Below are 144,179 nucleotides of genomic sequence, written 5' to 3'. Positions count from 1 at the left end.
ACCCTTCACTCAGCTCACTGCTAGCGGCTACCATTTTGATTTCGATTTTCCTACGAATCTTGATGTATCAGAACTTTAATCTTTCGGAAGTAATAGATGAATCGGCTAGGAAGTTTTATTACCTCCGCAATATGTATTCTGGTGTGGGCGTGGCCGGTTTGATGGGGGAGTGGTACGGAGTAGAAGATTTATAAATATAAAGCCCAAAGGGCTAGATGTCGTGCTTTGGCTGAAGGTGTGCCGAGGTTAGGTTGGAAATTCTCACGTGACATTACAATAGAATTTCAGCGCAGCTTCCCGATCCCAGATCCCAGGTTTTTGAAAACAATAATAAATAGCAGCAGCATTTTTTTTTCCGATATTCACTTTTTTTTGGCTTGGAAGAGCTTAAAGCACGACATCTAGCCTTTTGGGCTTTACAGAAATCTGTAACGAATAGAAGTAAGTGAGTAAGTTTGCGACCGCAAGCGTATGTGATCCGAAGGCTCCTCTTTCGATAAACGTTTTGTTTATATAAGAACATGCAAAAAAATTCGAAGCCTTAGGATGTTCTTAACTTTTTAGGTTTTGAGCCTAAGAATGTTGCATTCTTGTCCATTTTCTTAAGAAATTTGGTGTTTTAGAGTCCGCACCGTAACTGGATGCTCTACCACTTCACTACGGAGTAGTAGAGAGTGCAGTACAGCGCTGATTTAGAGAATACTCTTACAAGCTACTCTGAATTGCAGACCTCTACAAAACCGAAGGTAGTATATAAAAGGAGCACGAATCCGTTAGCAGATTTCATACAGGCTGCTATACTTTCTACACTAACGGTTTCATATAAGTCTGTAATTCAGACTTAGAGCTGGCTATAGATACTTCTTATATCGTCACGTAAGCAAACACGAACCCAGTCCCTTTGTTTGCTTTGTTTGTGATCCTGATAGCGCTCATGATAGTACCAACGTCCGTCAGTAAAATCAGAAAAGTGGTGGTGCAAGTGGCTCTGGGATGGTGAATTTCACTTTCATTTTTGGTTTCTTAGCCTAGAATCCTGGCAAAATGAAAAACAGTTTGGCCATCGATGAATTCAGCAAAATATCTCAATATTTTATGGTAAAGTAGTTCTTTGCTCATATATTAGTTCAAAAATCTGGAAAAGATATTATGTAGTGACTTTCATCAACGCATCAAACAAAGGGTTTTTAGATTTCAATAGGGTGAAAACTTTTCATCAAATGAGCCTTCTTTTTTTGATATTGCAACCTTTGAGAAACAGAAAGTTAATAAAGAGTATAAAAAGATTCTCGTACTATCAAACTAGCCTTTTCAGTGGTTAGACTACTGAAAAGGCTAGTTTGATAGTACGAGAATCTTTTTATACTCTTATTAACTTTCTGTTTCTCAAAGGTTGCAATATCAAAAAAGAAGGCTCATTTGATGAAAAGTTTCACCCTATTGAAATCTAAAAACCCTTTGTTTGATGCGTTGATGAAAGTCACTACATAATATCTTTTCCAGATTTTTGAACTAATACATGAGCAAAGAACTACTTTACCATAAAATATTGAGATATTTTGCTGAATTCATCGATGGCCAAACTGTTTTTCATTTTGCCAGGATTCTAGGCTAAGAAAAAGAGAAATTGGCGTACAGGAAAATGAAAGTGAAATTCTTTAAAAATTTGGTCCATAATGAGAATAACCCAAACTCGAACCCAGGCCCTTTAGTTTGTTTTTACTTTATATATGATTCTTCAATCAAAAACCAACATCCAGAGCCACTTGCAAAACTTTTTTGATTTTACTGACGGACGTTGGTACCTTTCGTGAGCGCTATCAGAATCACAAAAAAGTAAACAAAGGGACTAGGTTCGTGTTTGCTTATGTGACGATATAAGAAGTATCTATAGCCAGCTCTAAGTCTGAATTACAGACTTATATGAAACCGTTAGTGTAGAAAGTATAGCAGCCTGTATGAAATCTGCTAACGGATTCGTGCTCCTTTTATATACTACCTTCGGTTTTGTAGAGGTCTGCAATTCAGAGTAGCTTGTAAGAGTATTCTCTAAATCAGCGCTGTACTGCACTCTCTACTACTCCGTAGTGAAGTGGTAGAGCATCCAGTTACGGTGCGGACTCTAAAACACCAAATTTCTTAAGAAAATGGACAAGAATGCAACATTCTTAGGCTCAAAACCTAAAAAGTTAAGAACATCCTAAGGCTTCGAATTTTTTTGCATGTTCTTATAAACAAAACGTTTATCGAAAGAGGAGCCTTCGGATCACATACGCTTGCGGTCGCAAACTTACTCACTTACTTCTATTCGTTACAGATTTCTGTAAAGCCCAAAAGGCTAGATGTCGTGCTTTAAGCTCTTCCAAGCCAAAAAAAAGTGAATATCGGAAAAAAAAAATGCTGCTGCTATTTATTATTGTTTTCAAAAACCTGGGATCTGGGATCGGGAAGCTGCGCTGAAATTCTATTGTAATGTCACGTGAGAATTTCCAACCTAACCTCGGCACACCTTCAGCCAAAGCACGACATCTAGCCCTTTGGGCTTTATATTTATAAATCTTCTACTCCGTACCACTCCCCCATCAAACCGGCCACGCCCACACCAGAATACATATTGCGGAGGTAATAAAACTTCCTAACCGATTCATCGATTACTTCCGAAAGATTAAAGTTCTGATGCATCAAGATTCGTAGAAAAATCGAAATCAAAATGGTAGCCGCTAGCAGTGAAGCTGAGTGAAGGGTGGATTTCAACATTTTTTAAATTTATTTTCAAGTTTTTTTAGGTTATTTCTCACTCTATTTTTATTGTAACTGAAAGTTCTGATTTAGCTTAGGCGTAATTGTCACACTGAATGTGATATTTTATTAAAGCTTGCTAGGTATACACTGTAATTTGTAGGAGGAGCAGGAGGGAACGCAGCCAGGAAATACAACTAGACCTAGAGGTAGGGTTCGAATTAACGTCCACATGATCTCAATCGAACGGAATCGACGATCGAACCAGTCGAACCAAATTGAACGCAATCAACCGATTGAAATTCGATTGTCCGACGCAATCGAATCTCAATCGAATATTACCGCAATTTTGAGATTCTATTGATATGCGATTGCGCTCGATCGATGTTCGATTGCGTTCGATCGTCTATTCATAGACCACTTCTTACTTGTTTTGGTTTGTTTTTGTGATCTTGCTTGGTCTCACTTTTGTTTAAGATTTTCAGCTTGTAAACCAAGGTAAAAGAGACAAAAGTTGGGGGCTAAATTGGGGGCATTTGTCTCAATTATCCTGTATTTCAATGCAGCTTTGCTAGACTAAACAAGACAAACCAAAACATAATGACATCACAGTGAATTGGTCTATTGACCCCCGGATTGTTCATCGCATAATTTCTACGGGAAATCGAAAGTAATTTCATTCTGCTTGTGATGTTTCACGGCTGTTTCAGTAAGCCAAAAATCGAACGTCTGGAATCGAACCAACACAAAAATTGACGAAAATTTACCTTACTCATTGATCTGTAGGTCTAGCTCTGAAGATCATTTTAAAATTCTGTAAAAAGCCTCTTGAAGCCGAAAGATAGTTCTTTCCGAATCATTTTACTTTGTTTTGATTCGATCACGCAATCTCAAGTTATAAGATTTCAAAGGTCTGCGAAATCGTAACATCCGGTCAACTTTCAAACCTTGTCGCAAAACGGCTTTTCAACTTAAGACCCTGAAATTTTCACCAGTCCCTCGCAAAATATAAGGTCGTTACACAGACTATAGTTTACGGGCCCGGGCCTGCCCAGTTTAGCCTGGACTACGAAAACTCGTGTTTAATGCCCTGTGGAAGCTTATGAAGACCTTTGACTATCGGTAAACGTACATGAATCGAAAGCTGAATCCTTTTTCTTTCAGAAAAAATTTACTTCAAAGGATATAAAGGCAGCGCCATTATGCGACAAGCCATAGAAGAGACATAGGTTCACACAAAATTTTCCTCGCCTCGAGAAAAATTTCGTACGGCTTTTTTCATGTTTTGGTCACGTGATCGACGCCTTCCATTTCTCGAAAAACAAGCCAATCAGAGTTGACGATTTTCCCGCGCACACATTTTGATTGGCCGATTTCAGCGTAACGGGTGGCAACATGGTAGCCAAAGAAGCGATAATTTCATTCAACTTGCTATTTGGTGGTGGATGGATGGAGGTTTTGTCAAACTTTTTCAAGTTAAGTGAATCGATCTAATTTTTAAACTTCAAAAAGCTTTTTAGCAATTTGATTGGCTTGTTTTTAATGTTTCTTTTGGATAGAACCAGGGGTTGAGTGACTTCAAATCTCTAAGATAGCCCTTCAAACAATCTTACTTCTTCCCAAATATTTTCTAGAATTTCTGTTGCAAATCACCTCATCAGCCTCTAATATTCTGACTTGTGGTAATAGATACTAGATTAGAATTTCATAGCTGGATTTTGTTTTCCTTCAATATCTTTTCTTTCTTCTGTTTTCTTCAGGTCTTTGATCTGGGGGATGGAGGGTTCAACAACCAACAACTGACGACCGAGAAAGCTAAGTTCGACCAAAAAAGTTACACAAAATGAAAGACTTGACCCTGGATTTTAAGGTAGGACTTATTTGAAATATTCTTAAGAGAATTAAGGTACTATTAGTTCTTTTCAAGGCTGAGGGAAATGGTGATTGGGTATGAACTGATGAAAATAGACATAGTTTTTTTGTTGTTTTTTATTTAAAAATTTTTCTTCATTTTGTAGGACGACTTGTGCGGTCCTGCAGCAACATGTAAATTTATGGCTGGATAGTTGGACTCCTTGACTAATACTGCTCAGCTGCTTGCTGATTTCTCCATATCCAAGTGTAGAAGATGGAAATATACCTGTTGTCATGCTGGAATCGTATCAAGAAGACAGAGGCAGGAGAACCTCAGAGGCAGAAAAAGCGAGAAAGAAATTTTTCTGCTTAGTTCTTGTTAACTTAAAATTATCCATATTTTCTAAATAAATCAAGAAGAAATCATTTATTACATTAATACATACAGTTGTCTGTCAAATTACTTTCATGAGAGACTGATTTGGAACTAGTTGGAACACATTATTTAGTGAAATTCTCCTCTAAAAAATCATTAAATTCCCGGAAATTTATCCCAAGTCCCAAATTTGAATTTCTAAGGTAAAAACTGAGCTTTATTCAAAGTTTCCTGATGTTATATGGGTATTGATCATTCCCAGGCATGTCCTCTATCCTTCCAATGGAGTTATAAAAGCAAATAATGGCCTAAAGTCCTAATTATAAGCCTATATTTCCGTTGTAAACAAGTCCGAAAATTTTGAAAAATTACCTTCGGCGTCTTTGATCCCGATTTCTAAAAAGAGAAAAAGAGAAAGTGTTTATGAAGTTATATTTTTCTTAAAGCTCTATCCTTCCCTGAAAAAGTGTTTTTTACAGAATTAAAAAAGCTTCTTTAGTTGTTGAAATATTTGGGATTTTGTATGGGAAGGTAAAATTTTTTCGCAAATCTGACGTCAATTCAGTTTCTCCGCGTTGGAACAGCCGTGGTTTGAGAGCTTGGATGTTGGGAAGCTGCAAGAATAAAGCCAGACGATCTCAATCGAACGGAATCGACGATCGAACCAGTCGAACAACAATCGAACCAATCGAATATTACCCAGAATTTTGACGTTCGATTGAGATTTGATTGCGTTCGACAATCGAATTTCAATCGGTCGATTGCGTTCGATTTGGTTCGATTGGTTCGATCGTCGATTCCGTTCGATTGAGATCGTCTGGTGGTAACGTATCCTGACGTATCACGTTTCATTCCTACTGGAAATTTACAAAGCAAAAATTTAAAAAATTTACAGCTCACTAAGCAGTGCATCACAAAGTGGGATATACACAGTGTTGCTTGATTCCCTCAGATCCATCTTGGTTAGAAAAAGCTATACCTGTTTACTTTTTTCTTACCAGATTCAACAAGAAAATTTGAGGGCTTTACATGTTTGCCTCCACTGATGCAAGTTATCAGACTTCACGGTATGCTTAAGGGAATACAGCTGTAACTCTCTGCTTTTAGGTGCTTTATTTATTTTTTTATTACGGGGAACTGTCCGCCATATTCATTTAACAACGCATAAGTTTTCAAAAGTTAGGTTTGACGTTATAAGAAATCAAAGGTATACCTTTTTGTGAAAATCACAAATATTTGTTTTACCACCAACCACACTATACTTTTTAAGCTGTTGAAAATATATTTGTGTATGTCAGTCAGGCGCATCCTCCTGGCAAATGAACGGGGTGAGCATTTGCATGGGGTATTCGTCACCCAGTGCAAATGAGATAGGACGTCTCAGGCTAAAAGTGTGAAAATGAATAAAATGAACTTCAAACTGAAAACGGGAAAAAAATAAGAAAACCGGGAACTTAATTTTTTTGTTAAAAGTTTCTTCAATCTTCGAAGAAAAAATTGACCAATGGAAAAAAAATTTCATCTATGCAGTTCTTCAAAATGAAGCAAAATATTTCCAACCCAGTTCAATTGTGTGGGGTATTCAGCGCTATTACATCACTTTTGTTTTAGACCCCTTGCATTTGCCACCAATCGCAAGTGAAAAATACCCCTTTCATTTGCCAGGATGCGCCTGACTGTGTATGTCACACACGGGTACAACCAAGTATATACGGACTTTGCGAGGGAAAACTTTGATGAAAAAATGGCAACAACTTTTGGTATACATCGCTTGACGTTATCTGTGGGGGTGGGGGGGTTATATGTTGTTTATAGAAGAATCAAAGCAGTCAGTTAAAAAAAAGAACTGCAGAGATTATAGTATTACCTATAGTTATCATGTGAAAAGGTGGTAATTTTTTTTTGATTTTTAAATTTAGAATTGGTCAGAGGACACGAACCAAACTATCAATGGGGCCTGGCCCAATTAAATATAATATATTACTTTATAGCTCCTTAATTCAAAAATACAAAAATTCATTTTGCATTCTTGAAAAAAAAAAAAAAATATTACATACTAAATTGCCCCTGTCTTTTACTTTCGTCTAGTTTCCGATCTCGGAACGTGCAAAACGCCCGTCCGCCCAATATCCACCCAATCATATTAAATTCACTTTAATTGTGCTTTGACTTTCAAGAAATAATATTTACAAACTATGAATTTATAATAATTACAAAAAAAAGTACGATACTTCATTTTAGTGAAATTATATATTCAATAAATTCCTAGTAGTTTCAATTTTCAGTGGACGTTTTTCTAGCGCTTCGTTTATCGTGCAATTTTTGCGTCACACAAACTCGTAATAATTATCTATTGCCAAATTTGGTTCTCCATTGTCAAGTCAGGATCGATGGTGATGTCACCTAAGCGTAAAAAAAAGGATTTTGTCAGTTTTATGCATATATTAATTTGCCAGACACTCTATTTGCCGCGCGAGCGCTCTTTTCGTAGACTAGTCGAAATAACTTCTTTTACTTGCAGGATTGATGGTGACGGGACCTGTCCATATTCATTTGACAAATGCATAATGTCAAATTGAAGTTTATATCCTCTGAACCCCCCACCTCCTACAGATAACGTCAAGCGATGTATACCAAAAGTTGTTGCCATTTTTTCATCAAACTTTTCCCGTTGCAAAGTCCGTACTTGGTTGTAACCGTTCGTGTATGTGTTCTTTTAAACTAATGACCTTTATTTTAAAATAAATTAAAATCTCCACTTGGCAAGGCGCTAGGTTTTGCCCACTTGTGCGATGTGGTTCGCTCGATCGCGCAAACAATGAAAATATGATGTAATGATATCATAACGCAAACCAATGGGATTTTGCGAGCAAACTTTCATGTAATTCATATATTTTATACACGAATATATTTTCAACGACTTAAAAATTATAGTGTGGTTGGGTTGGCAAACGATATCATACTACAGGATGCAAGTGAAATTTTTTAATCTGCGGACCTAGACGGGGGTTTGGTTATGATCAGTTAGGGTTAGGGTTGGAGCTTGAGAGTCACAATATAAGGCCGAAGGCATTCTTAGGGGCATTCGTACCCTGAGACTTACTTTGGATCCCGTAAGGATCCTTGTAGGGGCACCGGTAGGGTTGGGAGCTTTCTTAATTTAAATTAAGGTCTGCAAATTATACGCTATAATTATTTGTAAATGACAGCTTTTTGTTGTGTCTCGTTGGCACAAGCGGTTAGGCATTGAGTTTGCAAACCATGATTGCTTGCATTTGGTGGTTCGAGCCAGGTCGGAGACTTGTTTCACCGGTACAGGCAAATTTCAAAAAATACTTAGAAAACAGTTAGAAACATTTGAGAAAATATGAAATCGTTTGAAACTACCTTATTACAGGAATATTACTAGGTAAGTATTCAACGGCCTTGAAATTAGCACGATCTGAAATTAACACTAATTTTTCTAATTTTTCAAGGAAACAATGGCTAGCTTTAAGGGGGTTTTTATTAACACTAAATTTTTCAATTCGTGTAAATAAAATGACAGTAATATTTGTGTAAGTATAATGTTACTTTTTAGAATAAAAAAAAGTCAAATCAATGAGTACAATATTTTTAGAAATTAACAAATTATACTAAATCAATTTAGAAATAGTCAATATACATATTTGTTAACCATGTCAACTGGTGAAAGCTCAGTAAGTATAATATTTTGAACCTCTTTTCTTTAGGGGGATACCATTCTTCTAAAAACTCAAGAAGAAAGGGTGGATTAAATAAAATCTGCTTTACTGTTGCTAAAGTTTTCAGGAGAAGCCCAAGTTTTTTTTGAGAAATTAAATGTAGTAGGAATACCTTGTTACAATACAAAAAAAACGGTTGGCTCATTTTACTGACTGACTATCATTATTAATAATTTTAGGTGACATTGCTTGGATCTATCATCAAACAGCTTTCAGCAAGGTTTGTTGACATTATTTGAGTTATTATAAGATTTTTTTTATAAAATATCAATCAAAATAGATCACAATGCGGAGAACATTTCTAAATAATTTATGGGCAATTTATAACACACTTATTTTCCATTTTGACTAGGCTATTTAAATTCTAAGCTATTAATTTGCCTTTTAAGCTCAAGTCAAATTTCAAATATTTACGCTTATTGGGCAAACTGCATGGGCTCCTAATGTGTATAATTTTTACTTTGTACAAATTTCTCAGCTCTGGAGATGAGAAAAGCAGAGAATCAGAAAAGAAGAAAATTCAACAAGATCTGAAGAATGCAGATGAGCAACTTGGCACTCTTGTTGAAGGTACTATGTCATTTTCAGACATTTACACGTCAAATTTTTTCCTGAATAATAAATAATGTACAGTACATCATTACATTTGCATCATCTTGCTAACTGCATATAATTATTGTTTTGAGTTTGGATATGTCTATTCCATCAGTATATTTTTTTAAATCACTGGATCAATTTTTGGTAATATCAAATTATGTTGTTTTTTTATCAGAGAACCAAGAGCATTTAAAGAAGACCATTCAATCCTTTGGATCTGTTGTCACCAGAGTGACAGGTAAATATTATACCCTAAATTTAATTTATAATGGAATGCTTAATAAAGTACAAAACAATGTTACAAAGGAAACTAAAACCCAATAAAAATAATAATGGAAACTTTGAAACAAATCCATTAACAAAAGATATCGGGTAGGTATTTTCACTAGCCTTTATAGTACGTTTAAATCACTTAAAAATGATTGGTCAACCAGGAAATATAAAGCTAACTGTTATTGAATTATAATTTTAGCATGTAGAAGCCGCATCAAAGTTCTTCATGAGAAATTGGTTCATTGTCGAACTTTGTTGTACTGTAATAGAGATGATCTGAAAACACACTGGCAAGAGGGTTTGGAATGCACTGAAAAGTTGAATCTCCTAGACAAAATGTAAGCTAACTGTATATTTACTCTATTTACAATGTACGTTTGCGTGAAATAAATTTATTCTATGAATCGTTTTTCACACTTCAATAATTTGTCACAGGTTGGCATAATTGAGTTTTCACCATTGGTTTTAATTGGTATGATACCAAAAAAACGCAACTAATCGTAAGATATGCAAACACGATTACATAAAACTGACAATATTTGCAATTTTGAAATAATTATTGGGTGGTTTGGACAATGTCAGTTTGAATTGCTATTTGATTATTGACAACAAACCTTTGGACCTTCTTTTGTATCTTATCTTTCAAAATTTAGTGAAAAAGCTGTAACTGTTCCAGAGCAATTGGACAAATACATTTCACGAAAACATTTTCTTCACGCTTCAAGATTGTTGGTTGAAACAGGTAAGATGATGAATAAATCAAGGAGGCGTATTCAATTTTATATTTTATAATAAAAGTGAATAATATCTTTAAAGTCCTTCTCAATAGATTCTGCAGACAAAAAAGGCTGTAACTTTCGATAGGGTTTGGATAAGATAGCAGTTTTGTACTTGTTAAAATTGTAATCGGAAGTGGAATATCATCCTAAAAAAGGAATTAAAAAAGTGAAAAAATGTAGATCAAAAATGAAGAAGAAACTCAACTTCTTATAGAATAATGTAATGACCTTAATTTTTATATCAGAAATTCTTCAATCCTAAAAAAAAGTCAAAAAATATTTATTAAGTCAAAGAATACAGTTTAAAACTTTTCCCTGGTTGACTTGACAAAGGGTTCTTTTTGTTATTTTGTGATGGTAGTCAATCAGTGATAAACCATGGAGGTATAAAGAAAAACAGGAGTTGTGAATGTGTCGGTAATTGTTCGTTAAAAGTCTTTTGATTTCTTTTATAAAATGTATCAAAAGAAATTCTAAGCTCGCCCGATGAAATAAGACTTTTTAGTAGAACTCAAGTTTGTTCTGAACATTCTGATTATTACTATTGAAGACTCTAGCCTTTTAATATACGAAAATCAAATATAACTTCGTCCACGACACAAATTTATGTTCCATTTCGTTATCCGTTCAATTTTGTTTTGAAAAGATATTTTCTCAAGCCAGAAAATGAAAAGTTCTTTAAATGCACACACAATTTCAAACTCAATTTGTAGACATAAAGTCGCAGGAGAATTTTAAAGGAAAGTATCAAGCAATAGAGTTCACCTAAAAGAAAACATTGATCGAAAAATCTTATTATTTGACGAGGGATTGCCAAGTTTACAGGCCTTTTTTTAGTCCAAATATTTTCTTACACTGATGTCAAACTAATTTTCAAAGCTTCAATGAGCCAATAAGATTTTACCAATGGGTAAAAGAGCTCATTAAAAATGTACGATATATGAGATTATGAGCATACATACATCGTAACTTTTTTAATCGTAGGGCGAGCTTGGTTACAATAGCATACTTCTCCTGTTTCTTTATACCTCCATGGATAAACTTTGGGCTATATCTTTCGCTTGAATGAATTGTTTTGATCTTTTTTCTTTTTGACGTTCTAAGATCAAAGAATCGCTCGTGTGAAAGTGATAATTATAGCACAGTTATTAAAAAAAATTAATATTTTTCTTCTTCATTTCTCATCTTAATTTTTTAATTTTCTTGAACTTTTTCTTTTTGGATAATATTCCACTCAAGATTATCTTTTCAACAAGCACAAAACCGCTATTAAATTTGAATTATCAAAAGTTACAGTCTTTTTTGTCTCCGCTGCAGATTATATTGAGACAGACTTTATATTCTATAATTTTCTATAATTCTATCAACTAGTTTTATGTACAAAGAAAATTCTTTGGGATAAAATGGATTACAAGTTTCGGTTTAATGTTTGATTTCATCGTAGTCCAAAAGGTTTTAAGTTTTACAACGCCTAGAATTATTAAAAGGTAAATATATTGAAATCCATAAGTACGCTTCTCTACATTATTTTCAAACGATTTTTTCATTCCATTTTCAGTAAAAAACCTTGAAGGCCCATTACATGCGGTGGATGCTCTTCGAGATTTGAGGGCTAGTCTCAACTTGAGGAAAGCTGTAAGTTTGAAATTTGCTTATCATGTTTAAATATACCTAATTTCAGTCAGCAAATCAAGTCGCTATAAATAAGATCTTTTTCGAAATCTTTCATAAGAGAAAAGCTAGAGAGCAGCCTGAAACGACATATTTCATAATGTGACCATATCATTTAACATTTCTTGTCTTTTTGAAGTAATCCTATGTGCTTTTAGATTTTCATTTTGTGAAAAAAAGGGTAAGGCTATAATTTCCCTTTCCCGTTCTTTAGATTTTGCACGAAACAATCATCGATGAGCTGAACAAACAGATCTATGCTGAACCACAGAAGAGCAAGAAAAACGTGGCTACAGGTTTGTAAAAATGAGAAGACTTTGAAGAAGTTTTGATGTCTTTAAATTCAAACCTTTATTTTGAAGTTTAATGTTTTTATTGTTATGAAACAGTGGGGGGGGGGGGGGGGTACTAAAATTTGCCAACTTCTTACTACTGCACTGTAAGGGTTCAAGTTTGAGCCTTACAGATCCTTCTGTTTGCACATACAGTAGTTTCCAGATCGAGTGCCCCCTCCCGGGTATTAAGGAACATTAAACTTCTTTACTGCATAATTATGGAGTACAAATAATTTTTCTTAATACTTCCTTTTATGAAGGTTCGTTGTAATAATACTTCTTCCAACAATAATATTCCTTTAGATTCAAATACAGCCGCATTTAAAAGGATTTTCTCAACTGTGAAAGGTATAAGAATTCATTTCCATTTGCATTCCTTAGCCATACATACGCTTTAAGCATAGTAACAAAATCTCTAACATTTTATTTAACACTGGTATTATTGAGTTAATACATCTACCCAACTGTGAGGACGGGCAACGAATGATTAAAACGATTTGGAGCAACCTTCAATATTGTGACACGCATAATCAAAGATGTTGATTTTGGTTCCTCCTCAGTCAGTTAGGATCTAGGGATCTAAAGGGGTTCTGGCTAAAATCACGATTTTTACTTTTTTGCGAACACTTAAATTATGTACAAGTGGCTAAAATTCGCGAGATTAATCCTTTCGAAATTTAATCCACTCGTTTTTTTCCTTGTAGAACCATCAAGAAATGAACTCACTATACCGGTCTTCAAACATACCGAGGTATGACAAATAAAAAATTTTGGAAATTTGAAATGGCATTTTGATTGCCTAGATTTATAAAAAATTGTTGTTTCATTCTGACTTCTTAAAAGTTCTACGCACAAGCCATGAGTCAATTTCATTCATTCATTTGAATTATGAAACCATAGGAAATATCTTATTATATATATCAATTTTCGCAAGTGGTTTTTGTTGTGAGTCTTTCAGATAGGGTTGGTTATTTATGAAATACATCATTCGCTACTATTTATTGTTTCTATATAGCTTTACGAGGACTTACAGCGTGACCCAGGGGAAAACGTACCACTGTTCATGTACTTGATGGTTGAAGCTCTCTTTGAGTTGGAGAAGATTCCTGAAGCAATCGAATCGTTCAAATCAAGAATAAAACGGGACATGATGCTTGTCGTACGGAAAGTCACCGATCAAGTTTCTAAACGGTATTTCTATTCTGTTCATTTTCTCGTGATTAGGAGATCTGCAATCTACTTTATTTGTACAATTCATTTACCTAAGATGTATGGTTGTTTAGTTTATTAGACCTACCCCGGTGGGGTGAAGGTCCTATAAATTAACCTTTGTCCGTTCGTTCGTTCGTTATTAATTAGCTTTCCTTGTGATTGGCTCATTAGTTTTTTCTGATTTTTTGCACAAAGATGTCTGACTATAAACCCTTGAATGTGATGGAGCCCGATTTTCGAAAAAAAAAATTTTGGGGCAAATTTGGGCCAAAAAACAGCTAAAGAACAGGTTTTTTTGGACTTGAAAAATTGGATCATTAACTTTTTCTGATTTTTTGCATGAAAGTAGGGTACTATCATAGGTAAAAGATGGCCTAAGCAGATTTTTCCAAAAAAATTTTGTTGGCTCAAAAAAACGCATGTTTATCTATAAGAATCACTATTAATAAGCATACATCAATGTTCTTAGTTAAATTACTCAATTTTTTTATGAGATAGATGTTTTTTTTGCTCATGAGGGCTTACTTTTGAAGAATATGTGTGTTTAGACATGAAATTTTGGTTGCTTGGCGTGTTTTTATGAAAAAACTGGCCAAATTCGATATTTATTTATAAGCACACTATCAATTACTTAGGTATAAGCTTTTCCCCGAGATTGGCTCTTTGATTCTTTATGATTTTTTGCACAAAGATGCATAACTATAAACCCTCGAATGTGACGAGGCCCGACTTTCATAAAAAAAATTTTGGGCCAATTTGGGCCAAAAACGGCTAAAAAACGGGTTTTTTGGACTTTGTGAAAAATTGGATCATTAACTTTTTCTGATTTTTTGCATAAAAGTAGGGTACCATCATAGGTAAAAGATGGCTCAGGGAGATTTTTGCAAAAAAATTTGTTAGCCCAAAAAACGCATGTTTATCTATAAGAATCACTATTAATAAGCATACATTAATGTTCTTAGTCAAATTACTCAATTTTTTGATGAGATAGAATATATATGTTTTTTTGCTCACGAAGTCTTGAATATGAAAGAATATTTCAAGAGCATGACATTTTCGTTTCTAAACGTTTTTTTATAAGAAACAAACGACTAATTTTAATAGATCGTCACTATTTGTGTTCTGAATGATTGTTTAATGGTCACGCTCACGTAGATATCAATTATAAATGTGTTGAATTCATAACCAGGTAGGTCCATAAAAGTATCACTTGCTTTGCTCTAATACAAGTCTAGAATGCTAGACGACTAATCCAGACTTAACAGAAGTTTAGTAAAGTCTGGCAAAACCAATGGAAGAAGAAATTATACAAACTGATATGGTATTATTCCCTTTTACATGATATTGTATTATTACTGTATGACACGAGCTATAAACGACTTTAGTCTGCTCAAATACAAGTTTGATTTGATAATACAAGTCAGCATCCTTTGAACGATTTTGTGTACTTAGTGTTACGTTCTGTAGAATATTCCTGATCCAAGCACAGATACAATAAGAATTTTCGTTCCATCAAATCTTTAGATTTGGATTATTATATTGTAGTGATTTTTTTATTCCAGGGCAATTGAAATGACGGATGTTGTCGCAGTAGAGGTAAAAAAGACTCAATGATTTTTTCGACCTTAATAATCAGCCAACATTAAGTCAATAAAACTAAAAAATTTAAAATAAGTATATAACTCAGAGTTTCATGTTTCCACATTTATTAAATGTACAACAAGAAATGACTGTAAAATGGAAAATTGACCTTAAAAAGCTAGAAAGAAAGTAGAAAAAAAGTGAGTGATTGGCGTAATAAAATTTATAATAGGTGTGCTAAAAAAAGTCATACACAGTGATCTGTAACCGGATTTAATCGGATTCAAAATTTTATTAAATTTTATTATGCATGAAACTTTTAGTATGAGAGTTACCTAACTCGTTTTCTTAATTCAAACTAGTATCAAGCTTTGCTTACAAAAAGCATACACTTATTGTATTTAAGTTGATCCTTTCTATATTAGAATCACTGAAATTCTCTCTTTACAGGAACTTGTCAAGAAGGAGTATCCAGAAATTTTGGTGGATCTTTTAGATGTGGCATTTGACAAGTTCCGCGTTATCGCACTTAACCACAGTATTTTACTGGTTGCTCTCGATAAAGCTAAGGTAGGTTGTTGTCAATGCAATCAGTTAACGTATCTACGACCATTTTTGCAAATTTTTACAAAATCTTAACCGACTACTACCATGGGCATGAATAAATTTTTTAGGCAAGTGGAGAAGTTTTTTTCCGACAAGGTTTACCAGACTCTTCAAGGTATAGCTAATAAAAAGTATCATGTTGAAAAATAAATTGAATTGATATTACAGTTTTGTTTTCATGATGAAGACCATTATCTAACTAACAATATTTTAATATTTAAAAATGTAAAGTGAAAGCCTGGTCGGTGAGATCAATTTTGAGTCCAGATATCTTCTGTTCATTTTTTTGGTGTACATACAGCTTTTCCGTTTATACAGATGGCTCCCACCTTTTACCACTAAAAAGTTGAATAACTCAGTTCAAAATTAGAAAATATGCAAAATAAGTTTTCTATTACCGGGTAAAATTCGGGAGGGGATTCTGGAGTGGTGTGGGTGGCGCTTAGGCAAAACGGGTACCGTGTATGTGCAAGCGATGGAAGTATCTAATTTAGAATAACTCTCAAAGCTAGAATTTTATTGTGCCCGTAAAAAAAATACGAGACAGTACTGTACTGTAATATATTAGGAGACCTATGTCTCTGGTCACACCTACATAGCTTGTCCGAGGAAGGGGGGGGGGTGCTCAAAATTTAAATTGGCTAAGACGTGCTCAAAAAATATAACCATCTGATAAAAAGAATACAGAAATTTAGCCAAAGTTATTTGCCAGGGGAGCAATTATGTCATTTCGAAGTTTAGAATTCCAAAGGATGAAAAAAGTTGAAGAAGGTTTTCAACATTTTAACGGTCAACAGTTTGAAATTCATCATTTTAACACAATGATTATATGTTCCAGGAAAGGATGAACCCAATCAAGACAAAAGACGTTTCATTATACACAAAAGAAGATATTTGGTCCAAAATACAATTTGCGGTAAGACCTACCCTACTCTTAGCCCTGCTAAATGCGCTGAATAATCACTTTTATTATTATTCCGTTGCCTACAGGAAGAACTACCGGTATGACTCGGGCTCTAACCATCTTCCGCTAGATGCATAAAGTGAATTATATTTAAAAAATTGGCATGCAATACGACTTATTCAGACGTGGTTAAAAATAAGCAAAAAATAATGGAATTGACAAATTGTAGTTTATATAAATTGATATTATCCCGTAACAATTATTGTATGATCGCATATCACACATATTACTATATTACACAAATTATAAACGACTTCAGTCTAGAAAGTGAGAAAAAATCAAAAAAATAATAGCCGGTATGTACATAAAGTGATCAGAAGAGTCAAAACAGAAAGAGAAAAAACGTTGCATCATCTTTTCTAGCCATTACTTCTTGCTTTCGTATTCGATTTTGTTGAATCTTATACATTTCTAACACGCAGATAAAAGATATGTTGGAACCTTACCTTGGTGATCAAAGCATCATGAATGCACAACAGACGCTCGCCTCCTATGGAAATAGTGACGGGTAACAATCTTACGATATTTTACACGGACAGTAATTCTAAGACAAAAGCGTGGATTTGAAACGAGAACCCCTGGTTTGTGGCCGTGACGCCTTATACCCACTGACCTTTATATATCCCTGGACCAAGGTATATCCGCCATCTTTGATCGACCCGTAAAGAAGCCATGTTAGAAAGTACATTGTTAGAAATTAACGTGTAACGGCGCTACATCAAAAGTTTTCGAGGGAAAGTAGATCTAGCGCTCTCAATGTATTTACACCGCTATTGAGTAGTGCCGCCATTAGGGTACCACTTTTCAAAGAACTTCTATCAAAGATTTTGCTTGGCCGGGATTGAAAAACTTGGTCCAGGGTATATAAAGGTCAGTGCTTATACCAGCCAGCCATCGCTTCTCTTTAGTTCACTGGTACTGAGTAGATATTGTTTGCTATCCCCACCTATCTTAATGAGCCCTTTAAAATTGGGTCGAAAATCGGCGGCAAGTGACTAACTTTTGGAGAATGAGTTAAATTTTTATTGGTCAATCTAAGCTGCATGAATTTTCTTTCCGTGAAAAAGTATTGAAACAAGGCATATAAACGTCAAAATTATCTTTTCAACTTTTAGAGCAATCGCGTCATTTTTCACAGCAAGGAAAAGATTACTTGGACCAAATGTCACAAACCAACAGAAAAGGGTATGGTTTGACGATCTTTGTATTTCGGTCTGTTAAAGAGACTCTGCACCAATATTGAATCACCCGGTATATACGTCATTCTAAAATATAATTGTGAAAAAGAATCCATTTCTGTTGCCCTGTAGCATTTCCCAAGGGGAGTTGATCTACCTTGATAACACCTCTTCCCAAAATGATCAAAGTGGCTTTGTTCAATCACTGTTATTGCCATATCCAACCTTAACGGCTCCCTCTCAATAATGTGCAGCTTTTACATTTTTATCAGAGAACATTCTCTACTGGGTGTTTCACAAAAAAGAATGCTTAAAAAGTGAAGGCGATTTTAGAAAGAAGTACTAATGGCTGTGTTAGTCTTGGCCAGCCACTTGTCTTACTTAATTGTCGGAAATTCATGATATGCACCATTGGTTGAAAGTGACGTATTGACTGATTTTACGTCACTTACAATCAATCAGCTACTGGGTCCGTGATGTAATGTCATCGAAGACATTGCAATGGTGCATATCACCAATAGGTAGATTATACGTTTTCATTAATATTTCTCCTTGTTTCTTTCAGACTTTGTTCAAGTTTGAATGCTCGTCATCAGCCGAAGCATTGCATAGTTACATGAGGGAACAAGATATCGCGTCTAGTGTAAGTTACGTGAAGAAACTCCTCAATGGCTATATCCCTTATCATGGAAAGAATGTCGGGTCAAAATGACAAAAATTTTGAGGTGGTGACGAAATTTTTCCCCGACGAAATTTACCACTCGACCAAAACTTTTACCCGATTTTTTCCGCAGCCAAAATTCAAATCCAAATTCTTAACGCCTTCATTAACAGAAATTGAAGGAAACAATTTCATTTGGACAATTTAGTCGGTTGGAAGTGACTAATTTCAAACTTGGTCGGGAAAAAGTGTCGAGAATGCCTCTAGGTGACGAAATTTTTCCCCGACTAATCAAAACCCCGAGATTTTATCCCCGATAAGGCAGATCAATCAACGTTATAAGACTTAACCCGACAACTAATACTATCACAGTGTAACTTCGAATTCTCACTGTTAGATGTCTTAAATAAACATTATAAGATCTGTGTCCTGATAAAAACTTACTACTTTTAGTCCCATCCTTCGTTTCCTTAGGGTTGAAAATTCATGCTATGTACCACTGGAGAGTCTTCTGCGGGGTTTTAGAATTTTCCACCCAATACGTCGTTTGAAAAATAGATAAAGTGACGTATTGGGTGGAAATTTTTGAAAATTCTTGGAAGGCTCTCCTGTGGTGCGCATATCATGAATTTAACAAGGGACCAGATTTCATATTTGGGAGCCATTACAGCAAATTTTTAATTGTTAAGTATTATAGTAATGTTGGTATCAGCACTTTTCAACTTACTGTTTTCATTCTAACAGCTACCGGAAGATACATATGCAGACTTTATTGTTTGGAACACACCGCAACTGTTATGTAAACCACAAGCTGATAATATTACCGGTAATAAATGGTTCATTTTCCTATGTTAAATATGTAGCAAGGTTTCTGGAAGAAACTCTATTACTGCTTTATCCAACAACACTTTAGAATCACAAAGATGACTAAAATGTTTTTTATGTGTTGAAAGGGAGATGGAGATTTTGAAAATTACCTTAAAGACTCCCCTGAAAAGTATGAACCCCATGGCCAATTTTTCGAACTTAAAAGAATATCAAATCAAAAAACATGTTTGGCTAGAAATTTCTTTTTCAGGTCACCCACAGCGCCGAGTGATGATTTTTCTCTTTTTCAGCAATTTTCACACCAGTCATGGACTTTATAAAGGAAATTGATCGCAATACTGAATCGACATTAGGGTAAGTTTGTTACCGATCCCGTCAGATCACGTACCTAATAAACGTTCCCTCTCGTTTGTCAATGGTTTAAAAAAACAACCTCGTATCAGTCATTTTCCCTTTAGAGTATTATAAAGATTAATTTCTTACTGAGATGCATACAGCTTTGTCTTCTGTGCTTATTATACTTTTATGAACTAGACTTTCAGATTCTCTTTTTCGTTTTACTCAATTTTGTAGATCAGAAGGCGTATTACATAATTTCATCACAGAATTCGTCGAAAAGATTTTCTTAACGCTTACCTTTCACGAGGTGACGGAAAAAGCCAGCAGCGTTACTAAAGGTATTTATAGTCTAAGTCATACCTTCTAAAGGTGGTCATTTTCACTTTAATTCTCTGGGTGATAAGCAGAGATCTTTTTTTAAAGATTTATGGAACACGCCTTGTGAGAGAAAAACGTCATCATTCTATCGTAATATAATGGGCTATTCCAGAAAAGAACTTACCCTACCCATGTTCAGGAATACATTTTTGGAAGATTGAACTCCCCTGAACTTCTAGCAGACTTTTGAGATTCTCTCTCTTGGATTCTCGTCTAAATTTTAAAGACCTCCCTCGTATTTTACCTATATCTAACCACTTCGATTTTCCGGGGTTTTCCGGCGTTTCCATTCTTCTTCCTGGAATTAAAACTTTCTTTACACGAGAGTTTAATTTTTTATCTCATTCATCATATAGGGCATGATGCATTACGTAATCTATGCGATTCGAACGCTCAAAAAGATTTATTACTGGACCGCCCCTTACTGAAGGTAATAAATAAAGTTAAAAAAAAAACCATTTCTAATTTGTAGGTGTTCTACATTCTATAATGTAGTATTATATAATGAATTTCTTAATTCCATTAATTTTCGCGCGCCTTAAATTTTCGCGCCTTTCATTTTCGCGCAGCACTGAACGTGAGTAAAAGTCACTTTAAATCGTCAGAAACACTCAGAAAATATCTGCGCCAAGATAAAAGGCGGGCGAAAATTAATGGAATTAATATCATTAAAATTGAAAGATCCCAAAATATGAAACGTGAAAGAGTTCAAAGCTTCCTTAAAGCAATAGGACCACTTCAATGACGTCATCGTCATCGTATGATGACATAAACGAGCTACACTTCAATCATTCGTTCCTTTATCAGATGAAATTCTTTACAAGGTAATATAAAAATATAAAAAAGTTAAAATAATTTTTTTCTTTCGTTTACAGAGTACAATCGTTGTATTTCACATTGTACAAGATTTGTTAACTTTAATGAAGAAACTACCAAAGTACTGCAACAATTTCTTGGAAATGATCAACCGTATATTGAGGGAATACTACGATGCTTGTTATTCGTCATATAAAGGTCTATATTGATTTATGTTATGAATTCATTGAAATTTAGGGTCTGTCTACGCCAACCTCGTTTCCCACATATTATCAGCTTTTTGATGCTTACTGATGGCGCTAGATAATATCCTAGGGTATTCTCTGGCGTCAATCAGTAACGTAAATAAAGCCTGGGATACAGGGGGACGAGGTTGTGTCTATACTTCACTACCGTAATTTTCCTCATTTTAAAAACAAGTGACTGAAATTCAAGTTACTTTAATTATTTTCCTTCTAATTAGCGTCTGTGAACACGAAAACTTAGACTGTGAGCACGAAAACTTAGACTGTGAGCACAACTTTTTAAAAAAGGATGACATGATACTTGTCATAATAAATATGCTTATAGATGTTTCCCATCTTTGTAAATCTTTCTAGGGGTGGTTGTACGTGAAGCAGACAGTAGCAAAGTATCCAAGATAATTAGTGCTAATTGGGTGCGAGATGACGACATCAAGCGATTATTGATGACGCTCCCTAATTGGATGCATCTACACAGTGATAAAGTTTATGAGGTAACAATAGCTCTGGTCAGCAAGCCAAGGAAGAAGTTTTTTAATTTGTTTTTGTAAGGCCCGATGCCAGAAAATGGAGGATAAAGATTAAAATCGGACCTAAACAACACCATAACCCAATATTAGTCCACAGCTTCTCATTCCCAAATTGCAATTCTTCCGATTTTCCTAATCAGCTCATTCAAGTTCAGCTATCTGTGAAATGAACAGATATGGATGGCCCTTGGGAAGGAGGACGGATTCGAACTGGGAATCCCTGAATTGTGGAGCGGACACCTTAAACCATTTTGTCATCGCTTTTTAATCGTTTCGGTCACTCTGGTGTTACCCCCTTTAAAATATTAAAGATTTAACTAACAAAATTAATGTAATAACTTTTTTGTTTGCTTATAGGAAGAAGACGAAGATATGAAATCTGCTCGTGATCAGCAAGATAAAGCAAGTTGATGAATGTCCATCACTTATTCCTAGAGTTTTTTGTCATACTGAATTATAAATGAAAGTCTCTGCCATTAGTTTTGAAATCACTTACTTTTACCACAACTTGGCAGACCAATTATAGTCGTTTTCTTCGGTCGAAAGAGTGTAAATTCCGTTCTTGAATATGTTTCACTTGGCTTTTCCAGAAAAAGTCCTCCCCCCCCCCTTATCCAGGGGTTAACGAATTTTGTTCAAAAGTGTATATCCAGGGGGTTAAATATCTACAAGAGAGTGGATATCTAGGGGGTGAAGTGTCTTTTCAAGTAAAAAATACGATTTCCAGGGGTAAGCATCTTTTTAAGAGTGGATTTCCAGGGGTTGAGCATATCTTTAAGAGTAGATATCCAGAGGTCTTTACTAATAAAGTAGGATATCCACGGGGGTCGATACTTCGAAAAATCAATATCCTCAACAGTGGAGGTAAAATTTATTCTGATTTATTCTGATAACATTTTGGCCTGTTTTCTTACTTTTCTAGGAAGCATCACTGTTGATCAGCAATCTCGAGAAACAAGATATCGAAAAGAATCAAATCATTGTCGATCCGTTTGATATCAAAGCATTGGCCAACTTACAAGAAAGCTTGGTATGAACAAGTCAACTAACACTTGCTAATTTTACGATTTGCAGGGTTTTAACATAGCATTTTTTCAGTTTGGAATGCTAAGAATAATGGAAAGGGCAAATTGTAGCCTATAGATGGTTTAACAACCTGATAATTATCCCGTAACAATTATGGTATTATCATATAACATTCATATTACTATATATTCTTTTTTGAGACCATGCAGTGTTGAGGCTTTCCTCCCTCTTGGTTCTCTTCAAAGCTTGACTCCAGAGGAGTCATTCACAGAATTCCCTAGGGAATTTCCCTTTGTCCACTTCTTCTTTCAGTCTGCGCCACAATTAGTTTTATGGCGTGAGATGCTAGGCAATTCGATCTGTCTAGCCAGGGTGCAGTATGCAGTGCTGACGAGTCCTAATAAGGACGAAATGCATATGCTGCTCTGCCACCCAAACCTCCTGAAAGAAGATAGTTGGACAGAAATTCTTTGAATTTCGTCACATATATATACGCGGGTTATGAACGGCTCCATTTATCTACTACGTTGTCTTTTAGGAATGGCTTGCTCGCCACGTCAAAGTGTTCGCAACGAATGTATCGGCCAAAAATACTTCCGTTCAAATTACTGCGGGAGATGAGACTGACAACATCATTCCGGTAGGTGGCTTTGGCACCAAACAAGTTGAATAAGATATTTTTCTTATATAAAAGTAATAAATGTTTAAGCATGAACAGGCTCAGTTATACTTTAACTTAAGCCAGTAAATACATATTATATAAGTAGTTTGCAAAAGAAATGGAAAATGTTCTACTTGCTTCATCAAGATGTTTGAAAACTACCTACGAAAGCTTCTTTTAAGATGCTTTACTAAAGTCAATTTTGTACTTCGTTTTCAAACTTTAGTATTTCACAATTAAGGCTTGAGTGTCCTTTGTTGAGAACAAAATAAATAAATCACATTGCTGATGTTCTTTGTGTTTATTCTTTTCTAGGCGGAGAATCTATCAAATGAGCACATCAGGTAGGTCCAACCGTTAATTCTCCTTTTGTTTTATTTTCCTTTCTTTTCGAAGCATCAACATACTCGTTGGTAAAAAGTTCAGTATTTTGAATTTTTTTGAATTGAATTGGATTGAAAAAAGTTTATTATTCGCCTGCATTAAGGAAAGGATACAAAAACATAGAATATGGGAATAAAATAAATAAAATAAGCAGGCCAGGAAATTACCATCCAATAGATGCAAGCATTTAACCTATGTGATGGCAACATGCTGTATTTAAAGTGGACTCGCCAGTCCAAACATCCATTATTATAATTACTATTCTCTATAAGAGCTAAATCTCGGATCTCGTCAAACAAAATCTCACTTAAAACACTCTCTTAAATTCGAATCTCTCTGTAATTCCTAAAGTGGACTCGCCAGTCCAAACATCCATTATTATAATTACTATTCTCTATAAGAGCTAAATCTCGGATCTCGTCAAACAAAATCTCACTTAAAACACTCTCTTAAATTCGAATCTCTCTGTAATTCGAACTGATTAGACTTTTCGATTGAGTTCGAATTAGCGAGAGTTACTACTTACTTTACCACGTCCAAACAGAATTTCTTTTAACGTCCTTTTAAGTTAAATTTTGTTGAATTTTTTAGATCACTCTCCTTGATTGCAGACGAGTTCAAAGATTTAGCGGAGAGCATTTTGTTGGTTCTTCACTTGGAAGTTCGGATACATTGTTTTTTCTTCTTGGGGCGCGCTATCAAAGAGGTTTGTTGATATTCTTTGATTTTTTTTTTTTTTTAACGAACACACCCTCGAAAAACCCCTGAATTTGACCTCTTTTAAGTATCTCGCGACGTCACACGGGGCAAATTTCGAATTGTCTTGGTTATCCATCCCGTTTGAAAGAAAATGACGTAATATTGAATCACATTTGACATGAATCACAGGCATTCGGTTTTTTTTTCAATAAACTGCGTCCAATTGTTTACTTTGGAAAAATCTTTTCTAGCCATTAAGAATGGTTTCAGATGGATTTTTTAGATTAGTTCTTTAGCAAGGCACCAACAGTTATAAGATGTAGTATTGATTTTTCCCTCAAATTATGACCACAACCGATTTTTTTTAATTTTTAGATTATTTTTATGAATGAAGTAGGCCATTTTCGCCGAACAAGTCTAGTTAAAAGCACCTTATATTTTGATAGAAAATACTGCTGTAGTTTTGAACTAGCGTGAAAATCCACTCTACCAGAAATTGTCTCTATTTTTTTCAGTCTAGTTACGTTTGCAATTTGGATTCAATCGAAGTAGACATACAGATCCCACAACTCTCCAAAGATTTGAAAGACATTGAAGAGATTTGTTCGGCCGCTTTATCATACAAGAAGCTTCGGTATATCTATCATGGTATTGGATACCTGATGGCTTGCATCATTATCGCCAGCACTAGCTATATCAAAAAAATTAATAGGAATGGCGTTAAGAAAATGTAAGTTTTCCTTCATTATCCCTTGTCTCTCTTTCTGTCTCACCTAGTGACCTTTATAAGCCATGGACCTTTATAAGCCATGGACACAGTGTCTCAATCCCGGCCAAGCAAATTCTTTGATCAGAGTTTCTTCGAAAGTAGTACCCTAATAGTAGCACCACTTAATGTGGATGAAAAATTTGAAACAAAAAATTTCTTTCACTTATAAATTGACCCACATCAAGTAGTGCGACCATTAGCATCACTTTTCTTAAAAACTTTGATCAAAGATGGCGGATACATCTTGGTCCAGGATACATAAAGGTCAGTAGTCTAATCGAGATTTAATGATGTGTATTTCCTAACTTTTCCTCGCGAGAAATAGGTGTCTGATTTGAAACGTTGAATATGTATGCAGAAAAGTAATGAGCTCTTCCAGAAAAAAAACTGTAGAAGAATGGAAGATGGCTCAAGAGTGTGGAAAATCTGTAAAATACTACCATGTCTGGGGCGTTGATTTGTTGCTTGTTCAACGATAAAATGCGTCCAGGGATTAAAGATCAAAATGTCGAGATCATAAAAAAATAGATCATCCAACACTACTGATCGGGTTTTTTTCTGGAAGATACAACCAATACATGAAGGAAAAATTAATCCGGATTTTTGTTTGTTTACCACAGGTGTCAAAACATTTTTACCATACAGCAAGAACTCACCAACATCACAACACGTCGTGAATGGAATTTGGATTTAGCTCGTCAATATTTCGAATTGTTGTACGCCCACCCTGATGTAAGTGTTTTACGACCGTTCTTTTTTTCTGAAACCGAGACCGCTTTGTCAAATTGAAAGTTGACGACTCTAGCTTTTCCATACAATCTTTGAGCGAGTCTCAAGTTTTTTGGCATGATTTTTTTCGGTTGTCTTAATTTTGATTCAGGACTTTTAGGAAGCATACATGTTCAAAACTAATACCTTGTCCAGGCGATATCACCTAGTTTTTAGTATGAAAAAGGTTAAAAGATCAAATATTTAACTATCAGTAAATATTATATAAAAAGTATTTCCAAAGTTTAAAAATTAAATTATTTATGTTCACGAAATTTGAAAGCCATAAAACTTTCATGTCGCAATTTTTTATACAAAGAGGTTTGGAAAATTGTTCATTTTAGATTCTCCATTCTTGCGGAACAAGCAGTGTGCCACCGTTCGTCATTACTGTTCTCCGAATCAAAGAAAAAACTAGCCTTGCCTGAGCGATCTTCCAATGGCTGATACGAAGCCCTCTATGTGAATAGATATCGCCCTTTCGTTGTTCTTTTCCCACCAGTATTTTGCTGAACGTCGTTCCCAGGTTCCCACTTAACTCCATCTCTGCGCAATCGCTTTACATCGGGGCCACCTTGCATCCACCGCATACAAAGAGACGTTTAATACGTTTCAAAATCACGTTCAAAGTAGTTCTTGGTCGAAACGCTCTCTCGATCAATTCTACATTCTTCTCAATCTCCTGATCGTATCTGACGACCTCGGCTTCCAGTATTCGAATCTGTTCTTCTTTCTCTCGGCTCTTTTCGGGCCATTGCGATTCCTCAAGCTCAAGACGTCGCACCCAATAATTATCGATGACCATTTGAAAATCACGTGCTCTGATACTTCTCTCCTGCTCTTTCAACTCTTGTTGCTCCTTTTTGTATTTCTGATACAGCTCAAGATGTTGTCGCTCGTAAGCGGACAGGCACCAGTTGTCAAATTTCAGGCGGTTTCCTTTGAGTCGTTCTTTTTCTTTCTTTTTGGCGTGTTGTTTTTGCATAGAGCGTACCACGTGTTGCTTTTTCTCTAAACTGGTCACCGCGATGCTTTGAGTGTTGCGTAGATAATTTAGCTCCTGCGTGTGTAGAAAATTCAAACAATTAATTATTGAGGTGCTAGATGGTTGGTTCATAGAGACCGACAAGAAATTCACTTTCTTTCAGGGGGTCAAACTGTGTCCAACATAGTTACGCTTAGTAGACCAGTTTGTGTTGTACAGGCTCTACCTCAAGTGAAGTATGAATATTACCATAATTTCTATTTTGTTGAGTTGCAAAAGGCCCTGAAGCCCATTCTCGCAACAATGGACGCGCTCAATGAGCGCCCAGTCAGCACCTTGGACTGGCTACCCAATTCCCTTTACTTGTCAAGTCGCCTGTGCACCAACAAGGTTTAATAACCACACACAGCCTAATTATGTTTTACTCTTGGACCTACATTCAATTTATCAAAATAAAGACTTTTCTAGACTTACATCGAATAGCGCTTCTTTCGAGTTGTATGCTCTATCCATTATTTTCTCCTTTGGCACGAAATTGGACTTGATCTTCCCCTTGTGACGCATGGCCCTATTGCCCAAAAAAACGAAATCTGTTATGATAATGAAGTTCCTCTCAATCCAAAATTAAAAAATTATCTCCTAATGAACAAAAAATTTTATTTTGAAAATATTGTATTTAAAAAAATTTTAGTTTTATTTGACGTCAATTTTTATTTTTACAATCGGAGATTATAATTTCGAGACATTGCTATCACTTTCGAAGGTCGTTGTATTTAAAGTTTTTATGGAGCTTAGCGTAGAGCTGAGAAAATAATTTAAAACATTTATGATATAAATTGGCGTCTGGCCACAAACTTTCAAGATTTTAGGTGCGGCTGTTTTAAATGAGCGGGAAATGAAGGGATAACCTACGTGTATGGAGATGGAGTCGTTTATAATCCGTGTAATATGGTTTTTATATGTTATATTACGATAATTGTTACGGGATAATACCAGTTTGTATAAACTTCAATTTTTCCCTTCCCTCAGTTTTTGCTTCTTTTTTCAGGAGTCTGGTATAGTCGTCTAGTATGCTAAACTGCTAAGTGTGTATTTTTTTTTTGCAGGAGATTCTTGGCAACATTAACGAGCAAGGGGCCAGATTCAAAGAGCAAGATTATGCGAATGCATTAGAACTGTTAGCTCGAAGTGAAATACCCTTCAATGAACAAATGTGGAAAATACGACGCAATAAACTGAGTGAAATTCTTAAAGAAAAAGAACTGGAAGGGAAAGTCATCAAGTGAGCTCTCTGTTGGGCTCAATCTTTTTGACGGTGTAAAGTAAATGATGGTGGAGCCATTGGAGAATGTCTTCAGCCTAACCGGAACCTGACACCAATATCTAAATGGCGTTCTCGAATCGGGCATTCTTTAGAGAACCGTGATTTGAGAGGAGTTACGAAATTAGCGAGGTTGAGCAAAAAAAGGAATTTATCTATTAATTTTATGCGTTGCTAAATCTCTTTTGCACGCGTGTACATACTTCCAACCAAATTTTTATGCGGAAAATAGGTACCGAGTACAATTTCCATAGATTGTTATCTTAATTGTTTATACTCTCTGTTGTCGTAAGAGACATATTCAGAGAAATATAATAAAACGTTGGAAAGGTTACGATAAAGAAGAAGACAGCTTATAGCGGTCTAAGGATTAAATTGAAAAATTAACTTTGAAAAAAAATTAGAAACTTTAAACCAGTCTCTTTATACGTCGGAGTTTTTACAAACTTGTTCTCAGTCCTCAGTCCCAAAAGGAAAGCGGGAAAAAATTTCCGTTCCGTTCATACCAGGACTCGCACACTCCTCAAACTCCCGGGCTCTGGACAGGATGATGATGTGATTGTTATTTTTTCAGTAAGAAGTAACCCCTTATAAAATGAGATTCAGGAAAAAAAATCGAGAAAAAAAGTCCTCAGGATGTTCGATTTTTAGTTAATGCAACACATTTCGAATTATTTTTTATAATATTTTCTTTTTATACTATCATATATAAAGTTAATATAGTACATACTTCAATGAAATTAGGGTAATTTCTTTTGCTTGATCAAAATTTGTAAAAAGAAAGAATTAGAATTAATAATGCTGAAATACTATTATACTTCCAATTTGGAAGATTTAAAAATTAATTTTGTTGAATATTAGTATACTCTTTGAAACTTTGAAACTACTTCTGTAGGGTGGAGCATGACCCATCATTGACCTAGTCTGGAAAGACAGACTGAAGAAAGAAAAACTAGGAACAATTTTGTTCAAAACAGCTATTGTCGGGCTGAAAAAGTCCAAGGGGCGAAGGGGACATCATGCAATTATTACAAGACATCATCGTACAGTAGTAAGCCGCCGATTAGTAATTTTTTTCTTCCATTTTAAAGTTTTTAAGAATTCTATAGCATTTTTCATTGATATTTTCATTGATAACTCTTGTCGGTAAAAGGGTTTGATTGGCTAGACCATGGATTTATCATAGAACTCTGGATACACAACGAGCTGGTTTTTCATCGATTTCTCATGTTTTAGCCTTGTCCGCAGTAATGGCATTATTGTTCACCCTCCACCATTCACTAATCATTGTTTCGTAAATTTTTTTATTGCATTTTTCATCAAAACACAGCTATACAATTCCCAAATTGCGGACAAAGCTAGATCCTCGATTGTTTTCTAAAACAATGGAAAGACAATGGTTCGCTCTCCACCGTTTTATTTGATGTTTATCCAGAGTTCTATGATAAATCCATGGCTAGACATAGGATATAAAACCTTTCAAAAACTTTTGAAGTAAATTCTGAAACAAATTCAAAAAAGTTTCACGTGATTTTTCTAAAGTCAAATTACATTTATAAGACAGTTACTATTTTAGCAGTTATTATGCGAGAATTTACGAGACACGAAGAGGTCTCATTTAGGCAATTTTCGCCGATTCAAGGTACAAATAGCCGAACGTGCGCAACGCCCTGGGCTCAACTTCAGTGGCTTCAAATTATTCATAGGCCCAATTGTAGACCCCCAGATATTTACTCAATGAACAAGTGTCCCTATGCCCCAAAAAACTTTTGAAAAATGCAAAAAGCACCCCCAGATATTCACCCAAGGAACAAGTGTGCAAAATTTCAGCCAAATCGAACAATTTTTGAAGTCTCCATGCTGCCCCAAAATTTTAGCCTCGTTTTGGCGAAAAACTCGTCCCCAGGCCTTAAAAATCAAAATTTTTGAAAAATGAAAAAAGCACCCCCAGATATTCACCCAAGGAACATGTGTGCAAAATTTCAGCCAAATCGAACAATTTTTGAAGTCTCCAGGCTGCCCCAAAGTTTTAGCCTCGTTTTGGCGAAAACTCGTCCCCAAGCCCAACTTGTCTTGCTAAGAATTCGCCAGAGTTAAATTCTAATTCGTCAGCCGTTCAAAAACAAAGCAAAATACCTGGATGACAAGGGATTGGTTTGTAAAAAAACTTTCACGAGTCTGAAATAAAGGGGGTAGCTTTTGCGTATAACGTAGCGTCATACGACGATGAATTTTGGAATTTCCGTAGATATTTAGTAGTTTACGGAGAAGTGGAGATTAGGTAAAATAGGTGTCGGATACGTACGAATGATAAAGGTTCCTTTTATCCAGTAAGGGTTACAAAAACAAGCCTTAACTATGAAAAGTTCTTATAACGAAGAAATCAAAAAAAATTCCTAAAAATCATGAAAATTACGACATATTTGTTGAAAATTGATCATAATTCTAAGAGTCGGTTTTAAGTTTTTGATTCAAACATACCCGTCATTACGCAGTACCACCCCATGGCGTACATCCTGGCTCAATGTGGTTTGTGAGGGAAAAAAATTAAAATTTTTCTCTGAAGAAACATGTTTCATTACAAAAATTGTTTATAAAAATATATTTACAAGAAATTGAAACTGAAAAAATAAATGAATCTTTGAATACGAACGTAGAAAAATACTTTAGAAATTCTTCAAAAAACTATGAAACATCAACATCAAACGGGGGTAATGGAAATACAAATAGAAAATAATGGAAAACGTTAGCCTTTCATTTAAATTAATCCTTTCGGAAAATCATTGAAAGAAATTAGGCGAAGAAGAGGCTAATTTAATTCTGGCGAAAAAGTCCTCAATTCGGGAAAAAAATTCCCCATAAAAATAATTCACTAATAAAGTACTATTCGATATCTACAGGGCTAGAAATGGGCTCTACGCGATACTCGGAAAAAAAGCCTGATGGAAATGAATTATTAAATTTTCAAAAATAGCTCCATCGAGAGACTACCAAATCTACTAAAAATAAAAAACTACCAAAAGACCACCAAATTTCATCCCCGCTAAAATTTATCCACTTAAGGTAATTGTTGTGATCTGTTGATTTTGCGAACATACCTTAGACTAGAGGGTATTCTAAATGTAATCGTCAGCCGTGCAAAATTACTCGAATCTGATTGGTTTAGAGGAGTGCAATTAATCGTTAATTGCACTATTACCACTTTTTGCACTCTTCGGCGGGGGGACACTTTTGTCCCCTTATTCTTTTCTCTCCCAAGTCCTGTGTCAGAGACTTTTTTTTACTATATAATAAAAAACAAAGACATTTTTTTTCTTCAATATAAAAAAGAACAAAGAAATTTTACGTTACAATAGCTTCTTTTAATTGAAAACAAAAAATTCGAATGTCAAAAGTTTTCCCTTTTTCTGAAAAAACTATGATTTACTAATGATTATTTGCTGACGATTACCTCGGAATCGTATGTTTTGTCGTGCAATTAACGGTTAATCACTCGTAACAAAGGAGAAAATACCGTAATTTGCACTCGTCCTTCGGACTCGTGCAAATTACTATTTTCTCCTTTGTTACTCGTGATTAATCGTTAATTGCACTCCAAACCATACGATTACTAGTACTTATTCAATCATTAACTGAACTGAACACGAAAATATATATAGAAACGTTTTATATCATAAAAAAATATTATAGAAAAAAATTTAACTTAATTTTTAAAAAAATACTTCGTTTTAAACTAATTCATTTTTTTTGAATATTTACAACCACTTTAAATTTCTACTCAGACACGGTATAGCTTCAAGGCATCGAAATTTCAAGTCTTCTAAACTTTACAGTTGGGATAACCAAATTCCTTTGATTTGTAATGCATGAATTTTGATCCCAATTGACTACAGACTGAGCTAAGTACACGTTTTTTTTAAGAAACTAGTCTTACCAAGCAGCCTCAATGTTTCTTAAGAAATCGGCCTTTTGAGCCTTAAATGTTTCTTACATGTTTCTAAACTTTTTGACATAATCAGCCACATGGAAGGCTGGATTGGAAGGTTCTTAAAAAAAAAAGAAATTGAAAAATGTTATTTTCTCATTCTCAGCCTCAGCATGTTTCTTAGATGTTTCTTAGTTTTTAGGCATTCTGAACCTCATGTTTCTTAAAAGTGTGTTTCTTAAAAAAACCGTGTAACAGATTTCAATCAATTTATCATATTGAAGCTCAATAGAGAGTGGAAATGGTCCCTTCCGTTTATCAGATCAACATCACATTAGAGTGCCACTAGAGAAACCACTGTCTTTATCGTATGGGAATTGATTTCGTGGATGAAAATGACGTCGGTTTGTGCGATAAGTGAAATACATATCATCTGGATCTGTCTCTGAATCACTCGGCACCTGTGAAAATTTGTAAATAAAAATGAAATAAATTCTCCATTTCCTCAGATAAACCATCCCTCCAGAATCTAAATAAAACATCTTTTTAATAAATGCCGCCCCAAAAAATCGCCGTAGAAAATAGCAACGAGTTTCCCGTTTTCCAAATTATACTAGTCAAACATTGTACTATAGTCAAATCATTTGCCTTATGGCTGATGAAAATTCATCGGCAAAGAAATTTTGCTTCGTTAAGTTCCAAAAAAGACACTTTCTACCGACGAATAACTTACTGACGAATAAGATATTTACCTCATAAAGTGGGTTATAATAATCTTCCTCGATATCATCATCAAGCCCCATGGCTGCTATGACGTCATAATAAGGATTCTGGAAGGCTAAAAGATGACTTTGTGGGCCGTTCAAACAGGGCCGTAGTTCCACACTGTCTTTAGAGGACCGTTTGATCTTTTGGAAGGGACTGGGTTGAGGAATCTTCTTTGTGCAACGAACAGCTCCAATGATGATGACGATGATGAACAAGAAAGCTAGAAGACGGAGAAATAGAAAAAAATTAAGGATTATACAATATACACCTTTTCGACCGTAGCCGCTAATTGCCGCGCGGGCATTTTTTGTCCGTTTTACTACCCTAAAACCATAGAGACCACCTATTTTTTGGTTGCTATTCGGACTGATTTTGCAAAAAAAGCTAAAAAATTATTAATTCTGTGACACGTTTTTCACGTAGTGCAAAACTTAATGTTTTGCCCTTAGAAATAAAGTCTTTTTTATATTGACAAAAAATTTCGAGAATTTTTTGTTTGCAGCAAACAACTTTCCAACAGAAAATTTTTTCAAATTATAAAAATTTTCAGATTTTTTCAGAAAAGTCATCCAAAAAATTAAAAGAACTACAAAAAATAGCTAAAATTTGCTAATTTAGTATTTATTTTTCAACATTTAACACATAGATACCACCCATTTTAGTATTTAGCTACCCTGGGTAGTAAATTTTTTTTTTGATTTTTCGTCACACCACCACCGTAGTAAACGTCACTATGTCTGAGATTTCACTACTGATCCCCCCCCCTGATTCGCCTCACCAGTTTAAAAAAAAGATTCGATCTTGCCTGAATGTATATATGGGTCGATCTAAAATGTCCTCGGGAAAAAAAGGACATGAAAAAATTGAGGTTCCTAACGTACCCTAAAAGTAATGATAAGTTACTTGCCTTAAGCATAACTTCCAGGTTAACAAGACATCGGATTCTCAAGGCATGTTCATGATAAACGTACATCAATCATGTTCACGAACATTATATTGAGGAAAAAGAAGAAAAGGGAAAAAAAGAATCTTACCTCCTATGCCAATCAGAATGAACTTCAAATGACTATTGTACCACGGCGCACTGGTTTGCTTCTCAAAAGTCTGACCAGTATAATAAGCATAAGTCACTGTATTATCAATATTCGCTTTTCCCATGTAGACAAAGAAGTCACGTAGAAATTCACTGCTCAAAGCTGTGGTACCATTTTGTACAACAATGGTTACCAAGGAAACCGGTTCGCTCTCCTCCGTATAGACTTCTTTGATTTCAATCACGCGAACAATGAATGAACCCAACTCTCTACTTGACGTTCGACAGCGTCTCGTTTCTGTGATGTTTTGATCTGGATATTTTCTCATATCCTCCTTGTAGTTATAATAACATTGACCGAAAAGAACTTCCAAATTTTCACGGAAATAATACTTTCGTGATGAGAGTGTCGCTTTGTCGATTTTAAACATCACGTTTAATGTGTGATCATCCAACGTGTAACAAGTACCGTCCACATTGTGACAAATCTCACCTGAAGCACAATTACATTTTTCCAAACAGGCACGGCCGAAGTGGTCGCGCGGGCAATCGTTGTCACATTTTGTACCTGTGAAACCAGCAGCGCATGTGCAGTTCCCGTCTCGTTTGTCACATGTACCGTCGGCATGACGACATGGATAACAGACTTGGTTGCAACCTTCACCCCACATGTTGTAGGGGCATTCCTAAAAAGAAATTTTAAAATGAGTGAACAATTATTTGCTGAAAAGATGACGCAAAGTTCGACTTTCAAAATGTGAAAAAATCACCCGTGGGCTGGGTGGTACGGGAATGAATCATAACAGAAAGTGTCGATTACGTATTATTAGATTGGTACATTTAATGCGAAAAAAGCGCCTTGTCTGAGTCCATTATCACTGGCATTTACTGAAGATGTAAAGATGTATACTTCAAAAGGATATAAAGTTTACAAGTAGACGGGTGAAACGTTTCTGAGCTGAATAAATTGACGACTTCGAGAAAGTTTGCAACAAGATAAAATCGAATGCCATGCACTGAATAGACGCTAATTAAATAAACAATTTAAAAGAACATGGCGCTCAATCCTTTGCCATACATAAAAACAAATTAGGAGCTATCCCGCAGTCTAAATTTTCGAAAACGGCTAAAGAATGCTAAAACTAAAACTCTTTCAAACCAATAAGTGAAAATAGTAAGCATTTTAAGTAACATTGGTTCTTATAAAAAAAGAACAAACCTCTGTACAAAATTCTCCGACGAAACCAGGTTTGCAAAAGCAAGTTCCTTTGATTTTACCACATTCAATACTATTGTTGACATCACACTTGCATTTGTTGAGACATTTGTGACCGTAGAAACCAGGTGAACATTTTTTCTCGCAGTGCTCACCGTAGAAACCGTCCAAACATGTACAAGCACCTGAAACGCTAGATAGAAAAAACAAAAAAAAATAGGTACATTTAGGTATCCTAGAAACCTAAGCTTAATCGATTCAAGCCATAGGATTAATATGGTGGCAAACCGTAAATGTAAAACTATTTTAAAGCACCGCTAATGTTATAACGGCTCCATGGAATTGCATAGGGATTTGTTCCTTGTTTTGATGATAATGTCAAACAAAGAAAATCACGGTTATTCTCCTTAAAAATACACAAAACTCCGTTCTTTTTCCGGAAAAAGCAAATCAAAAGTTAGATTCTCTTCTTACCTATCACAGTGTGCGTTGTTTTTACACAAACAACTTTGCATGCAAGCTTCACCAAACAAACCCTGAGGGCATTCCTGTGCGCAATATTGACCTTGAAAACCGGGTTGGCAATCACAAAAACCATCCAAATGGTCGCAATTTGCACCGTTCACACATAAACATTTCTCACGGCAATTTCGACCCCATCTGTTTCGTGAACATTTTTCAGTGCAATGTGTACCAGTGTACCCTAAATATGAAAAAGGGAAAAGATTTAGAATAACTTTTTAGGCCTGTGGGAGGATTAGGAACCGGGGTTAACGTAGGACCGGCGTAAAAAATTGAATTGAATAAATTGAATTTATCATGTTCTTATTTTGTAGTATTTTGAGGGATTATAGGCTGTCTGCCCTTTTTCATCCACGTTGAGGCGTAAAATTTAGCCATTTCAGCCATTCCTGTTTTTCGAATGTTTCCGTATAAAAGATTACATCATGAATATCATAAATTCAATCAATGTACCGATAAGGTGGTAAAAAATTGCCAAATAAAAGTCCGAGTTTGGAGTTTGAGCAAAATATCAAAATTCTACCTTGTTTACATATACAAGTACCATCACTATGGGAACAGCCATCAGAATGAGCCTTACTACAGAAACATTTCTCTGTGCATCCATCCCCATATGTACCAACATCACATTTCGATTCACATTGTGCGCCCTGGAATCCTCTAATGCAGGTGCAGTCGCCCGTCACAGCGTCACAATCGGCACCATTTTTACATAAACATTGATTTTTGCAATCGACACCCCATGTAGTACCGTCACAAGGATGCTCACAGCTTAAAAAAATCGTCAAAATAGTAAATAATGAATTTGAACGGATTTGTAAGAAAAATTTATAAAGCAAACCAAGGTTAAGATCGGCAAATTACTCGACTTGTTATCCATTTTCTATCAATAAAGGATTTTAAAGTGAGATGAATATATTGGTAATTTAGAGCAACAAGGCAAGTGTTTTTATGATATAGACTAGGAAAAAAGCTCCCAACCGAAGGAGAATTTGTGAATGAGTATTGCTGTTAAAGCAATTTTACAGCCGGTGCTGTAAAAATTTTCTAGGGAAGAGTAACTCTAGGGAGTCTTCATTTTTAGTTTAGTTTCAGGTAGGGAGTTATTATTTAGGGGGTTAAATTTTTCGGAGACACCGGTAGAGTTAGCGGTCAGTTTCTTTTTAACTCTCTCAGGGCAAATTTTTCTTTCGACTAACGCCATTACTGGCTGTAAGCTCTGCTCATATTATTATTTAATTCTCCCTAACAATAACTTACTTCTCTCCTCTGAAACCCGGTTTACAAATACATTGTCCTTTCTGTGGATCACACATATTGGTGTTCTGTTGCATACACGTACACTTCGACGTACAATCCTCGCCGTACCAGAACGGATCGCACGGGTGTTCACAGTTGTTACCACGGTAACCGGCTACGCATATCATATGTCCGTTTACAGGGTTACACTTCTTGCGGACTTCGGTCGGTTTGAAGCCGCACATGTATATACAGCCTTGTCCGTAAGATCCCTGAGGACATGGTGTATCACATTTGTTGCCATACCAACCTTTGGCGCATGCGCATGTACCGTTGAAGCGATCACAAACACCATTTTCACAGGAACATCTGAAATGAAGCAACGGTACCAATTTATTTGTTATTCCAGAGTTAGGTCTCCCAAAACTAGCACAATCTATGCTTTGATATTATCTCTTTTGTTTTTTCATTTGTTTTATTACAAATTTGTGAAAAAGGTTCTTGGTAAAAAGCAAAGTTTACGCAACAAATATGCCCAAATTCTTAATATTTCGTTGAATTTTGAGACAAGAACTTTACTGAGATGGAAATCCGCCTGAGTGATATTCAAATGTTAAAATGGTGCAATTGAAGCATGCACAGTGTAGACCGTATATAGCTTCAAAAATGCTGACAATCCCTAAAATATTCGTCTAAATCACAGACCTCTACAAAACCGCTGGAGCACGAATCCGTTAGTGGATGCCAGTAGCCTACCAAAATGCAGATTTGGATTTAACTATAGTTATTTTGGTCTTCAGTTTTGTTCTAGCCGAAAAATCTTTGATGGGTTGTCTCGAGTACTTCATATTTTACAAAATGAAGAGGTTTTTAATTTCAAACAACACATAACACTCTAGTTATTCAAACTTACTTATGCTTGCAATCTTCGCCATAGAAACCATCTTCACATTGTTTCTCACACTTGTTACTATAGAAACCAGCTGCACATGCGCAGTGGCCGTTAACCGGGTTACACTTCATGTAAGAATCACACGAACATTTTTCAACACATCCAACACCATAAAGACCATTAGGACAAGGTTCATTGCAGTATTGACCCATGAGGCCAGCTTTGCAATTACAAACCCCAGTTTTGGAGTCGCAGAACCCGACACAACTACACTTATAAAGACAGTTACGACCGTAGTAACCTGAAAAAGGAAGGAAATAAAATTACAAAGAATCAGTTCAACACTTGCTCAGAAAATAATTTTTTCTCTTAAAGAATGGAAACCTGGGGATGAGCACATATCATTGTAAACACACATCTCAGTGCAAAAAGGGGAGATGCCAGTTACAGTGTCAGTAAAAATTTCATTTTAATAGTACTATAATACAGTTGAATCTCTACAACTCAAACATGCATGGGAACCACAAATCTGTTCGAGTTAAAAAAACTTCGAGTTATGGAGTAAGGTTTATAAGATATTGTTAATTGAAGGGACGAGAAAGCTTGTTCGAGTTAAGAAAACGTTTGTGTTATAGAGGTTCGAGTTAAAAGAGACTCCACTGTATTACTATAGTTTAAAGAGATAATGATTACTGACCCCCCCCCTGGTACAAAAAAAATTTCTATAGTTTCATCTAACTTCAAATACTAACCTGTCGGACATTTCTTTTCGCAGAACTTTCCAGTCAGTCCAGCCGGACAATCACACTTGAACTCAGTCCCTTTCTGCATGACACATTTGCCACCGTTTATACATGGGTTATTTTCGCATCCAGTGAAACGGCAATCATTTCCATGGTAACCAGTCTTGCATCCGCAAACACTGCTATTCGTTGCTAATGAGAGGAGAAGAAAACTGTTTGATCTAAATATACCTTAAAGGCAATATCCTTCGCAGAGAATAATCAAAATAATCTGTAATTGAATCTCTGTCCCTTGAATATCGAAATATAGAGAGAGAAAGTTAACTGTAATCCATATATCGTTCACTGTACACAGTATCTGAAATCGAAAGTGAAAGTAATTGACAACCTAGAAAGCCCTTAGACGACGTTCACAAGCTACGGTTCCGTTTTGCTCAGAAACAAAATGAAGCCATTCTATTGGTTAAATGTAATTTCTACGTCACTACTATAATGTTACCTTTGTCAGGGACACATTGTTTGGTGTCACTTCCGCAATTCCCATTGCCCGTGCAAGTGGCTTCCTTCGATTTGGTGACCAATTGGGGACAAAGTCCTTCCGAGATGTAATGTCCGTACAACTCTATAGCCATGCAACCGGAGAACTGGTAATGAGTTGGGTACATTCGAACAGCACGTGCGACCAAGGTGTAAAAGAAATTATGATAAATCACTTTTTGATACGTGGCCGCTTTCACTGAAATATAAAAACGGTACAATTGCAATTAAAATTAGTGACAAAAGGTTCTTAATAGAGTTATTTTTTTCGACTCTGATCTTAGATTTCGAAGTCAAAAGCGGCTTTAATTTCTTAAATTAGCGTGAGCCCTGTCTCATTGATCCCATTTTTCAAAAGAAAATTTGAATGATGAATTTTCCCAGCTTCGAGCTATGCTTAACATTTTGATTATTTTATTGAGCAGATTTGAGCTTCAGTATGTTTATAAATGATATGCTTATATAAAGTGTTTGTAGTACATACAAATGTCCTCAACCAAATTCGGTTTTCAAGATATTAAATAACTAGCTTACATCCAACATTCTTGAAAGTGAATTGTTTTTCATCAGTGGTGTCATTTCTATACCATTGGAAATTCTTTGTGTCTAATGAATACTTCACTTGAAATCTAAAATATCGGACGATTTAGGGTTTACCCAGATTGATTAAGTCAGCGAGTTCAAACAGCCTTGTCTAAAGCACGACATCTAGCCCTTCGGGCTTTATAAATCTGTATTTCAAACAGCGTTGTCTATATGCCTGGGTTGTCAAATCTCATAAAGATGTGGGTTAGAAAATTAAACATGATTTTTTTTCGACGGTGAATAAAATACAGTAGAGTCTCTGTAACTCGAATGTCTTCTTAACTCGAACAAGTCTTTTCGTCCCTTCAATTTTAAGAATGCCTTATTTAAACCTTACTCTATAACTCGATCAAATTTATGTTCCCCGTGCGTGTTCGAGTTATGGAGATTCCACTGTATTCATAATGGCGCCATACGATCACAATAAAAGTCCTTAGAGTAAAAAGAATGAGGGATCTAACGGTACCTAAACGGATGTTCAAATGACGTTAAAGCTTTAATCCGATATTAAGATAGATTTCTTAAGGCCGGTCTCCACTTGCGCGCGCTTTGATCGCACTTTTTCGAGCAAAGCTTCCACGCTATTGGTCAAAAGAAAAATGAAGCAACTCCATCGGCGCGATCTGACGTAACGGTTGAAAAAAGTTGAAAAGTGTTCAACTTTTTTTTAGAGCGCGCGCTACATATTAACGACGTAATCTTTTTCCCAAGCAAAAAGGGTTGAAGCCAAAAGCACGCAAATGGAGACTGGCCTTTAATATGATTAAAAAATGACCTTTTTTAAGAGAAAAGCTTGTATCAAAATATTAATTAAAATGAACCATCTTACTCGTCAGTCCAGCATTTGACATCTTTGTTGTTAATACCATGTCCCCCTTGGATGGCTAACCGATTGATCATAGCGATGTTTGGTAAACTGATTTGTAAATAGAATTTGCCAACTGACATATCCGTCGGCATCCAGGCAGCTAGAAATGCAATACATAAGAGATGATAGATTTAACATATCGTAAAAAAAGACTAAACTTTCGTATTCCCGGGAAAAGCTTTCCGGAACCTTTCTACTATTTTCATCGGGCATGCCGGCAAAATATGGTTACCTTACGCGTACAAAAAGACTGGACAGCAGCCTGTGACATTGGGACTGGCCAACTTGTTGGAGTCAAAAATCGAAGTTAGTCTTTTTACCTACCCGTAGTCTTGAGTCTTTTTCCCTTGCAAAGCGGCCATTAGAAAGTATCCCCGGGAATGAGAAAGTTTGGCCGTACTCGATTGAATTTGTTATGTGCTATTTTTTGTCAATACTCGATGGCGATATTTTTAGGGCATAAAATGTTCTGGATTTGCTGGATACTTTATGTTTCATTTCGTTTTTAATAATTTAAGCTTAATAATTGCAGATACTCGATTGGCCAAGAGTTATTGACGAAAAATTCTAGAAAACAAACCTAACAATCTAAATTTAGTCAAAATAATATACATAGAATCGATTATAATTAAGACTTGAACAAGGACCTAAACTACAAAAATTGCTAATAATATTAAGAAATCTGTTTAAATCGGTATAAGTGCTTACCTATTCTCACCTCTCTGAGTTCTTGCTTATAACTTGAAACCTTTGTAACTGCCTTACTTCTAGATGTTTTCTTTCTCAAAATACTGTGCAAAATGCCTAAGAAATCAATGTGCAGTGCATTAAAACTTGAAAAGAAGAGAATAAAAAGGTGTAGATATGAATGCATTATACGAAGGCCAGGGCATATCCCTCAACTACAAGATAAAAGTCGATCTAGTTTTAGGGACTTTTAAGCCATTTTAACCTTACGTTAAAGTCACCACAGTGTTGTTTTAATAATAATTAGTTTAAACTATTCTTTAATTCGAAGACAGTTTTATTCCCTGACGATCGCATCTAACCCTGGAAGGGCAAAGTCATAGGCTTCTGCTCAACCTCTAGCGAAAAGAGTTTCTTATAAGGAAGTATATCTAAAGAGGTCTGCGATCTAGACAAGCAAAGTCAGTAATACTTATTTCATTGTCATATTCCAAGTCTAACCTACCTGGCGAGTTCAGCCTAGCAAACAACATATAATCGAGCAACGTCAAATCATAACCACTCAAATACAATGCACTGAATCCGTTATCAGGGATGAGCCGGTTTTGCAAACCCAGGGTTCCCCATACGTCAATGTCCTTGGGTACGACCATCATGTTTTTGTATCGGAATCCAGCTTCTTTTTGCTTTAATATGATCGGATAATCACCGGCTGAAAGCTTGTAATACTGCAACGTAAAGTAAGTATGAATCTGTAAGGTAAATTTATTCTGAAGCATTCGAAAAGCTCAACTAAATTGGCGCTATTTTATCAATCCAATGCAAGGGTTTCTTACATTTTGCACAAGAACGAGAAAATAATTTTCCTTGAATTTTCGTTATTTGTCTCCTCGAAAGCTTAAGTGTTCATAGGTGTATTTAAATACGTCCTCTAGATTTTGCAGATAAATCATTCTAAAAAACAAATTTAAACCAGAATTTATTTCCTCTGATATGTTAGTGTTTAACTTCTTTCTGTGATTCCCTCAATTTAAATACGGTAAAGGTCTTCTGTAGATCTCTTTTTTCACAATCTCAAAATCAAAACGTGTATTAAAATCAAGAGTGACCAATTTTGTATGATAAAAAACCTTCAAAAATATTATATTTGAAGATAGAAAGTATTAGAAAAATTAGAAAGGAAAACAAAACTCCTTTTTACCTTAAGTTTACTAGTTTCGGGGAGCAGCAAAAATCATAAGATGTATTTTGGCGATTGACAGTGACTAAAGTTCACAAAATTCGCCTAAATTGTTTTCTTTTGCACCAATTCTCCTCTAATTTTAAGTATCAGAGTATCAAAGGTAGCAAAAATATCAATGTTAACTTAAAAGGGGGCGTAGTAGGGAGTCATTTTTATATATATATACCTTATCAGGGGAAAAAATGTCAGGGGAAAGTGACGAAAATTTTGAGGAGTGACGAAATTCTCCCCCGACGAAAAAAAAACCCGACTAAATAAAACTCTGACATTTCTTTCCCCGATAAGGTAATTATTTTCACTTACCCTGCTTATGGGTGACCACATCGACGTGACCAGATTAAAGAAAGTAGCTGTCGTGTATGTATCGTCATCAAAAACTATTGTCACGTCGTTCGAATTAAACGACGTACAAAAGTTCTCAAACCACACCATGTAGAGTCCCGTACGTGGAATACGTACGCGATACGTAGCGATCTCGTCCCCTTCCTTGCCGTCAGCTACGATATAACGTCCGATATCTTCACCTTTTGAATTGATGGTTGTTTTGTTGACCTTCCATGCAGGACCTAAGGTTGATTATATTAACATGACACGTCAATTTTGCTGACCGACTTTTAGAAATGTCAAAGCAAAATACAATACAATATCTTCAAGATCGAAAGCGAAAAAATTCTGGGTCCTAATCTCACATGGATTGCTAAGCTGTTTAACATGGAAGTATAAAGAGCTCTCGAAGAAATGGATCAAAATATATTGAACAACAGATATCAAATATCTGAAATACTTTGTCTTGTTAAAGGAAAATTGCTCGTGTAAATGATTAGAGACCACTATTGTTTACCTTTATGATAAGGACGAAAGGCATTGACGAAACATCCAGCTGACGGTTTCTCTTGTTCTTGACATTGTGTTGTGGTTAATTTGAAAGAATCCGGACGTTCACATTCCATCCGGATATCCGCAATACTGACCGGATTACATTGGTCGGGACATCCGTTCATGTGAGCTTCTAGCCTGTGTACGAATTTGATTTGGATGATAGGCTTGGTGAGTTCAACACCGAAATTAATGAATCCTTTGCGCCATAAACCCTTCATTGGAACCGAGTCCTTGAATCGCCATACGTCTAGAGGATAAAATAAAGAGGTGTTAGGCTAGCCTGTATAATCCCGAACGAGATTTTGCCTCTCTCTTTAGTATCAAATTTCTTTTTCGCGAATGAAGAGTTTGGTGCAGGTTGACTTCAAAATCTTTCGAATTCCTGTCGGCCTTCTTTCTGCTTTTTCTATCATACCGGGTGGTCCAAAAAAAACTTCCATAAGTTTCAATTTTTGACGTAGAGCGCTCTAATTGTGTTATCGACTTCAAATTTCGTATGGCTAAACTTCAACTTAAATCGAGGTACTCCTGAAAATCTCATTGTCAGAAACTAATATTTTGTAAAGTTATGTGGTTTTCTAAAAAAGAGGTCAAAATTGACTTGTTCAAAACTGACGTCAATTAGAATTCTTTCTTGATCGTGAACTTGATGGTTCGTACAAATCATTAAAAAACATCGATAAGTTATAAGACTATTTCTTTGCAACAGATTCTTCCACGGTTTCACAATCAATATTGATGTCTAACTATAAAATAATTTGATACAACCACCTTTCTGTTCATTGACAGTTCTCTTTTAGAGCCTTTCTGATTATCTCGCGATTTGAACCGACTTTCTTCCATACCGTACGTATCTTTCTTTTCAACTCATTCTCATCTTTAAAAGGGTTGTTCAATCGACCTTTGTACCACCCGGTACATACTCACGTAAATAAACTTTTCCAGACGCCAATAATAGGCCGGACTTGCTGACTCAGACAGAAATCCATGTAAAAACGTAAGAAGCATTTTATCGTCGATTTGAAGCTTAATTATTATATACCTGTTCACCTTTTTCAGCCACAATAATTATCTATGTTGCTCATGACCGTGTAATATCGCATCAGTTATTGCATGTGTTCCAAGTTATTATTACACGCTGCAAATGTAATGTTTCGCGTCCTTGAAGATTTAATAAATCGCAATAGACCTTATCGATTCATTGTGGGATTGTAATCCAACAGTGCCAGACAATTTGTGGGATTGTTTCGAGTGCATTTCAATAGAAATCTCTTAGGAATTCTTCGAGGGAATTATATTGTAATACACTCGAAAAAATCCCACAATGCATCGCTTTTTTAAAAAAATCAAAAACTCCGATAATGTCTATATCTAATGAAACGCCAAGCAATATCTGTTTGTTATCAAATATACACGGAATATTTACTTACAATCGTGCCATTTACCATCGTTGGTTTTTGCACTGACATAAATGTAACCAAAATAAGACATGGCGTTATAGTGGAACTGCAACACGCAATTTTCTCCATGATTGATAACTGGGCTTGTTAATGTGGCTAGAAAACAAAGAACATCAAAATCAAAAGCTAAGCTCGAAATATTAAAAATCAACAGCAATAATTACACATCTTTTTATACTTATGTTACTAACTTATATTCTTAAGAACAAACTATATAAGAACATAAGGCTTCAACGGCCAAAATGTTAAGAACAAGTTAAGAACATTTTAAGACTTTACGGACTCTAAGAACAACGAATTTTATATGAAAATGGACAAAAAACTCGAAAAATGGCGAAAATAAGGACATGTTAAGAACATTTTTAAAACTAAAAAAGTTAAGAACGTCCTAACAAGGCTTCAAAAATTTGGATGTTCTTATAAAAAAAAGTGTATCCTAAACAAAAAGGTTTAAATTTGATTATACCGATTCAATTCTTGATCTAAATATAGAAGCCGTGAATAGCGGTCATAATATTAAAGTAATATTTAAATGAATTTATGCAATATCGTCGCTATTTGAGAGATTAGTAGTAACACTCACCGCCTACAAATTCTGTTCACTTAACAATTCGAAATAAGACGCATTCCTGACTGGCTCGACTATTCTTGGAACAAGTTCAACTAGATTTGTTACTTCCAACTTAGATCTGTTATTTCCCTTGAGAGAAAAATTAGATTAGTTTTCAAGATAAGACTATCCGTGAAAGGTTAAAACCATAATAAATGGGCTTTTCCAGGAATGGTCCGAGTCCCCCCTGTTGAGGATATCGGATATCCAGGGGGTAACCATCTCATCTCGTGAGATCCAAACTGCTGTTCGTCTCTTGCTTCCAGGAGAGTTGGAAGTGTCTTTTCAAGTAAAAAATACGATATCCAGGGGTAAGCATCTTTTTAAGAGAGGATATCCAGGGGGTCTTTACTGATAAAGTAGGATATCCATGAGGTTCGAAACTTCGAAAAATCATTATCCTCAACAGTAGGGGTAAATTTATTTTCTGAAAAAGCCCGATTTATTTTGATTGAGATAATTTTTTATTCAAATAAGAAAATCACAACTGAAATAAAAACCCCTCACCTTTTCCGTACTCGAATTTCGAAAAAGTACTGTTCGCGTATACGAAATACGACCCAGCTGGATAACCTTCAAACGGGATTTCCGGGTATTTGGAGTTGCCTTTCTTCCCCTTGGTTCGTATCCAATCAAAACCACTTCTGGTGAAACCACAGAAATCTTTGGCAAAGTTACATCTCATCACTTCCTGGAGTCCTTTACCACTGCATTCTAAAACGAGAGATCACTAGAAATTTAAAATGTCCACATATCAGCAAAATATTCCTTAAAGGTTTTTTTTTTAAATAAGAGTGATATTGTTTGCTTACTCATCAACTTTAACTCAAAAGCTTTTTCATATTGCATTGACACGGGTGTGGAGCAAGATTGGTCATAAAGAGGAAAAGAAAAACATTTTTTGTTTATATCAGCATAATGTAACAATAGGCAGACACTGTCCAGATATGAAATATGTGTCTGATATGAAATGGGAACACTTATGTAAAAATAAAACCTTTAATAATGATTGTATTGAAGATGATTGGTTTCTCTTTATATAGGATGGCAGTCCTGCATTGAACAATTATGGAGTTGTTTTCTTATTAGAACCATCTACGCGATGGTTTATACTAACCTGGAAGCTTGCGAGATATTAACCTGGACTGACACATACTTTTTGGATCAAGTGTCGTAATCCAGCGTGAACCACGAGAAAACAAGGCCAGCAGACTCTCACCTTAGCCAGAGTTTATTGTGGAATCGATAACTAGAAAGTACCTACTCACTCAGAAACAAGAGCTCTCTCAGAATCAAAAACCTTAAAAAATAATACCGGGTGGTTCAAAAAAATATGTCAAAACTCTTTTTAAAATTGTGGCAAAAATTTGACCGCTAGAGCCAGGAAAATTTGTATATTTATAATTTGGGCATCTTGGGACTCTCAAATAAAACAAGCTAGATGCTGAATGGACCTACCTGATGATGAAAGTTAGATAGCAATGCGAGGAGAAAAAAATCAGTCAGAAAATATATCGTTTAGCGAAAATGCATAACGCAATAAATTCATCATTGATTGTTGATGGGGGGAGAGGGAAGGGTTGTAGGGAAGGGTTGTAGGGAAAAATTAATAGAAAGCTCTGGTCGCAAAAATCAGTTTTATTGACAATTGAATCATGCTTGATGGTGAGCATTGTTATCAATAATGTTTTTGTGTGAAGAACATAGAAATACAAGGAAAACATATAATGAAAATCTGCAAAGACGGCGATTTCCGGCATTTTCAACCGGAAAAAATTTTTTCTCAAAAATCGAACTCGGCCATGTTTTGAGCATTGCAAATACGCATCTTTCTGCAAAAAATCAGAAAAAGCTAAAGATGAAAATTCGAGAAAATGTAAAAAAAAACGGTTTTCCGGCATATTTCTGGCATTTTCGGCCGGGAAAAAATATTTTTCGAAAATCGGGCTCCTTCACATTTTAGGTATTGTCATTTTGCATCAGTGTGCAAAATTTCATGAAAAAATATAAAGTACAGCTCGAGAAATTCAAGAAATACCGTTTTTTCCGGCGAAAATAGGCTGTTCCGGCGATTTTTAGAAAGTTCCGGCTTCAAAATCACTTTTATTGACAATTAAACCATGCTTGATGGTGGGCATTGCTATCAATAATGTTTTTGTGTGAAAAAACAACGAAATATAAGGAAAAAGTCCGATGAAAATCTGCAAAAACGGCGATTTCCGGGATATTTCCGGCATTTTCAGCCGGAATAGAATTTTTCTCAAAAATCGGACTAGGCCATGTTTTAGACATTGTTAATACGCATCTTTGTGCAAAAAATCAGAAAAAACTAATGATGAAATCTCGAGAAAATGCCAAAAAACCGGTTTTTCCGGCATATTTCCGGCATTTTCGGCCGGAAAAGTACGTTAATTGAAAATCAGGCTCTGTCATATTTTAGGTATTGCCATTTTGCATCAGTGTGCAAAATTTCATGAAAAAATATAAAGTACAGCTCGAGAAATTCAAGAAATACCGTTTTTCCGGCGAAAATAGGCTGTTCCGGCGATTTTTGGAAAGTTCCGGCTTCAAAAATCACTTTTATTGACAATTAAACCATGCTTGATGGTGGGCATTGCTACAAATAATGTTTTTGTGTGAAAAAACAACGAAATATAAGGAAAAAGTCCAATGAAAATCTGCAAAAACGGCGATTTCCGGGATATTTCCGGCATTTTCAGCCGGAATAGAATTTTTCTCAAAAATCGGACTAATCTATGTTTTAGGCATTGCTAATACGCATCTTTGTGCAAAAAATCAGAAAAAACTAATGATGAAATCTCGAGAAAATGCCAAAAAACCGGTTTTTCCGGCATATTTCCGGCATTTTCGGCCGGAAATGATTTTTTTTCGAAAATCGGGCTCCGTCACATTTTGGGCATTACCATTTTGCATCTTTGTGCCAAAAATTAGGAAAAACTAATGAGCCAATTCCGAGAAAAGCTAGTAACGAACGGACGAACGAACGAACGGACGAACAGAGGTTAATTTATAGGACCTACAGCCCACCGGGGTAGGTCCAAAAATGGGTTTGAAAAAAGAAAATCAGAGAAAACGGCAGGTATTTTTGGCAAGATAATGATGAAAAATTGAGGTCAAAAAGACAAATTTTGATCCGACATGAAATATAAATTAGCAAATAAAATTATATAATACCTTTCACGTTGCGAGTTTTCCGCCCTTCGCCACACGGGTTTGAACATTGGTTCCACAGTGACATGACTTGCGTGATCTCCGTTTCACTACCACGTCGGCACGTCCGTTGCGCGTCTACGACCTCATCATCGAGTGGACATATGTCTGCGTATACCAATACTCGTAGTTCAACCTTAAGAAATAAATGGATTTCAAATTACACAAGATTGAGCAAGAATATTTGACTCTAAGTAAAAGATTACTCAGAATGTATTAATTTAGTTAAGCAAGGATCAAGTTAGGCGACTTTTAATCAAATTACATAATCATAGTCACTGCTATGGCGGTTAGTTCACTTGATAAAAGTTAAGTAAAGCTAAAAATAGTACTTAACTTTAGGAGCTAATTTTCAGAATTGACATTATCCTATATGGCGATTTCACCCTACGGTTACTGTTACCAAATGAACGTTCAAAGAGTATTTTCTTTTAGCAATAATAAGAATTGCCCAAAAAACACACTGACCTCTTCAGAATATTCTTCAATATCACGATGGTCATCTTTGATATTTTTATTCTTAACCCATCCATCTCCAACGTAGATAGCATAGGCTTGAGTCGATTTGGAACTAGAAGTCGGTAACCAGATACGTATACTGTCTTTGTTATAGGCGTAAATTACGCCACCGTATTTATTCGAGCTGAAAGGTGTTGATTGAACTGATGCAGTACCTTCGAAGATCAATGTAGGTTCATTTTCGTATGGTTTTCGATACTGTACTTTAACAAGGGATGGATATTTTCGTAAATTATGTTTAATCTCTATGAAGGAATCCGAATGTTGGTTAGCTTTGTATGCAGTCCATTCAGACTGGAAAGCTGGAAGTGGAAATGAACTGACCCACATTCGAATGTGTACAGTACAATTATGAGCAAACATTAAATCAGATTCTTTCCCATCACCCCAGCGTTTCCCGACGGCGATACATCCTCCATTTTTCTTGCTCGGTCCCCATAGAATGATTTCTTTATGATTATAACCAAAAATCAATCCACCGTATTTCCTTGATTTGTCACCGAGTGTTTTGGTGGAGACTTGTGACGATCCAGTGGCATGAAAATGATAATCCTGTCCGGCAGCTTTATTAGCGGACGCAACACGGACACTAATTAGTTCCGGCACCATTTCTAACGGGTTTCCATAGCGACGTGAAGATGATTTACCGGTCGTGTAAATAGGGACATGCATTTCAAAAGAGGGCGTTGGTCCATCATACCAAACTTCTACAACAACATTAACATTGGAAAGTGTTGAACTTTGTGAGTGAGTATTCCCACCCCATCCTTCACCAATGAATATAACTCGTCCTCGATTGTCACCACCGTACGGACTCGGCATCCAAAGACGTACGTTTTTATCATTATACGCAAACAAAATGCCGCCGTACGCTTCCGTATCTTGTCCGTCATTCTGGCAGGATCCGGTGCCGTCAAAACGGTATCCCCGATTATCACCTTCTGTAGTGGAATAAGCGTAAACATTTACATGAAAAGGTATTCGACCACATTTATGTGGAATCTCATAAAATGACTCTGAACTTGTTACCGGGACATGTCTGGATTCATCGGGCGGAGGGAAATCCCCTAATCGTCCACCTGTTAATATGTATGAGCATGCGCAAAAGTTTGTTGTTAGTTGTATGAGGATGATCAGTAGTTGATTAGTTGATATTTTTATCGTCATGTTTCATGTTGGTAAGTTTGTTGCTGTGTGAGAATTATTGAGTTTTCAGTGGTTAGAAGTGTCTTTTTTTTTGTCTTTTTTTTGTTAGTATTTTGGGTTTTTTGGTAATGAGTATGTATTAGTCTAAAAGAAAGATTAAAAAACATAAATATTGTTACTTCATTATTAGAATGAGAAATGTTTTTGTGGTGTTAAGAAAGAAAAATTTCAAAATCAGTTAGTATAGATTCCACTTCCATAAATTATAAAATAAATATCTTCAACTTTACTAGGTTGTTACAGCTTTTTTTGTAAGGTAATACATACAATACTTGTAATTTTTTAATAAAAAACTCCACCTCATATTTCAAAATATCCTTCCATTAGTCTGGCTGGACGTAAAAAAATGTTGGTTTGCCGTCAGCCAACCGACTCTTCTCTAAACTTGCCGACCTACTCTGCAAATCTAACTATCTGACTGAAGATTTTAATAAAAATGGTTTGTGGAACGCATCGTCTCCAAATAGAAATAAAACACAGTTTGATCTTTTTGACATTACAAAACCTTAAACCAAAGTATTACACCATATACCATAAGAATTGGAAATCAAAAGTAAAATTCTCAGCTTCATAGAGTGATTTCATACCAAGAGCCAAATACCAGCTCTAAATAAAAGATCAAAAGCAATTCAAAATAATAATAAATGCTAGTACTAATACTGGCAAGCTCTTACTTTTTATATAACTATTTCAAAATGTGAGCTTTTTACAAAAAGTCAAAAATCACTGTGCTCTTAGAATGTTGATATCCTGTCTCTGTTTAACATGTCAAAAAAACTGACTGAGAGTAATTGATAAAAACCATTAATATACTTTTCTTTTTGATTGATGTATAAGCACAGTGAAACATTTGAAAAAGCCATCATTTGTGTTATTAAAAAATGTCCTTTAAAAACTTACTTAAAAAACCCCAATTTTATTCCAGTCTACTTCATTCTTTCAAAAAGACACTAAATTGAAAACAAAAATATAAGAAGAAAGGTCATTTGTTTAACTTATAAACAAAGTTCATTAAAATTTATTGCAGCAGAGCTGACTTACTTTTGTTCTTAAAATAAGATGGAGAATAAATCTTAACAATTGAGGTAATTAAATAAATGGAAAAGAGTGATCTCTTACAGTCACGAGTATGACAACATTGCGCAATACTCTTTTGATACTGGTATTATTGAATAGTACAAATCTTTTTATTTGATTAAAATAGATTATTAGTGGTGAAGATATTGATTTTACGCAATGTTCTTTTGTCACTGGTCAATTTTTAGAACCTCAAAGCTGTAACAAACAATGTTATTTTCCCTTCAATCTTTTAGGGCAAAAACTTTTCACTGCCAGGTTTACCAACATTTAGAGATGATTTTTGGACAGCAACTTTCTACATTATAAATGTCATTTGGACTGTCATTTAGATTGGCTTATTGCACAAAATTCAAAAATTGTCTGAATCCTCCCTTTTTTTATCCACCCGTCATCATTTTAAAATGTTTTACCGTGTGTGCCAGGAATTAGTTTACCCTCTTTGAAATGTAATTTCTTGTGTTGTATGAATTTTTAAAGAACCAAAGTATTTTCATTGAAAGAAGGAAGGATAATAATTTCTGATAAGTTGTTTCTCAAATTTAGTCTATTAGATCAAACAGAAATTCTTTAAATTAACACTAAGTAAGCCTTCTCGATCATTCAATTTTCTTTTCGACCCTATTTATTCCAAAATCAGGCCTTAAATTTCTGTTCAGTCCCCTAAAAGTTGATTTTAGTGCTGATTTCCTCAGCAAAGCCATGACAGTTGAATCTTTGTTGATTTACGTGATAGTTTAACTTTTAATAAAGTAAGCTTTATTGTTCAGCCTAAAATTTTACATAATTAATTTCTTTATTGAAATTTAATTCGAAATTTAATTTTACATGCTCAGTTAATGTTTTAACAACTTTAATTTTTTGTATAATCATGTAACAATCAAAATTCAAATTGATTGATTTTGATATTTTTGAGCAATCAATGTATCATTTTTACTTATCTTATTTTTATTTACAGGTCTACCCCCTCCATCTTTTACATCAGCGATAGATATTGACCATCTAAAGACAGTGTACAACATTTCAGCTAAGTCAATCAAGTGGTTTTTTTGCAGACTGGTCTGTATTCAACCCAAATTGCTCATTGTCAGCATAACCACTGTTCTAATTTATTTTTAATGCAAGCTTGTTATATCAAAAGCCAAACACTGGTTAAAATTTCAAAACATCTTTCAATTCTGAGATACAGAAACCTAGGGCCAATTTAAAGGCAAACCTTTAATGTACTGTAATGTAAAATAATTGCGAACAGGGGCAAAACAATTTACCCTATGCATTCCAAAAAAATATAACACATATGCCTTGCAAAATCTGAGCAAGAAATGAGAGTGAAAACTCAATTGGATGGATATTTCAAAAGTTATCAAAAATCTTTGTCTAGAACATCAACTTCTCAATTACCCTTCAAGCATCATGGGGGCCAGAGAGGTACCCAAAAACGAAAATATTTGATGACTTTTGAAGTGTTATTTATAACTTGAAATTTTGCAATTGTGCATTAAATGAAGTGGCATTGATGACGTAATCACCACCTGATTTCACCTATTTCAAGCATCATCTTAGCAATAGGGTGCTTATAATTATTGTGCAAAAAAAAAGAAGACAATTTTCAAAATCCCATATTTCAATTTTCTGTAACCAATAAAAAAGAAAACTTTTGCATATTTTCATTTTGAAAATTTAAACATACAAAAAAACACCCAATATTCAAATGCAAAAAAATGAAAGACGCTAAAAATTAAAAGATGTGGACATGTTCATAAATGGTGAGTAAAATAGAGACATTTGAAAAATGGCAAAAATCAGCAAAAAGTGGATAATTTTGTAACAAATCAATTTTGAGATTCCAAAATTTGTGAAAGGGTGACAATTATTGTTTAGCAGAACTTAGAAGTGGTTTCAGAAAAAAATATGTGTTCAAAGGCCTGCTATTGGTAAAAATGTAACAATTGTAACTTTTTTATCATTAAAGAAATTCAATGTTGTTTGCATTGTTCAATTTTCTTCAAATGGTTAGTTTTATCCATTAGAAAATAAAAAATCAATAAAGGGCCATAGTGTAACAGGGTCTACGGCTAAGAAAAAGATAAAATAGTAACAGTATTAGCAAATAGCAAAAATAGTACCTAAAGTCACTTATCATGTCAATCTCACCAAAAAGGGCCCTCCTTTGGGCGAAATATTAATGAGGCTTATGACCTTTAAAAATATGTCTTTAATTTCCAAAAACGCTGCATTTGGGTAAAAATGTAACACCACAAACTTGTTTAGTACCGGACAAGGTGTGCACTTGTTGTTGAAAGACCATTAAAGACATTCAAATAGTGACAAGAAGGCTATTTCTTTAATCTAAATTGACTAAATTGATTGATAAAATCGATTTTTCAGCTTTTTTAGCCTTGTTTCCATTCAGACTTTCGTCGTCGTGTGCAACTGTCTTAAGTCCCAATATGGAGAATTGTCGCCTGCACCCGACTGTCTGTTGGAACCATTACGTAATGGATTTTTTCCAAATCTCTTTGTAAATCGAGCTCCGGCGTGAAAAACAGTAGAGTATTTTTATACGAGGATGAAGACGTCATTTTTCAAGAAACGTCGGGGGGAGGATTATGAGTACGGCGCTCTACCCTCCTTCTCGATCGGGAAACGTCGGCCGGTTCGGAAGCGTATTGTTGATCGGACCATACTGCTTTCTAACAGTCAAAACAAAGATGACGGCAAAAATAAACAACTGGTTGCTACTGCTCTTTCGCTATTTTTCTTTGGTTTTTATGCTTTAATGAGCTGAATTGGATCATGATTTTTGTGTGATTATTACAAGAAATTGTCGATGATGAAGTTTTCTTATTATTCCTTCCTGGATTTGATGTTTCGTTTCGTTTGGCATGAGATATTAGATTGATGCAATCTCTTGAAAAACAGGACATTTTATCAACTTTCATTTTGCCCGTATATTTACACAAATTATAACGGTGACTGAATATTTGTGGATAAATCTGACCATGCTATATTGGAAAAATTTAATACTTGCAACATCAAAAAAGTTTGAACTCACTTTTTTATGATGGTTAGATGTGAGATGATGGTAGATGCGGCACCCAAGCCAAGCCAAGGAAATGGTTGTGGTTGGATATGAACTGGTTAGCTTTAATGTAAAAATTTAAACCCGAAGCAAAATTTACTGATTGATACAGTACATTGATGATTGATTTCCCTTGGTGTTTTAAAATGCATTTTAAACGTGGGAAACTTTTGGTTGTGAATTTGGACATTTTCTTGCACGTGTGTTTAGAACGTGGAAATTTTTGCTGTGGACATCTTCTTCCACGTGCGTTTAAAACGTGGAAATTTTTGCTGTGAATTTGGAAATTTTCTTCCACGTGCGTTCAAAACATGGAAAAATTTTGGTTGTGGTGAATTTGGACATTTTCTTGCATGTGCGTTTAAAACGTGGAAATTTTTGCTGTGGACATCTTCTTCCACGTGCGTTTAAAACGTGGAAAGCTTTTGTTGTGAATTTGGACATTTTCTTCCACGTGCATTTAAAACGTGGAAATTTTTTCTGTGAATTTGGACATTTTCTTCTAGCCTAGAAATCTAAGCTAGTTTGATTCAGTCACTTGGATAAATCTTATTGTTAAGTTGTGACTGAATAACTAGCTTAGGGACAGTAAACTCGGTAGCTTATCAACTGACAACAACGACAATTCAAATTTCGCGGCGAGGGATAACGTAAACTTACATAATTTGCATAATTATTCGTCGTTGACTTAATTCCGTTTCATATCAAAAATATACACACAGAACATAATATCAAAAGATTATTTAGAATTTTTTTATTTTGTCTTTTTTATATCTTCTGATTGGCTCTTATTGTAAGATTAGATAAACAAACGCTCCGTCTTACAGTTTATGCGCTCCTTTTGTAAAATATAAAATGAAATTCTATTGTAAAGTGTGCCAATGGAGAGTGAAGGAAAAATTTGTTCATTTTTTTCAAAAAGTTATGCTCGTGTTTTATCGGCTAGTTCGAAACGCAGGTCACAGGTCACAGGTCGCAGGTCACAGGTCACAGGTCAGTGATGACAGGTTGACTCTAATCAATGTCATTGCAGAGGAAAATGTTTGGAAAACACAAAGAATTATCAAAAACATAATTCTCAAGCAATTTCATCCATATAAAACCATTTCAAACATCAAAATTTAACCATGTGCTTTTATCGATCTTTCGCAGTTTGCGCCGTGTATAACGCAGACCAGAAAATTCAAAACCATATTATACGTGTAACAGGTATATTACATATTGTAATGTTTGTAATGTTATATGATGGTTACATATAATAAAACTCATCGCTCTAAAACTACCTTCTCAGGGAACTCACGAGCTTCTGATTGGTGTAATTTTATATCCAGCCATATTGTTATCATCACATTCGGTATGCTAAATATTTTTGGTGTTTTTCTCTTGTAAGACATGATATTTTGTGATTCTGTCAACATTTTTGTCAAAAATTGTCATTAAGTCATTAAAATAATAACTGAATAATTAATTAGTTCCATCCTTCTAAAACCACTCTCTTAGGGACCTTGCAAGCTTCTGTTTGGTGCCATTTTTTATCCATTCACACCATCCACATCACATTTTGTATGATAAATATTTTTCGTGCTTTTGTCTTGTTAGGCATCATATTTTATGATTTTGTCATTATTTTTGTAAGTAAGTGTCACTAGGTTGTTATTTTATTCAATTGTCATTTTATAATATCTAAATAACATGTATTACTTTTTTGTAATTTAATGCGTTATGTATTGATGTTATGTTATGTATATGTTATGATCTTATTATCTTTTTTCCGGTCTGCACTTTGTTGACCTGTGACCTGTGACCTGTTGACCTGTGACCTGTGACCTGCGTTTCGAACTAGCCGGTGTTTTATGGAAAACTCAACAAGAGACAAATTCGTTTCTTGAGTGATAATTTTGTGATTTGACATAAAAGTATTTTGTACGATTTTTACAAAGCTCATCATAAAAATAACCTTCAACAAAATAAATAAAAATTACTTTAGACTAGCAGGCTAAAATACCGTATACAAAACAATGTAATCCCCCAAAAAAACATTTTCTTGAGTCTTGAATTCGTATAGCTGTCACTGACATAAGCACCGACAATTTTATGTTCTTCGAAAACGAAATATGTCATTGTCTGTAAAATCGAGCATTAAGTCTCAAATTCATAAAACAACAAGAAGCCACAACCAGTCAAAAACCAAGAACTGTCTATCATCTATCCATTACAGTATAATACAATATCATGTCATGCAATCCAATTAGAATACAGAACTACAGCATAGGATCTGTACAAGTACTCTCTCTTATATATTGCCACATACGATAGTCAATGTTCAATCACAAATCTTTACTTTATTATTTGCCATTCTGGAAACAAGCAACTTTTGCTGTCTTTACGACGAATAGCATTCTTTTTTCTTCATCAGTTCAATTCTTCCCAAAAACAAGAGAAGCACTATCAGGTCGGGATCAGGTCTTGAAAACTTTTTCTGATACAGTATTCCAAATATATCTCTTGGCTCTCTCATGGTAATAGTCTCACATCATAATATAATCGAAGAGAGATCTTGCATTCAATGAGTCCCATCCTCTTCTACTCGTTTTCTGATAAAATAATTATCAACTTCTATCGCTCACGAAAACTCCCGATGTTTTACCACGTGACCCACTCTGACCAATCAGAAGCTCACCGAATCCTGCGTTCATATTATGAACGCGCCCTTTCCCTAAGCCAGTATTCCAAGGCAAACTTAAAATCCGTAAATATAAAAAATGTAATAAATATAATAAAAACGCTATATTGCCGTGTGTCCTAGCCTTGTGAATACGGGCTAATTTTCTTCCACGTGCGTTTAAAACATGGAAAACTTTTGGTTGTGAATTTGGACATTTTCTTCCACGTGTGTGCTAGCCTTGTGAATACGGGCTTAGTTAACTAGGCTAATTTTCTTCCACGTGCGTTTAAAACATGGAAAACTTTTGGTTGTGAATTTGGACATTTTCTTCCACGTGTGTGTAAAACGTGGAAATTATTGCTGTGAATTTGGACATTTTCTTCCACGTGCGTTTAAAACGTGGAAAACTTTTGGTTGTGAATTTGGACATTTTCTTTCATATGCATTTAAAACGTGGAAATTTTTGCTGTGAATTTGGACATTTTCTTCCACGTGCATTTTAAACGTGGAAATTTCTGCTGTGAATTTGGACATTTTCTTCCACGTGCATTTAAAAAACTTGGAAATTTTTTCTGTGAATTTGGACATTTTCTTCCACGTGCGTTTAAAACGTGGAAATTTTTGCAGTGAATTTGGATATTTTCTTCCACATGCATTTTGAAAATTATAAAATGCCTTTTGTTGGGGGGAATTTTTTCCTTTCAACGTTCTTTCAGATTATGAAAATGTGTCCCAGTATATATGAGATTTTTTTTCTTCTTTTGCATTACACTTTTTTAATATAAGAACCAGTAAAAATTTTCTGAGCCTCGACTGTTCTTTTTTTTTTTTGCACTTTTGAGCCTCTATCTCATGCATGTTCTTATTAATAGGTATTTTAGGCATTTTACCCAATTTTTATTACTTTGACCCCTAAATTGCTTGAAATTGAGTAGTTTTCAGGCTCAACATTGTTCTTAAATTGTTCTTATTTTTTGGCGATTTTGAGCCTCGTTGTTCTTATAAAATTGTTCTTATATTTAAAAAAGTGTATGTTGGAAATTATGAAATTGTTTCCCTGTTTTGAAAGTTTTTTACTTTTTGACATGCATTTCAAAAAATATAACCTATGCTATAATTTTTTACCTTTTTTTCAATATTTTATATATTTTACCTTTTCTCCAATATTTTATATATATATCAAACCTTTTTTTCTAATATTTTATATATAAAAGTATAGTCAACTCAGGTAATCGTTACGCACTCCTAATTCTTACGCACTTTTTGAATCACCAATATTTCATGATATACTTGGTTTCTAACCTTGAAGTAAAATTATTATGAAAGCCAAAACATTTCCCTACCTTTTGTACCAATAATTTGTTTCTGTTTTGACTTCCTGCTCGCCAAAATTTGCTTCAAAGAAAATGTGCTGTGGCGATACCATTTTGATATTTTAGAAGGATGAAGTAACTTTTGAACTGAGGAGATCTGGGTACAAGATAGCGTGCAAATGGTTGTTGCTAAGAAGCAGCCTATTCAAGTACGTTTTATCCCACCAAATGTTTTTTCTTGAATATTCCGTGATAAATAACAAGAGCCGCGGATCAATTAGGTGCGTAAAATTTACCAGGGTAGCCCAATCATTACGCACCTTTTCAAGTTACCATTCAAGCTTTAAGTTTGCCAATACATTGTTTCAAGTAATATCTTTTCAACACAGTTTAATAGCCAATTGGTTTTCTTAACAGTTTTCCGATCCACGGCATCGATAGAGGGAAAAATGCGGAATAATTGCAGATTTAGCACCTAATCATTACGCAGTTGAAAAATGTTGTTTAATAATGAATTTTGGCTTATCAAAGATAGCTTATATGAATGAAAAAGGTTGGAAAATGCTTTAGCTATCTAAAAAGAGCTCAACAAGCTCAACTCATCTATTTTGAAAATATAAATTTTCCTTTGGTTTTCTTATTGTAAAATATTCTCAATTTTTGATAAACAAGATCAATTTTTGTAGATATACATTACCCCCTGATTTAAGAAAAAGAGAAAAAGACGAAACGAAATTCCGTTACTTTGCGCAAAGTATATAAGACATTTTTTGTCTTCAAAAAATCCTTATGATGTTCTCATTTTAGGTCGAAATTTTAAGATATTTGAGTTAAAAAAACCTTCAAAAAAGCAGTTTGTTTTGAAAATAGAATATCAACTTTCTTTTGGTTCACCAGAGTTTGTACATGTTTAATGCATTGATAGAAATTTTCCTTGCTCTCGTAACAATCATAAAAGTATCGCGAAAATAGCCCAAATCGTGCCTCAAATTATTTCCCGATCACGCATCACGCAAACCGCTGGGTACTACTTTTTAAAATTGTATCGTAAAATGGCTAACTTTCAAATTCCCGGGAAAATATACCTGCCCCATCTCAGGGATCTTTTCTTAAAGGAAGAAATTTTGGCGGGAATTTAATTTGGCGGATGGCCAAAAAAGTTTTTTCAGAGGGAATATAATTTGGCGGATGGACGAAAAAACTAAATTTTGCGGGAATTTAATTTGGCGGTCACTTAAAAATTTAACCTTAAGATGGCGTCAAAACAGAGAAAAAATAGCAAAAACACCTTAAAAGAGATCATATTTTCAAAATGTTTAATTTGGCGGGAATTTATTAATTTGGCGGATGGTGAAAAAAAAAAAATTTGGCGGGACTTAATTTGGCGGATTTCAGTCAAATCCGCCAAATCCGCCAAATTTTCTTTCCGCCAAAATTTCTTCCTTTTATAAGCATAGCTGTCAACTCTCCCGCATTGAGCGGGAGACTCCCGCATGTCAACGATTTCTCCCGCGTGAAGAAAATTCTGCCAAATCTCCCGCATTTTTGGGATTTTCTCCCGCATCTCCCGCATTTCCAAAAATTTTCTGATTTTGGAAAAACCAAACGGCGAAATTTCTGGATTTTGAGAGATCGGAACAAAAAATTCCCCAATTTCCTGAAAAAAATTTCCAATAAAATCGGATTTTACGAGAAAATTTCCCCGATTTCCCGATTTTCCGATTTTGAAAAATCGGATTATCGGGGAAAATTTTTCCGACTTGGAGCTCTCCCGCATTTTTGTGACGCGAAGTTGACAGCTATGTATAAGGTAGGCGTCTCCGGCAAAAATCGTGTTAAATCTACTATTATGGTGTTTTGGTCTTTTTCCGTTGTACACTAGCAATCGGAAAGTTTCGCTGGGAATAAGGAAGTTTAGCAATCCTACGGTATGTAGTGTAAAAAACCTTTCGCTTGCGAACACGAAATTTTCGTACCGTGCGTAACCCCTTTTACAATTGATATTAGTCTATTTTTATTGTCGTCTGTCTGTTGTTGCAAATACATCCTGTCACCTGTAGATAACTGTTTTTTTCTGAAAGCCTATTTCCACTACTAACCCGATCACCATTCCTCACGGACATCTCCATTCCTCACCATTCCTCTTCTATTCCTCACCATTCCTCAGCGTTCCTCGAACGTTCCTCAGGAATGGATATTTCAAAACTTTGTTTTAGCATTCCTCATCTATTCCTCGAACGTTCCTGAGGAATGGACATTTTTGACGTTATTCTTAAGCGTTCCTCACTCATTCCTCGAACGTTCCTCAGGAATAGAGATATTTCAACTTCATTTCAGCATTCCTCATCTATTCCTCGAACGTTCCTCAGGAATGGACATTTCGGACGTTAATTTTAAGCGTTCCTCACTCGTTCCTCGAACGTTCCTCAGGAATGGAGATATTTCTTCTTCACTTTATCGTTCCTCGTCTATTCCTGTAACGTTCCTGAAGAATAGGCTTTCATGACGTTATTTAAAAGTGTTCCTCGTTTGTTCCTCAGAAAAAGACATTTTCGGAGCTGTTAATACATTTTCATGGATAAGATATTCAATATCAAAAACTTTTATTTCGTTTAAAATTTCAGGCTCTGCCTCCAGGAGAAAGAGAGAGGGCTAGAGAAATACCTTTGTCCTTTAGAACACATTAGTAACGGAAGCTAAATTAACCCATATTCGTGCGTCCATTTGTTGCCAACTTTTCTCAAGATTGGCTCATTCAAAGTTTCTGATTTTGGCACAGAGGTGCATGACTAACAAACCCTCGAATGTGACAGAGCCCGATTGGATCATTAGTTCTTTCACTTTTTTGCATGAAAGTAGGGTATTATCGTAGGTAAAAGATGGCTAAAGCAGATTTTTGCAAAAAAGATTTTTCAGCTCAAAAAACGCATTATCTATAAGAATCACTATTAATAAGCATACATCAATGTTCTTAGCCAAATTACTAAATTTTTTGATGAGATAGATGTTTCACAGCCCGGTGGAACTTTTTCGTCAATGGGGATAGGAATTTTATTGCTCCAAGGTGGAACAAAAATAGTTTTGGAGTGCAATTCTTAAACATTGAATCTCGAATGGGGATGAAATTCCAGGGTATTTTCCCACCAGGGACGAATTTTTACAAAATTTTCCAGTAGAGATGAGGTCTCAGTGGGTCTGTTGCACAGGAGTGTATTTGTGTTTGATCATGAAGTTTTGGTTTCTAAACTCGTTTTTTCGGCTGTAAATACGATGATTTGTTTTGACGTTTCAAAAAATCTTTCACGTGTCTAATTATAATTATAATAAAATGTAATAATTGCAAAAGAATTAACCAAAAATTGTATTGGGCATAATAAAATAGGTAAAAGTGATGAACGCTATACATGAATGTCCATTCCTGAGGAACGAGTGAGGAACGTTTAAAAATAACGTCATGAAAGTCCATTCCTGAGGAACGTTCGAGGAACGAGTGAGGAACGTTTAAAAATAACGTCATGAAAGTCCATTCCTGAGGAATGTTCTAGGAACGAGTGAGGAACGCCTAAAAATTACGTCCGAAATGTCCATTTCTGAGGAACGTTCGAGGAATAGATGAGGAATGCTGAAATGAAGTAGAAATATTTCCATTCCTGAGGAACCTTCGAGGAACGAGTGAGGAACACTTAAGAATAACGTCATAAATGTCCATTCCTCAGGAACGTTCGAGGAATAGATGAGGAATGCTAAAACAAAGTTTTGAAATATCCATTCCTGAGGAACGTTCGAGGAACGCTGAGGAATGGTGAGGAATAGAAGAGGAATGGTGAGGAATGGAGATGTCCGTGAGGAATGGTGATCGGGTTAGTAGTGTTCCTAGTTAGTATGACCAAATGCCAGACAGGACGAACATAATCAACTTACCATCTAGCTATACAAGGACCCTGCCGACGCACCGGACTTAACGAACACCGGACACGCGAAAATCCGGTGTAAAAGATAATTTTTTTTACCACCAGACAATTTCTACACCGGACTTAAGGAAGTCGGATGTCCGGTGTCGGAGAAGGATATTTTTTCCCACCGGATAATCAAAACACCGGACATGACCAGTCCGGTGCGTCCGGTGTTTCTTAATTTTTTGTTTCATAAATGTCCGGCGTCCAAAATTCCCTGTATGCAACACCGGACTGACACCAGACTTATTATGTCCGGTGTAGCGAAAGGATACTTTTTGCCACCGGACAAATACACCGGACAGTCCGGTGCGTCGGCAGGGTCCTGCTATACACCATCATAACATAAAAAACTCTTATAACTACTTAGCTTTGGTGCAGTTCACTGGCTTTGGAGATAGGCTTTCAATCAAAAGAAGCAGTACTGTGTATCTAGAAATACTTTTCTCTTAATAGGAATAAAAAGTTATATACTTACAAGACAGTCAGACAGTTTGAGATAACATCCTACCCTCTTAGCCAGGCGGTGTCAATCGAACTGTTCGATTATCGAACTAATCGAACTTAATCGAACCCTATCGAACGATAGCTGTTCGATTACCGAACCCAATCGAACACCTATCGAACCGGGAAAACTTTCGTAAAGTTCGATGACTGTTCGATTATACGATTATAGTTCGATCGCAGTTCGATGAATATGATTGAGCTTCAATCAGTTTGATTAAGATCGATGAAGTTCGATTGGTTCGATTAAATCGATTTATACCTTGCCGCCCAATTTTTTATTTATATTCCGAGGGCGTATTGGCGGCCGCCCACGGGCCATTCTCGCTGGCCATAGAAGCATTCGGTGCCTGTGTTTTGATTAAACAACCTCGTAATTTATTTTCTGAAAGGTAAAGAAAAGTAGAATCAATCCGACACAACCATCGAACCACATCAAACTTAAATCGAACTCATCGAACATCAATCGAACAAAGAAAACTCATCGAACTAAGTCGAACTTATCAAGAAATTTTCGTAAAGTTCGATAGCTGTTCGATCGGGTTCGGTAATCGAACAGCTATCGTTCGATTTTGTTCGATAAAGTTCGATGGTTCGATAACGAAAATCGGTTCGATAGGGTTCGGTTGACACCGCCTGGTCTTAGACTTAGCTCCTGATCAATTGACCAGCCTAGTCGGGTTTAACCGTTATAGCATACTAAGTATGCTAACACGGAGTATGCATACTACGATCTCTGCTGTTGGAAGTGGGTCGACGTGGGTTATAATAAAGATGTTGATGTAATGTAATTATTTTGATAAGACATTGACGACTATGCTACAGTTAGAGACGACTGAGTTGAATGATCTTTTTTTTTGAAGAGACGAAGAATCATGTTAAATGGCTCTTCAACGTCGACGTCGCTCAAGGAGGAGGGTCCGTAGGGTCTGTAGATGTGATGCACTCATTGAGTTTAAAGCCCGAAGGGCTTATACTTCATTGGATGCACTAGCACCAAGCGGTTTTCGTGATGGCGTGATGACATAGGCTTCTGCTCATCCTCTAGCGAAAAAAGTTTCTATATAGGAAGTATATCTATCTATAGAGGTCTGTGATTCAGACTAGCGATGACAAGGACTTTTTTCTAGAGCGTGATTACGTGATTTGGAAATTTTTATTTCGTGATTGCGTGATCCAGTAGCCTATACTAGACGTCACGGCTTTTTTTCTAGAAACGACGAATGAAAAATCCCGGTTTTCGGTGAGAAGGTGCTCGCTAGTGATCCACAGGTCAAAACGTGAAAGGTTTTTGAGCCGTCATGAGTGATTTGAACTTTTTTCAAAGGGATGCGTGATTATCCAATTTTTTTGCTGTTTTATGGGGTTACGCGACACTTACAAGTAAAACTGGGAGCAAACTGTAAAAGGCTTTTTAAATGTTTTGTCGGTCAAATATTATCTACAGTCTTTGATAAAACTCGGAGTGAGCCTTTTCTTGTTTGTAAGTGCCGAAAATCTGGAAAATTGACTTTGTAAAGTTAGTAAAATATTTAGGTTCCTCGGAAGGAGCAACAAACTTTCTTGGAAGGAGGAACGTGTGCATATAATAGTGTATAATACTGGCATAATACCAAATGCTTCCCCTTTTTATCACTAAAGGTTAAACTTGGGTGATAAAGGCCGCAAACGTAGGCTTTTTTTCTCTCTTTTTTGTCAAAATTTGCAAACTGATATAATACTACTGCAGGCTTCAAAATCAACCTATATCTTATAATGGGACACAGAAATAAAACCAGGTGGAAGAATTTGTTTTTGAGAAAGCAAAAAGGGAATTCCCCCAGTAACGGGGACTGTTTCACTGGTGTTCGAAAAAAGATCCTACGTGGGATTCATTTTTTTGAAAATCATTACCAAAATTTGTAAAAAAAGAAGTTTATAAGACTGAAATTTTTCTAATATAATTCTCGGTAAGACTTCCAACGATACTGTACAAGAGCGTATCTCACGTTTATCGCTTCATTGTACAATACTCTACGGCGATGAATTTTGAAATTAGCCGTAGATACAGGGTTTGTTGTGTACAGAAAAACGATACTCCAGAGGCTCAATTGCATGTGTTTTTTTTATAAGCATATAAAAATCCGAAAACAGGCTCAGAGATGCTTAGGTCGAAAGCTTAATAAGGCTGAAAGAATGCTTGAGGGATGCTTATATCCAAAGTAAAAATTTAGGGAAATACTGAAAAGCCTTAAAATTCCAGCCAAAAAAAGCCAAAATCAGGAAAAAACATTTTTCGCAGGCTCAAGTAATGCTTGCCATATGCTTAATTTTCCCCATATCTGAGCCTAGATATGCTTACAAGTGCAATGCTTATATAAAACATGTACTTCCCGGGGTACGAGGAATCCTTGTGATATTTTTTTACGGTACGTAACCATCCCCTGAAAAATTGCCGGATTAAAGGGGAGAGATAAAAACATTAATTTGATAATTCATACACTCTCTTTGTACATGTTTTTTTATACGAAAAAAATAATAAATTGATTACAAAAATATATATTCGTATATCTCATAAAATGTTTACGGTATTTTGTATGCTTAGACAATGTTTCAACTTTTGATACAGTTTCAATACAGCGTTAACAGAAAAGTTTCAGCTAAAATGTTTGGAGATGTTACCTTAAGGGAAGAAATTTTCGCGAGAAGAAATTTTCGCGGAATTTAATTTCGCGAATCAGAGTTTCAAAATGGCAAATTTCGCGGAATTTAATTTCGCGAATGAGCCGATTTCAAAAGTTTCACGGAATTTAATTTCGCGGTTGAGGGAATTATTTGTCTACGAAAAGCCCTATTTTGCCCTAAAAAGACCAATTTTAGGGGTGATTTTTTTAATTGTGAGAATATTTGTGTTTTGCGGAATTTAATTTCGCGGTTTAGCCATTTTGGTGTGTTTCGCGGAATTTAATTTCGCGAATAATGCCCAGATTCGCGAAATTAAATTCCGTGAAAATTTCTTCCGCGAAAATTTCTTCTCGCGAAAATTTCTTCCCTTAAGGTATACCCTCTGAAGGAGCTACATTGTAATATTGTGTAGCTAAGATATTCTACAAGGCAAAAGAAATCATAATCAATATAAAGTCCTTACTTTTTTTTGGGATCAGCTGGCCCTAACATGTTACAATCTTAACCCCTAAACCCCCTATGAAATGTAAATTAATTCAACCAAAATTATAAGGAAACAGAATTGAGATAAAATCAGCAAAACTGTGTTTCCACCATTGACACAGCCAAAAAAGGCAAGCACGACATAAAAATCGTATTCCTACAATAGCCGAAAATTTGAAAAATTCTATGAAGACCCATTTCTAATACTAATCTATATATTAATAGCGGTGCTTTGTGTGTCTGTGTGTCACTTTCGTTTTCGCTTTGTTTGTGTTTTAAAATTATGACTTTTAGTCTCTTGCTCCACAAATTTGTTCCATTGGATTCGCGCCATTTGCAAAAGATCGGATAGAGCTTGGTTTGGACTTTATTCAGCCTTTGTTTTGAAATTTAAGGCCCATCTACATTTTAGTAATTTCAATTTTTGCCCAGAGTTGTCTTTTTCTCTATTCTTTTGTTTTAAATGTTTTCGAATGTATTTAACGATCGTATTTATAAACGACATTCGAATTCTTTTCAAAACAAAACAATTTCATTTCATAGAAAAGAATATTTCAAAAGTAAATCAAAACATAAAAATCAAAAACTTTGTGGACAACAACAGCATTCAGCATTCAAAGGAAGATATCAAGCAGAAGAAAAAATTAGTTCACTTCTTTCTTCTTATAAAAGTATTCAAGTCGTCGTTTAGTCTGTCATTCTTATGTTTAAATTCGAAAAATTATGCCAAGGGATTAAAAAAGCAACTTTAAATTGTCTTATTTTTTTTCGATCTGATAAAAAACAAAGAGTTGCACTATTCTTTGTGACCTTCCCACTTTTTCCTGAAAAATTGTCATTTAAACTGGACGGCATATTTAACGCGAGTGAAGCGAGAAAAATAACTACCTGCAGAGTCGTTTTAAACGACACTGGTACAGTAAACGATGCTTTTTTATAACTTTTGACTTAAACAAAAAATTAAATGTCACGGGGGGGGGACAGTACACGATCCAAATATTGTTAAAATATAAGACACCCGGGGAAGGTTAATTTCTTCTTTTTTTTTCGATCGCTTTTTTAAGCCAGCTTCAACATCCAAAGGACTTTTAGTGCGTTCAGCTACAGCTTAACCGGCGTGCGACGCCGGGTACCGGCTAGTATGTAATAATAGATTACGTTACATAAATTACGTTACGAAATTATTGCCATGGTGATTAACTCCCAGCGGATTTTATAAAAACTACTTTCTGTTCATAAAAAAATGATTCAATGTCTCAAGGGACATAATCACCATGTGATGGTAATTGTTTGAATACGAGGCAAGTGATGTTCGTGACGTAATTTATGAAAAGGTCTATTTTTACATGTTATTTTTTCTAGATTACTAAAAAATACTAAGCGTATAAAAGATCTATATGAAAAGCAAACAGAACAAAAATTTGAACAAAGCACTGATTACACGCACTCCCAAAGGACTAAACAGAAAATTCTGGTTACAACGTGTTAGATCTTAAAAGCAAGCAAGTTTGGATCAAAATCTCGAAAAAATTTCTCAGAATTTTTTCACAAAATTTCTTATATCGCAAAAAGTCCCGAGAAACGAAGCCAAAATCACGATAATAGCTGTTTTTCCGACCACAAAGATTTTGTGTCTTCAAATTACTTTTCGACCTAATGTTTCAAAAATATAAATCTTATTTTTCTACAGTAAAGAAAATATATAGTAAGCTAAGATGATGAAATGCGTAAAATATAATGAAATCGTTAAATTCTTTTTAAATTCAATAATTCTACTAAAAACAACCATCTATTAACCTACCAATAAGCATGATGATGGTCAAATCAGTTTATGTAATAAGTCATTTCTGAACAAAAGTTATACAAATTTGAAAAAGTAAAAAAAAGTATTATAATGTGTGGGTATAAATTTGCGTATGGAACAAGAATCAAATATCATTATTACTAAATCAAAAGATTACCAACATTTACTATAGTTGGTCCATCTTCCTTTGTACAAAAATCTTCAACTGATATGATACCATTTGAGTGTCGAATTCATGATATTTGTGACGTAATGTTTTCTACGGAAAGACCCCAGTTTTTGCCAATAGTGGAAAATTTTATACAGCTTTTGTCTAGTTTAAAGTTCCCAGTACTGGCTAAAACCGGGGTATTTCCGTAGAAAACATTACGTCATGAATATCATGAAAATGGATGATGCATTGTCATGACATTGATTCCACCAATCCAGCCAATCAGAGGATGTTATGTGTGACCTCCAAAACATTAACCAAACTACCAACAAACCAAAACAGCGCCTTATTTAGCTAAACAAAAAGAGAGAGAAACAATTGATAACATAGATAAATTGTAATTTATTAGGGAGTTTCTAAACGTCGACCAGAAATGACGACCACGACCGGCGACCACGACCGGCGACCACGACCAGCGACCAGATAAATTTGGGTTGTCGAGTTTTTTCCCTTTCTCCAACTTAGAGTGTCTCTCCTAATCATTTGAATATAAATCATATTGAAGAGTAAGCTCACCCCTGTCTCGTCTATTTAAAGCCACGTGCCAAATACGTATAACAACCATTTCAACGCTCTTGGAGCTTGATTATGGTGTCAATTTCTACCAAGCTTTATTTCATCATCAGATTGTTATTTCTGTCGAAATTAGTCATTTTGTCAGCATAAAAACAATAGAATAATTGATTAGATTCATATCTCTAAAACTGGCCTTCCCAATTTTTTCCTACTGACAAGTTCTATCTATGCATACTAAAAGCATCTCATTCAGCATAATTTAAGTTTTTGGTGTAACAAAGCTTACAAACATCATACTTAATGACCCTGTCAATATTTTTGTCAAATAAAGTCACTACTTTGTCAAGAAAATGACTGGTTACTTCAAAGGTCACTTTTTAGTATTCTGAGGACTTGATTTAACATTCTCTACGGTGGAGAGAGCAGATAAACTCAATAATTCAAATTTATCTAGTCGCCGGTCGTGGTCGCTGGTCGTGGTCGCCATTTCTGGTCGATGTTTAGTACTCCCAATTTATTATGCAAAATTCCTTTTGAACGTGAAAAAGTATCGAAAATTATAAAATAACCAAAAGCCTTTGTCGATCCCCGCTTCGAAGGGGAACCACATCCAAAAGGCATCCCTCTTTCTCTTGACATCCCATTCCTGACGAAATTTTTCTATCCTCTTTCTGCGGTTTCTACAAGAAGGCCACAGCACCTTAGAAAGGGAGGGTTTAAGCTAAACCACCAAACCATATCACACAAGTTCCATCCATTTAGTTTAGTGCCCCGAATGCAGCTGGAGATATATCCCGTGGATGGATGGGAACAAGCCACTTCTTTCTTTCTAAACCAAAACGTGTGATCCGCAAGATTTTCAGACAAACACCAGATTTGAAAGTAAAAGTAAGATAATTTCGAAAAATTTACCAATCCAAAATCATCCACTCTTACCTTGCTTTCTGCTTTTTGTTAGCAGAGCCATTGGTTGCATCTCCATTCTTAACATGGTGTGCTGCACCGTTTTCTTTTTCCGAGACATATTCTCTTGTATCTTCAACGCCTTTAGTTTGACCAGTTGCAATACGATACACCAGCGCAAGAATGAAATGAAACCACCACACGTTAAGACACATCAGAGACCACAGCATGACGTTAAACAAAAAATAGAAGTTAGCTTCAGGTAACATCGTTCGCGCGATAAAGCCAGTTGAAAATAACACGATTTGTGGATAGAGAAAAAGACGAGACCAAAACCTATGATGAAAAGACAAAACAATAGTTAAAGTAGCGAGCACCTCACTAAAAACCGGAATTTTTCATCTCGTTTCTTAGTGAGTTCCACTTTGACGATTTTCGAAAAATAGAAGCCTTTCAAGTGTTTTGACGCAAATTCGATTATTTTACTACTGCAGGAGCTTCGAAAGTTAAAAGTGACGTCAAAAAATGGAATGTTTAGAGCCCGAAAACCCGGGCTCAAAACATTCGAAAAAGTCGCAAAGTGGAATAGACGTTAATTGCGTAAAAAAAACGCGGGTGACGTCTAGTATAGGCTATAGTTAAAGAAGAACTGACAATTGCGTAGAAGAATAAGCTATATAGTTTCGGAGCGTAAGAAAAGGAAGACAATTAAACCTGAAAATATAAACAGAACATCAAAAAACTAACTACAGTAAACTCCTGGTTATTCGAAGCTCCAAGGGGGATAAGAATTTACTTCGAATAACTGAAAAATTCATTTCCCACAAGATTCTCAACTTGACCTTAATTGGAGGGACTTTCCTGAAGTAATTGAGGCATTGCGGTTTAGTTGATTGTAATGAACACAAAAAAATTGCTTGAATAGCGATATATAGCCATCAATATTGAAACCTTTTTCTTAAAGAAAAAAGTAATAAAATCGCAAACTATCAATGTTGTCACTCGATGATTTCCCAATAAGAAAAATTCGAATAACTGAGGGTGATTTAGCCTATAATGTACCGTGGGATATAATGTAATCAGATGGGAAAGTAATGGGAAAAGAAATCGCTTCGAATAACTGAAAGTTCAAATAACTGAAGTTCGAACAACCAAGAGTGTTTTTGCCTGGTGTAAAAACGGAAATTTATGTTAATTCCTTTCAGGAAAATCAGGATAGTCACTTCAAACAATATCTTCAATAAATTTCATGATGCACCTTATCTTCTATAAAATACTGAAATAAGAGAGCGACCTTCTAAACACGAGGCCGTTATAAGTGAAAAATTAGCCAATAAGAATAAGTCACAAAAGTCACGTGATAAACTACCAATCAAATAATAAGAAAATTAAGTACATCGAAGCGAGCGCTTACGGCGCGTGCCAAAAATAAAGAAAAAGTAGAAAATTATTTATAAGAAAAAATAACTGTAAAAAGTGAGGTTTTTACATCCTCAACGACCAAAGAAATAAAAGTTCATGAAAGAGTTTCAAAGATATTGATTTCTTAATCTTCGCAGGTTCTGTCCCTCGATTGCAGCCTTTCTCGTACTGGTTCTCCCCCGATTATGTACTACTTTCTCACAGTTTTCAACCATTTGAGCTGGTTCGGTAGCGGTGGGTGAAACAGGTGTCTCAGGCGTCTGTTGATGGTTATCGACGATTTCAAAAGGAATGATTTTGGCCAGTGGACGGTGAATGGATCCTCGTTTTCCATTCTTGGTGACGGTAGATAACTTTGCACCGCGGATGTTGCCATCTTTTCCACTGACAAGTTCTTCAACTTTAGTGATGGGCCATCTTGATCTCGGAAGGTGTGTGTCGTCTTTGACCAAAACTATGTCTCCGACGATGAGTTTACGTTTATCCGGTTTGTTGATCTCTCTGTACATATGTGATTGACGGAGTTCATTTATATAAATCGACAAAAAACGGTTACGGAAATGTTCTAAAATTTTATGTAAGTGACGAAGACGTTTAACTGGAACGAAAGTGTTCGCAGAAACAAAAGAAAAATTATCATGAATGTCAGTTCCAAAAATAAGATGATTAGGAGTGATGATGGTTTCGGTATCATCCTCGTTAACGTAGGTTAGTGGCCGTGTGTTGATGGAACTTTCAATTTCAATCAGCACAGTCTCAAGTTCTTCATAAGTAAGGAAAGAAAGTCCTAAAATCTTTTTAAGTGAGGATTTAACAGATCTCACCAGTCTCTCATAAAATCCTCCCCACCAAGGAGAAGCTGGAAGAATAAAACGTTGTTTAATGTTGAGCGATGTCATAAATCTTTTGACGGTAGACGAACGGAATGTTTTTGCATTGTCACTAATAACAAGCAAAGGCGTACCCCTTCGGGCGACGAAACGTTTGAATGCACGGATGAACGATTCTTTTGACAAGTCCGGTACCAACTCTAAATGGACTGCTCGAGAAGTAGCACACGTAAGGAGAAGAATGTAACATTTCAGACTGTCCTTTTTGGTTTTATCATTATCTAAAAAATTTCTAAAATAAAGGGGACCTGCAAAATCCATGGCAACAGAATTAAATGAACGTTCGTGAAAATCAACCCTATAATCGGGTAAGTCCGGTGTTGGAGGTGAACGCAATGTTCTACCTTGAAAACGAATACATACGACACATTGTCTGATGGTGTTCTTCACGGCTTTTCTTCCTTGCACAATCCAATATCTTCTTCGAACGTCGGCCAGTGTTGAATCAATCCCCTGATGCTTTGTCCGTTCGTGTGAATTCCAAATGACAAGCTTCGTGAACGGGCTGGTGGCGTTGCGAATCAATATTGGATGCTTTTGGTCTGTGGTGATATCAGCATTGTCAAAACGACCACGGACACGTAATAAATCGTCTTTCTCGAAGACACCAAGTGATTTCGTCAGCTTTCGATATGTTGGGATGGACTTCATTAGGCGTTGTTCCTCCTTGATCCAGTTGGTAAGAGCAGCTTCTTGTTCTTCAGATGAAATGACATCTTTGATAACATGACCATTGTTGCGTTTAGCTTTGATGTTGGAGACGAAGCGGTATACAAGTGCGGTAACTTTAATCAATTTTTGTAAGGTGCTGTATCTACCAACATCAATGATTTGCTCAGGCCGATGTCATTGTCAGATTTGTCAGTCGTAAAAAGAAAAGAAACGCTACTCAAAACTTCATCCTTGCACTCAAAAGGATCATAAGAAGAACGACCATCAAAGTCAACAAAACGATTTCGAGCTTCAGAAAGAACGTCAGACTTATCAGTGTCGAGAAGAGAAGATTCGTTAGAAAGAAAAGAAGAAAGCTTATCTTCGTCAAAGAGTATCTCCGGTCCTTTAAACCATTTCTCACAAAAAGCGTCTTTAAACTGAGGAACCATCCTTGTAGGGATATCCGCAGGATTATCCTTTCCAGGGATGTGATGCCAATCCTCCTTCTGAACAACCTTTCTTGCAGACACTACACGGTTCTCAACCCAAGGCTTCCAAGTCTTTCTATTCCCTTTTATCCAGCACAAGGCAACCTTCGAATCAGACCAACATCGAGTAGCATCAACAGAAATACGACCGGAGAGAGCAGATCTAACATTATTCAACAAATCACTCAACAACACACAACTAAGAAGTTCAAGTCTAGGAATCGTCACCTTTTTCAAAGGAGCAACCTTACTTTTCGAAGTCAAAAAGAAAACACTGATCCCAGTCTCGGAAATCACTCTCAAATAAATAACACTGCAATAAAGAATCTCAGAACTATCACAAAATCCATGCAACTCAACTCTTAAAGTATCACTGTTGCAGGAAACAAAAGCAAATCGACAGGGGGGGGTCATGCAGTTATTATATAAACACTATGACAATTACTACCGTGGTGGTATACAAACCAAATTTTGGGAAAACAGTTACTCCACCAGTGGACTAACTGCAACATGGGTGGTGCCTAAGCCCAAAATTGTCGATTTTGGTAGGATATGGTGTACTAAGTGAGCACATTTTTCAATTTTTCACTTAAAATTTTAGGTTTTTAAAAATTCCGGAAGCAAAAAAATTGAAAACATTTTTTTCAAAAGTAAAAAAAAATCACAAAATTTTTTCTTCAATCAAGGCATGAAAGGTATTTTAACAAACTTGGAAAATGATTGAGATATTTAACATTTGAACGGTCGTTAATAAGATGTACCCAGTAAAATGGTATCAAAAATGAGGAATTCAGTGAAAAAATTGCCAAATTTGGCATTTTTGGGGGTGGTATACACCAATTTTGAGGGTAAAATCAGTTAGTACACTATGGAATAACTGCAAGGGTGGTGGTGTCAGTAGAAAATGTCCAAAATTGCAGTTACTCCACATAGTGTCAAGGAGTAACTGCAAGACCCCATCTTCACACTTTCCAAAGCGTCTAAAAAACCATACCAAGCACAAGCTATGTCTGGTGGAACCTTGTCGTCCCAACCACACTTAACTTTGCAAACAAGCTGAAAAATAGTCTTCACTCTAGCAGTGATAGGAGTCAAAATTCCTAAAGGGTCGAAAATAGAAGCAGCAAGACTCAAAATGGTTCTCTTAGTTAAGGTTATCGTTCGACCCTTTTCCAGAAATGAATCAAACCTAAAGACAAATACATCTTTGGAAATGTCCCACTCAATACCAAGTACCCTTTTGCATTCATCCTGAGATTGAAATTGGGATTGAGCAAAAGAGCTATCATCTTCAATACACTTGGGTTGTAACGGTGGTTCTTTAGATGAGAAAATTCTTGCAGTTCAGCGTCATTGGAAGTCCATTTCCTTAACTGAAGTCCTGCATCAGACATACTAGAAAGTGCTTTTTCACAGAAAATCTTACCACTTTCCACGGTATCAGTACCAGTGGTTATGTCATCGACATACAAATCAGATAAAAATTGTTCAACAAAAGCTTTGTCAGACTCGAGGTACTTCGACATGTGTTGACGAATCGTACCATTGAGTAAAAAAGGACTAGACGTCAAACCAAAAACAACTCTCAAAAAACGATAGACAACGACTTCTCTATCAGAGGACGAAGGGTCTCTCCAGAGAAATCTCAAAAAGTCTCTATGATCAGGATGGATGCTGATATTCAAGAAAGCTTGCTTGATATCAGCTAAAATACCAATCTTGTTCATTCTAAAACGTAGTAAAATGTCAAAAATCTTAGCAAGTAAATTTGGACCAGGATAAAGGCAATCATTCAAAGATACACCATTGACAGAACAAGAAGCATCAAACACGGGCCTTATCTTAGTGGTGACCTTGTCTTCACGGATAACTGGTCTATGGGGAATGTAATGAACGGTACCCTCCTCTTTCGCAATCTGCGCCTCAGGCACACGTTCGATAATTCCGTCTTTCTCATAATCAATAAAAATTTTCTCGTAGTCAGCATTGATACCAAGACGATCGAGACGCGAATTAAGGGATTCCAGACGTTTCACACAGGTCGAAAAGTTGTCAGGCACACTCTCGTGGTCAGGCTTGAAAGGCAGTTTCGCGACATACCTAGTACCATCATGGTAAATGTCTTTGGTAAATTGGTTAATCACTGAGTTATCCTCGGCACTCTCTGCCTCCTCTATCTGCCAAAACTTATGGAGCTTGGCATCAAGTGGATCAACAGTTTGTACCTCAACTCTCATTTGATGACTATAAGTCACTTCAGTCAAACCTTTGAAAACAACAGATCCACTCAAAATCCAACCAAGTGAAGATTCACAAGCCACAACACCTTCTTTGCTCTCACGTCTCTTACCAGTAAAGAAGCGAAAATAAGAATCGATACCAACCAATACACCTATACTCAAGTCAAACTCCTCGGAAACATCTGCAAACACCAAATCAGAGAATTCATTCAACTTCTTTGCACAATCCAACTTCTGGTTTGCAATCGGGCTACAAATGTCTGGAACACAAAGAGCTTCAACTAAAACGTATTTAGAAGACTTCCGATGTTTCACTTTGAATGAACAACTTCCAAACGTTTGATTTCCGCATTATTCAAATTTCCAAAAGTCTTAATCACTACATTCTCTTTTCTCACGCACTTTAATTTTAAACGGTCTTTTAACTCTGTCGTAATGTAGCTTCTTTGGCTTCCAGTGTCGAACAACAATCTTGTTTTCACACTGTTGTGACAACTGGAACCAAAGATCTCACTAGTTGCAGTCTGCAACAAAACGCTACGTGAAGAAACTTGAGCACAATTTTGAGAAACAGGAGTAGGAACAGAGTTGCAACTACAACTACAAGGAGCTTTGGATTCAGACTGAGGCTCACTATTTGCATCAGTCAAGATCGAGATCTGATTGTTAGAAATGTTATCAGCTTCAGATCTTTGTTTACCTTCATCGCAAATAGAAATGTGATGCCTCTTGTTACACCTATTACATGAGTACTTATCTCTACAAGCATTGGAACGATGTCCACGAGCCAAACAAACAAAACACCTCTTTTCTCTAATTAGAATATCCCGACGTGACTGTGTATTTGTGACCTTTCGACATTTAGCAGAGCTGTGACTCTTTTTACAAAAGACACAGACGTTCTTCTCAGTATTAGAAAAAAGACCAAGGGCACTATAAAGTGGATCACTCTCATCAGTTCGCTCAGCTTTTCCGCCACCAGAATTGGTGCAATTTCCTGAGCTCTAAGTTCTTCATTGAGGTAAGTGAGCAATAAATCTAGTGTCCAGATGGAACTTCCAAACTTCCTAGAGATCACAATTTTTAGCTCGTCAGGGAGTTTTTCTTTTAAGATAGGGATCAAAAGACTGCCATAACCTTAGCTTCGAGCTTCAAGGCTTTCAAATTTCGCACACAGCTTTCAACGTGGTTGTAAAGCGTTCGAAGGCTCTTTATGTTGTCTTTTGATCTTATCTTCTGTATCCTCAAGAGGGATTGCATGTGTGACGAAATCAAAACTTGCTCGTTCCCATACCTCTCGCATAATATTTCTATGGCTTCCTTGTAATTATCAGAGTTTAGAGTCAAACCTTTAATCGAATCCAAGGCTTCGCCAGCCAAATATTTTTTCAAAAAATTAAAGCGGTCAATGCCGTTTATGCGCTCATTTTCGTGGATGGAAATCTTGAACTGATCCCAAAACCCTTGCCACTTGAGCGGATCACCTTTAAACGTAGGGAGCTCTATCTTTGGAAGTCGAGAAACACTTGTCCCAGAAGAAACGGATGCAGTTGGCAAAGAAACAGACGCGGAGCCATTCGATTTTGCTATCTCCAAAAGCTTAATGTCAAGACAAGCATCGATCTCAGTTGCAGGAAGCATTAATCCCATGCTTTGAACTACATCGTCACTGATCTTTTCAGGGTCTAAAAGTGGGAGAATCTCTTCATTGATGTCGGAAAGTTGGGCACAAGTGGATTCTAGCATAGACTTAAAGGACCTTAACTTTGCCTCAGAAATGTCATCACCTTTAAGATACTTTTCGATATTCTCCATAGTGGACTTTAAGAAAGCTCTAAGATCTTCTCTCCGCTTGAGTTTTCGATCCAGTGTCATGGTGATATAAAGACGGAAACTTCAAACAAAAGCCAATTAAATCAGAGAAAGAAAAGATTTGGAAATTTTCCGACGCGTGCCAATCAAGGAAAGGAAAATTTCAACACCAAATCAAATTACCAAATTAAATAAAAAATCTCAATTACAGCTATCAACAGCTGATCTAAAAACGATGGGGAAACTTCAAACAATAGAATTCCACCAATCCTCACTTTTTGAAAGAAAAACTCTAGCGAAACACAATCACAATAGCCAAGAGTAAATAGAAAGAGAGATTCACTATAGCAAAGCAGGAAACTTTAAATTGGACAAAAACGAGAAAGTATAAGCAAACTTCTCTAGCCAAATAATCTACTTTGAACAGAATTTCTTGAGTGCAAAAAATCAAAACAAAAAAAATATCTGTCAAAAAAAATTGTCAGTAAAATGTCCAATAAAACTACGAATTCAGACGGAATTTCGAAAAAAAAAATCGTCAAGAAAAAATTCAGAATCGCAATTCAAAACTTTATGTTCTCCTCTTCCCACAGGAGAAAAAAAACAACCGGGAAGAATAAGGAATACTTGAACAGGCCTAATCCTATGGACCGGAGATACAGAAACAAAGCCCTTTCACCACCTAGGCATAAAGGAAAAACGACTAAAAACACAGATCTTGGAGCAAACAGTCTCAAGAATCAAAGAAAAAATCTTGGAGTAATGGTCTCAAGAATTACAGAAAAATCTCAGCAGAGAAAATCACAAAATCTCAAATATCAAGAAAAAACGAGACAAGAAAAAACTTCTCAAAATAAAAAACTCAGAATGTCGAGTAAAAAACGGTCATACGTTTGTAAATCGTAGAGTCGTATAGCCAATGAGCTTTAAATCGGATGCGGTATCAACCAGTAACCAAGCTGCTGTTGCGCCATGTAAAAACGGAAATTTATGTTAATTCCTTTCAGGAAAATCAGGATAGTCACTTCAAACAATATCTTCAATAAATTTCATGATGCACCTTATCTTCTATAAAATACTGAAATAAGAGAGCGACCTTCTAAACACGAGGCCGTTATAAGTGAAAAATTAGCCAATAAGAATAAGTCACAAAAGTCACGTGATAAACTACCAATCAAATAATAAGAAAATTAAGTACATCGAAGCGAGCGCTTACGGCGCGTGCCAAAAATAAAGAAAAAGTAGAAAATTATTTATAAGAAAAAATAACTGTAAAAAGTGAGGTTTTTACACCTGGGTTGAGTAAGCAGATCCAAGGGGAACACCATCTCACTTCGAATAACTTGATTATTCGAATAAGTCGAATAACCGGATTATTCGAATAAGTGCAGGTTCGAATAACCGTGAGTCTGCTGTATCTTCTATTTTACAGAGAATGTCCGGTCATATGTTGTGCGGTTTAGGAACCACCTCGTTAGAACCGTCTACGATATGGTTCATATTACATGTCAGCTTGTGAAAATGACACACAATTTTCGATTAAAGTGCGTTAATCCAGCGTGAACCACTAGTGAGGCCAGAGCACTTTCGCCTTGCCCACGGTTTATTATGGAATCGATACCACCTAGCGCAGTCACCGACAGACTTCTTGACTGGTTCACCCAATAGCACAGGGGGGGGGTCGATAGTAAAATCTCAGACATATATGAGTAGTAAAAGGATTTTTACGAAGTTTTAGATACCACCACCCAGACTCTTGGAAGAGGTATTTTACTACCCTGGTAGTAAAAGTTTTTGGGACAATTTTTCATGGAGACCACCTATTTTTTGGTTGATTTTTGGACTTATTTTACAAAAAAAGCTAAAAAGTGATTATTTCTGTGACAGATTTTTCACTTAGTGCAAAATCTAATGTTTTGCCCTTAGAATTAAAATCTTTTTTATATTAACAAAAAATTTCGAGAATTATACCAGTTAATAATTTTACCGGTTTTAACTACCCAGGTAGTAAAAATATAGATACCACATAGATACCACCCATTTTAGTATTTAACTACCCTGGGTAGTAATTTTTTTTTTCGATTTTTCGTCACACCACCACCGTAGTAAACGTCATTATGTCTGAGATTTTACTACCAACCCCCCCCCCCTGCTACGCAAACATCATAATTATTACTTTTAACCTTTGACCGAAATTCAATCCCACAATCCTTTTCATTATGATTCGTAATGCGTGCAAGTTATTACCTTTGTATTGTCAATAAGTGTAATTAACTTACAAAAGCAATTGTTGCAAAGGATGATGGGATTAAAACTCGGACAAACAGTAATTTTGATGTCTATTTTTAGAATCACTGCGGTATGCTATTCCCCTAATAATGGCATGAATTGGCCTGGGCGAAGGTAAATTCACTTGCCAAGTGAATCACAGCACCAAGTGAGAATCGAACGCTAACCTCCTGGACGACAAGGATAATAATAGAGAAGGGAGCCTAGGCTCGCCCTCGACTGCAGTCGCAAACTTACTTACTTAATAGATCTATATTACTAACCATGAAAACGTAAATCCAAAGAAACCAACAATGCTAAGTGTTTCCAAAACTTTGTTTGGGAATTTGTTTTTGAAACACAAGACAATTTTACTGCTTTCCAAAAATATGTCAGCAACGTCATGGAGATACAACACAATCAATCCAATGCGATGGTATCTAAAGAAAAATGTTATGGTTGTTTGAATCGGTGGTGGGCATTATCAGTCAGTGTACTTTGAACATAGTTTAAGAAAGCCGCAGCTGGAATAATAACATCTGAATTTCTGTTGTTCTATCTCTGTCGTATTTGATGACTATTTGTTGATCAAGAAATCAGTAATGTAGCATCGTTAATGGTAAATCTTATTAGTTTTTAGAAAGATCAACGATAAGAAATTTAAACAAGCACAAAATGGCCAGGCTGAAGGAACTCTAAAATTAATAAAGTGCCTTGAATGCCCTCGCAATATTTCAGTGAAATCTTTTTAGAAATCAATGAAAAAGTACATCAAGATAATACTGTGAAAATCTCGAGCCATCACCTTCAAAATTTATCATTCAAACTTACAGGAAAGTTGTCATCTTGAATATAATTCTTATAATTTTAATTTCGACAAAAAACTATTGTTTCCTCAAAATACCCCAAAATATGTCCAAAATTAGTTCAAGTGTTCTATTGGGTACAGATTCAAAGACATCTAGCAATAAAAAATGTTTTGTGAGGGAAAATCAGAGAAACATTTCAATGATAAACTGACAATCTTGATGTTCTTATAAAGCTCGGAGACAGAGATAGAACAGCAATTAACAAAAAAAAATACGGGTACATATTCTAGCCACGGTGAAAGCCCTACTTTTCGATTTCTTACTTTTCAAATTAATATTCAAAAGCCTGATCATGATAAAATAATTTTTAGCAGCCTGACAAAAAAATAGACAACTAATATAATTATTAATGAGAGTTTTAAACCAACAAAAAAATCTTTTGCTGTTAGTAACGTGGATTAGTGATCAATATCTGTTGTTGGTGTTCTGCTAGGTACCTTTGATTGCGGACCCAAACCCGTGACACATCCATACCGCAAGCAACAACTAAATCCGCTCATAAAGGAAAGGTTAAAAAGAGAATATGAACAGTATTGAAATGCCGTAATGACTGCTCAACTGTACCCCCTGAAAATTACTAACAGATTTGGCTATTTATGATATGCACTGTTGCAATGTCGAACCCAACAGCTGGTTGGTTGAAAGTGACGTATTGACTGATTGTACGTTACTTGTAACCAATCAGCTATTGGGTCCATGATGTAATGTCAGAAGACATTGCAGTGGTGTATATCATGAATGGTAGGGAAGATTTAATGATGTGTCGGTTAAAACCCTTTTTCAGTCTGTTGTGTAGTGTTCAAAGGAGGGTAGCTGTCTTTGGGTGTTCAAAGTGCCATGCCAAGTTACAAACCAGAAGAGCTTTTGTTGGTATTGCCAGTATTTTAGAAAAAACATCCAATATTTAGTTAATCGCGACTCATGTTCGCCAGTTAACTATGGCTTCCTTTCTGCAAAAATATAACAAAATACTATTTAAATATTTATATACCTGAAACACAAGGAAAAAAGAATGAGTCCATTCGCCAATGCATGATGGATGAGCATAGCAATAGAATCTTTTTTCCACGCATCCACAAAAAGTGTTGCATAAATCGAGTGAAAATAGAATCCAGCTTCGATAATATAGAGTGCCAAAATGTCATTGGGAACAATAGATGTTGGCGTCAAATCTGAAAGAAAGTAAAAAATGAAAACAAATTATTTATCGGTGGCAGTGTACCTCTCGTAAATATTGTATGAAGATGGAATTTTACCCGATTGATTATTTGAAGAAAGAGTTACAAAGGCTGAAACTGATTCAGGCAAGCTTAAGGAAAGCTAAGCATAGGTGTTTTCTCACACTATACACTAGATTTCATCCCTTGAAATGACTGAACTGACATAAAAGATTTTCAGGTTCCCAAGTTTTAAGAATACATGTGTGTAACAAGAATGATGTAAAAAATCAAATCGAATCAAAAAAAATTGTAATTTTCAAAGAATGATGTAATGCTACATTAAATACCTGCCCAGTGCGACGTCACATTGTATCTCAATTCTGGATACTTATAAATAACAAGGTAATATTCAAATGCATAGAGTAAGGAGTAGTAGAAAAGTTTGCAAGAGCTTTCTGAAAATTTGACATCATCTTTTGGCGAGAATCCAACATATCTTGAAATAGGCTAAAATGAAAGTGAGAGGGGAGATTTAATAAAACTCAACCCATTATATTATGATATAGTATAACAATGATAGCAATGCCCAAAAAAATGACTAAAAAAGAAATTTCTCCAAAGGTAGAACAGACTCCTTCAATCTTTATTTCAAATTCATATAAAGTAAAAACTCTGTACCTTAAAGGTTTTATTTTTACATAAGTGTTCCCGTTTCATACCAAACTCATATTTCATATCAGGACAGTGTCTGCCTATTGTTATAGTATGCTTATATAAGCAAAAAATGTTTTTCTTTTCCTCTTTCTGACCAATCTTGATCCACATTCGTGTCAATTCAATGTGAAAAAGCTTGTGAATTAAAATTTGATGAGTAAGCAAACGATATCAGTCTTATTTTTAAAAAAAAACCTCAAAGTTTTTATTTCAACTTACTCGTAAGATGAGTTTTGTGAGTACAAATCTGTGAATTGTGAATAAGAATGTAACAAAAATAACAGCCAGTATATCGTTTTGAGTAATTTGGGAATAGTTCATAACATCTTGTTGAAAATCACTGAGAAAATGTTGAGTGGGTCCTCTTTCATACCATTCTTCTTTCAATATCTCCCATGAAAGATTCGCCATTTCAAATAAGGTATAATTTTCATTTGGATTATCTCTTATTTTCATTTTTGAAGCCATATTTTTCTAAAATGATTTTATTAAGAAATATTTAAATAAATAAGGTGTAATTAATGCAAATTATTATCCATATAGCGGTCATTAGGTAAGCCATTAAAGATTCGAACGGCGGGCGGTATTGAAAGGTTCTATGACTCAAATAGTCATACCTGCGCTGAGAAAACTAAGCCGTCGTGCTTTAGAGGGCTGAAATATCATTAACCGCCCTGGTTATAGGGTGATAACGTCATTTGCAGCCCACTTGGAACTTTATGGAAGTCGTTGCATTGAAGCGGTGAGACTAAACCGACGTCAGAAAAAAACACTGTTTGGTCATTTGCGGCCCGCTCGCAAGGGTACTCAAAACTTGTTGAAGTCATTGCATTGAAGCGAAAAGACTTGGCTGACGCTAGAAAAAAACGTTGTTTGGATTTCCGATATGGATAATAATAGTAATAGCGTTAACCTTTCGTTCGTTGTTGTCATTAATTCTGCCCTTGCAGTTTGATTATTAGCCCTCTATAGTGCCATTTGCACCCTCCGCTTCGCGTCGGGCCCAAATGACACTCTCGGGCTAATAATCAAACTGCGCGGGCAGAAAATAACAACAACGACCTCAAACTGAACGCTATTGTTATATTAAATGCCACTGGCATCATATGAGATGACTCAATATTTTCTGTCATGTACTGTTTATAATTTCATGCTTTCCATACCAAATATGAAGATGCATGTACAAAATTACACTTATTCATAATTACTTACAACATTTTTAATTAATCCCTTAAAAACAACACACTAATTTATTCTAAATTGGTAAGGTATAAAATGAAATTACTATGTACCTAGGGTGAATAACCCATAGAGCCTTATTTTTCTTAAACTAAAAAATCTTGCAAAAGCAGAGTTCAGGAAACCTGTTCAAGAAAAAGCTTTCGACGAAGGAACATTTTTACATAAAATGATCGTCTTAAATACTTTTTTACAAGATTAAAAAGCAGTTTCGATTTATCAATGAAAACCGAATAACATTCACCACATTTAAAAACCACAAAAAACCATAATGAGAGGTATTCATTCAATTTGTTTCATGAGCAGTCATGGTTGACAAAATGCTTCTCTAATTATTGGTCAATTAAAGATTTAATCTCACGATGATTATTGAAATTACTAAGTATCGTCTTTGAGGGTGTAATTGAACGTGAATGGAAATTGTTAAAACAATGTTATACATTCATGATTTTAGGAATAACTTTGTACAATCAAACATACACTTTGTCATTATTCTCACAAGTAGTACTTTCTTAATTATTGTAATTGTAATGTACATAGTGTATATAGTTCATACTAGACGAGGCAAACATCCTCTTTATACTACAACTACACTGTCGAGACGTCTCCAGTCACTGTCTCATACACGTTTTTTATAAGAACATTACAACAAATTTCTGAAGCCTTTGAATGTTCTCAATTTCATCACCATTTTGAGAGTATTTTGGTTCATTTTCCTAAGAAATCGGGTGTTTTAGAGTCTGCAAAGCCTTAAAATGTTCTTAACTTTTTCTAAATATTCCAACTTCCTTCAAATGTTTCTTCCATCAATGATGAAAATTTATTAATAAAAGAAAAGTGGTCTAGATCTATGAAATCTTACACAACTAAACCTTTTCTATTCTAACATTTAAACTTAAACTTTAGGTTACGTCATATCTTCCTTCGTTTTGAGCGTAAAACTACTACTCTTTGGGATATGTGCACTGCTCTTGTTTTGAATATTGAATTGGGGTTTTAAAATGAAACAATCTAGAGTGTCTCAAAACCTAAGCCAATCAATAGTGTTTTAAACATTCATTTATTTGAGATTCCTATTGATAAACTTCTTTTGATAAAAAAATCTATTATGTTAAATCCTATTAAAAAGCAACTTCCCAGTTGGGGAACCCAGTGGCCACCTATAACAGGGCGATTTGTGGTAAATCCAGTGCTGAAAATAGGGAAATTTCAGTTGGCCGGTGATTTTTCGAGTGTAACGAGCAGGGGGTCTGGCGAAACCATCTTAGAAAATTTCAAGTCCATCAAAGTCGATTAATCATTTCAACTAATTATTAATTATTATCTAATTAATTATTATTATTTTTTCATCAGATACAGCTTGGTAATGATACACTTTCTGCAAAATTTCATGTTTTAACTGTCTTTGTCTACAATCATAAATTTTTCCTTTTTTTGGCAATTTTTGTGGAATGAGCGTTTAAGCGTTTGAGCGCGCAAATCACTGACCTTTATATAACCCTGGACCAAGCAATATCTGCCATCTTTGATTGGAGTTTTTTTAGAATTGGTACCCAAGGAGAAGCCATTGCAATGCTAAAAATTAACGTCTAACGCCGCTACATCATCAAAAGAATTTGAGGGAGAGTAGACCTAGCTCTCTCGATGCATTTACAACGCTATCGAGTAGTGCCGACATTAGGGTACCAATTTTCAAAAAACTCCGATCAAAGATTTTGCTTGGCTGGGATTGAGAAGCTTTGTCCAGGGTTATATAAAGGTCAGTGGCGCAAATAGCGAGTGGAGCATCCTTTGCCATCTTTTTTTTCACTTACAATAAAAATGATATAATAATTATGCACTATCCAAAGGGCTTTTGATGTGTTCAAGAACATTCTATTAGACGGTTTAAACAAAAAATCAGGAAACTAGGAATTGAGCTGTGGCATGGCGTAATAAAACGTACTCCAATTGTACTGATAGAAGCAAGCGTAGCAAGCGTTAACTTTTGAAAGAAGCGGGTGCAATGAGTTAACTATACTTCGCTTTGCGAAAACAGAACGCTCATTCCGCAACTCCTATCATGTTGATAGGTAAAAAAGTGGCTCAGTTTTATGGTAGCACTTTCTTTTCAGGAAGGTATTTGACCTGGAGCTGTGATTTTCTATAGGCAACTTATTCATCTTGAAACCTTTTTTGCATCTTGCTCTAGCAGTGATTTTCTACTTACCTCCATTTTGTAACCAGAATTTGTCCTGTCCAAAATCATTGTACATTATCCCCACAAGACTGTTTATTGAAGATCTTTTAAGCTTGAGGGTTCAATCCATACGTGTTTGGAAATATGTCAAAAAGTATTAATTTTCCATTTGGTTACTGTTTTATAGGTCTTGTGATCGGAAGTGTCACCGAAAAATGTCCGATCCGAAATCATAATTTTTCAAATATCTTTCATTTTGTAGCAGAATGAGTGTTTAACATTCAGGAAGTTATCAGCAAGAACTAAAGCAAGACCAATTTGATAAGTTGTTTTACGGGCCCGACTGACCCTGAAATTCCAAAAATCGAAAATTGATCTTGGTATATAGTACATTTTTGTTTTCATTGCTTTACAGATGGTCAAATTTAAGAAATAGTTTTTCCAAGGTTTTGAGAATTTCATGCTCAATTCTTTTTTCCCATGAATTTGACTTTTTTGTCTTTTTATTTTCTATTTCGCAATTTTTATTTAAGATGTAGTAGTTTTTGCTGCCTTTTTAGGAGATTTAATAGGTGAAATTCTACTTTTATTTTTATTTTTTCACGAACTGATCGACCCTCTTTTTGGGTAGCTTGGCCCATAAAACAACAAAAGATAATTTCCATCGGCAATTCCAACCTTTTATTATTCCTATCTCTAAAGAAGAGTGTCGAAATTAGAAGAGGGATGTCAACATTAGACCAACTTACGGTATGAGGTAATAATTAGTCATTAATGAGAAAACGATTTGAAAAAATTTCTGCTTGAGTACTGTAATAAGTAATTCAACCAAGACCATTGTACTGTTGCATTCTCCCAAAAGACTCTTAAAAGTAATAAGTTATGCAATAGCATATTGCATTCGCCTAAAGGAGCATTTTCATAACCATGCATTAATATCAGTTAGTCACACTAGGAAATCAAGCTTTCAGAAAAACAACATCAGTCATCTACAGGATGTATTTGAGGAGAGGATGAGAATTACCCGAATCAAGTTCCCAAGACAATTAATTAAAATTAACTTAAAATGAGACAAAATGACCGATTGCAAGCGTACAACAGCCAGGTACAGCAGCCTGAATATCAGCCAACCAAATTTTTTCATTCAATTCCCGAGACAGCGTTTAAATTTTTAAGTCCTAGTTAATACACTAAAGTCCATAGCGTCAGCCCCCCCCCTGCTGGTTGAGGGGGGTTACACCCTAAATTTTTCCCAAAAAGGAAATGGGCCAGGCCAATTGATAGTTTGGTTTGTGTCCTCTGACCGACTCAATACTTGAGAAAAAGTGTTCCACTTTGAGTCGGAAAAATCAAATTTTGTTTACCTCCTTTCCACATGATAACTTACCTCTGCGGTTCTTTCTTAACTGATTGCTTTGATTCTTCTATAAACAACATCCACTTCAAGCACAGAAAATGTCCCGGTGTAATCCATACTTAGAGGACCGCCTTAATCTACAAATGTAGAAGTTATCTTGTGATCGCGGCACGTGCCTTTGTGTATCTGGGTATTCTTTATGTTCGCGTTTGGATTCCAGGATTGCTCGAGGGATTTCAAACATTGTTGTTTTTGGTGGAAGAATGAAAAAAATGTGCCAATTTTAGCTACCAACCGACCGACCCATTTTTCAAAGCTTCTCTGCTCACTCAACCCGTGGGGTCCGGTGTTTGACCATTTCAACAATTGAATTCGAGTCAGCCATCCTGTAAGGGAGATAGGCAGGGAGCAGTGGCTGGTCGGGAAAATCTTGGAGAAATTGATCAAGTTGTTTTTTGAAGGAATTTTTGGAACATTTGGTCATGTCACGTATTTTTCTTGGTAACACATTGAATAGTCTTGGGCCGGTGTTTGAAAGATAGCTCTTCCAAATGTTCTTGTTTGTTGTATTCACTGGTTTGAGGTGGCATTTTCTTCCCAGGCGTTGGTTTGTATATGAATAAATACCGCCTTCCCCTTCACCATAGTTAAAATTTGGCACCAGTTGTTCGATTATACACCATGTATATATAATTTGGTATCTTTCGCGTCTTCTCTCGAGACTGTACATATTGAGGTGTTTGAGCTTCTCCGAATAATTCAAATTGGGTGGAAGTTGGATCCCTTTTATAAAGGATTTTTGCAGATACTCCAGTTCTTGCATCAGGGATCGCTTTGTAGGAGACCATAGCTGGGAGCAGTATTCCAGATGTTGAAGTACCAGGAAGTACCAATGTCTTCCAAAGAGTGATCATTACTGATTTATCTCTGGACTTGAAGGTTCTGTATATCCAGGCACTTATACCCTTGACTCTGTCAGTGATCGTTTGAATGTGCATTTCATATGACAGGTTGTTTGAGAGTAGGATACCCAGGTCTTTCTTTCACTGCACTTCTTATTTTGATTGGCTGCTGTACATCTGATTTGTAGACTGAGTGTACTTTCAGTTGTTCATTTTTCCATATGCAATGTGTTCAAACTTTTTTCCATTGAGCTCCATATTGTTGACGGATGTCCAGTCATAGACAATGTCTAGATCATCTTGAAGCAGACTCACATCTGCAGCGCAAGATATTGCCTTCATAAGTCTTGTGTCATCAGTAAAAGATGAGAGGATGGAATGTTTAATCTTTTCGTTGTTGTCACTAATCATTACCAGAAACAAGAGGGGGCCCAGAACTGAGCCTTGTGGAACTCCGCTTGTAACTTTCACTTCATCTGACAGGAACGTGTTTATGGAAACTTTTTGGTATCTCTCAGTAAGGAAGGATTGTATCCAGTTCAATAGCTGTCCTTTGATTCCATTGATTTTTAGCTTATGTAGCAAGATTTGATGGTCCACCATGTCAAAGGCCTTGCTGAAGTCAAGGTAGATTACATCAATATTTTCATTGTTTTGTAGGTGAGATATCAGTCTTTCTACATGAGCCAATAGTTGGCTCAAGCAAGATCGCCCTGGTCTGAAACCGTGTTGTGTTGGATTGTATAGGTTGTTTTCTTCAAGGTGGGTTTGCAATTTCTCTCTGACTATTTTCTCAAATATTTTAGTGGTATGATGTCAGGGCAACAGGTCAATAATTTTCTTGTGATTTCTTACACATTTTGAAAAACTTTGCTCGCAAGCCATCTGGTCCAGCTGACGAGTTGGCTGGAATAGTGTCAATTTGTTGGATGAAATCATCTTCTGTGAAAGTAATGTGCTCAAGGGTTGAGGAGTCTTTTGTCTCATTTGAATTCAGAAAACTGTAGTCTGTTTTGGGAGTGGTAAAAGAGGTTTAGTTTTTGAGAATCTTTTTGCATAGGAGTAGAAGTATTTAGGATTGCTTTTGATTTTCAGTGAGGCATCCAGCTCTGCTTTATCGCGTTCATTTTTGTGGGATTGCTGTAGCACCAGTTCAATGTCAATTAGTTTCTGATTTGTTTTATTGGTTTTGAAATTCTTTTTGACTCTCTCTCTCTCTCTCTTTTACGTTTTCTTATAAGAATACGACGATCTCTTGGAATCTTTGAAAAATTTTTTGGAGGTTTTCTCTTTGGCAAATGCTTGTCCTTTTTCACAATCAGAAGACATTTTTCAAGGAAGTTGGCATATTGACGATTTGGGTCATATAGATTTGTGTCCAGTTCTTGAGACCAATTAATGTCTGTTAATTCTTTGTTAATAATTTCCCAGTGAATTTTATCACTTTGGAAGTTGTAGAGGTCAAATTTGCTTATTAAGTTACGTTCTTCAGTTTCTCCGAATTGATCATCAAAATTCAAATGTGTTGTAACATCTACAACAAGATGATCTGAATAGATAGTAGGTGAGCATGTGTAGTTAAATATAGTGTCTGTGTTGTTTGTGAATAAAAAGTCTAAAATATTACCATCACGGTGTGTTGATTAATGTGCAAGTCTGCTTTAAAAACATTTAAAACGTCCAGAAGCTGTTTATTGCAATTTCCTGTTGGGGTTGAAGTCTCATCATTAAGAGGTGTCTGTTAAAATCCCCAAGGATGTATGTGTCAAGTGTACAATCAGTAATACTATCAATTTTTGCTACCTTAAGGGAAGGAATTTTCGCGAGAAGAAATTTTTGCGGAAGAAATTTTCGCGGAATTTAATTTTGCGAATTACGCCCAAATTCGCAAAATTAAATTCCGCGAAAATTTCTTCCGAACAAACACACCAAAATTGTTAAATCGCGAAACTAAATTCCGCGAAATTTGATTTATTTTCTTCTTCTTTTATTTTGTTGTTTTTGACCAGGTATTACCAAATAAGATGGACACAATTGATTTTTAAGCATTATAACGTGTATTTTTTATCAAATATAAACAAATATAAACAACTCCGTGATGCTTAAAAGTTAATCTAAGTTGATAAATTCTTCTCAATCGCGAAATTAAATTCCGTGAAACTTTTAAAATCATCGGCTCATTCGCGAAATTAAATTCCGCGAAATTTCCCATTTTGAAACTCTGATTCGCGAAATTAAATTGTGCGAAAATTTCTTCTCGCGAAAATTTCTTCCCTTAAGGTATCATTGCAGAAAGGAGTTTGTGTAATTCAGGTGCTTCAGATTTGTGGTCTGGATTGTTGGGTTGTCTGTAGATAACACAGAGAAGAATATTAAATTTTTAAAAGCATCAATGCTTCATTTACTACTCTGTTCGAGAATTCGAAAATGGGCTCGAAGAATGGTGCAATGTCATTACGCACATAAAATGTAACGCCTTTGCAGAGCTGCGTAGTTACATTTTAATGACCAGACAGGTCATTCATTTGAGGGCTATGCATGTTTGCCTCCACTGATGCAAGTTACCCGATCTCACAGTACTAATCAAATTAAATCCATAATCGAAAAAAAAGTTGGAAAATTCGATATATATATATTTATATATCAATACTTTTCTTTTTCTAAAATGACAGATATTACATATCTTCACTATATATATCCTTGAGTCATGTTTTTGCAGTGTTGAGGCTTTCCTCCCTCTTAAACTTTCTTTTGCTGGTACCACAGGTTCCTATGTTCTGTATGTCATCAGACCCCTCTCATATTTCTCTATAACTATACTTGTTTTCCTTTCCAGTCTTTTTTGATTATCAACATCTTATACACACACAACCTAAGCATTCATGAACATATAGCCACTAAAATGAAAAATCTAACTTTTTAACCACTGATTCAATTATTATATTTTCTAGACATGCCTATAACCAGATCGCAAACTCGGGGAGGGCAGCCCCCTCCCCGGGTGACTTCCCCTAGGGATGGTGGGAATCGCCCTAGGAGGTTGGTTAATCCTCGACAGGGTAAAGCCATAGTTGGTGTTTCAGCGGAAGCAGGAAGTCCTTCCACATCTGTTTCATCAGCCAATGGGGATCAGCCATCCGGTCGTGCACAGTCTCACAGGCTTAGATGCATGACTTGCCCTAACCTTTCAACAAATTCTTTTTTCATGTCTAATGTGACTAAAAAAACTTATCAAATAATAAATCATTCCAATGAAACCATTTCCTGCCATTCTCAAAATCTTATATATCTTCTTTCTTGCAAACGTTGTAACCTACAATATGTTGGAGAAACTACAAAACAATTAAATATCCGAATGAACATCCATAGAACTGCAAAGACTGGTTGTCAGCATATGATAAATCATTTCAAAGATGCTTGCCCAGGTGCAGGTTTCAATATTCAGGTCATTGAAGTTTTCAATGGGGATGGTTATGTAGAAAAGAAAGTCTGTCCAGAAGCTAGAAAACAACGTGTAGACCGAGAAAATTTCTAGATGAAGGAGCTCCGAACTGTCTTCCCCTACGGTCTTAATGAGAGAGCTAGGGGACATGATCAAAATCTTCCAGTGGGAAAACTATTTCCTAAAATCACCAGATTTATCTCTCGAATGACACACAGTCGTAATAATAGAAATAACCATCAAATACTTTCTAGCCACACAGACTTTTTCAATTTTCTTGACAATCATCTTCAGAATGACATCATTGATTCTTTCTATGATATCAGAGTTGCACTTAACAGGCTAAAGAAATCGACTTTGAAGAAAATTGCTTCCGAAATTATCTCACGTGGTCCTTTGGTTTCTCTTGACTCTTTCTCTGAGCAACACTATCTTTACATTTTGGATATCATCGAAACTCTTATTTATATTCCACTCCCTAGTAAAGCAAAGAAAGTAGCACCAAAACATATTTGCAATGTATTTTTTGACAACAAAGCCATAGAACTCATTCATCTTCCTTCTATTTTAAACCAACCTGACATTTTAGAACTTCTTCCTGAACCTTTGACGACCAAAGAAAATAGACCAGTTGTAACTTATTCTCTACATAAAACTATACGAAATAAAATTCTCAATTATCAAGACACTGTAAATTCTATTTTTATCGATGATGAGGTCTCATTTACACTTGACTCTGATCGTTGTGAATGTGTTAATTCAGAATTTTGTGATCCTTTCCACCAACACATTATAACTGGTGATTTGAGAATTGTAGAAAATTCTAAATTACGTAAACTTTTAACAAAAGGCCCCAACTACCGTGAACCAAAACGTGTAAATTTTAAAAGAGCTTTAGAAAATATCATTACTAGTTTAGATGTTCGAAATTTTTAGTTTAGATGAATGCATTGATACTTTAGAGCAAAAAACTAAATTCAAAGCTGGGGCATTTAAATTTTGGAGGGACACAATTATTTCGAAAGTTGAAATTAAGATTAGAAAACTCAAAAAGAAAACGAAAATACATGACACTAAACCTATTCTAAAGAATCCAGAAGTGCTGGCATATCTGGAAACCTTACAGAAAAGATTTGTCATTGTCACAATCGACAAAGCATCTAAGAACTTTGCTTTGATTTGTAAAAAGTTTTATGTTTCTAGATTACTGAGAGAAATCTCTGGAAATAACACCTATCAGCCTTCTAATCTTGATTTGAACTCCATTTTAGAAAATAGCGAAAACTTGTGTAAAACATTTGGATTATCATTATCTGACAAAATGAAAACTCTCCCCATTATGTATTGGATTCCTAAAATGCATAAGAATCCTATTGGTTGCCGCTTCATCATTGCTTCCAAATCATGTAGTACCAAACCGCTGTCTCGTGCTGTATCCATGGTCTTCAAAGTTCTATACAAACATGTTGAGCAATTCCATCATAAATCTCGTTTCTTTTCTAGTTTCAATAAGTTCTGGGTTGTACAAAATTCTTCGCCTGTTATTGGACATCTTAACAGAATCAATGCCAAGAAAAAAGCAAAACGAATTTCGACATTCGATTTTGCAACACTGTACACAACCCTTCCACACGATCTTCTCATTGAAATTTTAACCAAAATTATTAACTTTGTGTTTGATTTAGGTTGTAGAAATAAACTTGGTTTTTCAAATACTTCAGCATACTGGACTACAAAAGGGAAGGATGATAGGTTCTTTACTAGTACTTCACTGTCTGAGTGTGTGTCCTTTCTGATAAAAAATTGCTTTTTCAAAGTTGGCAATTCTATTCTTAAACAGTGCATTGGAATTCCCATGGGAATAGATCCTGCTCCTTTTTGGGCAAATTTGTTTTTGTACCATTTTGAATCTGAGTATGTCAAAGGTCTCATTTCTGCTAGTTCGCCTAGTGCCTATAACTTCCACTCTGTAGGTAGATTTATTGATGATTTGTGTGCCTTAAATGACAGAGATGAGTTTCATAATTGCTACAAACAGATTTACCCTAAAGAACTAGATCTCAAAGTTGAGCACCATGGAAACCATGCATCGTTTTTAGATTTAGATATCACCGTTGAAAACAATATTTTTAGATATAAACTTTTTGATAAGAGAGATGCCTTTCCCTTCTTCATTGTAAGGATGCCACATGCCGACAGTAACATCCCATCGTGCATTTTTTATGGATCCGTCTTTTCAGAAATTTTACGGATAGCACGTAGCACACTCATGTTTGAAGATCTGACTCCTAGAGTCACTGAGCTTTTCATTCGAATGCGAAACCAGGGTGCTTCAAACGCTTTCTTGAAGAAGCAAGTTGTCAAATGTTTTTCCAGGTTTCCTGACTGTTTTATGAAGTATGGGAAAACCGTCGAAGAATTTTTACATATTTTCAAATTGTGAAATTGTTTCTTGTGTATTGTATGTGTGTTTGTTTGTTTGTTTGTTTGTTTGTTTGTTTGTTTGTTTGTTTGTTTGTTTTTTTTTTTTTTTTTTTTTTTTTTTTTTTTTTTTCTGTCTAAAGAATCGGCATTAGCATCGGAGGTATTCATTTCCTACTTTTCTTTGCCCTGTGCAGTTCTCCCGTCGCGGCACGCCGAACCGGGTTCTCGGCCAACTTACGATTCTATTCTTTTCAGTTTTTGTGTGATTTTTTCTATTTTTATGTAAGATTGTGTTTGTTGTAGTGTCTGTTTGTTGTCTGTTATTTATTTGGAAGCTGCTGGTCAGTTCCTTTTTCTATTATGTTTTCCGAAGGCGACTGAGTGTGGGCCCTTAAACACGTGGAAAGTCACTATGCCAGTCACAAGTCTGGGACTTCGGGTTTTGTTTTGTTTTGTTTATGTATCTTTTTTTTTTTTTTTTAATTGATGTGTTTGCTTTTGTATTTGTCCCCATTTTGTATGTATTTTGATGAACTTACGGAAGTGTGTTTATCAAAAAAGTTTTTTCAATTCATTGTTTCTCCACTATTACTTTTCTTCTATCTTCATTTGGATTAGGTTTTTCTTTCACATACCACTATTTAAATTCCCTTTAACTTTTTGCTAAATTACCCTCTGTTTCGGAATGATTAAAAAATAAAAAATACCAAAAAAATCGTAAATACACACAATTAACAAAAATATTCTTAACTTTTTTCGTTTTTATCAGTTTGAGTTATTTATATATCAATACTTTTCTTTTTCTAAAATGACAGATATTACATATCTTCACTATATATATATAACTCCGATTATCGTTCAATAGCTTCGATTAATCGAAATTTAATCGAAGGGTAAAATTCGATTACTGTACTGTAGATTCGATAAATTTGATTAAAAATCTAATTCGATTTTGTTCGATTAATTACATCTGGATAGCAGCAATTTGCAATTAAGAATTTTGACTTGCTTTAAACCAGACGATCTCAATCGAACGGAATCGACAATCGAATCAAATCGAACGCAATCGACCGATTGAAATTTGATTGTTGAACGCAATTGAATCTCAATTCAACAATTGAACGTCAAAATTCTGGGTAATATTCGACAGTTCGATTGGTTCGATTGTTGTTCGACTGGTTAGATTGTCGATTCCGTTCGATTGAGATCGTCTGGCTTTATTCTTGCAGCTTCCCAACATCCAATGTCCAAGCTCTCAAACATCACAAGCTGAATGAAATTACTTTCGATTTCCCGTAGAAATTATGCAATGAACAATCCGGGGGTCAATGAATCGACGATCGAACGCGATCGAACGCAATCGAACGCAATCGAACATCAATCGAACGCAATCGAACATCAATCGAACGCAATCGAATGTCAATCGAATCTGAAAATTGCGGTAATATTCGATTGAGATTCGATTGCGTTTGACAAAAAAATTGGAAGGTTAAAATTGGGAAACCTATGAAACAGGTCAACCAAATTATTACCTACAGTACAGCAGAAATAGAGTGTTGGAGACCAGCAGCCATTCAATCGTGGACTTTTGTGAAAAAATGAACCATCCCAGCTCCTTGACCTTGTAACGTGTAGTCTGTGACTAAAATATACAAAATTTGACAGAAAAAGCAAAGTCTAAACTGTTATCCGCTTACCTATCAGCTATTTTTAGAAAATACAAATCGAAAAAGATCAATTTTCAACTACAAATCCCCGTATGGTAGATACGATAATTTGAAACATGAATCATGTCATTTTTGTTCCTGTCCAGCATTTTCATAACCGTTCTCGTCAAGTGCCGGTGCACGATTATCCGTACCTAGATAAAGCTACGGTTCTTCAACCATAGTTAGTTTCAGATTTTTGGAGGAAGCTCGGAATTCCCGAGTTAGAAAAACAGAGTTAGAAAACAGAGTTAGCAAAAAGCCGAGTTATGACGTCAACAAACGAAAATTATGACGTCACAATCAAAATATCTATCTCGATTTCTGATTTCTTTAAATAACTCGATTTTTTTTGTCAAATCAAAATCTTTCGAAATTTTCGAGTTAATTAACTCGATTTTGTTTAACAAATTAAAATTTTTGAGTTAGCTAACTCGATTTTTTTTCTTAAATTAAGATTTTCGAGTTAGCTATCTTATACAATTCTACGAAAACTAAACAAAAGCATGTGTCATGAGCTTCACACTTTGGATTATTTTCTTATTTTCTTCTAAGCATATATACTTTGTGAGAATGAAGTCTTAATAGAGGGTAAAATACCCTTCGGTTATTATTTCTTACAAAGTAAACAAGGGATGGCGCACAATATTCTTCTTATAAGAATCTACTTGAGAATCAAAACAATAACTATTAATAGAAGGTAATATACCCTTCGGTCATTAGTTCTTACAAAGTAAACGAGGGCTGGCGCACAATATGAGTATATTACAAAGTGATATTGCTCCTAGTTATTTATAATTTATAAAATATTACCTGTTTCTGTTGAAAAATGATGGTTCTTCTAGTTGGTAGTAAGTGGAAAAAAGCAAAAATCAGAAGGATAAAATTTGACGAAAGATAACGAATAACCTGTTAACAAAAATAAATACCCGAAACATATTTAAAATGAAAACTTTTCATCCAAAATTTGTCATGTTAACAGTTTGATTGAAAAACCACAAATCAAGCAGTCAAGTGCTTCATGTTGAGGCAACGATTTTGGGAATTTTAGAAGGATTTTCTTCTGAATCAGGAAGTCTGTTTCTTTGTTTACATTTTTCTATCTTCCCGTTTCTGTTTTAAGAAATCAAACCTTCCTAAACCGGCAGATTTTCCGAATTAGGAAGAATTCTCTATCTTCCTGTTTGGGTGCCGAGATATTTACGAAACCTTATTGGGAAGATCTTCCCGTTCAAGAGTAAAGTTAACCTTTAAGAGCAATCTTACGAGAAAAAAGATCTACAGAAACTTGGTAAATGCGAGTCCCTGACACGAGTCGCATCCATGAAAATCTTATTGAATTTGTATATGGATTGCATTTCTTGAAAGTGAGATAAAGTAAATATCCATTGGCTGTGTTAACCAATATATCCCGTACTTAATTTATAACCAAAAACTCTCAATCTTTTCTTTGTAGTAATAGATTTTGCCCCATCTCAACTAATTGTTTTTTTCCTTGCAGTTTAAATATAAGGCGAAATTTTCGACTTAAAATCGTCTTGTTTTGTTTATTTTGCACCCGGGGGGGGGGGGGGTACTAGGGTTGGCGAATAAGGGGTATGTGCGGACGGGACCTCCGAAAACCGACCCTTAGAAGACTGATTTTTGCTGAAAAGGTGACCCTTAGAGCAACACATTATCACATCAATATCTACTAAATAGGGAGATATGCAAATGAACTAAAATCTACGCAATGATGTAGAAATTCGAGATCTCAAATATCTACTACTATGCGTAGAAATAGTCATAAACCTTGCAAGTGTAGTATGACGTAATGTTATTGCTGAAAGGAAATCAAAATGGCGAATCTTGCAGTGGGAACAAAAAGTAGAACGAAAAATGAATAATGAAAAGTTAGGCAATTCAGGTGGGAATTCCAATTAGGTAACCTGATGATGGTGTCTGAGGCAGGCTAGGTGAATTGATTAGGCAGATCATATATCAGTTGGGCAAATTGCATTAGTCCAATTGGTACTGCAGATGATGATCTTGCATGGCATGGGACGACATGGCATGATCACAAATCAAATACAGATCTTGTGGGATCAATCATCTGGGATGATGGGATAGGAGGATCAGTTGGGTAAAATCAGCCAACACTGAATCTTCTGGTTATAGGGTGGGGAATGGCTAGAGGTAGGACAGGATGGGATTGGCTTGTTATGATGGATTCAGCTGGGTTTCTGCAATTCTGGGATCTGATCTAATCTGTGGATGGATGGAATTTGACGCATATTAGGGTAGGGTGGAATTTGGCAGGATAGGGTTGAATTTGCAGGATAAGTTAGGGATCGCATTGTATTGGATGGGATTTGGGATTGGCTGGGCAGTAGGGTGGGATCTTCTGGGTGGATGGATGTCGTATGTATGGAATCATTGGGAGGGAAGGGATGAGTTTGGCTGGGTAAAGGGTGAGATCGTCTGGGTGGATGGATGTATGGAATTCATTGGGAAAGGATGAGACGGGATCAGCTGGATAAATGTGATTGGCTGGCTTGGGTGAGATAAGCTAGGTGGATCAGTTGGGTACGGTGAAATTGGCTGGGTACGGTGGAATCAGCTGGTTAGGGGGGAATCGGCTGGGTAGGGAGAATCGACTGGGTATGGTGAAATCAGCTGGGTACGGTGAAATCAGCTGGGTACGATGAAATCGGCTGGATAGGGGGAATCAGCTGGATAGGGGGAATCAGCTGGGCACGGTGAAATCGGCTGGGCACGGTGAAATCGGCTGGGTAGGGGGAATCGACTGGGTAGGTAAAATCAGCTGGGTAGGCTGGAATTGACTGGGTACGTTGAAACCGGCTGGGTAGGGGGAATCGGCTGGGTACGGTGAAATCAGCTGGGTAAGGGGGGGAATCAGCTGGGTACGGTGAAATTGGCTAGGTATGGAGAATTGGCTGGGTATGGTGAAATCAGCTGGGTACGATGAAATCGGCTGGGTAGGGGGAATCGACTGGGTACGGTGAAATCAGCTGGGTACGGTGAAATCAGCTGGGTACGATGAAATCGGCTGGGTAGGGGGAATCGACTGGGTACGGTGAAATCAGCTGGGTAGGGGGGAATCAGCTGGGTACGGTGAAATTGGCTGGGTATGAAGAATTGGCTGGGTATGGTGAAATCAGCTGGGTACGATGAAATCGGCTGGGTAGGCTGGAATCAACTGGGTACGGTGAAATCAGCTGGGTACGGTGAAATCAGCTGGGTACAATGAAATCGGCTGGGTAGGGGGAATCGACTGGGTAGGTGAAATCAGCTGGTAGGGGGGAATCAGCTGGGTACGTGAAATCGGCTGGATAGGGGAACGGCTGGGATGGTGAAAATCAGCTGGGCAGGTGAAATTGGCTGGGTAGGGGGGAGCGATTGGGGTACGGTGAAAATCGGCTGGATAGGAGGTCAGCTGGACGGTGAAACGGGACGGTTAAATCAGCTGGGTAGGGGGAATTAGCTAGGTACGGTGAAATCAGCTGGGTACAGTGAAACCTGCTGGGTAGGCTGGAATCGACTGGGTATGGGGGAAATCGGCTGGGTATGGTGAAATCAGCTGGGTAGGGGGTATCGGCTGGGTAGGTGAAATTGGCTGGGTACAGTGAAATCGGCTGGGTACAGGGAAATCAGCTGGGTAGGGGGGAATCAGCTGGGTACAATGAAATCGGCTGGATAGGGGGTAGGTTCCGAGGATTGCGAGGAATTTGCAATTTCTAAACCACCTCCATTTTTTTATAACAATAACGATTATGTATAACAAAATATTATAAAATTTCTTAAACAGAAAAGAGTCATCTTTTGCATGCAGCCTGTAATTGAACGCAATAAAATTTCTTCACAAGACAAAAGAGCGTTTGGAACAAGTTTTCTCAAAAAAAGTTAGGCTTTAACAATTTAAGTTTCCTGACAAAACATTCTCTTGCAAACGCTCATGAATAAGAATTCCCAATGTTTGAGTTGTAAATATTCCCAAACAACCTTTATACATAACAACAAGTAAATGAAGGCTGAGCTTTCGATTCGTACATTTTTATTGTTCTAAGCAATTAAACTATTGTCAAGTCCTGTGTTCTAAAGAAATTGTCCTCTTATAAATAAAACGTATGCTTAGTTTAAAACTTTCGAGTGTTATCGAGTATGGAGTTGTTATAGTAATAACAATGTCTGAGAAGATACCAACTGTTTTGTGTATCATTTCTTGCAGTAATACTCTTCTACGTGCAAGAGAAACAGACGCTCTAACAAGCTCATTCAAACATTAACACCCTATCACTGATGTTTGTGGGCGTGGGTGTGGTGGCTTTTCAAAAAGTTCATCTGGTTCTCGGAAAAGACCCTCCTCTCTCTCTCTCTCTTCTTCTGTTCAGTAATTGAATTTACACGCTTAAAGTGAACTCTTGATGTCATCTTCGTACACACCGAGAATGAACATTATAGCAAAACCAATCCATAGACCAACATTCACTAATGCGATAGTTAACGCCTTGCGAGTCTTCAGAACGTTGCTGTGTAAAATCTCCGGCAACTATAAATAAATGATGGATGAGGCATCTTTAAAACATTTATAGATACTGCAACTTTCCAGATATACAGAGCTACTCTCCCGCACAGAAATGATATGCCGTTTAAGTTATCGGGGCGTGGCATTTTTATCTTGAAAACAAAAATGTTATTTCAATGCAACAAGGACTTACCATATTAACCAGAGCAATATAGATGAAAAGGCCTGCAGTGATTGCGAAAATCCAGGGTGAAGCTTTCCATTCCAGCCCCATTGCTACTCCGACAAAACCTCCCACAAAGGCCGTCAAGGAAGATAGAAAATTCATCATTAACGCTTGTTTGATGGACAATCCGGAGCTGATGAGAACTGCAAAATCTCCTACAAGTAAATAAGTGTTGACGCTGAGTGAAGAGAACAAATAAATTGAATGCCTTATAACTGTCCTCATTTGCATGATAAAACTTTTGCAATTTTAGAAGCAGAATAAAAAGGAAAAATATTCATGGAACAAGCCACTCACCAAGCTCGTGAGGGAGTTCGTGTGCAAAGATAGCGATTGAGGTGCTGATTCCGCCAAGGTATGATTTATCCGTGTCGGTGAAGGCGGTTCCTATGGCAACACCATCCAGAAAGTTGTGGAGAGCATCGCCAATGATGATCATCCACACAACGGTTTGAAAATCTTTCATTCGCAACCCTTTCTTCGGTGTGCTATCGGCGTACTCAAACGTGGTCGGTTTCTTCTCATCGTTCATAGGGAGGGAACCATTTGCATTGCCATTAGAAATGACATGGTCGGCTGCCTAGAAGTAATGAAAAGAAAACCATTAACGCCGGTTGAACGCGGATTCCCTTTGTGTATTAATTATTAGTCATCTTCATAAAAGCAGGATGTGTACTGTACATGTGTACCATTGGCAATTTTAGACAACAGGATATATTGCGAAACTTATCACTCATAGTTAGGTTGAACGAAAATAAATAAAAACATTTCAAGGCAATGGTTTTCTAAAATCTACTCTTCAGGCCCTTTCTTACGAGATCGCTGTTTCGGTGAGATTTAAAAAATGCTGTTTTTCACGAGATTACTGTATTCAGTGAAATGCTATTTTTTTACGAGATTCAGTATTTAGAAAATGATACCTTTACGAGTTCAGAGATTTTTCTGAGCTTTTAGGCGAGAACATATCATGGAATAACTCGAAAACATTTATACGTTTGACTTAGTCTAGCAAGCTCGACGACTAATTCAGACATAGAAGAAATAAAGCAAAAAGTAACTGGGGGAAAATTTTTAGTTAAATACAATTTAGGATTTAGTCCTTTAACTGTAATTGTATTATCATATAACGCCTGTATTACTGTATTACGCGCATTATAAACGAGTCCAGTCTAATATGTTTGGGTCTTCCGCAGTATCAAAAATACCGATTGCTCAAAAGTGGACTAGCAGCAGATTAACTTAAGTTTTGATTAAATGTCGAGAAAATATTTTCCATATAAATTCATTACATTTTCCCATTAAAAGAAGCCCGAAAAAGAAACTGTTTCCAGATTGAAAATTTCATAAATTTTCTGTTTCCCGTTTTGGTCAAGAAGTTTTCATCGTTCCCGAACGGAGAAATAGAATTTTGTAAACAAAGCAGATTTTTGTTTCCCGATCGAGGAAAAGTTTCCCAATAGGGAAGTTTTTAATTGGGAATGGGAAAAGTAGAATTCTGAAGCGATTACCCGGTGGATTTCTTTACTACCCGGTGAAAGGTATTTATTTACAATATGCATCAGTTATTTACCTTCCACGACCATTGCCGGAGTGCGCAGAGGTCACATTCCCGATCGGGAAACTGGTTAACTTCCTGATTCGGAAACTCTATCCATTTCTGGAAGTTTTTCACCTTCCCGTTCGGCAATAGTTGCTATGTCGTGGTTTCGACTGGCTAAGGGTTGATAGGTGTATTCGGAATAAAAGATTTCACTCGCAATACACCTTTTTTCGATTTCATTCTTGAGAAGTTAGAAACTCGGGCGAATTCAATAGTTCATAAAAAAAAACTTTTCATAATATACGGAAGTCAATCAAAATGCTTAAGATTATTGCCAATGGTATACAAATATCCTTGAGCAAATGATATTCAAAATGGATCAGTCAAAAGAGCTATTAAAATCAGTTCTTAATAATTGATCCACTCTCACTCAAGTAAGTTGGTGTGTGTCAAGTTTGTTACCTGTCCATGAGAATGACCAGCTCCTAGTACATTCATCACCAACTCGAACTGCATGAAGATGTAAACACCTAACAGCAATAACAACGACTTCCAGATATACGAGTCTTCTTTGAGAAGAGGGTTGCCATCTTCGTGAGCGTGGTCGTGCCCATCATCGTGACCGTGCAAGTTGAGCGCCTGCAAAAAGACAAGAGAAGGATAAAAAGCGTGAGAGGTATAAAGAAACAGGAGTTGATTTTGTTAGTAATTGGTCGTTTAAGTCTTTTGATTTTTGAAATAAAATATATCATAAGAAATTCTAAGCTCGCCCGATGAAAAAAGACTTTCTAGTAGAGTTTGCTCTGAACATTTTAACTAGCAGTATTAAAGATTTAGAGCCTGGGGGGTACTTAGGAAAATGGGCGCTGGATATGTGCGAGGCCATAAGGGTCCTTTTTCACACCCTCGAAAGTCTCTCAAATGGGTAAAAAAACCTTTAAAAGGCAAATTGAGTCTCCGTAAGGCTAAGGGTTTAAATTCACGAAAATCAAAATTTCCTCTCTCTAAGGGTCGATTTTTTGCTCGGACATGTCACCTCGCAAACCTAGTACCCCCCCCCCTGATTAAGAGCTATCTATTACAGTACACGAGAATCTAAAAAATTTGCCTCAGAAAACAAGTTTATGTTCCATTTCGTTATCCGATAAATTTTGCTTTGAAAATGTTTGAAAATATATTTTCTTGAGCAAGAAAATGGAACAAGAAAATGGAAAGTTCAAACTTTTAGACAAAACGTCGCTGGGGAATTTTAAAGGAAAGTTCAAGCCATAGAGTTTACTTTGAAGAAAACATTGATCGAAAAAATCTGGTAATCTGATAAAGGTTTGCCAAGTCTAAAGGCTTTCTTTAGCCCAAATATTTTTCTTTCACCGAAGTCTCGTCTAACTTTTTACACTGAATTGAGCCACTAAGATTTCACCAACTATACTATAGTCAACTCAGTATGAACTCGAAAATCTACCTGAACGCGAATAAAGAGCGAGAAGAATAACTTACGTGGGGGAATAAATGGAGAACTGCATCACCGATCATCACTGCAACAGCCAGCGCTATCATGGTGACCAAAAGAAGTTCAAACCACCTTTTGTGGGTGACAGGTGTGGTGCAAGCACCGGCCAGTGATGCAAGAGAGATTATGGTGATGGAAACGATCATGCCAATCCATGCTGTGCGAAAGAAAGTAAGTAGTCAGTAAGTTTTGAGATAGCAGTCGAGGTCGATCCACTCGATCTCCCTCGATGCTAATCATTAAGCAGAAAAGTACCAAATACCATTTTGGGAGTCTTTGTCATGACCAAGCAGGGAGGTTAAACCCAAAAACTTGCGCACCGGAACTCTGCCAGTCGCTAAACGAAAGAAGAGGTCTTTGTCAAAGCAATATATTATTTACTAACCTAATGTCATGTGAAGAGCTTAGTCAGCTTTTGAATATTATCAGACAAAGGGAGTAAATTTACAACAAATAAAAAGCATGGCAAACACATTTACAAACTAATCAAGCATTGAAGATGTGTGTGTTGCTAGGAAAACTTACGTCTCCATTTAGGCTCTTCATCATCGTGGTGCTCTTCACCTGGTGTTTTGGTAGTTTGCTCGGAACTGGCACACACACCACTGTCCAATTGTTGGATGAGTGAGGGACAAATCTCACTGAACTTAGTTTGATTGATCCTCGACCCTTTTGTTAAGCCATAAATCTCCAAAATCTGTTCAGCTGAATAGCACTGAAATGTTAAAAAAGGAATGAAGTAAGGCTTTCCTTTCCTATTGAAGAATTCTATGCACTTTAAAATAAATATTCTAATTCAATAATATAGAAACAACACGTAAACACAAACCTTTTTGTATTTAGCATGTTCATCATCATCAGTAGCTCTTCGTCTTCGTTTGTGATCATGTCCTTCATGTTCGTCGTGATCGTCGTGATCGTCGTGATCGTCTTCCGCTGTTTGATTACCTAGTTTCACTTTCTTGTAGAAATCTTTGAACTTTTCCGGCGAAATACCCGTCTTGTTTTCTTCGCCATACGCTTCGAAAATCTCTTCAATGAAGTATTCTGGTTTCGGTAAGTCTTCTTCGTGATCGTGGTCGTGATCGTGATCGTGGTCGTCGTGATCGTCATCGTGATGTTCTTCTTCGATGCAATGTTTTTCGACCAGTTGAGATACAATGAAGGCTGACGCTTGCTCAAACTGCTCCTCATTGAGCGATGCGGAGTGCGATTTGTTGACCGCTTTGAATACCTCGTGTGCAGAGAAACACTAAACATAAAATAGTAGTTCGTCAAGTATTTAATAATCAAAGAAACTTCTGAAAAACCATTAATAGAATTGTCCCCGTTTCGTTAATGGGAGATTGGCCCAAACTCTAAAAAATGAGTATAGTCAAGCTATCTAAAAAAGTTGTTTTTATTTCAAAAATCGGGCTCCGTCACATTCGAGGGTTTATAGTTATGCACCTTTGTGCAAAACATTATAAAGAATGAATGAGCCAATCTCAAGAAAATCTAAAAACTAAGTATTTGGTACTCCTATTCCCTTAATGCGTATGAAAAATATCGAATTTGGCCCATTGTTCTATAAAAACACATCTAGCAACCAAAATTTTATGTCCAAACACAAATATTCTTCATTGTTATGCTTTCATGAGCAAAAATCATCCATCTCATCAAAATATAGAGTAATTTGGCTAAGAACATTGATATATGCTTATAAATAGTGATTCTTATAGATAAAGATTCGTTTTTTGAGCAAACAGAATTTTTTTGTTAAAATCTGCTTCAGCCATCTTTTACCAGTGATGGTACCCTACTTTCATGCAAAAAATAAGAAAAAATTAATGATCCAAAATTTCAATAATCATAAATAAATATTTCAGTTCCAAAAACCTAAAATGGAAAAAATTCATGCAAAATTAATCAGATTAAATTAGGCTTTTCGTTTTCCCATAGTCATTATAAAAAACCCAGGTCTAGCAATGTATTGTTTTAGCTTTTTGTTCTATTTTCTTTTGTTACAAACAAAAGACAAGTTGCGATTTGCATACTTTTTGATCATGTTACCAAAATCTCCTCTTGGGATTGGTCTATTTTCTAATCACATTATCAAAAAGCAAAATAAATCGATTTTGGTATGTAAGCTCCATCTTTTAACAATAAGGAGACAAAAGCCTTACCAGACCAGTGTTTTTATAATGACAGTTGTCTTTCCAATGCTAAAAAGCTATTAATAATATTGAGTACAAGACTTTTTTAACAAGAATTTCATGCTTTGTCAGATGGAATCAATCATTTTCGTTTATAATTCAAAATCAAATTTTTACCCATTTTAGGGGCTAAGAAATTTGCCTATATTATCAGTAATTTGGCCATAAATTCATCATTTAACATGCCTAATTCTAGGGCCCCTTTCTCAAAAAAAATGGCGATGCTTCCCATGAAAGATAATATTTTCCTAAAGATCCTAAAGATTGAGGGATAGGCATTTTTGTAGGTTGGGGATACCACCCCCCCCCGGCACTTGATTTCTAAACGATGGCATGTGCTGCCAAAAATTTGGCTTTCATAATCGCCGGACCCTTACAGTGCAGCTCTTGAGCATTGAACAGGTACCCTTGTGCATTTTACTGAACATTTCAGAACATTTCTGACCCTTACAGTAAATTTTGGGTTTATATCTTATTTTGCTGAAGCAACCTGAAAATGAGCCTGAGATGTCAACACAATGTTCAAAACAAATCAAAAAAATGGGTGCAAGTAAAAGCTATAAAGATGTATCAGATTTTTGCTGTCAGACCTGCAACTCAGCAGTCCCAAACACACCCTTACAGTGTATCCAGCTAAAATAAAACCCTTGTAGTGAATTTTATCAAAAGTATATATATACATCCTTACAACGCATTTCCAGGGTCTCAAAAAACCTACCCTTAAGGGCAGAACATGCCGTAGAACGGACCATATGAGTGCCCCCCCCCCGAGGGATGCCAAGATTGGGAGATCATTTAAGGGTTAAACCACTTTCCATGGACATTTTTCCCTGTAATGCAGATTCGAGCTGATTGGCCAGCTTTCGGCGTATTACTTAGCAGTACTTTCGCGCGCATTTTTATAATTTCGATATGCGCGCATAATTTATGGAAAAAGCTGACTATGCAGTAACAGGAAAACAAATGAAAATGAAAACATAGATTCATTTAGAAACAAAATGGCTGTTGGCTGGATGTCTAAATACATGTGGCTGATGTTTTGATGTGGTTTTTAGTAGTTTTGAAAGTCTTTAGAGCTTGTGAAAGAGTTTTTATGGTATATTGATTATGTGTGTTTGCCTGAGTTTCCAAAGTTCAGAAAGTCTGTCAACAAGGGTTCACACACAGACTGCTTATATGTTATAACATTCTGTGTCAGACTAAATCTACCTGCACCAAGCTCTATAATCTTAGAACTTTGAGAGGTGAGGTATTCATTTGTGTTTTTCTAAGATTATGAGCTTGAATTCCCAGGCTAAGAATAATTCATTACTTAAATGACATCATTTCCTGGGGCACATAGCATAGGCCAAATTGGGTACAGGAACGTGCCATTGGTCAGGGTCATTTTTTAGGCTCTGAAGATATGGACAGGGTCTCTAATATACTAATTTTCAAGATCTTTATCTGACAGGGTCAACTTTTGGTTATTCCAGACAATTTTAGGTAGAAATAAAATAACTTTCAAACAGCAATGGCACGGCCCTGTTGGCTGTTAAAGTCAGTGCCCTCCCAGGCATCATGTAAGCAAATTGTCTCATCATCCGTCACATTTTTTATGTAGATTTCAAATCACATCAAAAGTAAAAATTTTATTAGGTTTTGACAGTTTCAAGGGGTCAGAGGGTCGAAAACCCAATTTGAGATTAAAATATCATAACTTTTGAAATCTAGATTTTTACCTATATATGTATTGAGACTTGTGATTTGGTATCTTCATCTAAAAAAAGTGTAACTACCTGATAACAGATGGCAATAATTCTCTTACGTGTACGGTAAAACCTCTGAAGGCACTTGAAAATTAAACAAGGATCTTGTTACAGGCTGAATGTCAAAAATTGAACTTTTTTTATAAAGCACCCTATTTCTAAACACAATCACACTTTATTGTTATTTCCAGTCCTTTGATTTGAAGGTGATTGTCACATTTCGACAACCCATTTGTTCGACAGACTCACTTGTTCGACAATTTCGTAAAATGTCGAACAAGTGGGTTGTCGAACAAATGGCGCCCACTTATCGAAACCCACTTGATCGACAACCACTTGTTCGATAATCTATAGTGTTCGACACCCACTTGTTCGACGCCCACTGTTCGACATTAATGTCGAACAAGTGATCGTCACATAATCGACAGCCTATCTGCAAGCATATAAAAGCTAATAATACGCAGGCGTACGCAGGGAGCGAGGTTGCTGGGTTTACCAGACTCCTCGCTGCAAAATCCTTTACGCGGTCTTGCAAAATTCCGTAATCTAAACCTTTCAGATGTGAAAATCCTTCCCAAGATAGCTAACAAGACTACAGGAGGCCCCCCAGCGGTTTGCGTGATGGCGTGATTGGGACTTTCTTCTTGCGTGATGGCGTGATTAGAGATTTTTTTTGGCGTGATGGCGTGCGTGATCAAGATTTTATCGTGGATGCGTGATAGGCAAAAATTGAGGCGTGATGCTGATTTTGGCTATTTTTTCGCTATTTCTGCGTGATGACAAATTTTAGCGATTTTTGTGATGCGTGATGGAGAAAATTTTTTTGGCGTGATGGCGTGATTAGGGGTGACGCTGGGGGGGGGGGGCTCCTACAGTCTTCTATGCTTTTTGAGAAAAATGAAAATCCGAGTTGATTGCACTCGAAAACCTTTGGGAAAATGGAAAAGCAGTAACAGTTAGTGACGTCATAACTTCACTTCATCATAATTGCTAACTCGAAAATCGTAACTCGAAAATTTTTAATCGAATTTTTGGTAACTCGATAATTCCGGGCCTAGGTTTCCGGGCCTCGTTTCATTTACGTTGTTTATTTTAGTCGAACAACTGGTCCGTCGAACTGATGCGCTGTCGAACAACTGATTGCTTAGTGTTCGACAGACCCTTGTTCGACAAATGAGTGTCGAACAGTGGGTCTACAACCATACCGTCGAACAGTGTGTCGAACATAACTGTCGAACAACTGGTCTGTCGAACAACTAAGCGATCAGTTGTTCGACAGCGCATCAGTTCGACATTTCTTAAGATTTGTCGAACAAATGCCCTTCGAACAAGTATACTGTCGAACAAGTCGTGGGATTTCCCCATTTTGAAACGGTCACAATCCTTGTTAAATTGAGATCTGCATATTTGTCAGATTCAGTCAGATTGTTTTTTTTCACACATCCCTTTAGAGCTTACACTGAAGTTCAGCGTAATGTGTTGAAAACAATGACAATTTGATCTCAGGTTAAAAAGACCTAGAATGGTATATATAGATATAAAAAACAAGCTGATTGAGGAAACATTTTTAAAGTTTATTCAGAAATCTGCCCTTGAAAAGATTCAAAAACTCTTGTTTTAACCTTTATTAAAGCAATATTATCTATCCTAAACTTGAAATAAACTAGGTTTATATAGTTACCTTTTTTGATGAAAGTTTGACACCAATAGTGCTGTTAATCTGCTCCAAAATTTTTTCTATCCCAGTTTCATTCAGACTGCCGACTCCATGTTCTGTTAATATTTGGTTGTAAAATGATGGGGAAGTTGACGTAATGTTTTTAATGACGTTCTTGCAAACAGCATTGTCATTCGAAGGAAATGACAGAAGATAAACAAACCCTCCGATAAATTCATGAAAATCTTCCTCTGAAAAGTTGCTTTTTTTTCCAAGTCCATTCCAACTCAAAAACTCTTCTGCTCTCATGCACTATAAATGGAATAAACACGAATCTCATAAAACGAAGTGATGTTATGATATATTTTGACAATGCGAATTAGTAATATGGACGTTGTCGACTTTTATAAACTTTTGCACACAGAACGCAAATAATTTTTTCTTTCTCAGAAAAACCTATGAACAATAAATAAATCAAAATGAAATCGAAAGTGGGTCCTTACCAGAGAGCACGTTGTCGATTCAAGATCTTGACTACAATTTTTAAAATTCAAATCGTAGAATAGCTTTTCAAGGTGGTGTCTTTCAGCGACAAGGTGTCCTTCGTGATCTTTTGTAGTGACGTTTAAATGCTCGAAAATGTGATGAAGAGCTCCTTCTTCTTCACCGTGGTCATCGTGATCGTGGTCGTCTTCCCCGATGATCGGTTGTGAAAAGATCAAGATACAGAATACCAAAATTATTTGGCTAGACATTTCGACTTTTTGATACCCTCTGTAGAAAATGTTAGTCACGCTAGAAATCAAAAAATATTTCTCAATCATCAGTCAAATGGCATGTTCTCGTTTATGAAAGCAACTCCTCTATTGATTTCATTATCACCGCTCTACGGCGCATGCACAGTAAGAGATAATTCACTCAGAAACAATTAATTAATTGTTCAAAAAAATGTCGTTTTAAGAAGTTTCTCGGTAATGTTGCAATATATGAAATACTGAAATCGTCGGATATTTTTGTCGGAAAAACAAGACGTATCCTAGGCAGATTCTATAGTTCTATAGTTCTATAGTTTGTTAGTTCCATAGTTCTATAGTTCTATAGTTTGTTAGTTCCATAGTTCCATAGTTCTATAGTTCTTTGGTTTGTTAGTTCCATAGTTCTATAGTTCTATAGTTTGTTAGTTCCATAGTTCCATAGTTCTATAGTTCTATAGTTTGTTAGTTCCATAGTTCCATAGTTCTATAGTTCGCTGGTTTGTTAGTTCTATAGTTCTATAGTTCTCTGGTTTCTTAGTTCATTGGTTCATGTTTGTAGTTCCATAGTTCCTAGTTCTATATTCCTGGTTGTTTTCTCTAGTTCTCTAGTTCCGTTATTCTATAGTTCTCTATAGTTCTGGTTCTGGTTTGGTTCATGGTTCATGGTTCTGGTTCATGGTTCTCTGGTTCATGGTTCATGGTTCTCTGGTTCACTGGTTCATGGTTCACTGGTTCTCTGGTTCACTGGTTCACTGGTTCTTGGTTCATGGTTCACTGGTTCTCTGGTTGGTTCTCTGGTTCATGGTTCTGGTTCACTGGTTCATGGTTCAATGGTTCATGGTTCTCTGGTTCACTGGTTCACTGGTTTGGTTCTGGTTCACTGGTTTGGTTCTCTGTTCATGGTTCCTGGTTCACTGGTTCTCTGGTTCTCTGGTTCTCTGGTTCATAGTTCACTGGTTCGTGGTTCATGGTTCTCTGGTTCATGGTTCAATGGTTCTCTGGTTCGTGGTTTGTTAGTTCTATAGTTCTCTAGTTCTCTAGTTCTCTGGTTTCTTAGTTCATTGGTTCATGGTTCACTGGTTCTCTGGTTCTTTGGTTCATGGTTCTCTGGTTCATGGTTCTCTGGTTCTCTGGTTCACTGGTTCTCTGGTTCTCTGGTTCTTTGGTTCACTGGTTCTTTGGTTCTTTGGTTCACTGGTTCACTGGTTCACTGGTTCATGCTGGTTGGATCGTTGGATCATTGAATTGTTGGATCGCTGAATCATTGGATCGTTGGGTGTTTGGATCGCTGGATTGTTGGATCATTGGATCATTGGATTGTTGGATCATTGGATCGTTGGATTATTATGTCATTGGATCGTTGGATAATTGGATCGCCGAGTCCTTGGATCGTTGGATGTTTTGATCGCTAGATCGTTGGATCGTTGGATCTCGAATCGCTGGGAAATTGGATTATATAGTTTCGAGTCTGAAATTAAATTAAATTCTGCGAAAATTTCTTCCCTTAAGGTAGTTTCGATTAAGAAAGGGAAAATTTCGATTTTAAAGACCATAAATATTAATCCTGGCAAGAAATAATTTCGATGACCCATCACTTTTTTTCCATTTTCGTAAGTAATATTTTTTCGCAAAAGTTAGTTTCCTCTAAATACCATGAACCAGAGAACCAGTGAACCAGAGAACCAGGAACCAGTGAACCAAAGAACCAGCGAACCAAAGAACCACGTACCAAAGAACCAAAGAACCACGAACCAAAGAACCAGTGAACCAGTGAACCATGAACCAGAGAACCACGAACCAGAGAACCATGAACCAGTGAACCAAAGAACCAGTGAATCATGAACAAAAGAACCACGAACCACGAACCACGAACCAAAGAACCACGAACCAAAGAACCACGAACAAAAGAAACCATGAACCAGTGAACCAGTGAACCAAAGAACCACGAACCAGAGAACCATGAACCAGTGAACTAAAGAACCAGTGAACCAAAGAACCACGAACCAAAGAACCACGAACCAAAGAACTAAAGAACCACGAACCAAAGAACCAGTGAACCAGTGAACCAGTGAACCATGAACCAGAGAACCATGAACCAGTGAACCAAAGAACCACGAACCAAAGAACCACGAACCAAAGAACCAGTGAACCAGTGAACCATGAACCAGAGAACCATGAACCAGTGAACCAAAGAACCACGAACCAAAGAACCACGAACCAGTGAACCAAAGAACCACGAACCAAAAAAACCAGTGAACCATGAACCAAAGAACCATGAACCAGTAAACCATGAACCAGAGAACCAAAGAACCAGTGAACTAAGAAACCAGAGAACTATAGAACTACAGAACTACAGAACTAAGAAACCAAAGAACTATAGAACTATGGAACTAGAGAACTATAGAACTAAGACACCAGAGAACTATAGAACACAGAAACTAAACTAAGAAACCAAAGAACTATAGAACTATAGAACTAGAGAACTATAGAACTAAGACACCAGAGAACTATAGAACTACAGAACTACAGAACTAAGAAACCAAAGAACTATAGAACTACAGAACTACAGAACTAAGTAACCAAAGAACTATAGAACTATAGAACTAGAGAACTATAGAACTAGAGAACTATAGAACTAAGACACCAGAGAAACTATAGAACTACAGAACTACAGAACTAGAACTATCTACAGAACTACAGAATAAGAACCAAAGAACTATAGAACGATGAACTAGAGAACTATAGAACTAAGACACCAGAGAACTATAGAAACTACAGAACTAAGAAACAAAGACTAGAACTAGATAAGGAACTGTAGAACTATAGAACTAGAGAACTATGGAACTAACAAACTATAGAACTATAGAACTATGGAACTATGGAACTAAAGAATTATTATATTAGCTCTAAGAATCATTTCAACTAAAATAATACATGACTAAAAAATCCGACGGTTTCATTTTCCGACTGAAAAATCCGACGATTTCAGCATCTCATACATTGCAAGCTTGCCAGTTTCTCTTTCTATTCTATGAGAATTATTTTTCTATGATGACTTACTTTACGCATACTATCATGCAAACTATGCATACTTTCGTTGCTATGTTGAAATACGAAAGGCTCCAATAAAACCCCAAAACCCCCAGGCAGAGGGCGAAGTGGGACCAAGAGACTTTTTTATTAGTTTCTTGGTAGGACGATGTTATTTGTTTTTACTTCTGTAAATTTCTAGGTAGGTAATATCAGGACTATCAGGGATTTCCTGTTGCAACGAGCATCGAGCTGCGGTCATGGATTCCATTTTAGACGAAAAAACCCGGGGGGCGGGGTACTAGGGTAAAATGGTTTACGGGGATGCACACCGCTGGTCAGAGTACCCTTTTTAACCTCTACGAGTCCCAGGTAGGGATCGAAAATAGCGATATATTGACCGAAAGAGCGAAAGAGTGGCATAGGATGAAATATTCCACTTTTTATGTCACCCTGAATCGAAAATCGTTCAATTCTTCATCCTTTTTTTTCTACTCCTTAAATTTAAATTTGAAAATTCATGCTATCAACAAAAGGTTTCCGTAGAGTTTGGATAATAAAACCGTTTTATTAAAGAATTGCTTTAGAAAAAATCAGAAAGTCTCGATTTTCTGGAATGTTTCATCCCAAATTATATTACTCCGAAACCTATATAATTAGAATCCTCGTGGAAAAATACGTCATTTCTGAAGATAAGGTCCAAAAAATCCTTAGATTGAAGAAGATATCGCGAAAAAGTTGATTTTAAAGATCTCTGAAAAGTCATTCAAAAAAAAAACACCGACATATAAGTTCTTATTAAAAATAATTTCCTTAAGGACCCTTTTAACTACCCAGGAGTACCTTATCGGGGAAAACTTCGTCGGGGAAAATTTTCGTCGGGGAAAAAAATTCGTCACTTGCTGGTAGTTGGTAAACGCATTAAGGCCGGGGAAGAACATTCGTCACTTGGCCAAAATTTCGTCACTTTTCCCCGACGAAGTTTTCCCCGATAAGGTAGTTTCAATATTCTGAGTGGTTAATATCTTATGCCTTATACGTACCATTGCTCTACAGGTCGTTGATACTGTTGAAAAAGAGAAGGAAAACCGCCAGAAAGATTCTCTCTCCCTCCACTTCCCAGTGATCGCAATTTTTGAAGAATCTTTGTTGTAGAGGATTCTATGACAATAAAACCCTTATCCTATGAAAACGATGCTAAAACTGTTCATAAATATTTCTTCATCTCATCTGAGCTTATGTGGTTATCACCTTCAACTTAGACTTGATTAAGAAAGTTATAATTAAAAAATTGTAGATTCAGTTGATGGATGGAATTTGATTCTTTGAAGAAGCTGGTACTTTTTCTTGAGATGGTTATTTCAAAACACGGCAATAAGACACGACGCTATTTGTACAGATGTAAGATCCTTGGGAGCACTTTCTATTAATACTGTATTCACGAGTCAAATCAATTTAAAATGTATTGCCTTTCTTTCGAGTATTTGAAGATTATCAGCATGTATTATCATATACATCACAAAATCATATAACATGGATGTTAAAATCTTTCACACATGCCAAAATATATTTCCTAGGCAGACCAGCAAAGTCCAGTTTGATTTGTAATGCTAATTCTTAAATTCAAAGCGAAGACGAAGTGAAATGATAAGACACTATTTGTTTCGTTTTTTTTTTGCTGTAACACTCCTTTAAAAAAATGGGATAAAAATAAGCACACTTGAAAAGTCGGCATGAAACTAGACTCCCTCAAAACAAAACAAAATGTCTGTATTTAGAACAAGACCATAGACTTCACACATTGTCAATGTGTCTTGTTGATTAAAAGATTTTTCTCTTCGCAAAATTTCATGGGGTTGATCGTCAGGCCATTTCCACAGTCCACAAATTGTTCGATAGAAATGATGTAAATTGGAAAAGTCCAACGTCCAAATGTCGAAGAAGGCCATTTGGTGGCACCTCGGTCGAGGAGAAAATGAGAGGCTCCGTTTGACCACACTCAATCATCCATGAAATGGACAACCCTCTGTCAATCTCCTTCAACGCCTCCCATTACAACGAACCCCCATTCATCAATCAATTTTGCTGAACATAAAAAAATGCAACATAAGATAAAACAGGTCATCAACGCGGAAATTCCTTTCCCGAACATTACAAAAGATGAATGAAATCTCCGTCCGGGGGAAGGGTCATAAAGATGTTAAGGGTATGTTAAAATTTAGAAACTTTCCAAGTTCAAAAATGGATTTGATTTTTGTAGGAAACTTTGAAACTTTCTGATTTCAATTCTAATTCGATCTAAAACAGCTAAAACTTTCACAGCCAGGGGATCTATTGGTTGGGTGAAAAACAAAATGATATGAAAAGATATGAAGAAAGCATGCTGCTTACCAATCCTCAGTCTCTTTGTTAGCTGGCCAGTAGACTTTGAAACAGTATTCATTCCGCGCAAACGAACCCTAAGAAAGTGGAGCAAACAGTCACAGTCAAATTCAAAATCTACCGGGGAATATAACTCGTACATATCGTAGGATTGTTTGTGTTGTGTCAGGTTCTTTTAGAAACACATTTCACAACTGATCACATGATAAGCACATAGGATATACTTTTTTATTTCACAAGCCTCTAGGCATCTCTGTTTATGAAGTTAAGTGGAAACGAGTGGATGCTTTACTATGATAGACGTGTGAAAGTATTGCTCTTACAGAGAAGTGGATTACACCCTCGAGATTTGGTCAGTTCCTTGACAAACAGTGGCGCGTGGTACTTCATCGCCCGCTTCTTTGCTTGAAAAGAATGCTTTAACCTATTCATATCTTGTTAAGGTCATTTTAAACTCGTCTCCAAACGGAATGAAATACATTTCGTTTCTCATACCACTTAATAAGGAGTGACGAGACAGTGAAGCACTAAAAGAAATCTAATTGTCCAGAATGAATGAACAACAAATTGAATGAAAGGAGAAAATAACTTACAGGGTTGACAAAGTTTGTGCCACAATGTGAAATGTTATACGCGTCAAATTTATCAGCACAAATGACCTGAAGAAAAATAAATATGGTGAATCAAATTCCACAAAGGAAGGTGATGAAAGATTTATTGCTAGACCATGAAGTACCAAACCTTCGTAGGTAAATGGGCTTACTTTTAATATTGTCGCTAAGAGATTGGATTTTAAAGCGCAGAATGAAAGGATTGCTATCTTAATGGAAGATTCGATGAATGTCGAAAGTTCGAAGAAAATGATGTCTGTAAATCAAAGAGAGCTCACTAACAAAATTCGAAAGTTTGGCAAAACACCGTGCGTTAGCTTCCATCTTTATGGAGTCATAGTGGCATGGCAGGTTGCCCCCCCTTGAAAATTTAAAAAGATTCCCCCCCCCCTAAGATTTCATGAAAATCCCCTCTAAATTGTTTGTGTGTTTGTACTTTTTGCTGCTTCTACTCTCGGGTACCTAATAGCCCCCCCCCCCCGCGCTAATTAATTTTTGGGAAAATGTTTTTGAAAGTTCCCCTCTTTTGTCCTAATTCTGGTGTATTAGCCTCCTTTCCAAAAAATTTCCACCCAGGACATTTTTATTCCAACCCCCCCGCCCCCGGCTTATTAGGTACCCGAGAGTGTTCAAGTTATCTTCGTAAATACAATGAAAAAATGAAAAAAACTTCCACAGAATGAAATGGATAAGTTTTTTTATGTAAAGAATAAAAAGTTAATGTCACAACTTGAAATGTTAATTTTTTTGCGTAACAAATGAAGAAAAATAAAAGTCTCCCGCAGAATATTCCCCCCCCCGACTTTTAAGCAATTATCCCCCAAGGATTTTCGAAAAAGGATTTCCCCCACCCTTTTCCAATTTTCTGACAAAAAATCGTTTTAAAGGGGAAGTGACATGAGATGGAGAGCATACCGTATCGGGTAAAGGGTATAGTCGCATGACGTAATCATATGCCCAATATCTTGGTCGTGTTGCCAGTGGCAACGGACACAGATGAGCTTGCGATGCGATGGTCTTCACGAACTAAAGAAAAAAAGCAAAAAAGCATTTGTACGAATACGCGATGTCATTTAACAAATATCTAAAAAACAATAAACGTTACGATGAATATCAGATTGTTTGAGATCTTTAGTCTTTTACTTACGGCACTCAGCAAATCCCATGACTCCAAGTCAAATTCAAGTAACAAGTTTTGAATAATATAAAGGAGTTTAATTGGATCAAAATATATTGAGCAGTAACTCAGGATCATAGTAGGGTTTCGAAAGGCAAAAATTGCAGACAATCTGATATCCTTTCGAAAGCGAGGGTTTTCGATACAAATACAGAATCAGTAGGTTGGTTCAATTCCAAGAAATTTAATTATTTGACGGGCCTACCACCTACTACTCGTTTATTGTCATCAAACGTTTTACTTAATCACGCGGCACTTTATGTCATATAATATAGTAACGTGTTATATTTTACTTTAGCAAAGTCTATTTCTGAAATGATGTATTTTAATAGTTATAGGGTATAGACAAAACGCCTTTTATTAGAAAGAGGATAGTCTAACTTAAATTTTGAGGTATAGCTTTTTAAGTTGGGTAAAGTATTTCTCAAGTTATAAGCTTTTGAAGTTAAAATTCACTTTTCGAAAAGTGTAAAAAAACGTCAAAAATGGGTAATTAAAATGTTGTGACAATAGACAGTGTTGTCGCGGCATTTTGAGAAAGAGAGATTTTTTTCCATACATCACACTCTTCACAGATAGATTCTCTCAAAAATTCACCAAAATAAAATTTTTCAATGTGTTTTACAAAATTCCCCCTCCCGCTCTGGTATGTTTTATTACCCAGTGGAAACATTAATGACATCGTTAAAAACGTGCACATCAGAACAAAAGAGAAAGAGAGAGATAGAAAAAAAGAGAAAAAATTTAATTACCTGTTTTTGATGCATTTTTGCTCTTTTTGATAAGTAATTTTCAAATAGCAATATCTCAAAAAGTTTTGTTTCAAATTTAATGAATGATACCTCAAAATTTAAGTTATACTATCCTCTTTCTAATAAAAGTGGTTTTGAGTTTCAAAAAGACTTTGCTCGGTCCCAGTGGCTCACCAAACGTCCAAAGTTTTTTCTGACGCACCCGGTAAAGGAATGCACTCGCTTGTAAAATCATTCTAATACACCTTTCCCGGGGTGTTGTTTGGGATTTTATGTTTGAGTGTTTCCCTATATAACTAAGATAGAACTAGAAATAGAATTACATAATAGCCAGAAAAAGTTCCCGAAAAAGCACTCCATGGCTCCATGCATGCTCCACATCCACGGTTCGGGTCAAAGTCCCAATTTTTGACCAGGTTTTGATATTTTAAAAGTTGACGGAAGGGCGCTATAAGACCGTAAAGGACCCGTACGGGACTGTGAATGACCCCCTCCCCTAGCGCCGGACTGGGTAGGTCTCACGACTTGAAACTTTCTGGAGACGTCAAGCATATCGAAGGGGGGAAGCATGCCAAATTTCATCACTCCACCGTTACCGGTCGCCGGGCTACGGGCCGCGCAAGGTACGCTGCAGGACGTCCCCGTACGGACGATTGCTTGGTCGTACCGGCGTTTTTAGCCGGTCAAATTTTCTGTGAGATATAATTAATCTAGTTCTATCTTAGTTATATCTAAGGGAAACACTCAAACATAAAATCCCAAACACCACCCCGGGAAAGGTGTATTAGAATGACTTCACAAGCGAGTGCATTCCTTTATATACGAAAAAACAGCCAATGAGATGAGGTAGTAGCCAATTGCTGATTATAGGTGATTATGGGTGATTATGGATGATTATGTACATAGATATACCCTCAGGGGTTATAAAAGAGAAAGATTATTATTATAACTAGTCATAGCTTTCACTAAATGCCCCCACATAAAGATCATGTCATGCAGTTATAAAGCTTTAATGCTTTAAAGATTAAACATTAAAAAATAATCAGGAATAATTGATTGATTTAATTATTGATTGATTGATTGATTGATTGATTGATTGATTGATTGATTGATTGATTGATTGATTGATTGATTGATTGATTGATTGATTGATTGATTGACTCATTTATATGGACATATGCAGTGAATAAATCCACAAGGTAACCAATCAGAAATAGCTTGCTTTTTTTTTATTGGCTGCTATATTTCAACATTTTTCTATTGCTACTTTGCCTAATAAACAATTAGTCAAGAGGATACTACGTATAAAATTTATCAAAAAGTTCTGCGCCATCTTAAGTTGGGTGAAATAGAAACTCACTTATCCTAGTTAAGGCCCGGGCTCCACTAGCGTACGCTGTGATTGCACTTCTCAAGCAAAATCTTCTATGTTGTTGGTCAAAAGAAAAGTAAAGGAATGCCATTGTGGTTCATTCAGACGTACAGTCGAGAAAAGTTAAATTGCGCCGATTATAAATGTCGCACTATTTATATATCCACGTGACCCTACTGGTCATGTGGTCAAACTGTCAATCATAATTTCTATTCCACGACACGCCTAAATTTCTTTTCAAGTGCAGAGTCCTTTTTCATGATGCAATCTTTTCTCCAAGCTGATCGCAGCGCAGACAATGAAGAGACGTGCCTTCAGGAAGCTAAACTTTTTGAGTTTATAGCTAGCGATATACTTTCCCTTTATGGTGTTTCTGTATGACTGTCTGTGTACCTAGTCTAACCACCGTTAAATGCCTTCGGGAAGGTCTCTCCTAACTTAGAAAGCCAGAATTTGGAGCTATTTCACCAAACCACTGGAGCGTAAGTTATTTAGGCTATCACAACTGCATGAAAAAGTTTAACGTGCGCATGTAAAGTTTAACGAGTAAACAAACTTTTTTCAGGTTTTTGAAAAAGATTTACCACACTGAAAAGACGTAAAAACACTCTAAGTGAGGTAAATTATTTTGAAGAGCAAGAAAAAGTCAACCACGTTTGGATATTCAACTTTACATATGCGTACATTCATCTTTTTTGTACTTTGCCGGTTGTTTTACTAAAGTTAAGAAGGACTTTCTCGAGTTACGACCATATGATGGTATTTAAAGCTCAAGAAGCCCTATAAACAATAAGTATATGTAATCACATGATAACGAGTGCAATTCGAATATAATTGCACGAGTGATTTTTTTGTTATTAATTTTCCGAGTCCGAAAGGACGAGGAAAATTCGAAACAAAAAAAATCACGAGTGCAATTTTCGAATTGTACGAGTTATTATGTGATTACGAGCTAATCGCACAATGGCTTTCACTACTTTTTCCCAGTTAGGAAAGTGAATTACAGAAATTACACTAAGAGTTTTATATTTTTCTCTTCTCTTTGTGTCTTTCTTTTATTATTGTTGATAAAATTTCTTTCTCACAAAATAAATTTCGAATGCAATCAAAACGTTCGATGCAAAAAAAAAGTAAAAAAAACATTAAAATCAATTTTGTAAACATTGGCGCGGCATTGAAGAGTGTGATTAACGATTAATTGCTCTCTACAGGATGCAATTAACGATTAATTGCTCTCTTTGAGGGCGTGCCAAATAAGAAAAAATAACCCATCGTGCGATTAAGGTAGTTATCAATAAAATGACAGACAAAAATAAATTAGAGTTTGAACAAAAATATCAAATGTACATTTGAAAACTTAAGCAAATTTCTTTAAAGATTCTGGAAAAAGAATTGAAATCATTGCTGAAGTGAACTTCTGACTAAATTACAGTAGTTAGAATTCAGTTTCAAAAACAAGAAACAAAATTTGACATACAAAACACTTTTTCTAGTCAATGAATCAGCTCAGCATCATCATAACCAGTCTGCCATTTTGTTTGTTTTGATTTGCACAAGTAATATTGTAATTCGTGTTATATCATACACTGTTTTGATTTGCATTTATAACACTCGCTTCAGCTTTTCAAAGCTAAATCAAAACTAAAATTGTAATATGTAATAATGATAATACCATATAACGTAATATGAAAATATGTATACTACCGTCCCGGAAAAAACCGAACATTTACGGAAGAGACTAACTACGGAAATGCTTACGCGACAACAACAACAAAACAATTCGCAAATTTTTGAGATTCCAGTCCAATATCTATGCGTGAAACTATGAGTGCCTCCTCGTCGCTACGCTCCTGCGGGGGCAATAAAATAATATATAATAAAAAATCATATTCCGCGGAATAGCTATTACAAAAAATAAAAAAAAATAAAACAAGTGATACTTTTATGGACCTACCCGGTTGTGCATTTAACATATTTATAATTGATATCTATGTGACGTGACCATGAAACAATCATTCAGAACACAAATATTGACGATCTATTAAAATTAGTCATTTGTTTCTTATTAAAAAAAATTTAGAAACCAAAATTTCATGCTCTTGAAATATTCTTTTATATTCAAGACTTCGTGAGCAAAAAAAACATCCATCTCGTCAAAAAATTGAGTAATTTGGCTAAGAACATTAATGTATGCTTATTAATAGTGATTCTTATAGATAAAGATGCGTTTTTTGAGCTGAAAAATTCTTTTTTTACAAAAATCTACTTGAGCCATCTTTTACTTACTTTCATGCAAAAAATCACGATCCAATATTTCGCAAAAAAACTCTTTTTTTGATCGTTTTTTAGCTGAAATTTACCCCCCAAATTTTTTTTCAAAAATCGAGCTCCGTCACATTCGAGGGTTATAGTTATGCATCTTTTGTGCAAAAAATCATAAGAAGAAGAAAGAGCCAATCGAGAAAAGCTAATACCTAAGTAATTCATAATGTGCTTATAAAAAAATATTGAATTTGGCCAGTTTTTTTTTATAAAAACACGCCAAGCAACCAAAATTTCATGTCTAAACACACATATTCTTCAAAAATAAGCCCTCATGAGCAAAAAAACATCTATCTCATAAAAAAAATTGATTAATTTGACTAAGAACATTGATGTATGCTTGTTAATAGTGATTCTTATAGATAAACATGCGTTTTTTGAGCCAACAAAATTTTTTTGCGAAAATCTGCTTGAGCTATCTTTTACCTATGATGGTACCCTACTTTCATGCAAAAAATCAGAAAAAATTAATGATCCAATTTTTCACCAAGTCCAAAAAACCCATTTTTTTAGCCGTTTTTTGGCCCAAATTTGCCCAAAAATTTTTTTTTTCGAAAATCGGGCTCCGTCACATTCGAGGGTTTATAGTTACACATCTTTGTGCAAAAAATCAGAAAAAACTAATGAGCCAATCTCGAGAAAAGTTGGTAACGAACGAACAAACGAACGAACGGACGAACAGAGGTTAATTTATAGGACCTCCACCGGGGTAGGTCCAAAAAAATAAAAAAAATCATATTCCGGCCGGAACAGCTATTCCGGTTCCGGCATTCCGGCATTCCGCCGTTCTGCGTTTTGTCTCCACCCTTAATTTACAGTTGTTGGGTTTAAAAAGTAATAACTTTCATGTTTAAAAAGTACTCAATTATTTTTATCTACACTATCTTGTGTTTTATAATAGAAACGATTTCTGTCATTTTTTTGTGCTGATACCGACAAAATGAGAAATGAAAAAAATCTTTTAAGCTGATGTTGACCGCGATAAATAATATATCATTGGTAATACCTTTTACTGCGTGGAAAATGTTATGAAAAGATGCATCATGATAATGCCTTAAGCTGATTTTCTCTCGTAAAAGAGAGAAACAGATTTAGGGAATTAATCCTTCTGTATCTTCGATCAAATATAAAGTAGATTTAGCATTTTAAATAGCATGGAGGCATTATCATATTAATTGGACAAGAAATGAAAACAGCAGGACAAATAACTCTATAGGTAACAAAACCACCATTCTTATAATTAATCCACGGAATGGCTGCCAAGCGATGAACTCGTTGAACTGATAATTAATCAGGCATAATTTGGCAGGAAACATTATACATTATAATTGATCATGAAGGCAAATATGAACATTTTTGCGAAACACCTTGATCAGCGAAACATGCGAAGAAGGAAGCGAAACGCTCGCCAAATCTCGTGTGAGCATCATTCCTAATTTTTTTCATAATAACTTCCCACACGAAATGCAGATAAAGCACGATCAATATTTATCTTCGTTAAAGAAGGGAAAGATAATCTACTTTCGTTTGCGGAGGCGTTCTTTCAGCAGAATACGAAATGACATGATTAACTAGTACTAATGCTGGAAATGAAATGAATATATTACAGCAAGGAAATAATCATTTAAGTTTTTTTATTACATTGCATTTTTTGGTAATGGTGAATAGCGAGAAGGGAATGCTTTGTTAGCATTCAAAGTCGGAGCCACAGAGAGAATGATAGTTAAACGAGCTTTTGACAATAATGAGAAATCAATTGTGTGAGTATGAGAGATAATACAACGGAATTTTTGATTGAAGTGTTCCTTTTCTTTTCAAACACACTGTATTTCGGTACATCCTTTATTGATTAACGTCTTTTTAAAAGGGTATTGCGTCTTTTTGTAACAGAACACTTTCATTTAGATAGATGTAGGGAAATAGGTTATTCTATCAAATGATTTGTCCCCCACCATATCACCCTTGTTGCCAAGATAAGATGTACAAACTTACATGATTAGGGATGTTTGTGAGGTCATCGGGCAGGTGGATGCTATTACGACACATCTTGTTTATCAAATCTTCGCGGAAAATGGTAAACTCTTGTGAACAATATTGCAACCTAAAATTCGATGATTCAAAGTTTCAGAAATCAAGACTAAAGACTTAAGTTCCCTCACACAAATTTGCTTAAAATTAGCATTACGAGAGTGTAAAAAATGTCCTTCCCCTTTATGTGGAATGGAATACATACCTGCATGGATTGCTCAGGAAGTCACAAAACGGGATCTTATTCCGAATTTCTTCAGTGATGAATTTTGAAATAGGTGGCCGTGGCAGGATATTTCCTGGTCCAGGATCTTGCGGTCCAGGTACGAACAAAAATCGACTGCTCTCAATGATCGAAGGAAACATATTGATCAAATTGGCTGAAAAGTATAAACACTAAGAGTTTTGGTTGTTTTAGCCTCTTAGCTGGGAACCCTTGGCTTAATAAGTCACTCTCAGCGCAATCAAAAAGAATCTGAATTTAAACGAAGTGTTATAAATACATAGGGGTGAATTATTGAAACATGATGGAAGCACGAAAATTCCCCGAATCAAGAACTTTACCCACCTAATTCTTTGAATCCGTTCTTCAAGACGGTTTGATGTTTGCTTCCGTACGGTTGTGATAGAAAGTTTCCACAAATGATGAATGCTGTAGGTGGCATTTGCGAATAACCGCTCAACAAAACTTTGAATTTAGACATCACCTTCAAGAAGAACAAGTGATACTTTTATGGACCTACCTGGTTATGCATTTAACACATATAATTGATATTTACGTGAGCGTGACCATTAAACAATCATTCAGAACACAAATAGTGACGATCTATTAAAATTAGTCGTTTGTTTCTTATAAAAAAACGTTAAGAAACCAAAATTTCATGCTCTTGAAATATTCTTTCATATTCAAGAATTTGTGGGCAAAAAAAACATCCATCTCATCAAAAAATTGAGTAATTAGGCTAAGAACATTGATGTATAATGATTCTTATAGATAAACATGCGTTTTTTAAACCAACAACATTTTTTTGAAAAAATCTGCTTGAGCCATCTTTTACCTATGATGGTACCCTACTTTCATGCAAAAAATCAGAAAAAGTTTAAAATGATCCAATTTTTCACAAAGTCCAAAAAACTCGTTTTTTAGCCGTTTTTTGGCCCAAAATTTTTTTCTCCCAAAATTCGAGCTCCGTCACATTCGAGGGTTTAAAGTTATGCATCTTTGTGCAAAAAATCATAAAGAATCAAAAAGCCAATCTCGAGAAAAGCTAATACCTAAGTAATTGATAATGTGCTTATAAATAAATATCGAATTTGGCCAGTTTTTTTATGAAAACACGCCAAGAAACCAAAATTTCATGTCGAAACACACACATTCTTCAAAAGTAAGCTCTCATGAGCAAAAAAAACATCTATCTCATAAAGAAATTGAGTAATTTAACTAAGAACATTGGTGTACGCTTAATAATAGTGATTCTTATAGATAAACATGCGTTTTTTGAGCCAACAAAATTTTTTTGAAAATATCTGCTTGAGCCATCTTTTACCTATGATGGTACCCTACTTTCATGCAAAAAATCAGAAAAAGTTAACGATCCAATTTTTCACAAAGTCCAAAAAACCCGTTTTTTAGCCGTTTTTTGGCCCAAATTTGCCCCAAAAATTTTTTTTTAGAAAATCAGGCTTCGTCACATTCGAGGGTTTATAGTTACACATCTTTGTGCAAAAAATCAGAAAAAACTAATGAGCCAATCACGAGGAAAGCTAATAACGAACGAACGGACGAACGGACAAAGGTTAATTTATAGGACCTCCACCCCACCGGGGTAGGTCCAAAAATCAAGTAAAAAGGTGGTAGCTACAGGCTAATAACATGCAAATTTTTGTCCTGGGACAAATATAAGAGAAGTTTTATCACATAACAGAAAACTTTCACGTTCGTTAGTCGAAAAGATACTCGAAAATGATGGAGTCGTCATGGAAAAGAAATTTCCACGACAACTGGTAAAAGATCTTATACCAAAGCTAGCAAGTCCGGTAAATGCATTGAAATCAACATAAAAGGAACGAGCGTTCTGTTTTCGCAAAGCAAGGAAATCTCAAAATGTACAAGAAATCGAATTAAAAAAACAAACTAATAAGAATTTTACATTACACCTAGAATTTATATTTCCAGTGAGTCATAACAATAATGCCAAAGAAGAGGATGTTGGAAAGTTAGAAGACAAAAAGTCATTTTTGCTCGATTGTGTAATACTTGTAGCTTTAAATAAATCTCCCTGATTAAAAGTATAAAGATATCTGTTCAATATAAATTTCCACAAGGTAAATAAACAAAAATAAAAAAATAAAAACTCTAAAGAGTAGCATCGTGGTAGTATGGACTTAAAGTCTATTCACGATAAGTGTGCACTCTTTTTTCTTTTACCTATAACTTTTGAAGGAATTCTTCAATCTTTATAAATTTGGTATCATTGGAAAGATATTAGTGAGTGGAACAATTTGAAATAAAAAAATCTTAAAAAAAATTCTAAAAATGAAGATGAAAATGAAGAAGAAAAAAATTAAGATCTTGTAGAAAAGTGCTATAACTTTCATTTTCACTGGAGAGATTCTTTGATCTTAGGAGATAATCACTGTGAAGAAATTTTATTAAAATATTTATTCAATATAAAGTTATGATACAAAGTTCATAAGTGATTGACCCCAAAAAACAGCAAAAAACTGCAGAAAACAGCGTTTTTAGACTTCAATCAGCTTATAACTTTGTTTGATATCTTTTGACTGAATGATTATTTTTGAGAATTTTTTTCACAGTGATGACGTTCGATGATTAAGGACTCACTTCAGTGAAAATGATAGTTATAGCACTTTTCTACAAGATCTTCATTTTTTTCTTCTTCATTTTCATCTTCATTTTTACAATCTTTTTAAAGTTTTTTTTATTTCAAATTATTCCACTCACTAATATCTTTCCAATGCTACCAAATTTATAAAGATTGAAGAATTCCTTCAAAAGTTATAGGTAAAAGAAAAAAGAGTGCACACTTATCGTGAATAGACTTTAATAACATAGCGGACATAGGGTATTACAGTGTAAACTAAGAAACTTATGAAATGCAAAATTTCACATATCATGTTTTGGTTTGGTTGAAAAATGCTTTTATCTTATTTAAAATTCAAAAATATATTTCAAGTTTTCTCTGTGTTTTTCAGTGTCTTTTGGTTTCTAAAAGGGTATTTCATACAAGGCTTTTGAGCTAAAAATAATTTGATGAGTTTTAATAGATCCTTCTAGAATTTTTCAACATACATACCCTTAGAAAAAAGACTCAATCACGAGGTCATAAAAACAATAACACAATGATGTGTAGTTAACAAGAAATTGTACTATTATAATAAAGAGTTGACACAATATCTTTGTTTCAAACTCAGAGTTTCATGGTGCACAGGCACCAATCTTCAGTGAAATGAGATAACGTTAGAAAATAAAATACAATATGTTGTCTTCAAAAAATATTTATGACGTCACATTTGAACGTCATCAGGTGGTTCAAAGATATCAAGCTGAAATTTTCGTCTGTGGCAATAATTTCTGATCTCTTATTCAGTAAGTTCTTGCCAGGATAGTTCGCGATCTCGAATTTCTCGGCAAGACACAAATTGCATCGTTTGGTATCTGGAGTGAATGCTTTGGATTTGCGAATGGTTCGCCAGGATACGGTTGGTTCGCCGTTTAGGTCTTTGATACGCCATACTTCAGCGGATAAAGCTGTGTTGTTGCGGTATCTTTCTAGGTTAAAGTTTGACTTGTGGCTGGTGAATCTTTTTTTAAACGTACTTTCACAAAGTCCAATGTATTTCCTCTCTCCGTAGTTTAGTAAATCGCTGGTGACTGTTGCTTCGTAAACGATACTTTTTACCAGGCAGTTCTGCTGCATGGGACATAGCTGTCTCTGTGTACAGTTACAGGTCTGGTTTTCGTTTGTGTTTTCGTTGGTAGACAAAACTTTTTTGTTATGCATGTTGATTATCGATTTCATATTTGGCATACAACTGTAGCTGACCTTTATACTGTTCTTGTTAAAGATTCTGTTGAATTTGTGTCCTCTGGGGAAGTGCTTTTTGACAAGATTCAGGAATTGTCGACCGATATCTGTTGCAACGTTGTTATTGAACGGTGGATTGAACCATATGATGTTTCTTTTTCTGTTTTATGTCGACGATTGTTGTTTTGTTTAGGCGTGTACTCGAATTTATGGTTGTGCCCGGATCGTTTCAGGGCGTCTTCGTAATACGGGACGGTTGCGTTGAATATATCTTCGTTTGAAGATAAATTTGATAGCCTGTTCTGGATAGACAGTGGAATCTGTTTGAGGATGACTGGTGGATGATTTGATTGTACATGTACGTAACTCAGCTCGTTGTTTGGTTTGTGGTACGGTCGGTAGCAGCCGCTGTTTAAATCAAGCGTTACATCCAGATAGTCTACCGTTTTCATGTTGCATTGGATGACTATTTCGAGATCATATTTTTGAAATACTTTTTGGAAGTCTTTCTTGATTTTCTCGCCTTGCTGCCCGTTTTTGTTTTTTTGTACACCCAGTCCATCGTCACGGTAAAGTCCGATGTCACTCCTTTTGTATCTTACTGGTAGGTTGGCTAGGATAAAGCAACCGACAAGTTCACAAATTTCGGCCCCGTCGTACGCGCCCATGGTAACGTCGAACAGTTCGTCTCCCTTTTTCAACCAGCTTTTACCTTTGTTGAACAACAGCGATTTACGGGCATGGTGAATTATCTCTTTGTCCTTCTGGTCGATTTGTACGTGTTTCTCGGCGAATTTCATTGCCTTTTTCAACAGTTTCTCTTTGATCGAAGGGTAGAAGTCTTTTACGTCAAACATCATGAATGTATATTTATCTTTTTCATTGATGTTTTTGAACCAGTCGATTACTTCTCCCGTACTTTTCCATTGGTTAAGGTTGAGTGCTACACGTAATTTCTGGTTGATCTTTTCAAGATAGAAACAAGATAGAAATTGTACTATTATAGACTTTTTGATCGTTAGGATGTCCTAACTAAAAGTGGCACTGTAAAAAATTCCATTTTCACAAAAATATCACTAATTTATAATTCACTACATTCTCTAGTTTTCACACATTCGTGCAATCAAAAAAGCAAATCATGCAATGACTTCAAACCCCTTGAATGCAAATTTTAACAAATATCGCCCAATCAAATCACCGCCAAAATTTCAAAAAATGACCATTCGCCAAACTAAATCCCTGCCAAATTTAACAAAAAGAATATTGTGTAAAAAATAACAACTTTTTAGTATATTTTATAGTAATTTTTACCCATTTAAGTGTCTCAAAATCAGCATTTCACCAAATTGAATCCCGCTAAACTTTATGAAATTGATCTATCGTCAAATTAGCTAAATCCCCGTCAAAATTCGTATTTTGGCCAATTGCCAAATTAAATCCTTGCCAAAATTTATCCAATTAACGTATACTTTAGGCTTAGAAACTTTCGCGAGCAGAAACTTTCACGATTTTCGCGAATTTTGGCCCTTTTCACGAAAGTAAATGTCTTTAAAAATTCTAGGAAGGGCCATTCGCGAAAGTTTATGCTCGCGAAAAATTCTTGACAAAATAGAAAATTTGTAAAACTTCAAACTTTGAATAAAATGTAACTTTTATGGCACTTTTTAGCCTGCTAAAAGACTAATAAGTCAAAGGACAAATGTTTCAAGCCAACCCAAGAAGTATTTGTGTCTCTAAGCCATTTTTTCATGTGAAAATTCTCAATTTTACGTCTTGATTCGCGCAAGTTTATGCTAGCGAAAAATATTTTTCCGTTAAATTCGCGAAAGTAAATATCGTGAATTTCGCGATTTTTCGTCCTCGCGAAAGTTTCTGCTCGCGAAAGTTTGTACGCCTAAAGTATTCTAAGGCGGCGATCACAAATATCTCCATTTCACTTCGCCAGTAACACTCCCAATAGTTTTGAGGAAAATGCTTCTAAAGTGCTTATTTTTTTGGGAATTGAAGTGTTTGAACTGAATAATGACCACCAGCACCAGTGAATGACCAGTGAATTTGAAATTTTCTACTCCTGACTGAAAAAGATTCAAAATATAATCGAAGCGTGTATAGACCCGTTTCAATGTTTTGATTTTTCGCGTTTGTATGCGCATGCGCCAAAATAGTTACGGTTTTTCAGAGGCATAAAACACGAAGCGCCCGCTGGAAAAAGGCAGTTTTGACTTTATTATTCAAAATCTCTTCATCAGAATTTCATGAAATTTTAGTATAAGAATCCTATATAGTTATTAGATAACATATTAAAATTTCTATTCAAAATTCCTTCCAGATCCTGAGAAAATTGACATAAACTGCGTGCCTCCAGCTAGTGTTGTTGTCTTTTTTTGCCTCTGAAAGTCGGGCCGTTTTGCGGGTCGTAACGAGCCGATATAAACATGTGACGTCACATGAAACGGGCCTATTATTAGTGAACAAAACATTCACAATTTGACCCCGTTCTTTGTGTTGCATTGTACGTACATAATAAGCGTTTGCTTGATCTCAAACCACAATAAAGTCTTTCTAATGTCATGTTGAATAATAAGGAAACTCCTTCAAATATTTGTCCGTTCTTCAAGCAGCGTACCCCCTCAACGAATGTTACTGACCACAATCACCTGGCAATATTCGACGGCGTATGATCTTTTTCGTAGTAAAAGCGTTACTCGAATAGTTGAACAGTGTAAAGTATTGGCTGACAACGTGACTAAAAATCATTGTTTGAATGTTGTTTTATTTAAATCTGACTTGACTGTTACAGATATTTACTTGACAAGTCATAAAAATAGTTTAATAATAAGGATGGTTACTCCAATCAATTATCACAAAAATGTACCATGAAGTTTGGATACCACAGTATACCATTTATCGAAAATTTCAGTTGACAGCCACATCAGCAAATAGAGGATAGGACAGCTCTCACGTCTCCCAGAGGAAGTGGTAAATAGCCTCAATGATGATACTTGAGAAACATTTCTCATAGTGTGAACAGCAGCAAAGTCATTACATGCAAAAGATGCCTCCAGCTTAAAAAATCAGCAGGTTTCTGCCTTGACAAAAATCGCCATCTTTGTTTATGTTTTGCAAGTGTGCAAAACAACGGCACAAAACAGACACCTTGCACTTGATTGGATATTCAAACTCGATATAATTATTTTAGTAACACTTTTACTTTTTTGCGGAACGACCGTTTTGAGGGCGCGAAGCGCCCGAATAGGGAGTGTAGCATCCTTTCTCTAGATCTGCGCGTGGCGTAAAAAAATCTGTATATGTACGAAAATTTCTGAAAATGAGCCGGTGGGATGGCGAAATATCGACTTTGCTTCGTGTTGGATGGGGTTAAAATTAGTTTAGCACTATTTGAAGTATTTGTTTCATAAATTACTTATTTTAATAGAATATAATCTATGTTTTGAGTATTATAATGTAAGATCTTTTATGAAAATTGCAACTTTTGTACAAATAATAGTAATAGTACCAAAACTTTATCTCCTTTGCTTTTTTCCCGCTTCTTTCCAGATGTCTGGGCCCCAGTCTTTTTTTTCTGCGTTTCATTTTCAAAACAACAAAGATGGCCCTGAAAACCAACGAATCTCTTCGGTTTTTGAGGTGCATGCATTAACTTTTGGACTGATTTATGGCCCATTGAAAGGTAAATCTTCATTTTTTTTTCACCTTTATAGTTTCAACTACCTTTGGAATGTTACATTAGTACTTTTTCTTTGTGTTGACTTTTTTGTATTAAATTGGATTTCATCTCACAAAACAAAATGTTTTTTTCTCGGCCATGTGTTTCATGGATATCATATGCATATGGCCATGTTTTCTTTCCACAGGCTTATTTTTATTCATATGGGTCGTGTGTTTATTTCATTTTACTCTAACTATAATTATTTTCATCTCTTCTGTCTTCAGGGTTCAGGTGAAGGAGCTTGATTGATGTGATGGCATGGGTGACTTTTTTAACTACCGATCGGCCGACTGGCTGAATCAGCAGTGTTTCAGAGTTTTGGTGGGTGAACGTGCACAACAAAGAAGCAGCATAAAACCAAAATATACATAGTATTATGACTGTATGAACAGATTGCATTGTGATTGATGGAGAATAATAAAATGGTCCTATCCTGCTGAATATAAATTGTGCCAGTTCCATGTTATTCCGTGCAATGTTTACGAGACAAAAGAGAAGACTGTACTGGAAAGCAGAATCAAAATGATAATTACTAGTTGCTATTTTCGTCTTTGAAGATTTCTTCAATATTTATTCGATAATGGAATCATTTTGATTTGGCTTGATTGATTGTTGATTCCTCCATTATCGCTTGCTGACTCTCGAGAGATTTTTGTTTAACATTGGAGCTTGATCATCATCAATTAGAATAATGCCGATTTATATTTGTACGATAAAGTGATAACAAAAGCATGATTGATGACTTTAGCCCAAAAGACAACTTAAATGATAAAAGTACCTGTATGTTACTTTTGATGCTAGCTCGAATATATTTTCAAACAAGATATCTTTCACAAAAAAGTGTTTTTTACTGGCGAATCAACTTATATTTTCATAAACTCTTTGACGTGAGATTGTAGATAACGCTTGTTATTATTACCGCCTAATAAAAAGTAATGGCATTACTTAGATATATATACTTATATGAATTATAGAAGTTTTTTAATTTTATTCTGCAAGGCAAGGTTCTTGAAAAAATTAGTTTGGACTGGTTTGGATTGATTTTATAAATGAAACATTGGGAACATCTTTTTGCCGAACACACAATATCGCAAAAATAGACTCACAAAAAGACAAAATTTCATCACGCAAAAAATCTCACTAGTCTTGATAAGTTACTTTACTGGAAATTATTGCTAGGCTGCTGATTCCTTTTCGGAAAATTGATACTACATTTGAAGTGAATGATATCATAAAGAGGTAGCACATTTTGAGAGATTGTATACCTAGGTTCTAATGGCTGAAAAGCTCAAGATCATCTTTCAAACTACGCACTATTTTCTTTTAAATTTTGAAGGGAAATGTATAATATAATTTTTGAATTGTTGATAAATTTGTCTTTGTAAAAGTTTTACAGAGAGCTAAGTAATGGTTTCAAAAACTCACAAAAAGATGGGATAGAAGTCTTTCAATTTATTCAGATAAACTACCAGCCTAAAGCCTAATGTAATATCTTTGTTGTTGGTCATTCAGCCATTGCACAAGAAACATGTGTGTTCTTTTTTGTCACTTACACTATTTTTTATAAGAACCAGTAAATTTTTTTAAAGGTTTGGCTGTCCTTTTTTGCACTTTGAGCCTGAAATTGTTTTTGAATTGCTCAAAACCCGGCGTATTTAATTTTTGAGCCTCGTATTGTTCTTATAAAATTCTTATAAAAAAGAAAGAGTTGAGTTGGAAAACATTATCAATAAAAGTTTGACTTATAAAAATAATTTGTTAGTGTCGAAATTTCTTCGCTTTGCGAAAACGGAACGGTCGTTTAAAGGGGTTTTATGTTGATTTAAAAATATGTATATTTCTATAAAAAAACGACAAAAACAGAAGCAAAGTTTTACTAAAATTTAATATCCAATAAAATTTACAAGGTAGATATTTCTTTTCGCTGGCTAAGCAGGTGCCATTCTTCAATACAAAGCAAAGTCGACATTTTGTGTTGGAGGTAGCAGTTTTGGGGACATTTTTCCGAACGTATATACAAAATTACTTCCCGCGTACGCAGATCTTGCCAAAGGATTATTCCGCAATAATAAATGGAATCTTGCTGTTAACATAGATGCTAACTGAATCTATATATTACTAGCCGTAATGTGTGTGTCATTTTGTCGGTGTGTTATACTTTCGTTTTCGCAAGCAATGTTTTGTTCTCGATTGACAGATCGGATAGAGCCTGGTTTAGACTTTGTTTTGAAATTTAAGGCCCATCTACATTTAGTAATTTTAATTTCTGCCCAGCTTTGCCCGATCCTGTTTTTCTCTTTTCTTTTGTTTGAAATGTTTTCGAATGTATTTAACGATCGTATTTATTAATGACATTCGAATTCCTTTCAAAACAAAACAAGTTTCTTTTATAGAAAAGAAAATTTCAAATGTAAATCAAAACATAAAAATAAAAAAGTTTGTCGAACAATAACAGCATTCAAAGGGCGATGAAAAGCAAGAGAAGAAATTAGTCCATCTCTTTCTTCATATAAAAACATTGAAGTCGTTGATGTTGTTAAAAGCTGTGTACGTCATTTCACATGTTTAAATTCGAAAATTTATGACAAGAGTTTAAAAATAGCAATTTAGAATTGACTTATTTATCTTTTTAAAAATCTGATAAAAACAAAGTTGCACTATTCTTTGTGGCTTTCCTGCTTTTCCCTGAAGAATTGTCATTTCTACATTTCACTCCTCTTTAACATGACATTTTCTCAAATTGTCGAAAACTGGACGGCGTATTTAAAGGCAATAGCGCTATACTTATAGTAGGGGTCGGATTTGGTGGTACTTCCATGGTATACTCTGAAATACATGCTGATGTCAGCCCGAAAGCTGATTGGCTTAACCGACAGTTATACGCGGTTTAAGAGTATAGCTAAAACTTTGTTATGTTTTCAACAGTAAACGAAAGTGAACGAAGACAAAATGTAAACAAAAAGATTGCAAAGGAGTTTTCGAATAAATTCACAATAGAATGTCTTCATTTAAAAATAGAAGCACTCGATTTCATTCAAAAAGAAAAAGACATTCTTTTTTTCTTTCAGTTTTATGTAAGTCTTTTTGTGTTGTTGTTGAACATTATAGCAAATTATATTCACTTTTTCGAATAAATTTTTTGGAATAAAATCACTTTTGGTTTTTGTTATGATCCAGCACTCCTAAATACTCCTCCGTATGGATGTTTTTGCCAATGCTAGATCAGCATTTCATAAATATACCATGCGTCGTTCCCTTTAATGCGAGCGAAGCGAGAAAAAGATCTTCGGGGGAGGGTTAGAGTCAAACTTTGAAGATATCTTTTTATTCATTTGATCGTTTTTTTAAGCCAGCTTCAACATCCAAAGGACTTTTAATGCGTTCAGCTACAGCTTAACCGGCGTGCGACGCCGGGTACCGGCTAGTTTATATTAATGAAACTGTGACAATTGAATATTTTTATTTTGAAAATTTTGAGTAGAAGTACTTTTGAATTGATTACAGATTTTAAATCCCAAAGAAGCTGAACGAAAGTGACTTTTAAAAAAATTTACGATCGATAAATTATCGACGTGGAAATTCAAGTTCGCCATGTCAAGTTTTTTTTCTCATAATTATATCATAAGCTGTATATAATTGCTGTGAGTCAGCGGGAAAGATTCTACATGCTTTTAAAATCGCAAACCGTATTGTAAAGAAAGCTCCAAGATGTGATTCAGTAATGACCAGCTCTTTCATCGCAAGCTTAAACTACTTTAATGGGATAAAGTTTCGCGGGGACTTAATTTCGCAGATGAGGAGTTCCCTGATTTTTCGCTTAATTTCGCGGGTCAGGATTAAATCTAATTTTTCTAAAGTGATTCCAAATTTTGTCATGAATGCTGAATCCTTCGAGGAGACCTTACCTTAGGTTGATCCAGCCAAAGATCGGAAAGAAAAACGAACATGTGACTTTGGTAGCCGTCATCATCCTCCAAAGCTTTCATCTTGTCCTGAAAAACGAAATTATTCAGTCTATTCCCTGCTCCTCAACGCTCAACGCTGAAATGTATTGAAAAATTTCCTAAGTACGCGGGACGTATATTAAATATTGTCAAAAATTAATGAACCAAAAATTTCAGAAACTATTACAAAGTTAACTCTTATCTAAACATCTAAACCAAAGCTGAAAGGTTAGCGGCCCTGTTGTGTAAAAGGACTTACCGAATTAGCAACGCAAATAGGTGAGGGTCCACCGAAGAAATTGATATTGCCAAAAAGGTTCCTGTAAGACAAAATCGCGTTTATTGTTCAAAACATAAGTAGTTTTTTTTTCGGCCAACGAAAAACAGAATACCGCAACTTAAGAGGGGGGAGATACGGGATAAGATGAAGATATTAAACTGGCATTAAAATACCTCGATATGTTGGCTGGTTCTGGTGGTGGAAAACCGAGGGCGGTGACGTGAAATATTTGATCGTCATATTTTCCTACAAAGTAACACAAGGAAGGAATTAATTTGCAATATTTCGCCTGAATTAACGTCTAAGAGAGGCCCCAAGCTGTATCTCTCTTCACCATGAATTCTTTGGTTTCAAATTCACAGGCAGCATCCAGGGCGTTTCTAATGTTGATTTATAATGATATATCCTCTCATATTGCATGCCTTAATTGATGAAAATAGAATACCTTCAGCCAGAACAAAGGTGCACTCTGTGAAAATACCTTCATGATAAATGTAAATGATAATGTCAAGGAAAAACTTCCCCTATCCGTTTCAAATGGTAGGAAAATTGGGTGGACACATCCTTTGGAAAGCTTTAGTTCAGATTCAATTCTTTTTTAAGATATCTTCGAATGTATTTAATAGGAAAATGTATTTTCCAATCATTAGGTAGTAAAAACCTAGGGTTATGATCTAAAGACGAAAGTTTTTGGCTATTCTATATATAAAACAACCAATACAGCAGTATGGCAAAAATCAAATTACATCTTAAAGTTTGAGCAGAATAGAAATAAGTTAAAGGGATAGAGGGGGTTAGCATTTTCATTAAGTGAATGAAGAGAATGGTTCATATTTTTTGCACGCTGAACATGTAATTCACCAAAATTTTTGTTTGGCCTTCCCTCTCCAAGATGCATGAATCTCTCCCTCTCTCCCTCTCTCCCTCTCTCGAGAAATCTCTTCGAATTTTAAGTTATTAAACTTTCATACACTTTCCAGAATTCAAAGCTTGCTTAAGTTCAAGAACTAGTTATAGGTCTATTTGTGATATCTTTAATCGCCCTTTTTGTTTCCCAGCTTTTGCTCTTTGGGCGGAATGTCAAATGAAGAAAACTTAGAGAAGACAATTGAATCTTAGAAATCAATCATGAAAAGGATATTGTTGAAGAGAGGTCAAGTTCCACGGCTCCCGTTGGATCTTCTAAGAAGTATTTGCCCTGGAAACAATGAAAGAGAGCCTCGTTTATGATTCGTAATTAAAAAAGACAATAAAGTCGGCGTTAAACATGCCGGTGTAAATAGGTCGATGCAAAGAAAACATCGATCCTGATTTAAGTTGTTATCAAATTATCAGCCAAGCTTTAGAATACCTTGCGAGTTCATTTCATCTTTATTTTTATAGATTTCAGCGGGTATTTACGGCTCTAATTGGGGAATAGCGGATTTGAGCCGGTGTAAAGGAGACTTAAGGTATATAAATTTTAAATTCAACTTCGAGCTTGCCTCTTTTAGATTGGAAAGCATTCCGAGAACAATGATATCACCCAAACTGCTTGAACTTCCCAGTAGATGTTCAATAGGTTTTAGCTGAAAGAGTAAAGTTTTTCTCAGATGAGACTTTTGGAAATGAAAATTCAAAATAGAGGCTTCGTATTGTCTCATGATAAACTCCATATCTGCGAAAATTTCAAATGCTAATTTACAAATCATTTTCTAGGGTAGAAATGAAAAGATTTCGAACAGAAATCTGTAATTTGAAATAGTTTTTCGAGCATTGCTACTTTTGCGAGCTAAAATATCATCATAACCAACAGAAAGTAAACGTTTTTTGTTGCTGTTTTGAAGGAGTTATTCTATAGTGCACCAAGTGACAACCATCATGATAATATTTCTTAAGATCGTAGCTGAGAGAAGGAGAAATGATAATATAGGACTTACAGTAAACTTTGCAGACTTTGCATTACTTGATGCAGCAACTGCTGTAGTAGAAAACAATTCATGATGCAATGCTCTCTGTAAAAGTGCAAAAAATATATCAAGTTGAACGATATCAAAATATGTTATTTACAAATCAAAAAATGCCTAAGGTGCACAACCAAAGAGGGTCACACAATTAAAATGGGGGGTACGGTAACATGTATTTTCAAGTTTAAAATATATCGGACAGGGTTATATATTTCCAGCTATTTCAACATAGTTTTAAAGGTTGAAAGCAGCAAAAAAAGGAAATAAATGAAGTGTTTTAGCGTTTTCCTTAAAACAAGATTTTAGGAATTTCAAAATTGTTATTTGCTATATGGCCAAAGGGCTAAGATAAGGGAACTAATTGTAGCGGGAACTTATTTTCGCGGTGCAAGGGTACTAAATCGGCGCGTTTTGCAGAACTAATTTTCGCGGTTGACACCGCCTTTTTACCAAAATTCTTTCATATTCCTAAGGGTTTTTGAGAATTCTTAGTAAAAATTGCCTTTTGGTTTGCGAAACTAATTTTCGCAGTGGACGCCCAAATACGCGAATATTGGTTCTGCGAAAATTAGTTCCCTTTGGGTATCGTTTTCATTTCTAGGCCAAATAAATTATTTGAATCCGAAACATATAGAAGGGTCACACTTGTAACAAAAACTTCTAGTTCTTCGAAATTGGCGTAGATAACTCAGTAGGCTATCTTGACTTAAAAAGAAGGGAGATTGAAATTGTAGGGGTTGTTGTTTAGCTTAATTGATGGTGGAGTTTAGTGGTGCATGATTTAGATGAATGTTTGACTTATTTTATGGCATCGTAGTAGCTCACAAGAAAAGTCTATGGTTTCTTATGATCGTCCAGGCACGACGCAACGGGTACGGCAGGTACGGCGGCGGCCGCCGTACCAGATTTTCAGAAAAATACCCGAAGTTTTCCTCTTCGTCGGTAAAAATCGCTATAAAATCGCTTAAATTTCCTCATTCGCCGTACCAGATATAAAAAGCTTCCGTCGTGCCTGTCGTCCGTTGACATTTTATAAAAGGGGAAAATAGCTTCCATACTGATTGATCAAATTCCAGTTTTTTAGTCCTTTTTGCATTTTGTCTTGCTAGAACAGGAGTTGATTTGATAAAAAAATCAACATATGCTCTAACTAAATAAGAAGGATTTTTAGAAAGTTGCTGGAAAAAATATTTGACATTACCCTTTTTCCAAAATCTAAAAGCAAGCTTCATAAATTTTTATACCAAAGAATTGTAGAAATCAATTTCTCATTTGAGGAATGCTCAATTTTTGGGAAATTTATAATGATACGTTTTGTCATTATAGTCTAGATCGCGTTTGTAACATGTACATTTCAATGTTTTCCGATGAAGTAATCAGTAGACAATAAAAAGAAAGCAAGTCTTTTTGTCTAAACGTGTTACCAAGAAACTTCCAATATTTTTGGGTAATGGTGCTTCAAAACACACCCCCTTTTATATTCAGGGTGCCTGTAATTTAATCCAGTTTAAAGTTTTCTATGAAAATTAATTCAAAAGTCAAAAATCTCAAATTTTCAAATGTCTCTCACTTCCTCAAAATTCTAAAGGGTCTAAATTCGACACTTCTCGTCAACAGAGGAAGCGATCAGAAAGCTAGCTAAATCTCTTACCTGGTAAAGGATATTGTATTGCTCTACGAACATATCAACCTTTTCATCTGGAGAGCTGAACAGTGTTGCTTTCTTCTTACTCCTGAAGTGTGAAATAAAGTCTACGAATATCATTGTTAGCATAGTAAATTAAATCGAACTAAGGGAAATTTTTCATGACAAAAAAAACATGATGAATTCACGGTCATTTAAAAAAAACTTTTATATGAAAAAGGATAAAGTTGCGATTTACATTCTTTTTGATGACGTTACCGAATTCCACTTGTGAGATTTGTGTAATTTCTTTCAGGGCCGGCGGAAGCGGCGAGTTTCGGGAGACTTCAGCCTCCCCACTTTTTTGCAATTGAATTTATATCTTGTTAAATTAGAAAAGTAACTTACAAAACAAATTTCTTTCGTTCATTACTGTAAACATAATGTGGTACTCTGAAATGAAAATTATATGTCGTGAAGGATTCCTCTCTAAAATAGGTAAAACCATACCATTTCAAATTCAGACTTAAATCTGGGGGTTGGCATTTAGAACGCCATGGGCCATGGGAAATCAAAGCTGGAACCAACAGAAAACAATTAACTCTCGAAAGAGGATTCGAAATTCTCCAGAAAGCTCAACTCCACTTACTTGTAAACATCAATCACATTAAAAGCATCCTCCCTATAAAAAAGGAATTGTATAGATGGTATATGTAGAAAGAGAGCCTTGTGTCAAACAAACTTTATCAATTCTGAATAGGAAAACTCACAATATGCAATCTTCCTTCCAAATAACAAAATTCCGCCTTGGCCCACTAATATTATTAATCAAAAGTAGTTTTTTATGACTCAAGAGAACACTGCTGTATGAATTGATGTAATGAGTAAATTGGCTGATAATACATCGCTCTTTGTAAAATTGCATCTCTGTAATAAAAAGGAGTACTTTAATGCAGGTTCATTTTCTCAATCTTTAGGAAAGTTCTCAGATTTTATAAAACTTATGTTTAAATATTGTTGTGGCTGGCTTTATATTTAGCATTCAATTGTTTTATTTCAACCCTTAAAAGACTTGCAGTTGGCTCACCCTTCAGTATCAACATTTTGAGCACATTCGTTGACAGCTATTTCCACAACATCACGGTCAATAAAATTTGAGTTCACTAAACAGAAAAAAAATTATATATCAGACACAGATAGATAATTCCTGAGAAGAGAAGTTTTACAAAAAGTTTAAGGAATCAAAATATTCTTACGAGGTTGTTTTTGAACAAGTTCTATGATCTTCTCAATCCAGGTTTCAAGTTCATCTGTTTCAACTTCACTGAGAGTTTCAACCAAAAACTTTGATGCTTCACTGAGAAAATAAATTAAAAAATAAAATAAAAATCGAATGGAAGATTTTAGAATTTTAGAAACAGAATTTAGATTCATTGTACTTTTCTGACTACAAAAATAGATTCATCTGTTTATTCAAATGTCAGCAAATCTGGTTCTTCAAAGCCATTTCTATTTTAATTGGTAGTTTAAGGGAGTGAAAATGGTGTGACTATTTCACTCATATATTTTGATGAAAAAAGAAGAAAAATGTCAAACCTTCTCAGGGAAAGGCCATTCAACTTGAAAGAACCAACAATTTTGCTTCGAATTTCACTTCCAACCATTCTAATTAATAGTTTGTTAGTTGTATGGGGTAGTTGTTTTGTTTGATTGTTTTGTGATTTTATAGCTTTTGATGCTAATATGAAAAAGGAGCATGTGATATGTGATAGGGATATTAGGTAGGGTAAAAATAAATATGGAAGAGTTCTAACACATCAACACTAACTATCATTTATCAATCACTATTAACCAGGGGGTTGGTACTAAAATCTCAGACATACCGTGAGATTGGGTAACTTGCATCAGTAGAGCGAAATTTGCATAGCCATCAAATGTTTGACAGCAAAATTTCAAAGCAAATGTTCCCTTTCAGAGCTCTACTCTACCATTTTAGAATATCATATTTGCAGCATGAGTTTTTTGGTGAGTTACTTGCCAACAGAATAGCAGGTAACTAAAACAATGCGGTTGGATGATAAAAAATCATGCGAGATCATAAATTTTAAGATGGCAGGAATACAGATGTTTCTCAATGGCTGCTTGACATGTAATCTCAAATTATAATAATGATATTAAACATAATTATGCATTGCATCACTTTCATGATTAGGAGATATACATTTTACAATCTGTAAATTTTGTAAATCAAGTTTGTTTTGATTTAACTATTTTAATGACCAGGCAGGTCATTCATTTGAGGGCTATGCATGTTAGCCTCCACTGGTGCAAGTTACCCGATCTCACAGTACATTAATATTTAAAGGGTTGTCAAGAATTTTAGAGAAGTGGTATTTTAGTACCCATGTACTGAAATTTTTAGGGACATTTAGACACAGAGACCACCCAATTTAGGTATTTTCAGGAAGAATTTTGTCATGAGGACATAGTTCCGCAATTTTATTATTCATGTAAGTAGTTATGGTAACTATTGAATGGAAGCTCGCCTTGAGTACGTTAGATAGAAATTTTATTAGGAGATAAAACACTTCGCTTTTAGCCTTGGACGAAGCAAGTCCTCCCGCCAGGGAGTATCAACATGAGAGAAGAGATCCAGGTACCAGGAGGAGTAAAGAGTTCGTTCGAAAATGGCACCGGCCAGGCGAGTCGATCGTGCGTTCCCGTCTTCTCGACGTGTTGAACTTTATTGAATTTATGTTTTATGGAATTGTATGTTTGGATATTGTATAATGAGTTATCGATTGAAATTAGACTTCAACATTTTGTGCCTCCCTCCTTGATCTACCCCATAAACTCTGTCTTCTGTCTTCTAACGGCAGTCAGGTCGATATCTGTGGAAAAACTTTTAAATAAAAATGTTGTTGCCGTGGGCCCAGCCTTAACCGGCTGGCGCACCATGACAATTTTCTCTTCTCTGACACATTCTTCTCAAGAGTGCTGATAATATTTATTTTTGCAAAAAGTGATACTTTTAAACAATGCTGTTTCATGAACGTTTGACTGAATGCAAGAATAGTTTTTGGTATTTTAGTACCCAACGGTACTAAAAGGATTCTTAAGTTTTATTGGTAAACCACCATGTCACTGAACATCTTGATGTCCTAGATTTTAGTACCGATCTCCCTTTTATTAACAATACCAATGAAATTGCTTTAAGGTTTGATTGCTACATTGAATAAGTGGTAATGCAAAAGGGCAATTATTTCTAAACTTCACTGAGTCCCTTTACAATTTTGTATTTGAAAAAAAGACTTTCAACATCGATTTGGGATAGCAACTGTTAAAATACACCTTTCCAAATATTGATTGCGCAATACTCAAGCCAGGTAATTCAATATGAAAACAAGGATGGGTTTGGTAGAGAGTAAACATTACAGGCAAGAACAGTGGTAAATGAGTGGAAATGCTCCAATTTTCAGCTTTTTTAAAGAAAATCAATAGGAAATGGAATTAATTAAATAAATTAAACAAATGGCTCATGTTGATTTAAAAAATTAAGAGGCTTTTTGTAAGAACAAGAGTTGTCATTTTTAGCTTCAACAGCTACAAAAACAATGATACTGGCAAAACTGAAGAGTGGATTAAACAGCTTTTTTACTACCTTAATGGGATTAATTTTCCCAGGGATTAAATTTTGCTGATTTTGCGGATTTAGTTCAAAATTAGATTCCAAAAAATGTCAAAAGACCACTTTTAATATGTTTACCACCATCAAAGCAAAAAGCACTAATAATACGCAATTCACAACCAACAACATGCATAGTTTGGCAGTAAAATAACAAAAATAGCACAAACCGTGAAAATATTAATTCAAGATAGAGTCATCCTCAAAATTATGTCCCTCAAAATTTAATGAAAAATTGTCGGCGAAAGTCTGCACCAATAGTTGTTTTGGAGAACGCGGCAGCCTAATGAAGTGGGGGGCGTACGAGATTTCGGTATTGCAGAAATGGGCTTGTTTTTGTGCGGAATTTCGGTAATCACGTCAAAACACTTCGGTATTTCGGAATCCAAAAAGACTTCGGTTTCGGAAAAATGACTTTTTTTACTGCGGAAATATGGTCTGAAGAGCTTTAGTTTCGGTTTCTCGGTATCCGATTGTGTGCTTCGGAAATAATACTGAGGTTAAGCATACCAGGATAATCACGATGACGGACGAAAAAATACGAAATTTGATTGGTTGAAACTCATTAGCCTGTTTAATTTTCATGGTCGTGATTTTACCAATTTGGGACTTAACCTCACTAATTTCTATCCACAAAAGACGCTTTCTGAATCAATGACGTCAAGCACAAGCGCGCGCTAGATCCTAGCGGCGTTTGCGCGCACATATGATGGGTATAGGTATAGATTGCTCCACAACACAATCTTATTTCATTCGCAGACCTTTTGTAAGCAGTGAAAAATTGAAGCTTTTTCAAAACGGACCAAAGCTGGTACGATAAATGGCACGATGCCTCGAGGGCTTTGTGAGAAGGTCAACAATTTTATAATAAGGCGCTAATATTTTACTGAGAGTCAAATCATCACCTATCATTCGGAACGATGAAAATCCAGTTCTATAATAGGGTTCCCAGCGGTCAGGGAAAACCTGGAAAATGGTTTGTTTTTTGAAAAAAGTCAGGGAAAACCTGGAAAAGTCAGGGAATTTTCGTAAAATTTCTCAAAAGTCAGGGAAAAGTCAGGGAGCTTTTTTTCCAGAATGCCTTGAATTTAATGGTTTTCAGTCAATCTTTGAATCTCTATTTTTTATTTTTTTTAAAGTCAACACACTTTGACTATTGTAAAGCTGGCCGGGTTATTTTTGAAATAATTATTTTACTACAACACGAAAAAATTGACGTTTTTGGTCAAGAAAGAATATTCTCTTTCCATTCTAAGTCAGGGAAAACTACCCTTCTCAACACTTTCTTTAGGGAAAAAGGGCGGATTTTAAAGCAAAAGTCAAGGAAAATTTTCCGCGCTCGCTTCGCTCGCATTATCTTTTAGAAACTTCCTTTTTTGAGGTAGGGGGTTAAACTAAAATTTGTGTCCTCCGGTCTCTGTGTTGTACCACCTCTTTGCAGTGTGCGGTGTCTGCAGGGTGTAATAGTTGTACTGTATGTGCCAAAAATATTCTTTTCCCACAGTTTCTTCCTTTTTTTATTCAAGTTTTTTTTTAAGTGAAAATTATCTACAGAAAAAAAATCGGTATCGGAATTGGTGAAATATTTTTGCGGAATATCGGAAATCAGGTCAAAAATGCTCGGAATTTCGGAAATCAGAAACCCCATACGCCCCCCCCCCTATTGAATAGC

General features: G+C 35.7%; 5 protein-coding genes and 1 long non-coding RNA gene across 6 annotated transcripts; 2 read left to right on the top strand and 4 right to left on the bottom strand.

Annotated features, from left to right (window-relative positions):
* Window positions 1-4,185: 4,185 nt before the first annotated feature.
* LOC136798119 (uncharacterized) lies at window positions 4,186-5,032 on the top strand. The gene is made up of 3 exons (XR_010845348.1): window positions 4,186-4,214; window positions 4,500-4,609; window positions 4,758-5,032. It is a non-coding gene; the product is annotated as an uncharacterized lncRNA (long non-coding RNA).
* Window positions 5,033-8,547: 3,515 nt separating this feature from the next.
* On the top strand, window positions 8,548-29,151 carry LOC136798118 (exocyst complex component 4-like). The gene is made up of 31 exons (XM_067054704.1): window positions 8,548-8,667; window positions 8,892-8,932; window positions 9,191-9,282; window positions 9,485-9,547; window positions 9,782-9,920; window positions 10,236-10,324; window positions 11,920-11,996; window positions 12,247-12,328; window positions 12,671-12,715; window positions 13,072-13,118; window positions 13,383-13,558; window positions 15,142-15,175; window positions 15,611-15,730; window positions 16,605-16,682; window positions 17,153-17,238; window positions 17,846-17,915; window positions 18,474-18,551; window positions 19,314-19,395; window positions 19,688-19,751; window positions 19,971-20,074; window positions 20,471-20,544; window positions 20,990-21,128; window positions 21,530-21,666; window positions 22,060-22,104; window positions 22,625-22,732; window positions 23,267-23,368; window positions 23,705-23,733; window positions 24,365-24,479; window positions 24,988-25,202; window positions 25,862-25,973; window positions 28,101-29,151. Exons 1-31 carry the CDS (start codon window positions 8,647-8,649, stop codon window positions 28,278-28,280), a joined length of 2,844 nt encoding a protein of 947 aa, XP_066910805.1. The 5' UTR covers window positions 8,548-8,646; the 3' UTR covers window positions 28,281-29,151.
* Window positions 29,152-32,064: 2,913 nt separating this feature from the next.
* LOC136798117 (uncharacterized) lies at window positions 32,065-50,564 on the bottom strand. Its single transcript, XM_067054703.1, has 19 exons — window positions 49,222-50,564; window positions 48,718-48,889; window positions 46,030-46,236; window positions 44,883-45,008; window positions 43,415-43,699; window positions 42,877-43,139; window positions 41,836-42,058; window positions 40,605-40,743; window positions 39,725-39,819; window positions 39,153-39,389; window positions 38,663-38,845; window positions 37,932-38,211; window positions 37,040-37,387; window positions 36,303-36,550; window positions 35,732-35,960; window positions 35,261-35,450; window positions 34,043-34,727; window positions 32,993-33,228; window positions 32,065-32,701 (listed from the first exon to the last, which is right to left on the bottom strand). Exons 1-19 carry the CDS (start codon window positions 50,437-50,439, stop codon window positions 32,570-32,572), a joined length of 5,496 nt encoding a protein of 1,831 aa, XP_066910804.1. The 5' UTR covers window positions 50,440-50,564; the 3' UTR covers window positions 32,065-32,569.
* Window positions 50,565-67,801: 17,237 nt separating this feature from the next.
* LOC136798116 (ceramide synthase 1-like) lies at window positions 67,802-82,640 on the bottom strand. The gene is made up of 6 exons (XM_067054702.1): window positions 82,390-82,640; window positions 81,804-81,963; window positions 81,288-81,468; window positions 79,712-79,867; window positions 69,687-69,989; window positions 67,802-68,528 (listed from the first exon to the last, which is right to left on the bottom strand). The coding sequence occupies exons 1-6, from the start codon at window positions 82,636-82,638 to the stop codon at window positions 68,525-68,527; spliced, it is 1,053 nt and encodes a 350-aa protein (XP_066910803.1). The 5' UTR covers window positions 82,639-82,640; the 3' UTR covers window positions 67,802-68,524.
* A 16,759-nt stretch (window positions 82,641-99,399) lies between these two features.
* On the bottom strand, window positions 99,400-109,676 carry LOC136798112 (metal cation symporter ZIP14-like). Its single transcript, XM_067054697.1, has 9 exons — window positions 109,324-109,676; window positions 108,845-109,132; window positions 104,050-104,472; window positions 103,746-103,935; window positions 103,208-103,377; window positions 102,173-102,349; window positions 100,468-100,750; window positions 100,138-100,325; window positions 99,400-99,968 (listed from the first exon to the last, which is right to left on the bottom strand). Exons 1-9 carry the CDS (start codon window positions 109,642-109,644, stop codon window positions 99,828-99,830), a joined length of 2,181 nt encoding a protein of 726 aa, XP_066910798.1. The 5' UTR covers window positions 109,645-109,676; the 3' UTR covers window positions 99,400-99,827.
* Window positions 109,677-114,059: 4,383 nt separating this feature from the next.
* Window positions 114,060-140,560, bottom strand: LOC136798109 (DNA polymerase epsilon subunit 2-like). Its single transcript, XM_067054695.1, has 20 exons — window positions 140,419-140,560; window positions 140,079-140,179; window positions 139,910-139,985; window positions 139,472-139,504; window positions 139,231-139,275; window positions 138,850-138,931; window positions 137,172-137,246; window positions 136,737-136,820; window positions 136,394-136,450; window positions 135,698-135,746; window positions 135,426-135,498; window positions 135,232-135,292; window positions 134,934-135,020; window positions 123,818-123,956; window positions 123,455-123,629; window positions 123,214-123,322; window positions 116,514-116,624; window positions 115,581-115,646; window positions 114,997-115,064; window positions 114,060-114,690 (listed from the first exon to the last, which is right to left on the bottom strand). The coding sequence occupies exons 1-20, from the start codon at window positions 140,484-140,486 to the stop codon at window positions 114,678-114,680; spliced, it is 1,572 nt and encodes a 523-aa protein (XP_066910796.1). The 5' UTR covers window positions 140,487-140,560; the 3' UTR covers window positions 114,060-114,677.
* Window positions 140,561-144,179: the final 3,619 nt, after the last annotated feature.

Source organism: Clytia hemisphaerica, unplaced genomic scaffold, assembly GCF_902728285.1.
Source record: "Clytia hemisphaerica strain Z4C2 unplaced genomic scaffold, Clytia hemisphaerica genome assembly, whole genome shotgun sequence".
In the NCBI taxonomy this organism is placed as follows: domain Eukaryota; kingdom Metazoa; phylum Cnidaria; class Hydrozoa; order Leptothecata; family Clytiidae; genus Clytia; species Clytia hemisphaerica.
This window is presented reverse-complemented; position numbering and strand designations above follow the sequence as displayed.

Coding starts and splice junctions, on each gene's coding strand:
- LOC136798118 (XM_067054704.1), top strand. CDS start 8,647: ATGTCAACTGGTGAAAGCTCA. Junction 22,733..23,266: donor CCAACTTACAAGAAAGCTTG/GTATGAACAAGT, acceptor GTTGTCTTTTAG/GAATGGCTTGCTCGCCACGT. Junction 25,974..28,100: donor TGTTGTACGCCCACCCTGAT/GTAAGTGTTTTA, acceptor TTTTTTTTGCAG/GAGATTCTTGGCAACATTAA.
- LOC136798117 (XM_067054703.1), bottom strand. CDS start 50,439: ATGACGATAAAAATATCAACTAATCAACTACTGATCATCCTCATACAA. Junction 43,140..43,414: donor CTTTCGTCCTTATCATAAAG/GTAAACAATAGT, acceptor AATCAACCTTAG/GTCCTGCATGGAAGGTCAAC. Junction 38,846..39,152: donor ACAATGTGTCCCTGACAAAG/GTAACATTATAG, acceptor TCCTCTCATTAG/CAACGAATAGCAGTGTTTGC.
- LOC136798116 (XM_067054702.1), bottom strand. CDS start 82,638: ATGGCTTCAAAAATGAAAATAAGAGATAATCCAAATGAAAATTATACC. Junction 81,964..82,389: donor TCACAAAACTCATCTTACGA/GTAAGTTGAAAT, acceptor CTTTCATTTTAG/CCTATTTCAAGATATGTTGG. Junction 81,469..81,803: donor TGTGACGTCGCACTGGGCAG/GTATTTAATGTA, acceptor ACTTTCTTTCAG/ATTTGACGCCAACATCTATT.
- LOC136798112 (XM_067054697.1), bottom strand. CDS start 109,644: ATGATTGAGAAATATTTTTTGATTTCTAGCGTGACTAACATTTTCTAC. Junction 104,473..108,844: donor TCAAACTTTCATCAAAAAAG/GTAACTATATAA, acceptor TTTTATGTTTAG/TGTTTCTCTGCACACGAGGT. Junction 100,326..100,467: donor CGAACTCCCTCACGAGCTTG/GTGAGTGGCTTG, acceptor ATTTACTTGTAG/GAGATTTTGCAGTTCTCATC.
- LOC136798109 (XM_067054695.1), bottom strand. CDS start 140,486: ATGGTTGGAAGTGAAATTCGAAGCAAAATTGTTGGTTCTTTCAAGTTG. Junction 138,932..139,230: donor GAACGAAAGAAATTTGTTTT/GTAAGTTACTTT, acceptor TTCACACTTCAG/GAGTAAGAAGAAAGCAACAC. Junction 116,625..123,213: donor TCACAAACATCCCTAATCAT/GTAAGTTTGTAC, acceptor TTTTTTCTTTAG/TTCGTGAAGACCATCGCATC.